Source organism: Melospiza georgiana, chromosome 2 (assembly GCF_028018845.1).
Source record: "Melospiza georgiana isolate bMelGeo1 chromosome 2, bMelGeo1.pri, whole genome shotgun sequence".
Lineage (NCBI taxonomy): Eukaryota > Metazoa > Chordata > Aves > Passeriformes > Passerellidae > Melospiza > Melospiza georgiana.
This window is the reverse complement of record NC_080431.1, coordinates 85,283,174-85,427,352: the sequence shown is the minus strand read 5'-3', so window position 1 is coordinate 85,427,352 and position 144,179 is coordinate 85,283,174. Positions and strand designations below refer to the sequence as shown.

At 39.2% G+C, this 144,179-nt stretch overlaps 1 long non-coding RNA gene across 1 annotated transcript; it reads right to left on the bottom strand.

Moving 5' to 3' along the window:
* Positions 1-57,510: 57,510 nt before the first annotated feature.
* Positions 57,511-132,202, bottom strand: LOC131080397 (uncharacterized). Its single transcript, XR_009114161.1, has 3 exons — positions 132,141-132,202; positions 97,991-98,112; positions 57,511-57,586 (listed from the first exon to the last, which is right to left on the bottom strand). It is a non-coding gene; the product is annotated as an uncharacterized LOC131080397 (long non-coding RNA).
* Between the last annotated feature and the right edge of the window lie 11,977 nt (positions 132,203-144,179).

Here is a 144,179-nt window from a genome sequence, read left to right as displayed (position 1 = left end):
ATATTAAACACAATGATGCAAAAGAAGAAAATGGTACTCCACACTAAGAAATGTGCATTTCTGTAGAGCAGAATGAACCAATCTGGTGTGCATCAGACAGCAGCTAAGCTTCTACATGGCTAACACATAGATCACAGAGATTCTGGCTTCAAAATGAATTTATGGAGCACATGGATTATGGCTGCCACTGATGATTTACTATTGCACTGTCAACATACTGGATGTTGATTAATATCCTTCCCCAGGTACAACCATAGTTAAAGTGTACGTTAAGGACAAAATGTTAAGAGTGAAACAGAGAAATGTTTGGAGAACAAGATATTCTTTTGAGAGACTTGTGATATAGAGATACAACATATTTTCCTAACTGGATGAGATTCCAATAGGTGATATTAATTTCTGAGATGAAAACCACCAAACTTATGAAATTACCAGTGATGATACCCCCTTTGGTTCTAATGGCTGTTCAGCATTCACACTATGGAGTGATTTGTGTGGGAGCTGCACTTATTCTATTGTGCCTGTTATGCTCAAAAATGCCTCTTAAAACCAAGCAAAAACATTCAGGTCACAGAGCAAAGCACGCAAAAGTATGAAAATATCAAAATGAAGTCTGTCACAACAGCTGTAGTGTTACAATACAATCTTCCATGTTATGATTGTATATTTTGTGTTCTGTATAATGGATAGCATCCAGGGAATGAGACTAATTCAAATACTCTTTTTTTTATCCTCTCTGTTCAGTGTGTGGCCCTAAGCCTTGTTTACTGAGTGGCATCCAAGTCTTGCATGAAATAAGATGGGGTTTTGTTTCTGGATTTTCTGTGGTACTCATCAATATAGCCTCTGAATATCTCAACAATCTTGCTGAATTAATCCTCACAATGTACCCTCAGATGTCTGGAATTATTTTAATTCCTCATTGATGAAAATTATGAGATAAATTATGTTAATTTTTTTGTGGCCACACAGGGAGCCTGTATCCAAGGTCTGTTCATTCTGAGGGGTGCTGAGCATCTCCTGAACGCATCTTACAGAAGGAGCACTCCAAGAATTCTTGCTCTTCCATCAGATCTGCAGCTCATCTGTAGCATGGACCTCTCCAGTGGGGTGGGATACCATGGACAGGGACCTCCTTCCTACCACACCATCTCTCTAATGGTGTGAATTAGGAACAGTGTCTCAAAGGATACATTGCTGCAAGATTTGCAAAGCCCTTGGAGGCATTCAGATCATTGGCACAATGAAGAGTGAAGTTATGTCGTTCTGTTGTTACAATCTTATGCACAAATTTCTCCTTCTGATTTGCACTCTCTAGGATTCTTGCCAGCATTAGATATTTAAAATTATATTTTTCTAAAAAGTCTCAAGGAGGGGCAGTGGTATGGATGTAAGAAATCAACCACTGACACACGGAGTGTTTCTGTAATGTTAAAGATTGCAATTTATAGTTGTGGCATAGGAATGACAACTTCACGAAGCACTCTTTATATACTGCACTTTGTGTTCAAAGTGCATGAAAACACATTAAAAATAGCCTTATGTTCTGCTACCTTAAGGGTCTGTCTCACACCTACCACATCCAAAAAACTGAGAATAAAGCTCAGTGTCTGTTCCTCTATTGTGTTCCCTATTGTGCCTACATATTGCAGCATTTGTGGTCCGTAAGATCACACACTGTAGGAACAACTTTCAGTTCTCTGTGACAATAGGGTGAGTTGAGGACAGACTGGCAATATTTGGAGATGAATTTCCTGCCCTTTGTGGGTTTCATTTAGACTCTCAGCATTATTTGAACTTTTGTGGTTTAATTTTCTTTGTTGTTGTTTTAATTCTAATGGCAGAAAACTACATCCCTCTGGAAGCAGTGAATCTCAGGATCTGAGGACTAAATGGCCATGTTTTCTCCTTCTGGCATTTTAAGATACATCAGCAAACTGAGAAAGGACATAGTAGACCTGTAGAATGGCAAAGGGATGTAGAGCTTCTTATTTTTTTAGTAAAGATATCAAAAGGCCTAGGATCTGTTGATGCTTAATGGTCTTCTGAAGAAATTTCTTCCCATTAGCATACAATCACAACCACAGGCTCAGAAACTGCCCACCATCATAGGGCAGAAGTTTGTTGCATGAAAGCTGCCCTTTTCTCTTTATATGTTTGAAAAAGAATCATAAAATAACTCCATTGTAAAAATAAACAAGGGACTAAAACAAATAACAAATGACTCTTCTGAGAAGAAGAACTGCCAGTTATGGGATAATAATCACTAACTACTGCCAGGAGTTTTCTCAATTCCAAGGAACATCAGCATGAGAGAGCTTTATTTAGGTCTACCTTGACTAACATATGTAGAAAGGAACATTTCTGATTCTTCATTTCCTCATTCTCTCAAGTGTCACAGCTTCCTAGTCTTTGCTTCTGTTTATAGTCATCTCTCAATATGTATTTCAGGAAAAGAAAAATCTAAATAAAGATCATAGACTGCTCCATTATGTGCCCTTCCTCTTCTTCTTCTCCTCCTTTCTTGCGTTTGTGCAGTGTTGTGGCACCTATTAACTACCCATGTTTTCAGAATGACATTATACAAGGTGCAGGATGTACCACTGTGCCCTAAAAATATCAACAACTGCATTAGTCTCACAATAATTAATGGCAGGCATTATGCAAATGACAACTTTTTCACTGCAAAATAATGACATTTCTTCATTTTGAGCAGAGTTATGCAAAACAATGAATTGGGGATGATAAATCACACAGGAGAATTAAGAAAGCCATAACGTTCCTGCCCAGGCAGGCAGAAAGACAGACAGACCAACAATTTAGAACACATTGTTTGTTCTCAAACTGCTATTAAGGAATAAATAAAAGCACAGCCAGCCGGTCATTAGAACGTATGTATAATTTAGTTTCCCCCCTTTAGGCAACTGTGCATAAGGGAACGTTAAATTCTAGCAATCGAATTATTACAAGTCCCAAGCAAATTTTTTTTTATTAACCTTAATAAGTCATTCACTCAGAGACTACAGTCATCAGGCAAATAAAATATATCACATGTCATTCTCTTACACATTAACTAATTTCTTATGCAAACATCACAATGTATAGCAATTACCACTGCTCAAAAAAGCCCCAAAGTCAGTTTCAATTTATTTTATTGCTTTTGTTCGTGGTCATTTCCTGTAGAGCTTTCTTCTCTAACTCCATGTTTAAGGTACAAAATTAATGCAAGTAACAAGAAGCTACCTCTCTGAAATGTTGCTGCACTTTATTGTGAATACTGTTGGAAGATGTCAGTCATCAAGATCTTCTTGTGAGCGTCAAGAATCTTCTCAAAGGTAACATTGCTTGTATCTCCCAAAGGTAAAAAGCCAACAGTGACCAGAGCACCATCCCTTCCCCACCCCTTTCTCCACTGCATGCTTCCCACCTCCCGAAAGTGCAGCCCCAGCCCAGCCCTGCCCGTGGCTCCTGCAGGGAGCCCGGTGCAGGCCAGCCTGTGAGCTCCCCGGAGCCTCCATTCCCACACTGCTCCCCAGGAGCCGGCCTCCCAGGGACAGTGGGACTGGAGGGGAGCTTTGAACTCCCCCTGCGCTCCACACTCCTCCACTGCTCCTGACAGTGTCTCCTGATGAAGCGGAAGTGGCTCTGAGCTTTTAATAGGCAGCACTCCTGGATCTTTCTTTTCAGTGATTCCTGCTGGGAGAGTCTGATGTATCAAAGAGTTACAGCGATTAAAGCTGGAGAGACCTGTGGTATTTAATCATTTAGTCCCTCCTCCCACCTGAGCTGGGGTATTCCTTATGCTATTTTCCTGATGCTCTATCTAGTCTAACTTTAGAGAGTGCCAAATAACTGGGCTCCCACCTCTTCCCTGGGGAGGTTATCCCACAGTGGCACACCATGAGACTGGAAATTTCCCAAGGTATTTGCTGTAATTTTACTTCTTTATGATTAGTTTTATAAAAAAGGCTTTAGTTTTCAGACTCCCAATACTGCGATTAGATTTTGTTTCTGTGTAAGTGTAGAGACTGAAACTGCATCAGACTTCCTCACATCCATAGCTCAGCATGACACTTAACAACATTATCCACTGAAAAATAAAGCTGGATTTGGAGCACCTAAATATTATCCAAATCCTCTTTTTATTCTTCATGGTGATTGCTGGCGAGAACTGGTATGAAAAGGGATCCAGGACAGGATGTTTACAGCCAATGCAGTGTCACCTCCTTCTAGCCACATCAGCTGCTCCCCTCAGGAAGCACTGGTGGCCATTCCAAACACACATAAAGCAGAGCATCAGCAAGGATTACATATTCCCCACGAGGAGGTTAAACTGCAGAGCTCTTGTGAAGCATAGTGAGGGGCCTGGAAAACCCATAATTCCTGTGTCACAGTGAAGAGTCAATTCCAGCTTTATCTGAACCAAGAGGAAGATCATCCATCCCTTTTTCTTCTCCCCAAATGTTAGTACCCTTGCCTCCAACAAAGACAACTAAGTCAGTCACAGAGACAGACAGAGAGAGAAGGAAAGAGAACAGTAGTGCTGGAAATAACTGGTGTCTTTGAAAACAAAGTGGTAGCAGTTGTTCACCCCCTCCCATTATCTATTTCAGGACTTTTAGGATTCAGTGTAATTCACCCTGCCTTGGAACACTGCAAAAAATTCTCCACCTCCAGCCTCTCATCCGGAAGTTAATAACATTTTGCAGCTCTCCTTAAATAAAATCCAGCCCATCCTGGATCAATAAGACTGATGCCTATTTCCCTAATGGCAGCCGATTGCCATTTGCTATTCAAATCAGACTAGATAAATTACAGTACATGCCAAGGAACAGGCCAGTGAATTAAGACAGGCCTCCTGAGGACCAGTGATATTATTAATCTTTTAAGACACTATCATATTTCTTCTTGACAGTGTGCGTAGACGCTCAGACATGCTGCACTCAGATTGAAATATCAGCTGCTGCAAAAAATCAATAGCGTTAGAAACACAATAATTTTCTGTCTGCAGGGCCCCCAATAAGCAACACTTGTGCTTCTCCTCCTTTCCACATCTATGCTCCAAATGCATTTGTTTTAAAATCCAGGCTTCAATTCTGAATAGTCATTGTGGTGGACAACATCGCTTTTGTTGTCATCCTTTGCCCCAGAAGCCACAAGTGTGCTTCTCGATAAGGTTGTGGTTCTCAGAGACAGCAGAAGGTACTCCAGGGTCAGATACTCACCCAGTATACTTCACCCTTCTCCCCACACCCTCCTGCTCAGTCTCTTGCTCTCTCATTGAAGGCTTTATAAAGACAGATATTGCTAGAGCTCCTGTTATCCCTAAGAAAAACATCCTGGATGTGAACTGACAAAGGGAGACGGTACATGACAAGAAAGGAGAAAGCTTAAGGGATTTCTCTTCAGACTGGCAACAGATAGGGTCAATTCAAACAATTTTGATCTCTTTAGACCTGTGGATGAATTCAATAGAGGCTCTGATAGTCAAGTAAGCTGCCCCTGGTTTCTCAACTACTCTTTATGCTGAAGGGGAGAAAGAGTCTATAACTGATAACTATTCCTAAAAGGGTATTTTATGATTTACGAGACAAGTGGGCTCAGGGAAAAATGTGTAACTTGGGGGATTGGCAATAAGATGCTAAAATAAGGTTTCTCCTCACCCTTGACATGATATCGTTTTACTGTGTGGAAAAGAAAAAATTCTAAAACACAACAAAATCAGGAGTCTCCACACAGTTCTAAGCTTGAGATTACTCTGCATATAGCTGTATAAAAAACCCCAAACATTTACAGAAACAGACTAGACTAGATAAATTAGGTCCAGGTTGGCTAAGTTGCGATTTGAGATTGCCAGATTTCTGGCATCCCAGGTCAACAGTGACCAGGAAGAGTTGATGAATGTCCCAGCAGGGTGAGAGGAGTGAAGCGATGAAATCATTCAAGTTACATCACAATTAGCAGTTGCCTTCTGCCCTTAAAACATTGTTAACAGCACTGGCAGGACTGGAGACCAAAAATATTAACTCTCCTCTGACTCTTGCACAATTGTGAAGGCTTCAATTCACTTCCATTTAAAAAATGGGGCAAGCACAACCTGCAACGTAGACAGAGCCCCACCTTTTGATGAATGCCAGGGTGACCTGGCTGATGGACACACAAGGCTGGCTGATATCAGCAAGGTGCTCATTAGTAAATAGGTGAGGAGCCACTCTGTGCAGCTCTGGGGTATGCTTTACCTTCTCTATGCTGAGCAGAAGGTAGGCTCTCCTCCTTCCTTGGGATTCTTAGCACCCCTCTCTCTGGTGCACAAAGTGACCAGCTTAGACAAAGAGAAGAGTGAGCTGCCATCAGGCTTGCTTCTGGGGAGAGGGCAAGTTTAATTAAGGCTGGCCAGCTGATAAGAATTTTCTTAATTGAGACAGAAATACCAGGTCTCAAACTCTCAAATGTTAAAAGAAAAAGCAACAACTTGATGAAGTACCTTCAGATCTAGACCCCCAAAGTTTTCAATCTCGATGTCACCAGAAGTGACCAGTGGTCCCATCAGCAGCATGGTGCAATTTTCCTGGAGCAAAGGAGGCTCAGGAAACACCTTAATGCCCTCTACAGCTACCTGAAAGGAGGTTGTAGCAAGATGGGGGGCAGCCTCTTCTCACATGCAAGTAGCAACACATGAGGAAATGCCCTCAAGCTTGTGCCCGGGAAGATTCAGATTGGACATCAGGAAGAATTTCTTCACTTAAAGGGTGGCCAAGCCTCGGAACAGGCTGCCCAAGTAAGTGGTGGCGTCACCATCCCTGGAAATGTTCAAGAAATGACTGAATGTGGTACTTAGTGCCATGGTATAGTTGACATGGTGGTGTTTGGTCAAAGGTTGGACTTGATCTTGGAGGAGTCTTCCAACCTCAGTGATTCTGAGAGTCTATCATTTTCAATTAGAAAAGTAGTTACTTTGCACACATCTGAGGAACAGACTTGAGATTCACTCTTGTTCCTGATTGTCCATGAGTTGGATTTGTTTCACGCACCTGAATGGAACTGCTCCCAGTATATACAAGTCTTACTCTACTTCCAACAGGTTTTGGTTGTGCCATGTGGGATCTAGGAATGTGTTGATAACACTTCAAAGTACTTGTGAAAATGTCATAGTGAGCCATGTGCATGTGGAGCTCAGCCTAAGCTGCGGGGCTAATATGAACATTGGCACAAAACTATGCGTGAGCAAGCAGTATGAGGGCTAAGGAGTAAACATGAACAGACAGCATCATGGGTGATGAAGGATGGGATATGAGTCTTCTGCTTTCCTCTCCAATCTTCAGATCACTCCTCTGCCTGCTGCTCCTCTTTCTCCTCTAGTCTCCTTCTATCTGTGCCATGTCCTCTAACTACGGATCATTGCTGCTTTGATTTTGCACAGCAAAAATCATTAATTCACACAATAATATGGCTAACAGCACCATAGAGAGAAGGTGCCATGGTATCTAAGAAAACAAACCTACACATATCACTGAATGATAAAAAGATGAATTCACTTCTCCAGAGCAGGTAAGGGACTAAAATAATCTATACCACCATCAACATTTTGAGATGGGTCTTCTGACAAGCTCCTATGTCAGTCCAAAGAATGGGGTGGTAGACTAAAGCTACCCCAGAACCTGTGCCACATCTATGCAGAGATCCCCAAAGGTATAGCTGGGCTGCAGTACAGCATGATGCACACAAAACTCCCCATACCAAAGCTTGTGAGAGCCATTACATTAAGGATGCCCCATCTGTGTGTCGGTAAGCACACCGAACACCTGAGTATGAACTGAGGTCCTTAGAAAGACGTGAATTTCACATCACTGTTTATTGTAACAAGGTGCTTTCACACTAAACTCATACTCCACCTGCATGTAGCTTTTTTCTCTTAGAAACTAACACAAGTTATTCTGACCAATATATACTAATTTCTTCTTTTCTTCTTAGGCACTGTTATATGCTACCCTATGTCCCCCTTTATCCTCGCATTTGGAAAGGAAATAATTCCTGTAGCAACTGGCCATACAACTACTGTTCACATTTCCCTGATACTTTTCCCTTGGGAAGAAAGACACCAGTGGTTGTTGCAAGACGATGTAACTAAATGGACTTCTTCATGCTGAAAAATACTCTTGAGATTTAAAAGAAGCTGTGCACATCTTCCTTCTGACATTTCTGTTTCTAACAGAAAGGATTAGACAGAGGGTGGAAGTACACAGAGCGCTAGGGCCATTGCTGCTGGTCAGAGCTGCTTCAGAGAAGATTCTCTAGACAGCCTCCTCCGGATGGATCCTGCTGGAATGGAATCTGCAGACTGTAATGTTTAAACACCATTCAGAAGTTAAAACAGTAGTGACAAACCCAGTTATGTTTAAAGCCAGATTTCCATTGCAAAACACCCTGCATGCCATCCCTGCTGACAGGCAATGCCAGGCATTGCTGTCAGCCACAGGCTACAAAAGGAAGAGGAAGAAAGTAAATGTACTGCAAGTTTAAGGCACAGACACATACTGCTAACAACTGCTGTCTGCTATCCTTCCTCACCCCCAGTCTCTGCCCCAAGACATTGCTCTGATTTTGCAGTATAGAGAACTGGTCTATACACAGAAATCTGCCTGCAGGCTAGAGCTCCAGGACACCCAGGGAGCATTCACTCACCCTGTGCTTGGACCCTGCAGGTAGAAGTGCTGAACGAGCCCATTATGTGAGGAGGAAGTAGCACAGGGATTACTGTCAAACTCCAGTTGTGATTCACAATAATCCACCAGCTCATTCTACAGAAAAACAAAGGGAAACTGGGAGTGCTTTTAGGGCAGAAGAGCTGGGAGAAAGTGACAATGTTCGAACTCCATTCTAGATGGGTGGAATAAAGAGTTCGAAGAGCAACTGAGATGGTAAAGAGTTCAATCACTAGATCATGTAAGAAGAAAAAGGAAGATCTGTGTGGAAATGGCCACAAGGCAAAGAAAGTGCAAAGGGAAAAGCAGAGAAAACGAAATTATAAGAAAATACTGTGAGATAAATGAGGATTTTGAAGTGGTTGGGGGAAGAAAACCTAAGCAATGAAAATATGTCAGCAAATCCAATCACGCTTAACCCAACCACAGGTTAGGAGTGCCCTCTCTAAAGGATGGAGCTAGATAAAAGGTGTGTTCCCTTTTCTGGCCATGAGCATCTATGTTTAGCAATAACTTGAGAACAAACCATTTTTGAGAGCTTTGTCAGCTATTCTTTCCACACCACAACTGCAACCTCCCTCGCATGGCCAGAAAGATAACTAAACAAAACATTTATTCAAAACTTTGTATCTCTTCACCTCTTGCTAACAATCCAGCTCTGCTGAGGTCAGAAGTGAGAGGAAGGCACCGCTGTTCAGACAGCTCTGTCAAATGAGCCTGGAAAAGGTAATGAACTTTTCCAGAACAATAGTCTCTACATTACATTACATGTACGTTAAAAAGAAATTCTACCAATGCTCCCTGGTTGCACCCTTAATAAAAGATGTGGAGGGAAGAAGGCTTGACATCAAAAGATCAGGAGCATCCTAATTTCTCCCACTGCTTTCAGTGTGAGTTGGTGCAATGAGCTGACACAGCTGGTGGGGGTGAGCCATGCACCGGTGCAGGGCATGCTATGTAATATGTTAGAGCAAGCCATGGCCTCTCTCTTTGTGGGAAGGAAAACTCCCTCCAAATCATGGCTAAATCTGCTAAGAGGGGTGGGAGGAAACACCTCCTACTGTGGCAGACCTGCTGCCTTTCTCACATGAGTAGAAATTTGATTTCTCACACTCACACGACTCCATCCCTGCACTGGAACCTCTGGTGGAGGCGCTCCCAGCTCAGTTACAGGTTTTAATTACGAAATGACAATACTGAAGGCTGGCTTTGCTTGAACCAGCATGTGTCACCAAAGCTGATGGGAAATATGTAAAAAAGAGACCCAGTTTAATTAGCCTGAATATTTTACAATGATTATTTTCTACAAGAAAACCATCCCACATCTTGATTTGTCACCTGTCAGGTTGCTGTTCTTATCCACCATGATCTCTCCTTGCTTCTTCGTGTCATAAAAAAACCAATGGTGAAAATGACAGACAGATGCAAACAAGATTTTGGTAATTACAGCCCTGTGGCTGGTGGTTGTTTGAACATCGTTTTATTTCTTCCAATCAAACAAGTCCTTGGACTTCACAGCCCTAGAGCTTCAGACAGGGGTGAGGCTGATTATATTATGACATTACAGTGCAGACTGGCAGATCAGACAAAGTGGATTTCACTCAGTAATTAAACTGCAGTATCTCTCGTCTAAAGTCCAGGACAGGATTAATCGAAAGGTAGCTCTTTATCATTGCGATTAGTGCTGGGATTTGAAGAGTGACTCCACAGATTTCTAATTTGATAGCTCATCCTGGGTACCAGCTTATCAGAGACTGCACATCTGTCTGACTTGTAAAAATAGCATGAGGTCAAGATCTATTTGCCAAGTCTCATAATTTTCTTTATTTTATTTTTATTTGGAGGAAACTCAGATTGATTTAAATATTACAGTGTCCTTTGGCTTTCTGTGGCAGTACAAAGATTTCCATTTAAGACCAGCTAACCTATAACCCTGCCCCAACCTTAAACTGCATTGTATCTACTATCTGTAGTCTGTAGTCTACAGACTTACAATTTTCTCTGTACCTTTAAATTTATTCTTCAGGGTCCAGGAAAACCCACCTGATTGTCAGAAACGAAAAAGTACAAATTTTACATACAATAGCTTTTTAGCTGCTCTAAAGTGGTCTAGCAAAAGAAGTTCCAAGCTTTCAAGGCACTCCAAAGATTTACTGGATGAAAATAGAGTCTTAAGAATTCGTTTTTTTGTCAGTATTGTATAATATCCCTAACATAAAATGCCATCTAATGCTTTTTTTTCCCCCCCCATAAGTTTCCAAAGAGCTTTCAATGCTCCTGCTTCTCCTCACAAGGCTAATAAACACAGAACTGGGAAAACTTTCTCAGTACAGCCAGACAGTTTTCTTATGCTGCTGGCTGGGGAAGCAGCACTCCTGGCTGGCACCTGCCCTGATTTACTCACTAGAGGAAGGAGAATTTCTACAAGTAGAAGTAAGGCAGGGAAAAGCAATGGACATATTTTTTTTTTTCTACTGCAAGAAGTCATTATCTTTAAGAAACAGAAAAATCAAGGTAAGACAAAGAAAAACACTACTTCTCCCTCCCATCAACAAAGTACAGTCAGGAATTGACTTACAATTCTGGACATACTCTCTACCTAAAATCTCTTGCAGTCAGTGCTGTTTTGAATTACACTCGATGGAGAATAGCCTGGTAAGAATCCCAAGAGATTCCAAAAGTGTATGGGAGTGGTTTGGCACTTGCCTTTAGGAAATCATATACATTTTTAGGTTCCTTTCAACAAGTTTTCAAGGCATGGCAATCACAAAACATGATGCCCCAAAGGCCACTATTACTAGGTTCCAAATTTTCCCCAACAAAGGCTGATAAAAAAAGAAATGTATTTGTGAAAGCATCAATAAAAATTTTACTTGCAGCTGAATGAGGTTTTTGAAAGACAAATACTTTTACTGGAAAGTGAAAGAATTTTTTTGTGGAAAGAAGTTGGAAATCAAAAATATTCTATCTGAAGTCAATTCTCGGCATAGTTCCTTTAAAATTTTCAGTCTTGAAAAAAAAAAAAGCCATAATTTACACTGTTTTGTTTCATCCACAGAATAGTCCTGTGCTCACCACATTCTATACTATAATTCTACAATTCAGAATTACTTGGCCCACCTGTACAAAAGGATAATTGCCACAATGTCCTTTGCTATTTTGCCTATAGCAATGTTTCTTCTCATTTGTATGAATCTCTGATGTAGATGATGAAGATCTAAAGCAGGGGCACTCTCTTAATTTCTACCGAAGCATTTATTAGAGACAGACCCTAATTCTGTTTGGGGACTGGGTAGTATTACAATCCAAATAACAAACTAAACAATTCCCTAGGCAAAGTATTTTATTTGGAGTTTTATTGTTATAGTTATTTTTGTAATGGAATTTACAGAGAAAAAAGCCAAATTATTCATAACTATTCATTTTAAGTCTTGAAAGCTATTTCACAGCTCTTGGAGTCATAGAAGACCCTCAGTATCATGAACTCTGATTCCCACACAATAAAGAACTTATAATTCCACCCAGCAATTCCCATTGCAATTCTAATGACTAGCGTGTATGGCTACACAACATTTACAAACAGTGATGATCTTAATTTAAGGAATTAAACCAGCAGAACATCAAAAAATACCTTGGAAATTTGTTTTAAGTAAGTACTTTCTCTGCCCAAACACTTACAAGTGGAGAGAGAAGAAGAAATCTAGCCAAGCAAGGAGGCAGATGCAGAGAAACATCACACAGATGAATGACAAACACTGCATTTCTTGGTCAGCTAATAAAGACACAGATAAGTAATACCAGACAGAACAGTCTCAGTAATCTTTGTTTAAATGGCTAGCTAAATATTCAATAAATTCTCACTGCTATACTTGTTCTTTGTAGAGGTGTGAAGGTGTGAATTTTATTCCTAGTCCTGCTGCTGATACTGTAGATACAGACTCAACTTGCATAGGGATTTCAAAGCTAGTATTCAGACCACTAAACTATTCCTCAGACCAAGCTGAAAACAAAATGCAAATGAACTACTGCGGATCCTGAGCTCATGCTGTTTCCCTCCTGCCTTTCAGAATTTTCCCCATTTTTCCTCTGAAAATTCTAAAGTTTTAAAAATATTATTAAAGAATCAAATAAGCACCAGCCTTTATATTTATATTTTTTCATTTCAGAGTCTTTGTGTTATGCTTTGATCATAAATTCAGTATCTTCCCTCCAATCATGAGGACTAGAAACTTATTTTATAAACAAAAAACAAAGAACTTGACATTATCTGTTTACTTCAAGAGTACAATCTTTAAGAAAAACATCAGCTATTATGACACTTTCAGTAAAACAGCAACCACTGCCAGCAAAGTGAAACATTAATCTAGGTGTGCACATCCTTCTGGTTTTCACATCATGCGTAAACACTGAAATTCCACAAAAAGAGCCTTGTAGTTGTGTGTTGCTCTGGAGAAAAGTTGGATAGCGTAACACGTCCATGACTTCACAAAGTGGTCAATCAGCAAGTGCTTCCCACTAAACAGGAAAGTACATGCCAAATCCTGGCTTTGGTAACAGAGTGGTAAATTTCATATTAACGTAAACCAGGGAAAGATTTGTCCCAGTGTAAACACAACCAGAATTAATGTTATGCTTTACAGAGTTCCTAAACAACTACAAATTTCTTCCACCTGGAAAAGGGAGAAGTACATGTCTTGCAGCATGATGTTTTTTGAAATGAAATCACAGCTGAAAGCTTGGATAAAACTAGTCAGGAGAGGAAGAGAAATTCCCAGCCATCAACACAAAAAGTGACTGCATTTTTTTCCCCAAACTCTAAAGATGCTGCCAGCACCCAGCTCCTAGGCTGTATGTTAGTAAAATGAACCAAATCGACCCATAATACTAACCAGGAGGTTACCATGAGGCCTGAAACTGTGATGCACTCAGTAAGAATCTGTTCTTCTTAATTAAAGAAGTAGTCATACCTACTTTCAGTTGAGTCACTCAGACTCATAATGTATCTAGCCTCAAAAGATATTTAACAACATATATTAAGTATGTCAAGCAGCTATTCCATTAATAACACTTTGCACTTCTATTCTGCTTTCTATGCCAGTAGACCAAAGCACTTTGTGATCATGAATTAATCAATGCTACCACCACCTGTGCACTGGAAATAGTTGGCTGGCATCCACTTAATGACCCTGGATGATAGCTGGAGATGTGATCCTCATTTTTCTACCTCCCAAACCAAGCTTTAACCAGAACACAAAACACCAAGTAAAAACATCAAGTAATGATGTCTTCCCTAAATTCACCAAGCACTTAGTACAATCAAAATAAATCTGTCAGAGTAAGCAAAGATTATAAACTTTGCTTTCACTAAGGTAGAGCATATGAAAAACAGAACTATCAAGGAAAAAAAATGTACAGATTGCAGCTTCCTAAATTAAAATCAAGTTTGCCAGGATAACAGTTTCTTATTCCACTCATGATCATTAGGCAGGTTTACATTCCCTCTCTCCTCTGCTATGCTGATAGGCAACACATAAGACAATGCCCATTGTGGAAGACTAAAAAGACTGGAGAATAAAAGAAACAAAATGACCTTGATAATTTCTAAGTTTGGTTCTAGGATGGAGTTTCATGAAACGAAACCTGTCAGTGATGATTGCCAACAACATATAGGTTTCTGTAAAAGGTTTAAACAGGACTGGCCATATTCAAAAGCTCCTCAGATTTCATCACCAAATAAATTTATGACTTCAAGTCCCTCTAAATAGAGCTCATAGTCCTGAGCTGAAATACTTTGCTAATTTTTGATTTGGTTTCTACTTAGGTAAAGAGACTGAAGTCAATGGGAGCTTTGCTAGAATAAAGTCTGAGAAAAGAGTTTGCAAAAGATTTTTTTTACAGTAAAAAAATAGTTGCAGAAAACATCTGTGCCTGAAGTGGAAGAAAAAGGTTCAAATTTCACAATGTTGCTTTTAATAAGGATTATGTCTTCAAAAAGAAGACCCAGCAGATCAGACTGATCATATCTGCTTAGTTGATATATAACCTTATGTTCCCAGCTTAGAAAAAATAATGCCCACAGACTAGGACAAGATCAACTCACACTATACACTATCTAGATTTTTAATCCAACTGTTTAAAACATATGCTATCCACCCTGAGTAACTTCAGATGATACATATTTTTCCTTTGTGCTTCAGATTTTACCAAACTGCAGATATTTAATACTTCCCCCTCATATCCTGCACAGATTTCAGTAATAGGGATGTAAATTGTTTTTCATTTTGTTTGATATGCCTTGCAATTAATACAGAGGTTAAACAAAACAGTTCCACTTCCAAGAAACTTTTCTATGACCAGTAAGCATGAACTCATGCCAATCTGGAAACCCAAGTCATATTCATGACACTCAGCAAATGTGCTGAGGGAGCTTTTATACTGTCAGGTATAAACCACATGCTAATTATTCTTAAGTGCCCATCACACCCTCAGTACATGGTACAGGTAGAAAGAGCATTTAAAGGTAAAAATTTTGGCCTGTGGGCTCACCTAAATTGCCAGAGGGCAACTGATGTTATCAAATCAGCATTAATGAAATCAAGTATTCTTTATATTATACAGCATTTTAACAGAGTCCAACATTTCATCTAATAACCACTTTAGAAGGATTTGTCCTAAAACACTCTATGGTAGGATTATCATCAATAAATCATACCCTAGATGTGGTTTCAAGTATGTAAAGTTTGGGGGACATGGCTCAAAGCATTTGCTTAAACAGAGCTTTCAAGTGCCATCAGAGGAGCACTTTGATTTAATCACGTCTGGACACGGCTAGCAGATAGGACTTAGCACTTCTGAAATAAATGTCTTTTGGGAAAAGCAGCAGAAGGCCAGGTGGTGTATCCTACAGCATCTCATGTGTTAACAAACACCCACACTTGAGCCTTTATGGTGCACCCAGTGCATGGCTACCTTTCCATCTACTTTCACAACTTCTTATCCTCAGCAGAAATGTTATAAAGTCAGATCGCTTCTGTCTCCAGCTAAACAAAAAAAAAGACATTAATGAAAAACTCTGCTCACAAAACTTCATGTTATGTCCTCCAAGTCATAGTTGAGAAAATTCATACTTTGTCTCTACAAATTAAACTGGCTGTAATGTATGCAAAATTTCCTCTGAACAAGGGAAAATTTGGAATCGTAAGAAAGAACATCCCTTTTAAGTTTTATAAATACACTGAGGTCAATCCTGACAGGAATTCACAAACAAAGTCCTGACTGAACAAATTGTGTTGGACTGCATTTCCCCTGACTCTTGAATTTTCCTTTCAAGATTACGTGATTGAATTTTCCAGACTAGATCCTGACTCTCTACACTAGTGTCTTTCACCAGCCAACAGATTTAACCCACTGATTTCAAATGTTTGTCCAAATGCTGCAGGAAGAAGGTAATATTTGCCCTAGTTCTTACCTTCCTTCTTCACACACTGTGAAAGCTACCAAGAAGACAAGCTGACATGAAGAGGCTTCTCTCGCAAACCAGAAATACCTCCCTGTAAAGCTCACACAATGCATTGTCAAATTTCAAAATATGAATTTAAAAACACAGAGACTTATCCATATTTATTTAAGATCTCACAGAGTTGGTAAATATGCTTAGACAGGGATTTGAAGATAAATAATATCATCTGCTGTCTCATCTTCACTCTAAAATAAGAAGCCCAACAGTGGTGGAAGCATTCAAAGTGCAGTCTATATTCTTATGACTCTACAGCTTCTTTTTATTTCACCCGTACTCGCTTTTTTCGCTGGCAGTGGTGGCACTTTTCCATGGCTGTATTTTCCCCAGTATGGCCATTAAGAGCAAGACTTTTGGTTCAGAGCACTGAAGCACTCAGCAGGGCACTGGGCACCCACAGAGGAGACATGGGTTTGGATTGGAAGCAGCCTCGGGGACCTTGGTCGGAGCACAGACAGGCTATAACCACACGCTTATTGAAATGGGACACTCCTCAAGCAGAGGGCTCCTCTTGAATTCTTCAGTGTTTTTCTTTCAGGGGCATTATACTGTCTCTGAATTCAACAAGAAATCAAATTAGGACTCCTGGGTTCCATTTCTGGCCTGCCACTTACCCATGATAAGATATTGGGCAAATCATTTAGCATAAATAAGCTTCAGTTTACAGAGCTGAAATACTGCACACGGGTGTAGTAAGGCTGATGAAAAGTACCATTATGGTATTATGAAAGTGCTTTCTCCCAGATTTTTAAAATTCTTTACCAAAGGCTGTCTTAACCTGCCTTGCTGAATTTTAAAGCCTACTCACTTTCTTAAGAATCTCCTTTTCAAAGAAAAAAAAATTTAGACTGTCTAAAGATTTCCTTACAGACATTAGCACAAGACTTCAGAATAAGGCTACGTATGGTGCAAGTAGACAAAAACAATTTAAGAAATTAGTGCCCCTAATTTCCAACATAGAGTAGCATAATATGCTAGCATCTCTTTACATGTCTTTTTTCTGACTTTAGCTTATAGTTCTGGGTATGTGACAAAGGGCAGCTGTCTCCCTCTCTGTCATCTCAGTCCTGTCCCAGGAGCTGTTCCCTTCCACTTGGTTTGGTTTGTACTTGAGCCCTCTCAAGCAAGTATTGGTATGTGTGGCTTTTCCAAACCAAGGAAATTAACTTAAATTCAGTCTTTTAATGCACAAATTAATGTTCATCAAAACCTTGGGGATCAGATACAGCAGATTAGAAGTACTAACGGGAGTCAGGCTACATCAATTAATATTTAAGACCAATAATTTCATATTCAGCCAAAGTCAGGAATAGTGTAAGGTACCCATGCTGAGACATATCCACTCAATGCTAATCTCTACGTACATTATGTACATGGGAACTGAAAAGAGCTCATAAAATGTAAATGTAAACCATTTAGAACCTAACACGTAGTTGCATCGTTACAATTATGTACCCACTTCTCATAACCTGTATAACCAAACATACACAGTGCTCCCATTGCACACACAGAAACAGAAAAGTGAAGACTAACAGCTTTAGGGGAACTCCCTCATTTTGCTTACTAGGCTTGTGACAACATGCATAGAAGAATTTCTGATAACTTTTGAACTGCTTACAGTCTTCATCCAGACTTTCTGACCTATGAACAGAAGTGACCCCTTATATGAGGAAGTATTTCAGATGCCTTTCTTTGTGACAGGCCAAGTGACACCTCTAAGTGCCTAATATTCTTCAGCTGACTGCAAAGGAAGCCCAAATGAGGATGGAGGTACCTGTACCACAGGTTAACTAAATGCCAGCCTTTGACCCTGGCATTCAGAAGCTCTGAGCACTTCTGAATTTCATGAGATCCATAGAACCTGCAAGTGCTTAGCTCTTATGTGAACCAAAGATGCATAAAGAGAAGCTTTCCAGAATTAACACACAATTAATAATTGGGAGACCATGTTGAGAATTCATTAACAGTTTGTTAATTCAAAACATTAACATCATAAGCACAGGGTAGGAGCCTTACTGCTCCTGCAGGTTTGGGGTTTTTTTTAAAGATGATGTCATCTCCCCAAATAACAATGCTCAGACTAGATATGAGGAAGTCTAATATAAAATATCCCTCTAGAGACAGCATGACTTCAGCCATGATGGACTTCTGATGCTACCAGGAAAACTTTCTGATTAGCTATTCTGCTGTGATTGCACACTCTGTACCTGCTTTAGGGCAAGAGCATTCTTCAGCAAACAGGATTGTCACCAAGGGGTTTTCTTCAGCTTTTGTGAAAATGTTGCAATTGTCTCTTTTCCCCTTCACCAGTGTACTTGTTCTTTCTTCCCTGTTCAGTGAAAAAAGAAATCTGATCTTCACAGATGGAAACTTAAGTATTGCCAGGATGGTCAATATACCCAACAGCCATTCAAACTGGTCTGATAAATGAAAGCATTTAAATAGTTGCAACCAAAATAAGCGACAGAAGGTGGGAAAAGAAATGCATAATTAAGCCAGCTACTAGGATACTGTTTATGTTTTTTCCTTTGGAGCATTACAAAGTACAGAACACAAACTATTGCTAGAATTTTTGTATATCTTAATATCTGCATATTAAATCACAGGTATATGGGATACACAAAATTTAGAAAAATTATAAATTACCTTAGCTTCTCCAAATGATGTGCCAGGGCTGTGAATTGGTCATTCAAACCCACTGCCAGGAAGATTGCCCAGTAATATAAAATGGCCAAACCAAATCATGACACCACACAATCACTTTAACTCCATTCCTTATGTGATACTTCTGTGTTTGTATGCAGTACATGCTGGAAATACCAGAGGTAAACAAGATTACACAAATTAACAGAATCATTGCTCTCTTTTACATGTCACCTTGACCTCCAAGGGCCAAAGTAGCAAAGAAAAGACAAAGTAATAGTGGAGGGAAGGTCTTCACTGCTGTCCTTTCTTTCCCCTTCACTAAGTGACTTTTCAGGGACTTTCCTGCATGTTAAGCATCTTTTTTGCATTGCTTAATATTGTTATTAATAATTCATATTTTTGTCTTTCTCCTCTCACTCTGACAACTTTTATTTTTAATCAATGGGCATGTGTCAAATTGCTTTGTTATTTATTTATAATGTAAGCTGACAAAAGAATGGGATATGTGGTATAAAGATGAGACAGTGTTTCTTTCCTACGGCTGATATCCTCAGTAATAACTATGTGTCTTGTTCTAATCAGTAGGGTCCAAAAAACTAATTTTGCCACAAATAATGGGGGACATATTTACTATATTTGTACAGCTGGATGTCTCTCCTCTGTCCCCACAGTCATGCACTGACATAAAAGTTGAAAATGTAGGTTTATTTGTATGCATGCATATTGTCTTTGAGGAAGAAAAGGAGTGCACAAAGGTGTTAATAACAATGTGCCAAGTACTGATGTGCTTATTCAGACAAATGTATTACTAAGATCAATGTTCTTTGTCCCCTAATGTATCAACAATTCTCAAAAGTTGTTTATAGCAGAAACCTTCCTACTCTTTTCAGCTCACAAAACCCAAACAGAATCACGAACTCACCCAAGACAGAGAGGAATTCAGTGGCACAATGCCTGCTTCAGTCCCCCTTGCCACATAACACATGGGAAACCCCTCGTGGCAGAATGCATGGGGGAAATGCATCACCAGGCACCTTCCCTCATAAAGCTGGGAAAACAAATAAATGCTTCCTCACAGAACATGTGAGGAGTAAGCTGTTGATTACAATTGGCTTCTATGTTACACACTTAGAATTGGACTCTTACACCCCCTTTCATGCACACATATTTTACCTCAACTGCTACTTGAGAACTCATTGAGTTTCTCTCTGAATTTATTTTCATCGAATGGTAAAAGTGTCTCTCAGCTCCAGCTGAATGGAATTCACTGTGGTGACTGCCTTGGTGTGTCCCGAGGCAGGAGGCAGCCCTGTCTGGACTGTGGAACGGTTTGGTGGGACTTGGGATTGTATTCCGCAGCAATGTTTGCCTGCTAGAAGAATACTGCCATACAGGGTGTAATTATTGTAAAATAAAATAAAGCACAAAGCCATAGTGGGGAAAAAAAAGGGGATTAGACACTTTTTAAAAATTTTAATATAAAAAGGCTACTGTGCCACATGACTTCTAATTCAAAGGCGGGTGTAGACTGAGGTTGTCTGCTTAAGACTCCTTCTTCCTGAAAAGCTCCTACTTCCCATTTTTCTAGTCACCACCACATCTTGTGAGTGGGGGTGTGTTTGAACTTTTTCTTTTAATACCTGCTGAGACTGCTGGTGCAATAAAGTGACATCCCTTTACGTCCTATTCCAAGCACAATGTAAGATCAGCAGAGATACCTGGTGTAGCTCTGAAAGTCAACCAAGCAAGAGGACACCAAAAATCTCAAAGCCACCATATAGGCTGGCCAGTGTATTTGAGGAAGCCCATCAAAGAAAGCAAGGTAGAGGATTAGGTTGTTAGAGAATTACGTCATTAGAATAATGGCTTGGAAGGAGGAAGAATTTACTTTGATTTTCAGAATAAATTGTCACGGCCACACATACACATTTGCTTTTATTTTTAAGTTTGCTGGTGTTTCATTCTGTTTTAATTTATCCACTATAGAAGCGAGAATAAAATCTGAAGCATTTTCTTTGATGTTATCCTAGCCTTAATACTTTCTTTCAATGCCTCCTTCACCATACACATCATGCTGAGAATAAGCACGGCATTCAAAGTGAGGATTGTCCCTCCTGATTTACAGCTCAGGGACAAAGAATGCAAATGTCTGTTTCTTATTCTTAAAGACCAGTTGGTAACCAGATCTCCTTGTCTTATGCCTTTTTCCGATACAGTTATCAGAGAATCCAGACTCCAGTGTGGCCATAATGGAGTGGTCAGTTCACATATTTGTCATGAACACCACCAGTGAATTTCCCCTCTCTACCACCTAAGGGACCATTCGGATTTTGAGTGCCTGGGGAAATGATGGCCATTTAACACACTTTGAACAACATAAATAAAGTAAAATCAGGATAAATCTCAGTTATCATAACTAACCCCACTGCATAATCAGAGTCAGGCACATAGGGCAACTAGAGAACTCAAGAACTGGAGAATGCTGTCCTGGAGAGTTGCCCTTACCCAGGGAGAGCAACTAAGCAGCCCAAAACTTGTTACACTGCTGGGTAACTGCGATTTCTGATCTCAGAAGTCAAGTGCTCCCCTCATCAACCCTCCTCTCCCAGAAGAACCTCACAGAATTAGCTTTTATTTCTTTTTGTTACCAGCTAGGAGTTGCATAAGCAAGTAGAAAGAGAAGAGTGTTCTATCCAGTATTCCAAACAACTTTGTGGACTTTAAAAGGCCAGAGGAAAATCCTCTGGGTGCACAGATGAGGTGGGCTGCAAAACAATTAAAAATCAAGCAGCTTTTAAATAAGGCTAGTGTGCTTGAAAGCATAAACTCTCACTGGGTATGAAATAATGCCCATTTCTGTTCATTGTCTTTTCATATCTTATTCAGGAACACACAAGCAAAGGTGTGTATCAGTTATTCAGTTGTTGTCAGGCTTGGTTTTTCTTGCTAGTTCAGTTTTTACTTTCATATGAACTTGGCTTTATTTAGAGGTGAGATTTTCACAATGTGGAGTACTGGTCTGTTTCAGCTAAAGTGCACAGTAAACCACTCATTGACTTCCATGAATATAAAGTAATTGCTGACTCTTGAGAAGCTTACCCTAAAAAAAAAAAAAAAGCAAAACCAGCCAAACAAATAGAAATCTAAAATAATCATTGAGCATCAGTATGTATCCAATGCTTATGGGTGTTCTCTTTTCTAACCATAAATTTTTCATTTCCAACCAGCTGAATCTTTTACTTTTTCCTTGATTTATATTATGCTTGACTAACAGATGTAGTTACAAACTGATCTGATATAAAAGTCAAAATGTCTACCAGGAGAAAGGGATTGCCACAGATATTATCGTTACCTATTCAATACATACTGGTACACACACAGCCATATGATTACAATGTCAGTAACATGGAGTGAATGCAGCTCAAACTGTTGCTTCATGTGTTTTCAGTCTAAAATATACTAGAGATTAAAAAAAAAAGGGGGAGCTTTTCATGGTAAAGAAAGGAGACTGCCTAGAAATACTGATTGAATGACTTGGATCTTGGGATGACAGTCAAAACAACTGGATCATCTGAGGTTACACAGAGGCTGAGAGGAAAAAAACAGCTTTAAGTCTATGGACATGTGCATGCTTCCAAGGACTGTGGATCTTCTGATTCTGAGCGGAAAAGGTTGGGGCATCTGAGGTTTGTTTCTTCCTCAATTGCCACTTTATTTGCTGTGTGGCCTGCTACATTTCTGTGTCTCAATCTCCAAATCCTTAAACAGAAACTGTTAATTTCTACACAAAAAGTAACACCTTGAGATGGTGTGGTGCATTTTGCTGAAGTTCTTTTGCCATTGACTGAAGAGACTGGTGGCTCTTATGTAAAAAGTAATGGCACTACTGCTGTCGTGAAACCAAAGGAAGCTTATCTTTTCCTGTAGTCACTTTTCAAAGTATTTACTTCTGCTCTACAAGCCTGCCTTATTCAGTAAGTACATTTTGAAATTAAGTATACTAAGAGGTAAGTATCCTGATTGTATTTACACCATGAGCCAAATTTAATAGCGCCATAAACACTGAGTAGATGCTTTGACTTTCAAGAGATGCCAATCAAGACAGAATTTGTCTCAGAACCCTTCTCTGCCAAAGTTTTCCACAATCTTGCTCATGTGTTTTACAGTAATACTTTATTTTTTTCCCTGTTCATTAACTATTAAAATAAAATATTCACATGACAGATTTTTGCCTCAGTTTTCCCACAGCAATCATATTTCCTCACCCAAGAGGATGTCAGGAAGCTTCATTAATTGTTTCCGAAACATTTACAACTTTTCATGGAAAAGGTAAAGCATCTGTCTCCTAAAGGAGAAAAATAATTTCCAAATGGATGAAGCATCGCAGCTCCCCTCTGAAGCACATGTATTTTAATTCTTCACTCGGAGATAAAGAATTCAAGACACAGACATTACAATCAGTTTATCAAGTTCATGTGTATTATCTGAAGACCAAAGCTTGTGTCTTTTTCCCTCCAACTCCTCTTTAATGTTAAAAAAGAGTTTCTTTGTTGAAGTGGCTCTGCAGATGGTGACAGGCAAGAGGTTATGCGAATTAAGCCAGTCATCCCACAAGTAAGAGCATCAGTGAGGTTTGGCTTCCTTTAGGTTTGGGTTCTCTTCCTCTGTTACATTCTGGTCATGATATCCATAGTGTTCCCAGTTATGACTGCCCTTTCCCACTTCTTCCTCTTTTGCTCTTCACCCTGGCCAACACTCAGAGCTCCTCCAGCTCCCTCTCCCACACTGAAGGGCTGGCACCGGCCGGTGCTTGGGAGGAGGAAGCACCAGCCCCATCTGGGAAAGACGACTGGCCCAGCTGGAAGGACAGCCCTCACACTGGGCTCTGGAGTGCACACTGCAGCCTCTCTTGAAGGCAGGAGTAGTTTCTGCCTCTGCCTCATTTTTGGTTTTAAAAAACCCCGTAGGAATTGGGCATTTCTGCCAAACTTGCTTAAACTGAGACAGTTTGAAGCTGACAAAAGAGGAGGAGGGTGGTCTGCTAGAAATGAGGCATCTTCTCATATCAGGAACCTAGGAGTGCAGACACCCCTGTCACCTTTACTTTTATTTTTCTGGATTCGGGTATTGGTATAACGAGTTTTTTCAGGCCACAATGGCAAGCCCATGAGTAATACAAAGCCCACCTAAAGTACAAAGAAATTACCAGCTGGCAGCAGCTCATGTGAGCTCATCTTACATGAGTTTTTTTAGAATTTCTTTTAAAAGTTGAATTAGAAAAATAGAAACTAAAAATGAAAACTTTGTAAGATATCTAAACAAAAAAATCTAATGTAAAAGCATCAGCAGTTGATGCAAATACAGAAACACACTAAAGAAAGAAAAACAAAAATAAAAACACATGAACTTAAAACATATCACCAGGGATACACCACCAGAGATGCCTACCACAAAGGCTGCATTTTGCCTTTCAGAAGGTAAATTTATTTTCTTTCTTTCTACACATTAGAACTGTAGAAGTATTTTAACACTAGGTGAAACTAGTAATATAAAAATTATAAGTTGGGAATAAGCTAGGCAGGTAGGCACTGAAATAGTTCTTTGCTGCCAACTAGAAAAATGGGGATTGAAGATGGAAGAGATTAGGGATATCTCAGGATTAGGGAAAGAAAAAAACATGTCAGAAAGCTATGTCTTCAGGATAGGAAGCCACTGGGAGTTTGGGGAGGATATTGAGCCACTGTTTGCTGAGAACTTGAATTAATGCACTAAGCCTCTGTAATGATCAACTTCAGTGAACATATCCAGCCTGAGATCCACTGAAGGAATGATTAGCACTGAGTTACAAATCTGAAAGCAAGAGAGCATCATACAGATATTAATCTGCCTTCATGCATAACACAGGTCCTAAAGTCCTGCCTTCTACATGGAAACCAGATGAGCCCCATGGGGTATTAAAAAAAAAAATAAATTGGGTTTCAATTTCGCAGTCACATTGATATTCCCTCATCCTACCACAGTCCTGCAGATGCCCAGTGCAGTACAGCACCACCTGTGCAGGTTCCCGGGTGCCCCTGGGCTGGGGAGGAGCCATGGCCCCCACTGCAGAACAGCTGTGCTGCCCTGATGTCCGCACATTCCCAGTCCTTGCCGTCCTCTGCTGCCATGGGGCTGGTCCCATGCAGACTCCTTGACTAACCTGGCTCACGACCCAAAGAGTGAATATTCTCCTGCCCCCTCTGTAATGTGACCCTGATGCATAGCTCTCATGTGCTGGGCCTGAAAGCAAACAGAACATTTGGGGAGCCTTGGATTTATTTCAAAATAGATGAAGTCCTTTTCCAAAAGAAACAGGAACATTAAAGTCTTTGTAATGGAAACACTGAGACACGGGTTTCAGACTGATCAAGCTGAAGCAGTCTTCAAGGCAATCCTTTGTCACAAACAAGCAATATTTTCACTCCACACCCCACAGCAGACCCCTGTGATATATTTTATTTCCTTTGCAAGTGGCATCGAATCATTTTCCAAAGTCAAATACATCTACCTTCCTTGCTTCTCTCTCTTGGGACTCTTTGAAGGAGAAGGAAAACATCAAGACTAGACTGTGTTGTGGGATTAAACATGTCAGGAGAGAAACAAGAGAAAACAATCACAGGCATGATACATAATACAAAATACATTGGGAAAAGTGTGAGAAAAAGAAAAAGCACAACTAAATCATCTGAGCATAAATTCCCCCTATGATTTGCCCACTCACCATCCCTTGCCTTAGGATTCTGCTGTACTCTGTTTCACTACTGTCTGTCATTCACACACAAAACCCGTGCTGCTTTGAGCTACTCTGCTTGATCACAAACAGCCTTCCTACCCTCAACACCTGTCCTCCTGCCAGCACATAAATCCCAGGCAGATCTGCCATGAAATATCACCTCTCCACAAGACTTGAGCTTCTGTACTTCTTTCTGCACCTTTTATATACCTCACTACTAACATCATTTTCTGAGGACTGACTCACACCACAACTTCCTTTATTTCTAAAAAGGCAGGATAATCTGCCCTGTGTAGAACCATCCATTTTTGTCTAATTTCTATTCTTCTTGGAATTTCATGATGTCACATGAATTCTGCATCACAGCAGAGTAGGTGAACTGGTGTGAGGGGGAAGATCATCATGGAAGGAACAAATGCCTTCACAAAAGGACACCATCACTGTCTTACATTTATTTACATTTCAGATGTCATCAGAGTTTTGAATAGCTGCTGTCATTCTATCTCTGACACCTCTCTATGTGGAGATGTTTGTGGCATTTCCTGCATCATTTATGCAATACGCTAAGAACAATCCTAAATGTATACATTCTTTTTCTCTCCTTCAAAACTCCTGCCCCAGTAATCCAAAACCTCCATCCCTGACCACCTTTCACATCCAAGGTTAAAGAAGCTCTCTGGAACTTCTGTTTGTTTGCATTTTCTACATCTGCAGAGGGAGGGGATTGTATCACCTGAGTGATGCCTTAAACACGCAGAAAAGAAGCAACACCTTTAAAATGAAAAGGTGAATCTTCTAGGGCGAGAGGTCACGTCCCAGCAGTGATGTGCAAAGAAATGCTAAGGCCTCATTACTACTCACAGCTGTAAGGAGATCTCACTCAACTCAGCTGATAATTATGTGGAACAGAAAGACCAGGACAGCTAAGGCAATTTGCCTGAAAACAGGAGCAGGAAAGCAGGAAATCTTTCCTCTAACAGTATCACAGATATTCACAGTTGGCTACAGTATTCTTACAGCTTAATTCTCCAGCAAGACCCCATTTTTTTAAACAAACGCAGAAAAAAATCTCCCTATTACCTTCTTTTCTCCCAACTCCTCAAAAAGTTTTCCATCCTATTCATCTTTTCATTTTAACTTTTCAAAATGTGTTTTAGTTCTTATGACTTGTTTTTCCAATTTTTATAAACTTTGCTCCAACCTGATGACTAATGGAAAAATGTTTTTACGGAAAAATTGAGAGCGTGATGCGCCAGATTCCATAACTCCCAGAAAAACTTTTACATAAGATTATTGATTTATATTACTTTCTTTTTCCTGCATTCATTAATTTTAAAATGTGATTATGGTTATGAATCTGTTTTCTAATTGGACTAAACATACTGAAACACTTTCCTTGCAATCTAGATTTTAAGATGTTAATATATAATGCTTGGGCAAAAAGAGCCCAAGATGCTCATTATATGCCCTTTCCTTGTTTCTTGCTAGTAGCTAAAATTCTGATTAGGTATCTTCCTGATTTTCTTTTCCTTTATTTTGCTCTGAAGTAGAAGACCAGTACTCCAGGACTCAAATTAGAAGGTAAGAAGTTGGTGTCTCTGTTTTTTCTACCTCTAGCAATGCAAAAAACCTTATTTTGTTGACTGGTATAAGTTACTTCCTTCTGCAAGGATAACTCTTCAGACCTCTAGGTACCACTTCATAGTGCTCTGCTATACCAAGACCAAATGTGCTTAAGAGCACCCACAGCAATGAAGTGCTCCCAGCACGGATTCAGTAAGCACACCCCAGGGATTTTCAGCTGGATGGCTCAAGCTTAAGATCACAAAATCAGGGCCTAATGATGTTATTAATAATGAAGCATTGATATTCTCATTTTCATTCTGAATTAGGATTTATGGCAGTGTGAGCAAAACCCAGTATAAATTACATCTGAAGTTATCAATAGCTGCAGAAGAAGTGAAAAAGTGCAGACATAGCTCCTGCACCACTGGAAGGCTGACTAGGTACTTTGTCTACTCCATATTAAATGTGTGAGACAGCACAGATGTGACTAGAAACAGGTAATGATGATGATATGATTTTTCTTTCTTTGTTAATGACCTACATATATTGTTTTGCTTGAGGTATTCAACAATTTGCTCTCTGTATTTCAGAAACATGCACTGAGTTGACTCAGTATCTAGCATTGCAACACGAGGATACACTTTTCTTTCCTTAACCTTTCCCATACAGGTTTCACAACGATCTGTAGAAGGACATATTAGTTATTCCTCTGCTACTGTCCGGCTTTTGTGTGGGAAACAGACGTGAAAAGAGTTTTGCAAATGGCTCAGCTCATCAATGGCCATGATGGAATTCAGTGCAGTCTCTACCTTCCAGCACTCTGCTTTAGCCGTGATGCTTGCCTTGTTCTTCATAAGGGATGGCTATTTACAGCACACATACACTGTGCCTGTTTAACCTACCATAAACATGATTAAAAATATATATGTATTTGGACTCTAAAGCCCATCTTATTGCTGGTTTTCCTGCTTTTTTTCTAGTTTTTCTGGGATACAGGACTTTTTTTGCTTTGCAGAGTCTGAATAGGGAGCTGCACCTGTTAGCTCTGTGATACCTTAGGGCTCTCTAGTCAACCATCTGCTTTTCAAAATCTATTTGTTCTCTCTTGGGCAACCAAGAAGGCAGAAAATATGTTTTATCACCTCAATGCTGAAAGTGATCATTTACACTAGAAAAATATGCCATGCCAGGTAGAATTTTGACTAAGAAAAAAAAAAAAAGAAAATTTCTGGTAGAAGGCAGGGAGAGGCAAAAAGAGGAGGTAAAAGATGAGAGAAGGGGGATTAACTGAGAGGAGACAAGCAGGAATAAAACTCCCTTGCTTCCAGCAAAAGTCAACTTGATATGCTCCACTGTGACCCAGGGACTTTCTACTACATATTTCTATAACATGCCTCTTTATATCTGCAGAAATAAAAGATAAGATTTGATAATCTAAACAGAAAAAGGTTTTTTTTTTCAGACAGGTTTAAGTGACTGCTGGTCTGGAGCTAGGGCTTGAAACACGTTTCAAAGGAATGAAGTATTCTAGTACTACCCAAGGAACAGTCCCGGGCTTTGCATGCTTTTTCCAGTAAGAGTAGACCAATGACTGATTCATACCTCCATTATATCACAATTGTGCTTTTATTTGGCACCCTCTCATCTCTTGCAAGTCACTTGCAGATGGTCTACAAGCCACAGAACAAGCTGTACTTCCTTTCCATGTCAGCCATCTCTATCTTATGGAATCCTTCCAGTTTGCTGCACACAAGGTACAAGGATACTTCTCCATAGATACTTCTCTTCACTTCAAAAACCCTCACTTTCTATAGGATTCTGTAGCTAGCCTTTCTATTAGGAGAAATAAAGAAACAATTTGCACTGCTTCCATCTCCTGTAGCTTGACAAGCTCACAGAAGCCAAGACAGCAAAGGAAATGGAGGAATTTAGTGGGGCTGTTCTGGGACTCACACTGAACAACAGGGGGTCCAAAGGAAATACTTGTGAGACTTCCATAATGTGGTCATGTAAGTTGCTGTCACGCCATCGCTTTGGGTTTTGCAGTCAGTGCTGATCACCCCGCCTCAAATAGGATAGGACAGAGGAGAAACAAAAAGGGTTCAGAGAGTAAAAGGCTCATTAAAAACCTCAAGAGCTTTTCATATGGGGAAAGTTTAGAAAGCGTCAAAATGACAAAGAAAACAAAGAAGACTGAATGTAGTGGAAGTGATATAAATATAACTGCACAGAGAAAATAAATCTGTCTTCCCAAGAAAAGAGGGGACAGTCATTAAAAGGCAGAACACTAAAACCAATAAAAGGATTTTTACTTTTCATTCACATGCTACATAATAAACTTGCTGTACTCTGTACCCAAAACCCCAGATGGGCCAAGATTTTACCAGTTTAAAAAAAGATTAATTATTGCAATAATAATAAGAAAGGTCTTTATAATAATAAATATTATATAATTGCAGAAATAGCACAATACTGAATAAACAGAATATCCACAATTATGGTACAATAAACTATAAAGACTAAAAACTGCCTATGTTTAAAGACATAAGTCAATTTTAATTTGATACCTATTAATGAGAAATTACCCCTGTGTTAAAAGTTAAACCACCCTTAATCTTTATGGGGAACTTGGCAATTTTTTCTGAAGGGTCTGATACTGTGACGCTTTCTGTGTGGCTTTCCAGAGCTGTGTCTCCAACACACATATGCCCCCATCAATCAAATGTTCAGCTTGTTCACCACTCCTGAACATATTCAGTACAATCAAAATAAACCCCCTGTAAAATCAAGGGAACATGTCTGTTCTTCAGGAATATGTGCTGTTTTCATTAACTTGTGAGAAGTGAGATTGTTTTAGCCATTACTTTTTATGCACATGATAAAGTAGGGAGAAGAAATGAGGGACAGCATTCTGTTGGTTTGATAAAAAATGGCAATGTTACAGTTTTAATTGATGATTAAGATGTGAGTAAGAGTCATATTTTAAGACAAAGTATTCTTAGCCACCTATACATCTCCATGCCCTTTTTTAGTATTAGAAAATGAATTTTGCATGTGGAATAAACAAAAAAATAGTCCTCCATAAATTTGAGCCAGCTCCTGAAGAGTCAAACAAGCCTCCTGTGTTATGGATTTCTGTCAAGAGTTTTGTATCTGATGTATAATTTTGGGTTTAATTATGAGGCTGCTTGTCCCACAGAGAAGTGTTAAAACAACTTTTCCCCTTTAAACAGCTGTCTACTTAAAAAAATGTGGAAGCTCAGGTATATTGGAAACTTTCACCCATTAAACTTGGCTAAAAGTGGTGAAATTTGGGAGGGAAAAGAGTACAAAACAGGTAGGCAAACTGTAGACAGGAGGAAAGAGAGCAGGTTCCCAAAAGTCTCATTTCCCTGGGGATGCAGGCAGTTCCTAGCAGTCCCTTACAGAAAGTTCCTTCCCTGCAGCATCTCACAAGCCTTCCTCCAGTGAAATCAGCGTGGCAATACAAGCACATACAGGCAGTAAGTTCCTGCCCCGCACTAAGCTGATGTGAAGTCCTTTAAGTAGAGGCACCTTCCATAAAAGCCAGCACCCATTTAAACAAAATAAAAGTGGGCCATATGCTTTTTCCCAGCTTGTTTTGTTTCCTTGTCTGTCGATACCTCTGTGCTGACAGAAAAGCACACACTGCAGCCTGCCTAAAAGACTGTCCTCACTTCCCCAACTTTCAGACGAAACAGAGCTGTGAAACCAAAACATCAGTTCTATCGGAGGCAGAGCAAAGTAGCAGTCCTATAAAGGATGGCAATCTAAAGCTTTAGAAGAAATATAGGCAGTAATGCACACATTCTTACCTGCACAAGTCTGCACCATCAGCCTTTGAGAGGTTTTTTTACATCTACTCTGTAACGATGCATTTTTTGAAAATGGTTCTAGTGCTCAGGAATGCCAAGAATTTAGGAAGAGAGCCACAGCTTAAGAGAGCAATTATTTGCCAGTAAATACTCAATTTGCTTGTCCTGTGATTTTTCTTCTCCTAACTCGCCCTCTCCATAATCCGTCTCTTGCTGCGTCATGAGCACAAGAAGTCTTTTCTTCATAGCATAACATTTCAGTTTGCTATTTTGTTAGCATTAATTAAGAATTCCCTCTACTGGTCATTTTCTATACTCTTACAAACAGCACCTTGAGCCCCGGACATTAGGAGGCAGTGAGTCAGTGTGTGGGATTCAGCCACCATTTATAAACACCTTCAACCACATTCACCCAGTTTACAATATTCAGGACATCTCAGCTGAATTACTGCTTTGTGTCCAGTTTGTATTCAGATGGGGGCCATATGTTCCTTCATGTATTAGAGCAGAGCTCATTAGCACTGCTCCAGTCACGCCACAGCAAACATTTTTTTTCTATCTTGCCTCCATTTTAACCTGATTAAAAACATTTTCTCCAGGGTAGGTTTCTGGAAAGGAGCTGCTCAAATTCAAAGTACTGGTAAAAGGGATATGTGTAATTTTAAAATTAGTTTTAAATTAAAATTTGCTGAAAAAACCCCTCAGTTGTTACTTAGGATTAAACTGCTTACTAAAAGCACCTTCTAAAAATATGGAAGAGTCTTCACAAAAACTCTGTTGCAGTAACCACAAGGGCTAAATATTCAGTGAGCATACAGACCTAGCTCTCCCATAAGGATTTAGGCACACAGCCTATTTTTAAAGAGGGTATGTATGTATGCATCTGTGCAAGCACCATCGTACAAGTAGATTAACACTTTACAATAATGGGGAGAGTGGGTGTAGTCAGAAATCTGGATGTGCAAATTGTATTTCCTAAGAAATTTTGTGTAGGCAAGTCCCATTCTGCTCAATCAACAGTAGGCAGAGAAATACTATATTTGGAAAAAATTCATAAAATACAGAAGGAGTGACTTGAATCACGCGCATTAATTGCTAAATGAAAATCTAGGTTCTGAAATACAAAACAGGAACACCCATATTGGGAGCAAAGGAAAAAAAAAATTACACACCTGGGATTGAACAGTATGATAAAGAATCCCTTTGAATCCATTTTAGGATAGAAGTGCATCATCTGTTAAAATCACCCTGGGTCTGGCTACTTCTTACATAAGTGAAAACAACTTTTGGGCCCCAAATTGAAGTTTACATCACATCATAAATGTTTCATTGCGTTTACAAGAACTGTGTGCATTTCATATGATGCGGTGATATTGTAGGAAACCATGGAATTCCCACAAATCCACACCATCGTATGATAAAATGTGTTAACAATTCCTTACATACAAATAAGCATTTCAAAACAACATGTTCAGAGCACAAACTACATCAGAGGCATCAAACAACCCCTAATAAAATGCATTTATGTTATGCATATCCTATATCTACTGCTAAGAAGCACGCAAGTTAGAAACATACTGAAACCACTCAATCATCTTTAGGAATATCATACACACACACATTATACACACTCTCCTACAGTGCCATATGCCCAAATTGATTGTGAGTTCATGTCAAAAATTATTTAACTTTTCTCCCCCAACATCTAGGGTCCATTTTTCTGGGGCACTGACTATGTCCTCCACAAAAGATAGTCTTCTCAAAACCCAAAATAGGATGGGGAAACAAACAGCATGTGAAAGGTGAAAACCCCACTTCAAGAGAACTGCTCCCTTCTTCCCTAAAACTGATTTTCCTCTGACAGCTCTAAAACCAGTGCATAAATAATAGATCCCATGGCTAATATACCTACCTACACAAGTGCCTTGGAAACAAGAGAACTTCCAAGAGCCCAGGTAGGGCCCATCCTGGATGCTTTGAAGTAGTCAGGAGTTCAAGGCTGAGGTTTCAAGAAGGCAGCAGTGCACCTGGCTCCCCGATGCTCATTTGTGAGGGAAATACACTGAACTTCAGCTAAAGAGCTATATATGCTAATTGTACATAAGATGAACTGTTTTCCCTCAGGCTTTGAATTACACTGCCATAAATAAAGCGTTTCAGAATTAAACATGACTATTGTCAAGTTTATGTTATGCATAATTTAAGGAGAGGGCAAAGAAGAGTAGATCAGTCTTAGGAGGTACTTTCAGGTTAGATTTTCAATATTTAGATGAGAATCTGAAAATGAAACTTTAAATCAACTCCAAACAAAATTAAAGTACATTAAAGAAAATGAAAGTGGCAAGTATAATTCTGCTGTTAAGGTTTCAAAGAGAAAAGTAAATATGAACAAAAAGAAATTTAATTTTTGTAAATAACTGTAAGCAAGCAGAGTTTGTTGCAATATTTTGTAATGAATAAGTCTTTCTGAAAAATTGGATAAGGGCTTCCCAATTTTTCATTGTCTTAAAATTACGTGCTTCCACATTAATATACTAATTTGCCTTTGCAGAGCAGAGCTTTTAAAAGAAGAGCTGACACACTTAATAGGGACAATTGGGTTAAAAGGGAATTTCCTGGATAAAGTCAGAACATAACAAATTCTTACTTATCCAGTGTAGTTAATGTAAAATCATACTCTTCTCAACAGGGACTGCACGGTGAAAGGGATATCTGGTTTGTTTAGGAGGTGCCCCCATTAATTGGATTTTTTTTTTTTTTTTAATGCTCTAAGCAATCAGCCAGTACAGCCAGACATTGTCCTCAGGTAACCCCACACAGCTGCCTCCAGTGCAAAACACTGTCACATCTCAGCCTTCATAGGCTGTGATCCGCTTCCTTCCTTCCTTCCTTCCTTCCTTCCCGCTGCTCCCCGGGGGCCGCCAGCCCAGCGCAGCCCAGCCCAGCCCAGTTCAGCCCGGCCCGGCCCGGCCCAGCGCAGCGCGGCCCAGCAGGGCCCGGCCTGGCCCGGCCCAGCGCGGCGCTCCCCGCCCGCCCGCCCGGGACCGGGCGCTGCCGGGGCTGCCGGAGCCCCGGCCCGGCGGAGCGCGGCCCCGTCCTGAGGCGCCTCTTGGGGCAGGAATCCCTCCCAAAGCCAGCGGCACAAACCCGAGCGCGTGGCCGCTCCGCCGGCTGAACCTCGCGTTTGTTCCCCCCCGCTCGCAGGACCTATTTGCTTTCACTTTCCAAGGTACTTCTGTTACCCAAAGCTGGACAGACGTTCTGCAGCGGTTTTCTCTAGCAAGGGAAAATCTCTCTCGAAACAACTTAGTGCTTTTGTTTCTGTGTCACAAAGGCTCCCAGCACTACCATCTCCATCCCATCTCCACATAAAATTAACTCTCAGCATTCACTATGTAATGTGTACCACGACATTAGACACAGATGAGCATCTTTACCTACTTAGAAATGAAGAAAGCAGAACTCCGAACAATAAACTTCAAGAAATCATTAATTTTGAGGAAAAGAGAAAAGCAAATTAAGCCCACACTTAGGTATGCTAACCTGGTAACATAAAGGATTCAGCAGGTCCTGAACAGTTAAAATTCAGCTGCTTAATGATACATTTTTTCCCGGGTAAATTCCTACTGAAATCAACAGACAACCTTCTGGACAGTAACACTGATACAAATCTGAGCTACTTCTACAAAAATCCCACAGATTTAGAAAGGTGTGATCATGCCCCAAACCTGCCCCAAGGCGGCGATGCCTTAGGGAGGACTGACAAGATGATTAGTAAGAACCAGCTTGCTGTAGAAAGCTTTCCACTGGAAAGCTGTCTCCTGGCAGATACCAAGGTCTTCTGCAGCCGAGTGCGGAGATAAAGGTTGTCACTATTCCCATTAGCAGTGTTAAGAAGCTAAGAAGGTACGTGGTGACATGTCTCTCAATCCAAGCTCAGCACATGAACTTATTTTTTATTTTGCTCTCCGCACTGACATGATATTTTCACTAAATAAACCTTGTCATTTATTTAGTAAAGAAATTATAATTATTCATTATAGTATCATGGATCTTATAACCAATTTTCTGTACACATTCAACAATAGATTATTCCACAACATGGCAATATGATGTAACTTAGGTCAGGCGTGGAGGCGTAGTTTGTAGAGGCTGTTACTAAGTGACAAAGGAATTTAGGGCATCAGTGAAAAGGTTGCATTTGTTAACTGTTCATTTCCAAACAGTGGTGGCTCCAAGGAAGTTGCTTTTTTTTTCTTTTTTTTTTTTTTTTGGCTTTTTATTTTTTTAGTGGGATTTCCTGCCTACCTCTGCTGAAAGTTGCTGAAGAAGAGCTGGTCGGGTATTTTGGTGAAAGAATTATTCTGGGAAGATTTTACAAGCAGACATCACTGATGTAAAGTTTCAGCCTCTGCTATTTCACAAGTTTGGGGTTTTTTGTTTTGTTTTATACCTCTCCACATAGAGTTCATGCAGCACAGTTATTTCCAGTTCAAACATAAAAACTCACTAGGAAAAAACCTGCAATACTTTATCCTATCAGACTAATAATACACAGCTTATGTGCCATTTAAGTCAGAATTGCTTTCCCCCAGTGAATGGTGGATAAAATCGTTCTAGACTGCAGCAGATGGAACTGGAGACTTTGTCTTCCTATTTGTATCTGGGGCACATACGATCAGCCTGTGTGAATAAGGTTACAGCAAAACATGTAAAAAGAAATGTATCAGGGACATACATAATATACCACAGAAGCAGCTCTACACTGCTGCTCTAAAACAACCACTTTCACTCTGCAAAGGTTATCAAAAACTCCAGCTGAGCAGGCTGGGCAGGCTCACTCGCTGTCCTGCAAGGGTGAGAGGAGCACACGGGGTGAGAGGAGCATGCAGAAGTCTCCTCTGTGCCAAGGGCCTGTGCAACAGGGGGGGGAGATGTGGACATTTCCCAAAGCAGCTGCTGACAAAGTGTGCTTGGGAAGGAGTGGAGAGGCCTGGAAGCGTGGATAATGTTCTGGGGGACCTTCAGGACCATGTGCCGTCAGGAAAATCTGGCACTGTGGCAGGGCTGTGAACCCGATCCACGCGCGCGTTTTTCCGTACTCACCACCAGAGAGTAGCTCTATCTCCAAAGCACCTCTGCAGCAGGGAAAGAGCATCCCCTTCCTTTTACAGCTGGGGAATGTAGGCACAAGTATATTATTGACTTTTCCAAGGTTACTGAGCCAGACAGGAGCAGCCGGATCTTGGTCTGGTCTGCTGATCAGAGCCTTAATAACACCAAGCAATCCTCCCTCCAGCTTCAAGGCCACAGTGTCTGCGGTTTAGTATTTTCACAGAGGGCATAATCTGGGCACACGCAAGGATGTGCAAGACAGGAAAAAACCTCTTGTTTGATCTTCACTGGAAACCTTAGCCCTGAAGTAACCTTGAGGTAACAGAAATAATGAAAACCATGATTTTTACTTGCAAGTTTAACACACGAGGTTTGAAGGTCATCAGAATGGTTTTGTCTCTGAAGTGAAAACTGGTGGTTGTACACTATACTTTCAGCACAGCGGTTTTAAATTATCTCTGCAAAGATGGATACAAGCAGTTTGTTTACCAGGTTAGGAACTGAGGGGAAAAAAATCAACAAGGTTTAAAACTCTCGTTGGCTTAATTATCCTTAACATTTTATTCATTTTATCAAAGAAAAAAAAAAATCAGTGTGGCTTTTTTTTTAACAGCAGAATCAAACCAACTGGAAAATTCACCTCCTACAAGAAATTTTGAAAACTCCAGATAGCAATATGGTAGAGAAACATCTTCAGCTGCACACAGAATTGTAATGAAATCTTGTATTTTGACTTCCTATCTCTCCTTTCATCCAAAAGACAGGGAAAACAGTTGGATTTGAATACTGGTTTAGACCTTCTCGTGGGAAGGACCACTACATATGATACGGACATACAGAATTATACGACTATAAATTTATTTTGCAGACTACCTGCACACATAAACGCATAAAAGAAATTATGATAAAGTTAGAGAGTATGACTATTTCTTTAAAATTATTTTTTTCCTTCCCTAATGCATGTTTCTAAGTTATATAAGTAGTTAAAGATTAATTTCAGAAGCAGGGATTACTGGAGATCATGAATATTTTTTTTCAAAACATACAAGAAGCAACAGCAATGCTGGAAATGGACTGGAGCTGCGAGGTCCTCATTCTGCATCTTCATGGCACCTTTCTGGGGCCCCAGAGATAATCTGTAACCACTGGGAAACAGTGATTTTTATATCTAGAGATCAAAGGGGCAGGATCTGTTCTCTGGGGACATGAAGTCCTAATACCCGCTAAAACTAAATGCTCTTAAGTTGCTCACTGTGGGGAACCTGGAAAAGAGACTTTGTTTTGCACCATTTATAGTGCTCTGCAAGCAAAAGATTTTGGAAAAAACAGGAAAACACAAATGTAAGTTGAGAGAACTGTTCCAGACCTCATCCTAAATTGACATTATACAGAAAAATAATAAAAGGGACATACATCTCTTTCATATCAAGCTTTCAGTTTTATTTGGTTCTGTTTAAACACGTATTTTGCTGTGGCAAACTGTGTTCTCTCTGGTCTCTTAGACAGTGGGTTTCATGCATTCTTGCATATATTTGAACTTTTGATCGTTTTCCAAAATTTCACTGCTAGTATCCTAGGCAGCCATCAGTGGGCAGTGATATGGGTCATTCTAGTTCAGAATTAAAAGGAGATGAGTGTGACTGATCCTTTTTCTCAAGGCCAAATCTTATAACAAATCATCTGGAGAACTGCCAACGACTTCAATGAGACCAGAAATTGTCCCTACTGCTGTTATCGAAAAAACTTCATGTGCTGTATGAGAAAATCAGGATGCAAATTCTCCAGCCAGATTAGACTCATTCTTCTACAGACTAGGAAAAGGATAATCAGACAAAAGAGAAAAGGGAGAGACTGCAGACTTCACTGATGCCTATATGCTATTGCTCGTCACATTCCAAAATAGATGGAGAAAAAGTAGGGAAATGTGAGCAGTGCTGCATGAGTTCTTTCTGAGCAAAACTGGAAATATTACTTTTTTCAGTACAATTTAGAAGAGGTTTTATTATCCAAATAATGTATATTATAAGTAAATATAATATACAAATACAAATGGCTGCTCTTGTCGTATAACTTTATGCTTTGCTTCTGGCAAAGAGTGAATAGAAGAAAATAAAGCTGGAATATAGACAACTTATGAAGTTTTTTGTGGGTTTTTTTGGTTAGTTTTTTTTTTGGTGTTTTTTTTTTTTTGTTTTTTTTTTTTTTTTTTTTTTGTGTGTGTGTCAGAAAGTGACAGGACAAGGGAAAAAAAATCCATGCTTTTGTTCCCTTTTTTGAATTTCATGCTCTGGAAAGATGTCAGTACATCTACACAAGTATGCATGTGCATGTATGTATGTCGGATTTACTAGAATGGCAAGGAAGAAAATGAGGCGATCTCAAAAGAAGGCAAGAATCTGGGACTTTGAATTCCCTGACTTCAATAGCGTTTCAAGGACTTGCAGTGTGACAGATACTGGCATATTGTGTCTTGCTGTGAATGAGGGGTCGACTGAAGCTTTAGAGCGTCTCTGTTCCCCAACAGGAACACGCACAGCTCATGAGGCACATCTGAAAGCTCGGGATGTGATGAGGCATTCTTGACCCCTCCCTTTCCAGCGTGCAGGGCTCACCCCAATGAATGCCTGGCCTTTTACTGACCTTTAATTTCATAACAGGCTCATGTTGACAAAACATTTCAAAATGAGATCAACACGGATAGGTAGCTTGTGCTGTGACACAGAAAAGAGTTTTCAAAAGCAGGGGAGCAGAGGAGATAGGCAATAGTGGCACACATAATGGGAGATACATGTTCAGCTGTTTGCATGTGGGGCTATCATCTCCAAATACTGCATTATACTATTAAATCATCTTTTTTATTTTTTTTTTCTCCAAAAGCCTATAAAACTCTGGGGTTTTTTTCTTTTGTTTTTCTTTTTGCTGGTGCTTTTTGTTAGTTTTGTTTTTCGAATTTCATTTTAACTAGTCCTATAGTCCACTGAGTTCTATTAGGCAGCCACCTCTAAGTCAAAAGACAAAGGCAGATGGAAGGTGGAAAGAGTTTGAGAGGAGAACCAGAATGAAAGAATATCAAATTTGAGCTTCAGACCTCATAAACATCCATTTTAGCAAAGTTACCTTGTCTCACTGCTCTTTAAATCTCAGGGCAAATACTTGGAGTGATAATTTAGCCACAGAATGTTTGTATTAAAGAGGGGCCTCCTGCTCTCAAGTTTCTATAGTTTACAACAAAGAGTTTATTAAACACAACTCTTTCTGTCTGACATTCAAATCCATCTCTGCAACACACTCTCCTCTGGATTTGCGCCACCGAATGAAATGCTTTGGAAAAACAAAATAAACCAAAACCCTGCTGTGGAAACAGGACAAATCTAGTTTCACATCCCCTGCAGAGAGAGAAACAAGACGGAAGTAAAAAGCACCAAATGGAGCTCATAAAGCTTCACTCTGATCTCAGCCTCCACATTCTGGCAGAGAGCACTACCTAAGAGATGTGCTCTGCTTCAAGTGAGAACAGCCTCTGATTGCACCGTGAGCACAAAAATATATTGTCTGTGAACAATTACCCTGAACAAACTCTGAATAAGGGAAATCTGACTACAGAATAAGGGGAAATGTGGTGGGAGGCAGGCTAATTGTCCCCCTCCCTTGCCAAGACCTTATCTTGCACGCCAGCCATCTGTAGTAGCTGCGCCTGCAACTACAGTTCTGTGGGTTACACTGAACCTCCTTTCCACAAACTGCACCACAATGAGGTGCAATCATCTTGCCCACCAGACACCATCCACCACAAAAGGGAAGTGATTTGAGTGCTGTATCAAAACCAGTTCGTGCTGTATGTTCATTTTATCACTGGTAGTTGCTCTTATTCCTTCTAATATTCCATGCAGCAATGCACAAGTGGAAGGAAACTCATCCTAACCCACAGGTTCTATGGGCAGTCAGTGAGGCTGGTGTTAAAATTCACTACTTCTTTCTCTGTCAGCATAACTACAAATAAAAATAATATATTTATTTGGAAGTCATTGGATAAAATAGGCTCATATTCTGAAAACTGTGAGACCAACATGACAGAAGGAGAAGAATGCACACCTGGGTACAGGCTTTCTCCATTCCTGGATCCTGGACATCTCCTCTTTAATTACATATTGAGGACAATCAGCAACTTAGAAAGTGCATGGTGGGTCAGGACTCTTTTTCAGGTTTTTGGTTTGTTTTCTGCTTTTATACAGAATCCATGTGCACTTGGTACCTGTACAGGCAGGCAGTTAAAAAAAAAGCACACTAGACACAGGGAGGCCACGTGGTGATCAACCAAGTTCTCACCTTGCTTGTAAAACTACTCTGAAATTCAGGTAGGAAACAGCTTTTTCTTCACAAGAGCACAGCAGAATGCTCTGCCCAAATAAGGGAGTTTCTGTAACACAAAGCATTGCTGACAGCTTTCTTGTGAACCCCCTAGGATCACATTCACTGCTGGGACTTTGAGTTGGCTTTATTAGTATACTGGGCACTCTGCACATATTCATCACTGGGCTTTTACAGCAAGAACATCGCCCATGTCATATGACAGTCTCTGTTTTAGACTTTAGTCCATTATTCCTTCAGAAAGCAATGTTCTGCTGCTATTTCTCCCTTTTTTTTGTTGCTAATTAATTCATTTGAGACTATTCCTTAAATTTTCTTTGTAATTCATTTTTTTGTGGGGGTCTATTAGTGACTTCTAAATCTGCATAAAACTGCCACTGATTTAAAGTTTTTGTTACCATACATGTATGAACCTCTTTGCACTATATGTGCACATGCATGTATGTACATGTGCACGTGTATGCGTGGATTAAAAAAAACCAAACCAAAAAACCTTTCCAACAGCATCTTCCTCCCTCCTTCCTTCTCCATTCTGAGCAGGTTCCCGCTATCAACTGCTGGAGTGTGCTCACTCTACACCTAGAGCTATAATTATTTTGCTTTAATTTTACAAAACCTTTTGTTCCATTCCCACGAGCCCACCTGATCCTTATATTACACTTGCTCTATTAAAACACTCATGCAGAACAAAGCACAGTTGTACTGATTCATAAGTAACTCACCCCCCACCCCCTCTTTTTTCTTTCTACTAGGCTCATGCATCTTACCAAAGATTCATGACACTGTCCCTGATACCACTCCATGGTCCCATGTTTGCCTTTTTCTTCTTTCTGTAAAACCATTATTTTTATGTGCTTAGGGTCCAATTACACCATTGTGTGCTGCTGTTTTGAATTGCTGTTGTTCTCAGGCATTTTATGTTACGCTCTTTGGCACAACCAATATAGAGCAGAGGGTTTTACGGAATTTATTTGTTGTAATCAGACTCTAGAATTCATTTTTATTATTATTCATATTCATAGAGTACAAGCAGCAGGGCTAGCCCTACATTTTCTCAAGGCAAGCCAAAGGCCATTTCTGGCCAGCCTCTGACACCAGCCTCCCCTGTTTGCAGAAAAAGGGCCCAGCAGCAGCTCAGATCAAGCTGATCACTTTTATTTGGGCATGGCCTGCATGAACCACTAGGCTTTACAAAGACACCAACAACACTTGTAATAGGATCTTTACAGAGGCACTGGTCATTTCAGATTTTAAAAAAACCAAACCAACCTCTCATAAATTCTTCCTGAAAAATGGAAGGAGAGTCTGTCAGTGAAGATGGGAATAATTAAAGGGCTGTTTCATCTTCTTGTCCTGTACAACTTCCTTGAGCTGAGACAGCCTTCATTTTCTGGCTTATAAAGGACTAAGCAGCAGATAAATAATCATCAGCCTGAACAGTGGATGTGAAGGCAGTGCTAGGAAAAAGCAAATAAAACCAGAAGGTAGACGCCTTCTAAAGATGGAGAGCTCATTTTGTGTGCTCTACTGAACACCAGAGAAGGTTGGTGAGCACAGGCCAGGCAAAGGGGTGAGAGAAGACAACAAGAGGAAGGAAAATGGGGTGTGTGTATGTTTTTCTGGGTGACGTGTAACAATGGTGAATACCAATGCTTTGCAGCAATTAAAGAGAATAACAGGAAAAAAAGGGGAATGTGGCAAGGCAGAGAACAAACACATCTGTACAGGGTACAACTGAAAGTTGCAATTTACCAAAGAATAACCATTCTGCACATTTTATGTAGCATGTCAAATCTATCAGATTTTTCCCTTATTAAATCATCATTCTACAGCAACAATCATTCTCTCAATCAATCCCCCGTGTTAACAACTCTTAGTAATGACTAACTTGGCAGGAACTGATGTTTACATATATTTTAAAGTCCTGAGCACTGTTTCGTATTTTTTGGATGCTAAATTTCCTTTACATTTTGTCTCTTATTTTTTAACCTGTTTTTAAAGGATGGATGCATTCAATTGGAAAATAAAATTTTGTGACACACACTCCGATTATGTTAGTTCAGGAAATTGGCAGTGGGATAAGAACAAAACCATTCACCTCCTGATTGCTGATTCAAATCTAGCCCAAGTGAGATAGTCACAGAAGCTAGAAGCCTCCCATGGTGGCTTTGTGATTTGAGATTATTTTTCATGAATCTCAATCCACTTTAGGCCAAGAACCAGAATCACAAATCCACTGCCTGAATGAGCATTAAGCGGCACCACTGCACACAGTAACAAGGGAGATGCCAAAAACCAAACTGGTTCTGGGGACAAACTTCCAACCTTATCCTAGGAAACAATCATTAAAAAGCAGGGTATTTTGTTCCACACAAATATGGAGCAAAGGAAATGTATCTATCTACCCACCAGAAAATACCCCCTTATAGTCACATCAGCTGGTTGTTGCAACATTTGCTTGAGGTGTCTTTTGTTGTGGCCCTGTATCACTTGAGAGCTGAGAGACAGGGAGGCCAGGAGGAGAGAATACAGCAGAGGTTTTCCATCATGAGCCCTGAGGAAGAAGCAGCAAGCTCATGCAGTCCTTAAACCTTAAAATCAAAAGACTCTCAGAGCTACTGAAGGCTTTGGTCACTATTTGCTACATTTTCCCTGCCTAGATAAAAGACACAAACGAGGCATTTAATTTTGCAAAAGACCAAACCTAAGGAGGGTTGTGTTGCACTTTTTATTTTATTTGGGACACGACTGATTAACGAATTAGCAAAGCCATTTCACTAAACAAACATCCTATAGCATACAACAAAATAGTGATGCTCAGGCACATTTCCCATGGCTCCTTCTTTTAGGGAGCATGAATCATTAAAATCACTTGGGAATTAGCTATTCCAGCTTCCTCCCTCAGATACATTTGCTCACCTGAGAGAGGTAAAGATCTCAGGACTCATGAGTAGATTCAAGTTTTCCCCACTGTCTGTGCTGAAATGGAGCCAATGCAGATTCCACCTTCAGATCTGCACTCAGGTGCCTCTCTGTTATGTTTCATTTCACATTTGTGATCTTTATTCCTTAGAAACAGCAAAAATGCACAGCTGACACACCATGTTTGCATGCAACTTGGAATTTTTCTTCAGGGGCTGTAGCTTGGACATGCACTTGACTATCCAAAAGGAAGTGAGATGAGAAAAAGACCTGCCTTTTAAATGGCCAAATATTGCTAATTTTACATGGGGAATTTTGGGAGCAAGTAGTTATTCTCAAATTTTCAGAGACATTACTGAAAATATTCATGTACAGACAAAGAAAAAGTTGGTGGGAAGGTCTCCCATTTTCTCCTTCCCTTGTTCTTTATTATTTTTTTTTCATTTCTCTTTTTGGCAAGAAGAAAAAGGAGGACACTGACAAATGGGGGGAAAGAAAAGAAAAAAGTATTGATTTGATGATCCTTGCCTGAAATAAAATTTTTGAGAAGTATCCTTATAGCTTGTAAAGTATAGCTGTAAATACAAGCACATGTAAATGCTTCTATGACATAAATTTCCAGTAAAATGTATAAAAATTCTAATTATACCTAAGCAGACAGATTAAGTACAGTTAAAAATTCAGCTGCTGAACTGGAAGAAGCAGACAAACAATAGTAAAACTATTAATAATTTGGGAAAAAATCACATCTTTTATATGATTTTACTTAGGATGTGACACAGAGAATGTTGATTTAATTTAGGAGTCATAAGGTTAATAATGCTGATTCACTGACAGAGAATTCAAATACATATTGCATCTTCCTAAAGCTTTTAAACTGTTTTGAGTATTTTTTGGGGAGGCTCTGGAAGGAGCCAACTTGTCAAGGGAACCTGTATCTGAGTGAAAGCCAGTGTGCAGTACATGACTCAAAATCACAAATTACAAGCATTAGATGCATTAGTCCAGCAGAGCAAGGAACCACTATTTCAGAGAACAGGTATGGCTTCACTGAAAATAAAAAGAAATAATTTTCAGAATATGCGGTACACAACTTCAGCTCTCATTTAACATGAGCTTTATGAGTTTTAATGGACACTGACTACACTTCAGGAAAGCACTTGTGGACTTGCTCAGTGTTTTCAGGAGAGCTGAAAGCTCCAGGAATCAGAGAGAACTCAGATCTAAGTCTACTTCAACATGCCTTGCCTATTGTGAGGAAAAAGCACTGTGATGACGTGCTGTGCACCAGTGTGCTTTTCAAACTGATTTTATGTGATTGATCATTTCAATCGTGAATCTGGACTCTTAGAATTCTTGGTCTCTGTGGAAGGTCAGATGCTTACTCAGAGCTGGTTTATCTTGATAGATGACATGCTGGGCTTCAAGCAGTGGCATTTAACCAATGCCTTCAGTGACAGCATGTAGGCTGGAACCAGACCATCACTTGGTACCAAGTGACCTGCAAGCTGAGAGCCTTTACCAAGAGTCAGGGGACACAGGCGTGTACTGTGACATCCCCATGACAATGTGTTCACCAGTACGGAGAATAACACAACAGTAAATAAAACCTGTTCTTTTCTGCAGGAAAAAGTCTCAGGTGAAGAAAGACTATCTCAAGTGAAGATGCCATCACTTATACATGCTAGATTTGGCCTTGACTATGTATGTGAACCTACAGCAAGATTTGAATTTTACTATTAGCTTCACATGCTCCAATTAGTTTCTCAAGCTGCACAGAAAGCAGAGGAAGCTCAACAGTACGACAACAGTGAGCTTTTGAAAAAACATTATAGGGAATAATTGTGCTCTGGAGAATTTATTTATTTACTAATGCAAACAGTACACACTGAGATAACATCTGGCAGTGTTTATTACAACGAAACCCAATCAATACTTCTGTCTACTACAATATCTGTCCACAAAATAGTCATTCCTCCTGGCATCCACAATAAATACTCAGCTATATATTACAGTAGCCTTTGTCAGCAAAAACAGAGGTTGGCACCCTAATTCTTCTATTAGAAAGAATTAGATGCACCTAGACACAAGAATGATGGTAGAAAATTGGAGAGAGAGATGCAGTTTGTAGCATCATAAAGAACATTAGAAACTAATAAAATCACAGAAATGAAATTTCAAACCAATGAAATGTTTTGGGTTGGAAGTGACCTTCAGGATTATATTGTTCTATCTTGTTCCCCCTGCCCCAGGCAGCGATGCCTTCCACTAAAGCAGGCTGCTCAAAGCCCTGTCCAGCCTGGCCTTAAACATTTCCAAGGATGGGACACCCACAGCTTCTCTGAACAGCATCCCCAAAGAATTTCAAAACGCAGCAGATCTTTTCTCTTGTGTCTCTGAGGAGGGTCCTGGTTGATGGAAAGGTAAACCTGGGCCAGCAGTGCCCTGCAGCCAGGAGGGCCAGCCCTGTCCTGGGGGCATCAGGTCCAGCATCACAGCCAGGCAGGGGAGGGGATTGTCCTGCTCTGCTCTGAGCTGGGGCGGCCTCACCTGGAATATTGTGTGTAGCTCTGGTCACAACATAAGGAGGGTATGAAGCTGTTAGAGAGTGTCCAAAGTAGGGTAATGAGGATGGAGAAGGGGGAAGCTGTATGAGGGGCAGCTGAGGTCATTTGAGCTGCTCAGCCTGGAGAAGAGCAGACTGAGGACAGAGCTCCCTGCAGTTACAGCTTCCTTGTGAGGATGAGAGGAGGGGCAGGCACTGATCTCTTCTCTGTGCTGAACAGTGACAGAACTCAAGGTGATGGCCTGAAGCTGTGTCTGGGGAGGTTTAGGTTGGATATCAGGAACAGGTTCTTCCCCCAGAGGGTGGCCAGGCCCTGGAACAGGCTCCCCAAGGAAGTGGTCACAGCACCAAGCCTGGCAGAGTTCAGAAACTGTTTGGACAATGCTCTCAAGCACACGGTGTGACTCTTGGGGTGTCCTGGGCAGGATGAGGAATTGAACCTAATCATCCTTGTGGGTCCCTTCCAACTCAGGACAGTCTATAATTCTATGATTACTTTTGCTAGTGAGCTACTAGGCCTTTTGAGGCATTTTAAAGCTATAAGTAAAGGGAGAAAATTTGACTTTTCATTTCCTTTTGAAGTCAGGATTCAAAAGACGTGATACTGAACCTTTCACATAATTAAAAAGCCAAAAATAAATTTGTTTTGAAAGTCCTGTGTATTAGAATTTCCAAGTAAGCCCTTTCATTTTTTGCTACTTCTGTATTTGCATTATTGCACATAGCTGTAGAAAAATTAGCAGTGCAATGAAAAAAGTCACTAAGCATTAGCTTAGTTCTTACTGAACCTTCACCTTTCTGAAATCTAGGTGCCTCTTGCAGTCTAACAAACAGATTGACGTGCAATAAGATATGCATTACTACTTACTTGTCACAGAATTAAGCAAAAAATAACAAAACCACACACAAAAAAATCAATACTATTATTTCCTCCTTACATTTTTAATTGCTATAATTTTGCTTTTGTTGAAACAGTCATTTCCAAAGAAAAATGATATGTCTGATTAATGTGACTAGACATAAAATAAATGTACATTTGCCCCTGTTTAATTTCACATTTTGTTGGCTCATTGTACAGGGCATTTTTATTTGTACAGGACCTAGAGGTGAAATAAGAGCTTCTATGCTACACTAAGTCCTGAGGCATGGGCTATGTTCAGAAGTTATTGTGGTGATATGTTACCTTTTTTCCCATAAAAACTTCACTTTGACAAGATAATTGGGATTGTAGTTATGAACTGGAGAGCTGGGAGAAGAGGGGATACAATTTCTTTTCATATCTCCTGGTCTAGATCTACTGGGCAGAGGAAAGCACATTTTAATCTGGACTGATACACTGAACAGCCACTATATGCCATTATATGTGATACCTGTTTCTATAATTTGTGTTTGGTAAGATTTGCACTAGGATTTCTTCTTAAGCTTCTTACTATTTCTTGCCCTCCACACCAATAATGTCTTACTCGAACTTAAAAGTCCTAATGACATGGCCATTAAAAATGAACTGGGGAGGCATCAAAACAATAATACTATATTGGCAAAATGGTAAAAGAAAACAAAGCCTGACCTTCCAAGCACTGAAACTGGTGAAAATCCCACTAAATCTCCACTAAATGGAGTCCCTATTTACAGGGCACCAGTACCACCCCCACTGTTGTCCATTTAGCACATGAATTTGTACTACATTTGAAAACACACAGAATATTTGACCTAGCTTTAAGTGAGAAGACTGAGATTTCAAAAGTGCAGAACAGGCTCCACCATCTCTTTCTATTTTTAAAGAAACACAGGACAAATGCAGACTGGGTTCTGAAGGCTCTCAACACTGAGAAAGATCAGCACAGGAGCTTCCACTTGCATATCAGTGATGCAGAGGAATAACAAGGCCAAACTGGGACAGAGACTGAGACTTTTACATCTGGATTCAGGGCAAGCAAGAGCCCAGCCCCAGTTCAATGAAGGACCAGTTTGTCTGAAGTGTATGTGAAATTTGGCGGTTCCTCATCAACTCCACAAACTGAAGAACTGTTTCCTAAATTACTATTAAAGTTGGGCTAGATAAAATGGGGGAAAGGGAATAATTTTTAACCAATATAGTCTTGTAACCTTTCACAAAGGAACTCCAAACCACCTGAAAACAGGAATAAATCCAAATAAAATAAAAATAATAAATATTATATTATAAATAAATAAATCCAAAATAAACCTTCATTTAATCACGACTGGGCACAAACATGCATGTGACAAATTTTACGTCACTTTGGTATTAAAACAGGATAAATCTAGTTGTTTCAAGAAAAAAAAAAAAAAAGGCTCTCTAAAGAAAGTAGGATGTATTTATTTTCCCACCTTTTTTTACCAAAAGATAAAACCTTCTCCTCTCCATCAGTTAAGGAAAGTCCTACATTTCCAGCAGGACATCAGCCAGAGTAGTTGGTGTCTGCCCCTGACCTGGGGCAGGACTTTTGGAGAGAGGAGAAAAGATGAATACATAAATGCACCAAAACCCAACTCATGTAAAGGCCCAGCTCAAGCATATGTTGGCAATGATTCCTGTCTCCACTGAAAGGAGTGCGGAAGAATCCTAGGGACTTCTTTTGCGCCAGGATTTCCCTCTTTATCTGTAAAAGAAATTATCAGAAAATGGCAGCACTTCATTCAGAAATGGTGTGCAGAGATCTGGAGGGATCACAGGTGATGATTATGTCTGCAGATCCACTCTGGGTACTACAAATAACACTGGATTTGTCACATTGTTTACCTGCAGCCCTGAATTCCTCCCAGTTCCACAGCCCTGAGTCGCCAGCTCTAGGAAGCAGCAGAAGGGAATTAAAAAGTCCTATCAGACAGTGGGACCAAGTACTGGCAGCAGTAGAAGTGAGACTCAAATTTTTCACAACATGGATATTCAGGCTTCCTACCATGTCAGCAAAGAAAAAGGGAGAAAAGCCTACTACTCCTTCCAAACTTCCACCAGTGCACTCATGGTTAATCACAAAACAGCTTTGAGAATTAGTTCAGCATTAAATAAAGAAATTCTATTTTTTTCTACAGTATATTTATTTTACAAGAAATAGAAGCATAAGGAACTTAAAGAATATCTACTATATGGTATGGATACATTCTAAACATTATGACAGAGATAGTGTGAGGGATTTTTAGAAATTAAATGCTTTTAAATGTAATTAAATCATAATGAAGACAGTCACATAGAAAACTCTGCCACTGACAGTTTGACAATGCAGGGACATCGGAATTGTTTTCCACCATTCTAAGGCACAGGAAAATTCTGGCTATCTCATGTTGATGAGAGGCAAATTCTATAACAGGACAGAAAACGCATTCAGAAAAAAGTAGAATGTACCTAGCAATTTGGAATTCTCTAGGACATGAATGGATTGCAGTAAGGAAAAATATCTTGCCGGTAAGAAATCCTATCAATGGAAGAATCACCAAGTCTTTAGTCTCTAGAGCTTCCCTCTGGCTGCCTCTAGGCTGAACACCATCCAACAAGATGCTTCCCTTTGCCCTTAATACATCCCAATTACTGGACAAAGCCCCTGACTCTGGGGTTTGAATTCCACTTGGAGTCCTGCACCTAAATGTTACTGCATCCAGCTTTGGACCTGGTAGCACAGTGTCCTCTCACCACCTATTTCCAAATCTTTGCAATAGTCTGAGACTTACATATGAGAAGAGAATGATGTTTTGAGTATCACAGAAGTCCAGGGACTATCTGAATGCAAAGCTTTGGTTCAGTAATAGTCCAAAAACATATCTATTTCTTTTTGTTATAGATTATAATAATAACTATTAGTTGGCATTACCTTCCTGCACAAAGAATTTTCCTGAACTCTTGCCAAAGGACAGTTCCCTGGGCAAGGCATGAGGTGACCATGACTGGTATTCTGAAGAAAATAAGCCTTTGCTATACATCTAGAGCTGTATTAATGTCTGAATGCTCATTCTGGAGCCATGACTATCAGCACATAGGCACAAAAACACCACAGCATAACAAAGACTGCTAAAGTGAGCAAGAATTTGCCATGGTAAAAGTGTTCCTGAATGGCAAGCATGATCAGAGGAAGGGCGGATATAGCTCTAAAAGAGCAGTATTTTCTAAGCCACACACACAAAGAAGCTGAGAAGTAGTAATACACCAATTTCTGACACAGGAAGAAAGTGCAAATGGGATCATTTCTGGAGTGATGTCACATGGCCAAGAGGCACCAAGACAAATTAAACAGCACTGAAGCCCTGGCAAAAGTAAAAAGAATAATCCTTTCCTTCCTGCAGGATTGAAACAGTTATGAGGAATCGAAACTTTTACATTCAGCTGCTATCAATGAGCATCACTACCCATAGCAGACTTGCCTATTGACTCAGGGATTTTTCACTTCTAGTCATGCTACACTTCCAGTCGAGTTGATAGACTAATTTAATTCTGTACCTTCCTGGTCACCTGGTTCCTGGGTCCCTCAGCATCCTCTCTTTGCATTCCTCAGGCTTTTGTGATGTCCTGACCGCTGGAATTTCCCTCGGGTTGCTAACAACATGCAGGCTAAAGCTGTCAGCAAAGCACTAAATTCACCCCAAAGGATGATAATTTTAGAGCTGTTGGCTTCAGGAATCCAGCATCAATTGTTCTGGGGAAGTGACAGCCACTCAGAAATAAGAAGGTTAGTTGTGTATTAAAACAGGGCAACAGGCATGACAAAAACATTATCCTCTTCACTCGAAACCCTAATGAAGGGAAAAAGGAACTGGGAAGAAATGAGAATTCATCTGTCTCTGACTCCAATTTTTCCACTGATGGTCTGATCTTACAAACTCTATACATAGGAACTGTGCCACTATACCCAACCTAAATGAACTGGGGCTGCTGATCATAATCCAATCTGGTTTGTATTCAGAGAGGACATGCAGTGATCTGGTGCACAACTGCTATCATTGCTGTTGAAAAATATAACACCTTATTTCTTGAAAAGGTTCTGCTGGTAAGAGTCACGTGATTCTTGATTACTTGCTGCAAATTTTGGAAGAAATGAGATAACACTCTTCCATTCTACAAAAGATTGTTTTGTTCAAAATTTCAATAAGAACACTGCATGAACTAGAATGAAATTTCTAAGGAAATATGATGAAAAAATATCTGCCAAAGAAAGCAACAGGTTCAAAAAATTGTTAATGCAGGTTTTGACTCAGAGATGCCTTCAGTTATTGCTGACACCAAAACATTTTGCACAGTCAAATACTTCTTTTTGGTTATTGTTTAAAAATAAACAAATAAAACAAATATTCTGATCTCTTTCATGCCAGTGGAAACTGTTAAAAACAACAGACCAAATTTGGCACAACAGATTAAAATCTCTTTCTAATCTATTATCTAGATACTTCAGGGGCAATGGCAGGAAAGAGTGCAGTACAAATGAGATCCTCTTTAGCCTAGTGAAGAAAACAGACCAGAAAATTTGGGTAACTTACATTCATCAGACTGCCCTACATCAGACTCTGAAATTTGAAATGATTCAGCGAGAGTGTCCTCAGGGACACTGATGTAAATATGGAGTAACCACAATGCCTTTCTCTGGAGGCCTTCCCATTATACACTGGTTTAGCTAAACAATTTCATTTCAGATAGAACAAAATAGGAGTCCTTCGGTAAAGGCCAGGTCTGTGTTGCTTTTTTCCTTTCATGGTTTATCAAATGACATCTCTGGTCTGATATAACCTTCCTTGCTCAATAATATTTAATCTTTATTTTACCTTGAAGTAGAGTAGCAAATGCTTTGATAAATGGAGTGAAAGATTTTCCACTTTCACCATAACATCTTCAGGTGCTGAAATGCTGAAGTGTTTTACTGCAACTTGCTACAGCAGTGCTACTCAGGGAATCAATGCTTATATTCCCATGCCTTTTTAACATGAGTGAATCACAGCCCATACTCCTTTATATACTAAAAACAACCACACACCAGAGAGCCATTTTCCTATCCTCATCTATTGTGGCCACTATTCTGCAAAAACAAGAGCTTCCATCTATGAAAAATGCCATGATTCTACCCATTTGAACACTACAGCTGATGCTCTTAACCTCCAGACCTACAACACACTAACAAAGCCCCACACAACCCCTCCACCTCCCAAAAACCCCTTAAACATTTGTACGAAAACAAAAAAATAACTCATGAGAGATTTAATAAAAAATAATTCCCAACTCCTTTTTTGTGCTAAGTTGTGAATGAAACTGATTAAAACCAACCTGAGAACTATGAAAATTTTCTTAGTTCTTGGCCAACTGCTTTTTGAGATTTGCAGTTTCATTAAGTGAAAACATCTTTCTAGGATGTTTGCATGAAAATTCAGAAAACAGAGGCAATCATAAGAAAAGAGAGACAATTACAAAGCTCCTAATCTCCTGAGACATTTACCTTTTTGTAGCAGGCTTTACTCCAGTCTCATTACATATTTGCTCTGATCATCAATCCTATTTGCAACTTTCAACTGCCTCCATGGTCTTTATCAGAGGAGCTTGTATCAGGCAATACCTGGAGTGTCTCCATTAATCCAAATTTTGAAAACCAGTAACTGAAACAAATCAGTATTTGTGCACTGACTGGAAAGAAACCCCTGCAGACTCACCACGACTGAAAATATCTTTCTGTGGCTATGTGACTCCCTCCTCTATCCTTCTCTAAAAAGAGAAGGGTCAAAGCAAAATGCTGGCAGCCCAATTAAATCTTTGAAGACAGTGTGCTTTCCAGTTATGAGAGGATGGAAAAATGAGAACCCTGGAGATCTTTTAGGAACATTAGGCTTTATTAATCAGGAATGTACTTGCCACATACCAACATTCCCAAACAGTACACTGAATCAGATAAATGCCAGGGAGTAACAAAACCCATCTAGTTTGGTCTTCTGTCTTATGGGAAGTTCCACTATGCTCTGGGAGCTGGTCTTCCAAGCCATTCCTTTAAAAAGGAATTCCTCCCCTGTTTCCATAATACCTATAGGTTGTGTGTTCCAGCACTTTACAACCCCTACAGTCAGAACATGTCTCCTAATATCTAACTTGGTAATTTTCACTGCTCATTGAACTGATTTCTTTAGGTCTTTCTCCCAGTGGACATGAAGAACAATTAATCACTGTGCTCTTCATTATAAATTTTCACTCAATAGATTTTTTCATTTTATTTTTTTTAGTTTATTCTCCTTAAGGTACAACAAAAGCAACGCTTTCAGAAGCATGTAATGCCAGGTAAGGCTCCGACATATTCTCTAGCCCCTGGGCCAGATAACAATCAACCAGTTTCTGCTTTCTTCACAATTTTAACTCTAGGACAATTTCTGCCTTGACAAACATTTTTGACCTCTCCACATTTCCACTGGGGTTTCACAGGTAGAAATCAGGGCAGAATTTATCTCCACGGGTTTCTGGATTCATGCCTTGGTAAAGGAAGGGGAAAAGGCAAAATTAATTCTCTTTGTTAGTGCTAATGCTATTCCTCAGGGATAGTTGGTCCCAAGACATTTATCTTTGTTCAAAGCAAGCACACTTCCATACTCATTTCACACTTGCAGCTCAGCTTCTACAAGCCAATATCTGCATCAAAAAAAAAGGCTTAAACTCATGAGAGTCTGCATTCTGTCAGAGGAACAGGAACTGGGAATGGACTCAAAGCCCATCTTCGCCCACCTGAAGTTCTAGCTAAAACATCAAGTTATAGGAGGAAAGGTCAGGTCCCAGATCCATCAAGAATCATGAGGATTCTTGCCCTGAAAAGAACATGGTAGTGCATGTAGTGCTTGTTTGTTGCTTCAAAACTCTTCCTTCATCTAAAAGCAGAGCTGTGATGGACGAAGGCCTTCCTAGCCCTGACATCCTGACGCTACACATGCAGCCTGCACTCTGGGATGCCAGCTCACTGTGTCACATTGGCTTGGGTTCTGCCTCTTCCTTTCCTTATGCCTGCAAGCTCAATTGAACTTATGAAAATTCAAACTGTCTTCTGTCTGTTTCATACATCATCAGCAAACAATCACTAGACAAAATGAATTTGCTCTCTGTAATTTGGAGGTTACACAAATGCCTCGGCTGTATAATGCAAAGAAAAAAAAAAAGGAAAAAAGTTTGGTATGCAAGGTTAACTCAGCATGGAGGAAAGTAGCAAAGAAACAGAGGGAGAACACGAACAATAAAATACTCAAAAGTGAGGAGAGTGACATGAGAAATACTTCTGTAAATTGGAGTGGGCCTTGCTACTTTTGAGGGATGGGATTAAACAAAGGCTCAAGCAAGTTGTGAAAGATCACCCCCAAGAGTGGCTGTATCACCATTCGTCATGATTTGGACACACAACATACTTATTTATAATAACAACGGTTACTATTTATCCCCTAAGAGCTCTGCAAACGCAAATTCACAAATTCAGTAATGTTCACAGAGCTGTATCAATTTGAACCAGATTGAAAGAGTGATCTGCTGAACAAGGCACAGTGAGGTTAAATGACTTGTCCAATGCCACTCATTATCCATAAGGAGTATCAGTATCCACTCAGTACCCATAAAGATTAGAACACCAGATCTTTAGGTCACTGATCAGATCAGGCTGTGTAAAGCTGAACCCTTGACAAACCAACCTCTTTTTAAACAAAAATAACATGGCATATACTCCTTACTGCCCTCAGCCCATGGCAAGGTAACTAAAACTATTGCTTTGAAAGCACATATTTTTCTTCCATACACAATATGTGTGCTGTCATTGTCTCATTCCAAAATCATGCAGACACTGAGTGTGAGCAAAGGTACCTCCTCGTGCTTGACTTAATCCTATTTGGGGTTAGTTGCAAACAGCAAAGTACTAAACCACATCCTTAAAGTTAAGTATTTGAGTAGTCCCATTGACCTCAAAAGATCTGCTTGCCTATCAACCCAGGTGACTTTAGTTAAGAGAATCTAACATAGCAAGAACCCAGCCCACAGACCTTTTGCATTGGCAGAATATCTGTCCCACATTTAGCAAGAGGAGTTTTTCATGCAGCTGTCTGACAGATGTTCAGGTGATGTGTATGTTAATGCTTCTTCTAATGCCATCTACCAAGTATTTTTTATTAGACCAAATTTGGCTCATCTTATAATAATCATTCACTTTAGGGACATCCCTACAATTAAAGCAAGATTTCCACCCTTTAATTAAAGAAATAAATTACAAAACTACCAGGATTTGGCTTGCCTTTTCTCTTTGCTGTTTTTGGGTTAATACAGGAAAGCCCAAACAGCAAGTTCACCTTTTTAAGGATCTTACAATTAGAAACACCTGATTAGAGCAAACATAGAATAAACAAAAGAAGTCCTCAAAGTATACCTTCCTCTATCAAAAGTGCCACTACTGTTATTGTATCAAGCAACTATTTTCATGGACAAGAGGTGTAGCAAGAACACATCCTCATTTTACAGGATTTACATGCCTATGTAAAACTTTCCTCACCTTTTTCTTCTGTATTCCAGGGACAGGCTATGCCAAGGCTACAGAACACAAAAGCAGCTACAAGTTTAAAGGTGGGGGTGTTTGTGAGTTTCTTTGTTGCTGTTGTAGTTTCTTTTGTTTGTTTGCTTGTGTTTTTTTTTTAAACTATTATACAAGAAACTCAAGGATTAAAAATATGAGCTTTTACTTCATGGAATGGAAAGAAGACCTAGGCAGAACAGTCTTAGGAATCATGATCCCACGCTCCATTCCCAGTTTGACCACTGATTTACTTGGACCTTGAGAAAGCTGCTCAACATCTCTGTGTGAATGCACTTGACACTCCTGATAAAAAAATGAAACCAAAAATATTTCCTGAACATGAGTTTTACACTTGTGTATTTATTTTCCCTTCAAAATCTATAGTCCCATATAACTTTAAAAAGCTCATCCCAGCCAGCACCAATTGCTACTCTTATTTTGTCTTGGGCTCTCCATGCAGGACTTAGTGACCATCTGGATCCTGAGGATTCAAAGAACTTGCCTTAATTCCTCTTACACTGCTGCTGCATTTTGGAAAGAGAAATACTCCTGCTTTCCAACAAAAATTTTCCCGGTTGTTCACACTGAATTGCAAGAGAAGCATGAAATTTGGTACTCACAGATTCAGAAGAGTTCCCCCATTTTTCCCTGAACACCTCCCTTTAAATTGCTGCTGAACCCAGCAAATCCAGAACTGTTTTCAACTCGGCTCACCAGTGTAATTGCAAGGTTAACCTCTGGTGGCCAGGGAAGCTGCTCACATTCAGCAATGAAGAGCAGAAAATGTTAAATACCATTCACTGGCCACAGCCTGCAGTTAATACACAATATTTAAACAACACAATGGCATGGCCCTTGCCAGTAATGTAAAAACACAGTGGAGTAGAGCCAGAATGGCACAATCTGCCTGTCTGAGTCATGCTTGGCGCTGTGTGCTGGAGGGGAAGGCTTTAGCTGCCCACAGTGTAACTGTACCCTCCAGCTAGTTTACAATAAAACATTAAAATATATTAAAAAAGGGGGGTAGGGGGTGGTGGTAAAGGCATGATAAATGCTCTCTAATAGTTAAAATATTTTAAAACTGAAGTATAAAACTACCACTTTGGAAGAAGGCTCTGGATTTCATTACAGACTGCATTTTGATCTTAAACAAGAAAACAAACTGACTTTGCTTTGTAATATTCCACAGCTTTGTACTGTTCAACTGAAATCGATAATTTTCCTTTTTTCTACAAGCTTCTGGATTTTTTTCATATATTATTTCATTTGATTAAGAGTATCTGAATCTACTGTATTTTCCAATCCTCTTTTGCATGCCTGTTGTTCAGTCACTGAAGTTCCAAATCTTAATTATTAACCCAAATACATTCAATAAACAGATTCTAAATAAGGGTAAATCAGAGTGATGTGCAATCTGACTTGCATTTATGGAATAACTATGCTCTTAGAAAAAGACTCCTTTCTTGCTGAAATGTAGATGTTATTTTGACTGTTTTGTTGTGTCACAGCAGAGATGAATTAGGCATTTCTGCCTTCATCTGCACCCTAAAGCAGCTGAAATCCCCTGTGATGTCATGAGAAAGTTGTTTGTTTTTTCCTCATACAAAGGAGAAGAATTTGTTACGACATCACAAGAAGAGAATAAACTGTATTTTGTGCTATAAGGAATCTTCTGCTACTTTCTGTTATCTCTGCACCAACGTGCAGAAATCCTCTCTGACAAAGCGACAGCAACTGTAAGTCAACAGAGATGCACAGTATTCCTAATACTATCCAAAACAAAGCAGAAAAGAATGATCTATTCAGTGCTCTGAAATTAAAGATCTGCAAGATGTAAGTTCCTTTTTAATTTTTAAATAAAACATCCTTTGAACTTCTAAATCCCATTCAAGGGGACTCTGACCTTTATCCAAGACCAGCTACTGTGCTAACACTTTGGATGCATATAGAGGAAAAATACGGACAAAAGGTACCGGAAAAGCTTTTACTTACAGGAATGCAGTGTGGCTTAATCTTTTTGTTTTTAAGGTGCAGTGATTTCAGCATCTACAATGTAACTTCAGGCAGTCTGAAAAGAAACAGGTTAAAATCTCTTTCAGTTATAATTGGTATTTCAGATTTAATTAAAAATTAAACTTTCATAATGTTTCACCATCCAAAGCAATGCATTATCAGTCAAGCGTAGCCTTTTTTTTTTTGTTAAAAGAAGCTCTTCCCAGAGTAGTTTGCAATGAAAGAAAAAGGGAAAAAAAGCAATTGAGAGTAGCAAAATATATTTCTTCAGCAAAAGATCTCTGAATAATTTGGAAAGAAGCCTTCTGCCACTTAATTTTAACAATCAACCTTATACTAATTAAAAAAAACCCCACAATTAAAAAAGACAGAAAAACACCACCACATACCAAAGACTGTGAGGATAAAAATGTTAATTTCAGCAAAACAAGGACACTGCTAGGACCAGAACATACGCACCAAAAGGGAAAATATGGTTTTACATAATGCCAGCCAACAACATTTTTTATAAATTCGTTCTACAGCATGCAGCACTTTCAGACTGTTGCATGGAGAAGCAGAGGAAGACAAGTTCAAAAGGAGTAAAGCTGTTTTTAAAGTGTACAAGGCAAAAGGTCCCTTGCAACCCTTTGTTAAGGGATATGAAATAGCTCATCTATAAAACTGTATGGTTTCTTATAATGTAAAATAAATGTCACATTACTGTGCAAAACAGATGATCAAGAAGTGGTAGCTGCCGACACAGCATTCGAACAGATGCAAAATATATTTTTTTTTCAAAATGCAGTTGAAATAGTTGGAATGACAATAAAACTCCAGGGGTTGTACCATAAATATGAGTTTAAATGTTAGACTGGAGTTTAAAACCTGTGGTTTTAATTATATCTAATTATAAAGGCTCCAAAACCAGGAGAAACGAGAAAAACAAAAAAATATTAATAATAAATTAAAACAATTTTGCAGTAAGTTGTCAGGATTTGGCCTCGCAATAACAAACCATACAGCAATATACACAGACACATACAATGTACCAATGACTCATTAAAGGAACAAATCAAAACTTCATTAAATTTTATTTTTAAAAGGTGACAGCAGAACTTGCCTAATTTACCCCATTCAAAGTCAAAGCTATTGTCCTCACCAGCAGCACACTTGCAGAGACGGTCAAATAAATCCCGGTGCAAATCTAATACTGTTTTTAAATGTACCACTGGCTGGGAGCAATTCCTAAGTGTAATTTTACATTGTTCTCCCATAAGTAAAAATACAATTTCTCAGATGTCAGTCTTATATGAGGCTTCTCAATCCATCCTCATGGATCTTTAAAATAAAATGCACCATACCAGACAACATACTGTCACACAAACATGTTCATACACACACCTATACCACAAACAAAAATAAGCTCACAAACTTATTTGTAGGTTTAGTTTTTCCACTCTGTCAAGATCAGAGGTATTGAAGAGCAGGAGGCAAAACAGAGAGCACAGAAGTGGACAGAACAGGAAGAACCAGAAACACTTCTTGAGCATTTGAATGAACAAGAGCCCTCTCATAAAGGCACTAGGATGATGCTGCCACGAGATAATCTTTATAGGCTTGGATGAAATTTTTCCTGAAGGAACCACCTGACACACATGTTCCTCTGTTCCTCTTCCTTTAGACAACCTTATATCACGCAACTTTCCTTCTTTCTCCTGATTGACACCTAATAAGGTAGAGAAACCTAATAAGGTAGTGAAGAAATCCAGGCAAAAAACTGCTAAGTCCATCAGCAGCAGGCAATAGCACAACTGCCACATATGGGATAACAGTTTCAGCCTCTGAACTTCCATTTCTTTCACTCTCTTCCCCTTCCAAATTTACCCCTTTTCAACATTTTCAGGACTGTAAGGCTGGCTTGCTGGCAGGGCAGGAGAGGGGCAGCAGTATTTAAAATCCAATGTTATTTCTTCTAATGAATGCAGTGAAAAACTGACCTCAACTGGGAAAACAAAGAGCATTCACTGAGGGTAAAATGTATCCCTGTGTAGAGAGCCAGTATAGAGAAGTCCTATTCCAATGACCTAAATAGGAATAAATTGGTGCATGGACTTCACCACAGTGAATTTTGTCCAAAATTCCATTTTATTTTTTTTTTTTTTTTTGTAGAGAACGAACATGGGTGTCTCCTGTCAAAGCACAAAGGCACAGCACCTCCTTCCCATGCTGGGCACAATCCTGACAACTGCTCTTCAGTGTATCTTCCTAGTGGTTTTAAGATGAAGTCTCTTGTGCTTTTCCCACATTTTTCTGATTGGGCAGGGAAAGGGGGGAATGCAACATTTGGCATTACTCTGCAAGTTAGCCTGAGGACATAGTGCCTGCACATAAAGTGGGCCCTCTCCTCAAGGCAGGCATAATTAGCACACACTGTGATTCTTCTAATACAAGAAATAGAGCCTTGGAAAAAGCTCTCTGTAAGAGCTTGCCTTCCTGTGCACAGGTGAGGATGCTTAACACCTGTGGGGCAGGAGATCATGATTGTTACATGAAAGGGGTGCCTGAATCCCCTTATGGAAAGAAAAGAGACATGGCTCAAGAACAGTCAATGAACTTCTCCTTGAGAGAAGCCCAAGAGCTGGAATTGCAAGAATGAGGAGTATAGGCAGGTCAGGAATGAGGCCCATGAGTAAAGTGTTAAAAACAAGGCAAGTGTTGCCTCTTAGTAAAGGCTTGAAAAACAAATATCAGAAGGTAAACAGGTTTCACTTTGCTCTCTCACAATTCCTTCTTGCCACAAAGCTTATGCAGAGTGTGAAAACTGTGAGATTTCCCCTCACAGTTACCAACTCTACAATGACTGGAGTTCATTAGCAATATTTCATGACCCGCATGACTGTACTTTGCCTGACTCATGGTTATGGTCTAATTCACCACTTTGATAAGGATCAGATTCCTTCAATCTAAAAATTAAAGAGAAGGGAAAAACGTGTAATTTTTAATCGGGAAACATTTCAGAAGATGTCAGCCTTCTGCAAACTCTTAGCAATAAAGAAGTTCCATATCTGTATAGCTCTGATTTTCCTTGAGTACCTTAACTCAGCTGGAGCAGGTCAGAGTCGTACACAGCTGATTAGTTATGAGGAGAAGGAAGACTAGAGGAAAATACATTATAACACTTTTAGAATATCTTTAGAAATTTCTAGATATAGAAATTACAACCTCAGTCAATTGATCTTTTTCAAGCTCACTTCTTGAGCTGGAAATCAACAATGAAGCCACTGCCACAAGTAACTATTTAAAGAAGGCAAAATACTGATGTCCTTCCTCAAGGAAAAAAACCTCATTGATAATATTAAGGAAGTTGTCTTCAACAACCAGGTAATGAGGGAAAGGGAGCACACTGGGAAACAAATGGACACACAAAAATGAAAAACAAGCCCTTTACCTTCAGGAGAATATTCAAAAACACTCATGGGCCAGTTAAGAGACCTCAATCCAACTTCAGAATCGAAATAATTACTTAAGATATGGCCTAGAACAATTGTGTCACAGAAATGAAAAATGAAAGTCAATTGTACGGGTACCTCATCTAGCAACAAATATACAAATTCAGGAATTGGAACCAGTATAGACACATCAGCACAATGCTCTGTTCAGGCTCACTGGTAAAACAAAAGAGCAAATCTTATTAACACAGATATAGCACTACTTTACTGCTTTTTTTAGGTGAATGCACTTTAGTTGGTATTAACTCTCTATAAACAGCTTTACTTTTGCCACCCGTTCCTTGTCCTGAGTGGAGAGAATAAAAAAGAAAAAAAAAAGTAATAGCAGCGATTGAAAAATCCTCTCAAGAAGTTTGAATTGGAGCTCTTACTACACTTTCAAAAATATGCTGGAATTTAGGTTATTTCCAGCTCTGCCTTCAAACTCATCACCATTTGTGGCTCAAACCAGAGTCACAGGGTTTGTGGGGGGGCTTTGTAATCTGGCAGAATAGAAACAGAGGACAACCTACAGCATTGTGCTGGGATCAAGGGTTCCTGCCACTGCAGGAATGGACAACAGGAGACTGAAGGTTTCTTTGTCAAAATAGTAAATCTCTATCTGTTATTGGTTCACTGCAAAAATGAATGCCCACAGAGATTTTGTCGTCCTCATGGCATTCATCCTTCGAGTTTACTTTCTCAGTGAAGATGACACCCATTACAAATTTTAATTTCCAAACCATGGCTGTTTCAGCTAGAAAAGCATTTTAATCAGGAAAAAAGGTGTATTTTTGGCTGCAATTCACACACACCCCACATCCCCCAAAAGTATTTGAACTATTTTTGTTCAGGTATGATAAAACCTGCCTTTGGGTGAAGACTGAGACTCCTTGAAATCTCAGTTTCAAAATGTTAGAGAGAATCAACTGTATAAAAGCTGCAATGCATAATCCACTCTAATGGTCACTTGGAAACAGGTACTGGATGCAATTTCACCACAAGGGCTCTCAAACCTGTTAAACATGTTGGATCCCTCAACAGCACAGTCCATGTCCCTCATTTATTCCTCCTGCTAACAGAGTTAGCAACAAGCACTTGAGAAGCCCAGCTGTGAAAGCACATGAGAGCTGAACTTCTCAACCCACAGAAGAGTTGGTCTCTATAGCTGCACTTAGGATCTGACCTGGGCTCCCAATGTTTAGGAGTTTAATGGATAGTTCTGTTATATTGGGTGGGACCCAGCATCCTTCTAAATACCTCTTGAAGCTTTCCTCCTACGCAGGGGCGATGATGGTAATCAAGTTGGCTGCTGAAAACCATGATATTCCTTATTCCAACTGTTTTCTTGCACAAGCTGTCCCTAGATCCTGTTTATGTTCCCAAGGAACAGGAACAGTGACAGCATGCAGCTTTCATGAGGCCTTGCCCAAACAATTCTTTCTCTAAAGATACAGCTTTTTGTGAAGCAGCTCTGAAGCTGATATTTGCTGAGCATCTCTTGGAATACAGCTTGAAGACTTTACTTATGCCCTTTGCAAGCTATTGTAGCATATAAGCTTCTCCCACTTCTTTTCAAAGTTCATAATGCTTTGATCTTCACAGCCTCACTGCTCCTGCTGAATGGTATCATCTCCCATGGCTCATATTATCTTTAGTGCATAAAATGATAATACCTGTTAAGAAGCAGGCTCTATCACATAATCACAGCAGAACCTTCACATTTATTCTGGTTTAACAGAGAAACTTACATCAATAAATGTTTCATTGTGATGGGTATTTCAGTGCGGTGACAAACTGGGCGGATAAAGGAAATGTGGTGGATATAATTTGTTTGGATTTTAGCAAGGCCTTTGACACAGTACCACACAGGAAGCTCATAGAGGCACTAGAGAATTATGGTCTGAATACTATTACAATAAGATGGATAAAAACTGTCTGGCAGATAGGAAGCAATGAGTTATTAATCAATGGTATTACAAAAGAATAGAAAGAAGAATCTACTCTGATGCTGAGCAATAGGTGCTAGGATTATTATCACTACAGAGATTCATTAAAGATGAGAAAAAGAATGTAAATATTGACAGCATCCAAAACAGATGATTCAGAAAAAAGAAATTCATCAAATGCGAAAGGTATCAAAATTGTAAGATTAAAGTAATGTGCAAAAGCCAGAACAATGTGGTATTTAATGTATCTTAAAATGTAAAAAAAGTTATCCAAAACCAATACAGAATTTTGTTTCAAATTCAGAAATAGAAGGTTTTCACTGTGTTGGCTTGAATTCATCATGTTACTATGCACTGGTATGGCTGAGTTCTGAAATTTGCTCCCTTGGAAAGCAAAATAAAATAATATATATCAGTCACTGTGGTAAGGGACAATCATCTGGCCTATTTTCTTAGACTATCCATACTAATGATTAAAATTCTAAAGTTTAGAGTAATCACATATGACATCCTTAAAGTCTTCTTTGGAAACAGGGGACTTTTTTAGTTGTACTTCCTGAATTTCCACTGCCCTGCACAGCTAAAGCCATTTTGTTGCTGATTTCTGGTACAGAAGATGACATTGAGCTATTCCCACAGAGACACTGTGTGCATTCAAATGGGTACTACCTCTCCACTTCCTTCACAGATCTGCCCCCAAAAAATTCAGCCTGACCCTTACTTGTGAAAGGGCAAGATCCTGGATGAAATGTAACATACTTAGATGAAATGAAAAACCCCAGGGCAATGCATATAAATCTCATGGGACATATGGCAGGGAAGGTCCAAGTGATAAAACTTTATCTGGAAGTCTAGCTATTCCAAAGTGTTGAACAATTAAACATAGCAGTTGACCATTTCCAGGATAAACTCATCCGTATCAGCAGGATGTGAAGTTCACTATATCCTGCCTCTTGCTCTTTCCTTGAGTGGAGAACACACCCCCAGCACCAAAGACTCTGCCTACCTGTGCCCCTTCAAGAATAAGGCCAAAATAACTTCTAATGCTCTCTTTTTTGAGACAGCAAAACAAGTGAGTGAGTGCTACATGTTTTAAACTGTAAGAAATTTAGGAAAGTTGTCACAACTCCTCCTCTTGACTTACTGCTCATGGTCATTGTCTTGACATGCGACATCAGGAGACTGTACCTGGTAATCTCAATCACCTATGAAATCCACCATCTGTGGTTTTGGGACCTTTGATCTTCTCCCAAGATCTCCAGTATTTCTTCTACCCTCACACAGCAGCCTAAGCTCATTTCTTCTCCCTGACCAGCACCTGCTTCCCTCCATCTTCACTGTGAGAATCTGTCTTGCTTGCACTCCAAAAATTCAATTTTCCTTTCTTGCTGCAGGTAGAGAAGGGAATAGGATGAAGGTGTGACACTTCCTTCACAGGAGAAAGAGACAGGGAGGGAAGTGTATTTACAGAGAGGCATGAATTTGTGGGTCTCATGTCAGAGAAGTGGAAAGAGTCAGAGGTGGCATTGTCCACTTCAGGTCTCTGGAGCAGCAGTGCAAGTGTGGCTTCTGTGGCTCCAACAGACTTTAGATGGACAGTAGGTCCAGCACTGTCATGCTGCCCTTAGCAGAAGCCTTATCCCCACAGGTCTATCTTGGGAGGAACTTGCGATTCTGATGTGTAAGAAGGCCCATGCTATCTTTTAAGAGTAAATAAAATTAATAAAAAGCAAAGTCAGGACTACAGGCTAAGTTTTGAGTTCATACAAGCAGGTGCATCACAAGTGGTATCAGGCCTCTTCCAGATTACACATGGACAGATTTTATTCCACCATATGCAGAAGCACAAATCAATGCAGTCTTTTACTTCAGCACATTATTTATGTTTTTTTGCCAGAAGGCCATTAACCTGAATCCCAAAACCAGCTCCATCTTGCACAACGTCATGCACAAACCATGCCCAGAAGTTTCACATTATTTCAGTTTATGTAACTGCCATATTAAGCTCAAGGCCCAAGGAGGATACTGAACAATATCTTATTGTACAGGCTATTGAGATTCAATATTACAAGGACAATGCTACCAACCCCCTCCAATTTCATTCATCTCAGAAATCTTTACAAATTTAATACCAGAGGACTTGGAGACCTTTAGACTATACTGCAAATCTGCTGCTTAAACTTTTAATGTAACATTGATGCAAGCTCTCAAATATCTCCCAATAAAGTCCATACTTGTAATTCTTGTTTAATTAGACATCATCCTACAAGAAGATAAATTCAAACCCAGCTGGAACTATATAAAAGTTCAGGAAAGTTCAGTTCCTGCACTGTGATTTGGCAAAGCTCTATTGTAATTTTTTTTCCCCAGAAACAATGCAGAAGAAAAAAAAAGAGACTATATCAGCAATGATTTCAACTGATCACTGTGTCAGGACCGGAAATAATATCTGGAAGAAAAAGGAGAAAACAATCTTCCATTTACTTTCAATATTAGTAAAAACAAGAAAAAGATTTTTATACTGTCAGCCACATCCTGCAAAATCTAGGTAATAAAGCAACAGCATAATGACTAGATAAGTTTGAAATGGATTTTTAAAAAGAATGGCTACAATCTTCTGAAGACAAAGTATATCTAAATACACTGGAGGACTAGATTCAGAGACCTCAGCATCCTTGAGGTCCATCCCTGAGGTTGGCCTGGTCCATTACAAATTATATTTGTAGTTATTCCAGGGACCTTGAGATATAGAGTGCATACACTTAAATCTATGTAATATTTATCTTTGCTTCAGATACTTAAGATGAGGAGTACATGGTATGAGCCCAGGTTCGTGGGGCTTCTGCAACAATTGAATTGCTCGAAGTTCCAAGACTAAAATTCACTCTGGCTCCATTTGCCCAACAAAAAAACCCAAAACACACCTAACATATAACAGAATGCTATTATTAGCAAAAAAAAAAGTTTGGGTATTCAACTTGTTCCATAATCTATGTTTAAACAGATGAGACCAAATGTATCCTCCTGGTGGTCAACCAAACTACAGAATTAAAACCGGTAAATCATTTCTTAGCAGTAAAAAAAAATTCTAACAAAAACCCATGTACAGAAAAACACAAAATTAAGTTCCATCATGTTAACACTAACTCTGGGCAAAGTCTGCAAGACCATATGTTAATTGCATTCCAGGTAAAAAAGATGAGAAGTTCAGATATGAAATTGGTAACTAAATTTCTAACAAAACAACAACTTCAATCTTTTTCAAGTCTTTTCCAAAATACCAGAAGTGATTAGAACACATTGTGGACCAGTCACTTGCCAAGTTTCATGTTTGAAATCAAAGCTGTTTTAAAATTTCCTGAACAACAAAAAAAAGCATTTTAAAACTGGTAACATTCAGTCATGGTGATATAATCAAATACTAGCCAATCTGAATTTTGGAACATTCTTGATCTAATGCCTTTATGTTGCAACAAAGCCCAGAAAAATATTTCAGGCCCAATTGCTGAGACAGTGAAAATAATATTCATAAATAGAAAAGGATAATTTACATATTATACAACTAAATTTTTTATTTCTTCAATATGCCTTGAAAGAATTAAAAGGATAAATCCTTCAGGACCTTTGTTGTCATAACTGAGATGCATCTACATTTACCACATTTACCAAATTGGAACCCACCTGTAATTTGTATGGAAGAGCTGAAACTCTTCTTTTCCCCTCCTCTGCACCTCCCACAGAAAGAACTCAACACTCTTCAAGCATTTTCTCTACCAATAACTATAAAAAGGAAGTGGGTCTATCAGGGAGGAACTGCTTAGTTTCTTTGCATGTGCTGAGGAACTCTTTCTGAATTAATTCAGGCCAGCACCACCTCATACTCTGCTGCCCCCTCGCCCCCTTAAACAATGCATAAGGAACAAAATTTGAACCTGTACCTTCCACAGTAAAAGTACTTGTGAAATACATGAAGCCTGCCAGGATACAAAACACCAACTGCTATTCCACTCTGTGCTACCTTTTTAAAGATTGCTGGATATTTATTCTAATGTAAGCAAGCAAAAGAATCAAATACTATAAGAAGCCAAAATTTAGGGAAATAATTTACTATAAAAAGAACACTCTAGGAGTCACATGTACCTATAAATTCTCATTATGCATCTGTGTGTACTAAGAGAGATTATTATATAAAATACCATATTATTTAACATCAAGTGAATGGAGGTTTGGTTTCAATTACCTGTAGTCAACTGTCCTTGTAATCAATTGGTACAATATCAGGGCTAAAATTTCCAAGCAAATTCAGCCTTTCCTCCTTGAATCTCAAAATTCTTTAGAAATACGCTTTCTTTTCCATTAAGAGGTTCAGTGATGCCAACAATAGATACATTACTCTCCCAGCAGATCTGGAGATGCTGTAGCAGAATTCTGAAGTCCAGCTGCCAGATTTTCTGCTGTAGCCATCTGACACAAAACTCTCCCTCATGCATTTCTCTCTTGTAGCTGAAGTTTTTACACTTTAACAATGCCCTATGACATTAATGTCCATATTTTCTGACTGACTGAGCTTCATATTTGGGCAAGAAAGAAACTTTCCATTTCCTAAGCTATAACAGAAACCAGCCTAAGGTTTTGTGTAGTCAGTGATCTCTTTTCTGTTCTCATTGACTGGAACTCTGCATTAAATATACTACAATAAATAACCATTACAGAAGGGCCTGATGTTCACAGAAATAAATAAATGTATCTCTAATGAGAATTACAGGAAAAAATTGTCTTTTTCGTAGTTCTAAGCCACACTAAAGTTCCAAAAGAAGGAACTACTACACAGTAAATGCGTACAGAATTATTTCCTAGTTCTGCAAGCCACCATCTTACATAAGATAGTACCAAGGCCACTTAAACATATTAGCCTATTAAATCTGCATTCCCTTGTTGTTCTTAAAATCCTAATGAAATGTTCCAGACTGCTATTTGTAGGACTTCTGAAGAGTCATACATTACTACCATTTGTCTGAAAGTAGGATGACAGTCCACATTCCATTGGTGAGATACTTGCTGATGGCCTGCAGAAAAACCATTAGTCACACTGCTCTGGCTCACCTTATTTCCAGTTCCTAAACTTCACCTGAAAACAACTCCACCAGCACCACCCCATACCCCAAAATACAAAACAACAAATTCCCCACAAAACCAGCTAAAAGCACATTCAAGATTTAATTTTGCACTGAAATCAACCCCAGTTAGGTCCTGAATAGAAAACTACACAAACTAACCTGGAGGGGAGAGAAGCCTCACGTCTATGAATAAGAGGAGAATTGTCTCTCATTTCCCAGGATGTCTCCCACATTAGACATAGATGTGTCCGTATCACGAAAAAAGAAAGAACCCCATCCTTAAGTTGCTAAAAGTACAGTTTCAGTCAGGAAGGGTTCTTAGCTTTGAGCTATCACTGTGCTAAAAAGAGAAATGGTCAGGAAACGCATTACTCTTGAAAATTATTTCACATACAATCTGTAAACATGTTGCCCTTTTAGGTAAAATGGCAATTGTTTGAAAGCCAGAAACCAGAAACATTAAAGTGGAAGTGATCTTCAAAGAGAGTTTGCAGCCCAAAAAATTGAAATCCGTGCCTTTTTTTTTGTTTTGTCTAAAAACGAGTCTGAAAGGACTAAGTAGGGACAGGTGAAGAAGACTGAAAAGAAACTTCTGCACTTTTGCTTTGGAAGTTTTTGTTTATACACACATATATATATATATATATATATACATATATAAAAAAAATGCAGGTATTCTTTTCTTTTCATAATATTGTAGGCATCTCTGAGGGACAAAATTTGTAGCAATCCCAAATTTTGTCATGTTTAATGCAAATTTTGTGCTTTCATTTTATCAGATATGGCTTATAAAAGAAAACTTAAAATTCACACAATTCAGGTTACAAGTATAATGCTGTCATAGTTTCCTTTACTATTTTTTTATTTTAAGGAATTCTTATTTTTCTTTTCTCTTATCCGGTCCCTTTGCAGTTTGAATGCTACAATACTATTTGATTGGAAGGTATGGTGGACAACTTCTGGTTTGGTGGGTGCAGAACACTGGATGTTCATATCTAATATTAAACTTAAAGGTGTTAAGAAACACAGCGATTTTTATTCTTCCAGCTGGTCAAAATACCATTTGTTTATTTTCTAGATGCTAGTTTTTAAGCAATGCTTGGAAAAATACGGGATCTTAACAACCAACTATTTGAATATGCAGTGGTAATAGCTAATAATGATTAAGAACTATTTGCTATATGTATTGCTAACCAATGCCAGTCTAGTAAAGGTTTGCTTTTAAGCTTTAAGCTGGCTTGACTTACCAGACTTTTAAATACTTGTTTGCTGTAACTGATGCCAACACCCAGCTTCTCACTGCATGGCTCATGATCACTCCCGTGATCAAATAAGAAAAGAAGGCTCCAGCATACATTACAGACAGGTGGCACGAATGAAAAAAGCCTTCATGCTTTACTTTTCACAAATTTGCCAGTGCATGACCAAAAAAAACACCCCAAGCAAGTCAACTTAAGTAATCTGTTTCTCTTGTGGCAAATTTCACTAAGTCACAGATAGCACAGGAAGAGTTAAACAAATCCCTCCTAATTTTCTGGATATTTTATTAATGGGAAGGTAGTGTTCAGGTAAAACTTTCAATCTCACAAATGATCTTAGGTCTCCCTTCTTCAAGCAGCACAGTCCAAACTGTCCTGGGATCAGAAAAACATTTTCACCTGAATTATTCAAACAGCAGAACCTGCCTAAATCTTTCAGCATGAATCATTATCAAGGCGAATGACAGCATATCTTCAGAAAATATTGACAGCCTGTTTACCACTACCTTCTACCTTCTCAGTATTTGGCAATAAAGAACCTTGAGATCTTCAGTCAGGAATCTGAAAATTACCCTCATCCCACACAGAGATCGATTCAATCAATCAGTATTTTCTTACTGCATAAAGAGACAAGTGGTTTGCCAAAGGTCATAGAGCAAATCATTGGTTGAGCCTGGAATAACTAAAGATATCCTGTCTCTGGACACCAGCTTTTTCTCAGGCTAGAATTGTGCTGCCTGAATACAACCTCTCACTAGTACTCTTAATTTACCAATTTCAACCAGATTTGCTAAAGGCTTTGAATAAAAAGGCTGATTCCTATAAACTTGATAAAATTAAAAAAACAAAAGGAAACAAGCATGGGTAGAGAGAGATATTAATTTCCCCCCCCCCACAGAACCAACAGTACAAGTTCATACCTTAAGCACCACAGAACTGGATTTATAAATACACCTCAAAACCCAGGAAATACTTCAGTGAGAGGTCACACCTTCTTAGTCAAGAAGTCAACCAACCACAACACAAATCCATAGAAAACTTAAATTCCAATGCTTGCTAACTGTTTCTAGAAAATTACTGGAAGTGTATTCTTCTCCTCGACTGCAACCTTCAGCAGTCCTGATAAAAATGAACCTCATGAGAAGTAGTCTTCTCATTACCTTCTTGAGGTGGAACAAAGATTATGTATCACCAAGAAACATCAATACACATAAAACATATGTTATTGGAGGATTCTCCTAATATTTTGGCTACCCAGTAACTTTACCTACTAATGTCTTAAGATATCCAGAGTATCCTTCTGATTCGAAAGTAAGGGGAAAAGCTAATTTCTACATTATTTCTCTTCCTGCAACTTCAAATCAATCTGCTTCTGGCCTCAAAAATCACATAACTGTGTCAATAGTGCAAGGCACATTCAGGCGTGACCATCAAAAGAGAAAGGTTAAATAAGTGACTTTAAGACTACATAAACAATCTGAAGGTGCTAAACAGCCATTCATTAGTACATACTGCAATTGCTTGAGGTGGGAGAAGGACTCACCATAATCTGAAAGCATTAATGAATTGGTTAGCAATGGGCTGGATATTGGCTCGGTCAGCAAATAATTTTTCCCATGGAAAAGGCAGCATAGAGGAGAGATTCTCTTATAAACATCACAGGTGGTCACAAAAACCTAGGCTACAGCTCCTGCACCAAAGAGTAATTTCTGCTGAACAGCCACTGTAGGAGAATGGACAGGGTAGAACATACCATGGTCTGCAAGAGAGGAGGTGCCCTAAAAGAGAGGATTTAAATGCAGCCCTGGAAACTACCAAGTTTTGAGTAGGAATCTAAAAGAGTAGATTGGGAGTGAATCTGTAGTGTCCTTTCCACATTTTATGAGATTTTTTTTACTTATTTCTGTTGGAAAAACAGGGTATGTGAAATAACAGTTTGACTTCTGTGTTGCCTCTTTTAGGCATCATCAACCATTTCAGGGTGTTGTTATAAAAGACAAGTCTAAAAATAATTTTTGCTCTCTGACAAGCAGTATGATTGCTCCATTAGCCAATACCATCACTCTTCCAGAAGCTGTCAGTAAAAAGGCAACTGATACCTACATAGGAAATAACTGCAATACCTCAGGTCACGCAGTGTGACAGCGATGTGTGAATGCAGACTACTATGTACACCAAACTTCACTTTCCACTTCCGTATTTCTTCTCTTTTCCTTCCTAATCATGTGACTCAAAGGATGGTAATGTAGTAACCCCCACCCTGACAACACATTTATACCTTAATCAAACCCACACCATGTGCTTCAAGATGCCTAAAGAACTGGAAATTAAAAAGAAAGAACCAGTCCTTCCAGGGCTTCTGCGTTTTCCACTTGCACTCTGGAAGAGTACTGTGCTTGAAGTATCTGCAGACATTTTCCTCTCTGCTTATTCCATTACTGAGATCAAAATTCTGGCCCATAGCTCCTGTTTACAGCCAGTACTGCAGAGTTTAAGCACTTCATTACAGAAGGAACTGCTGGCCTTCCATGCAACCTTCATGCACAGAAGTGGTGCTCAGGTTCTGATAAGCACAGACAGAACAACGCATTCCAACCATGCTGGAGAACACCCTTCATTGTCTGAACAGTTTCTTTTCGTCTTTCCTGAGTCACCACCTGCGGATTAACACTCAACAACATCTTTTTCTGGGAAGCAGTGTTTCTGAAAAGCATCTTGCTGTGCTAAAAATCTTAACAGGCTCATCACACAGGTAGTCATGACACTCCCTCTTACTGTGATTTTTGTTCCCCATAATTAAGCTGCATAATAATAATTTCGGTACCACTGGTAAAAGAGTGAAGAAAAAAAATAATATACTACTTCCTGCACTAGCAGGATAAAATAATTTAATCCTCAGGCCAAATTAAATTAAAAAAAATATCTGAATATCCCCATCTAGTACACAAGTTCAGTGTTTTATCTGAGCGTGAAGTTGGTGGCTTAGGTCCCTCTTTTTTTGTTTTCTCCTGTGCTCTACTTTACATCCCAACTGTGACTGCATTCAGCAGCACACATGAGTGATTTCCAAATCATCAGCTCATATTTAGTCCCTATTTTCGACTGCACACTAGAGACCTGCACCTATTCCACAAATAGAAAAAATCCTAATGCTTTCCCCTAGGCTCCTGCTTAGGATTTCATTATTAATTATATTTGAAGGTTATACAGTTAAAATACTAACTTTTTTATTTGAACATTTATATTAAGCTGCTGAGATTTCTAGCAGCTTAGCAGCATTATTTCTGTATAAGAAAATAAGCCTCTTAAATTCTGCACGCAGGCCTCTCGTCTAAAATGAAGATTTTAGAAAGGCACTGAAAGGTAACACTGAGTTAATGATGCTTTTTAGACTGAGACCTATAAGACTGATCCCACAGAACTCTATCACTTATGCATCCCCTTGACCTCAAGCCCTTTCACCTGCTCGGCCAACAGCATCTGAATACAGATAAAGTTTAGCAAAAGTTACTTCCAGAAGATACCTCTCAGATTCATTGCTAGTTACAATTCATTACATGGATGTTCTATTTCCAATGCAATAAGAAGTTTAAATATTTGGTAGCAAATCCCAGAAGACAGTATTTAACTATTTTCTCCAGAGATTATCAAGGTTAGGCGCAAGAGTCATCCTTTGGGAGTCGTGCATATTATGGATAATATCAAGGAAATTTTCTTGCAGTGTGGATTTAGGCAGACAGACCAGATAACCTCAGCAAGAGGAGGTCAATGCCAACCAACTCCTATTTGACAACACAAACTGAAACTCCCAAATTTTCAATAACAGGCCAAAATTTGATTTTAGATATAATCTACAGTAAATTCAGAATATTGACAGTTGTACAAAAATCCAGGATAATTTCTCATTTATGACTGTGTAAGAGAAGAGAATTTGTTTCACCAAACCAGTTTAGTTCCTAGTCTTCTTTAATCAATGGATGTAAGCCAAGAATTAGATACTTAATGGGTCAAATGCTGAAAAGAATCCAAACAAAGAAAGGACACAGGTTTTTCAGATACATTATTTTATATTTATTAGTGACAACAAGACAAGCACCATCTTACATGTGTCAGAGACTGAATTCTAACCTACTGATTTTTTTTTTTTACCCTTTACCTCTTGGTACAACTCAAATAGATCTTTGCTCTTGGAATTTTCAGCCCATGCTTTTGATTGTGATGTACAAAAAGTTCATTTTCCTTGGTCCACCTCAGATTTTATAGCTGGACCTATCGACTTAAAAATCTGTACAATCTCATTAAGCATTCCCACCATTCACTTCCTCTCTTTAAAGGATTCTTGCTGGTCTGCAGCACTGAAGGTTCTCCCTGATCACCATGACCAGCTACAAAATCAAAAGTATCCCGATGGCATTGCTTTCAAGATGACAACACCATAAAAGCACCCAACCACTTTGAAAAATGAAAGCCCCTTCAAAAAAAGAGCTGACCCTCATGCCTTGATAAATGAGACTATACAAGTACACCAACCCATCCTCTCTTCACAAGATCACAGCATGCCTTGTACCAGGTGACTGAGTCAAAGCAAAGGCTGCATCACGATAACTACTCAGCAGTTTGAGCTGTATTATAGTCTGGAATCCATCTCTTGGAAAATATCACTGGAAGCATTGAAAAAATACATTTCATACACCTAGGGCTTCTTATTATCACCCATGCTCTATATAAATACCAACTAATGACAGCTAGCTAAAATGAAATATTCAATGTTTAAACCTTAAAGCACAGCAAAACAACGCTGCATTTAAATCTCATTAAAGGAAATGTATACAAAGCCTTTGATCAGTTTTTCTTAACGTAAAAATAACAATAAGTCAAATAAAAATTCAAATAAAATTCTTTCCAAATTTACGATGTGCAAGAACACCGAGAGGCATCAGGGTGCTCCGTCTAAACAAGGCAGAATCCAACAACACAATTTTTAATCAGAGGCACAAAATGGTGGGACTTGTCCTTGCTCTCTCTTGTCTTTTGAAAGGAGCCATACACACCCCTTGTGTCTTTTAACACTATCAGGAAGCTGCCTGAGGACAGCCTAAGTTTCAGCATAACTTGCAGAGACTCCATCTCGTGTGCCAAGTTCCAGCCTGGAGTGAATTTTTAACAGTAGAGTTATAAACCCGTGAAAATGGGGGCTTACAGCTGAACTGCCGACAAACCCTTCACTGCGTGGTGCACATGGCGCCAATAATAGACAAAACTGCCCCATTTTATAGCATGCAAAAAGGCTGGAATTCAGCTGCTATCAGGCATAATAATAAACTTCTGCTAGGGACTCAGGCTCTCAGCCTCAGATTTACATTCTCTCTGTCACTAAGAGTTTTTAAGTTAAACAATTTTACATGAAAATGCAGCACACAACATTTATATTACTCATGGCATTTGTTCCAAGTGCTCTTGTGCTAAAATGCTGTGCAACTTTCCTCCTGCTCTCCACCTCCTTCTCCCTATCCTGAGACAAGAGAACTGGGTATCGACCCACTCACTCCTTCTACTCTTGGGCAGGGCTTCATTAAAAAAAATAAATATCCCTCCAGATTGCCTTCTTGCTGCACTCATCAAGCCACTCGAAGAAGGAGGGAAAAAAAAAAAAAAACCAAAAAGCTAGCTGCAAAAAAGCTGTAGGTTCAAACTTTCCTCCTGCTAAAGAGCTGAGGTCAGATATGGAAAAACTAGGGGAAAAAAAAAATAAAATAAAAGGAGGCTTGCTTCTCACGCAACAGACATGAGGGAAAAAACCCCATCTGGTCTAGAGAATGTAAAAGATCTTAAAGAGATGTCACCCAAGTTGCCCCCAGTCACCAGAACAGAGATCAGCTATTCAGACAAGTTCTTAAACACAACTCTGCACTCCTTTGAAGTTTCCTTTTCTTCAGAAAACTACCCTTCACTCCCCCTAAGGAACAGAATTACATCAGTGACCACCAAGTTTAAATTTATCTGCCCAATGTCTATATTTTACTTTTTAATCCATCTCTCAGGAACAGCTTTTAACGCATTTGGATTTTTTTTTTCTGTCATAAAATATTCTATTTATTTCCCAGCAGCTGGTGTCAAAAAAGTTGTTGTTTTCTTTAAATATTACTCTTAAATAAATAAAATCTGTTTTCATATCATGTAAAATTAGTTTTGCCTGCTGTGAGTTTGTGGCATTACGAAGTGATCATTTTCCCCATGAATTATTCAAAATTAGGGTAAAAAAGGAGAATAAAAAGATGATGGACAATAGCATGCCATTCAGTTTGTCTAAATGCTGCAGTCATACTAATAGTTCACTATGTGCAGCACAGATGAAACACTTTTTCTTTGTCAAATGTAGCCACTAACCTTAATTTAGTATTTCAGAGAGAGATACTGAAAGAGATTCATTTCACTCCTGTGTCCCCCTGTGACTTATCTGGTTGGTCAAATAACAGACACGTCTCTTTTTGCCAGCAAGATATCAATATTTTGGACAACAAGTTTTTGCTTGCTTATCATCTGTTCCATGGCTCGACTAGTCCTTGACGGCCTTTAAGTTTCTGGGTTTTTTATTTTAACCTATTCTTTGTTTAAACCTCTGGTTTGACAGTGTCTCTCTGTCTTTTACAAAAAACTATTAGAATTGTTAACATTTCCTCTGGAGTCTTCATATTACCCTGTCTTTCAGAACTGCTGTAACTGCACAGCTGTAATTATTCTCATTTTGAATTCTGACTGTCATATTTGGAAGGGGGTGAAGGGTGGGATTTTAATAAATCATTCAGGCTCCCCAAGGTATATAACATCTTAACAAATCTACTGAGAACTTTTAAGGGAAGGGCTTATGGACTGAATGTATAGATAAACTAAGACAAAAAATTCATCAAGAAGAATGAGAAAATGATAATAAATTTGTGGGTAAGAAAACACAGTTTAAAATTAGTTTAAAATGCTATTTAAATTGGTTTATCACTAAGATCTTTCTTGTAATATCTTGAAAGCAGAATGTTTTTATGAAGCTTCATAATATGGCTACTTAGTAAAACAAGTTTACTCTAAAAGAGTAGGTTTAAGACTGGAATTTTATCTATCATTAGAACACAGAAATCAATTACATTCCATTTCAACTTCTACAATCTATACATTATGGCAATTAAAATATTTCTATTACAATAATGCCCAGAGTCAGATCAGAAACAACAATCCCTTTTACCATACAGAAATAGGGATTCCCTACCACATATTTTAAACAGAGTGTTCTCCAGAAACACCAGCCATTTTTCACCATCCTTTGAGCAGGAAGAAGTTTCAAAGTTCAGAAAGAAAGTGAAGATTTTTTGAGGGAGAAGGAGAATGGGTGGAGTTTGTTTTTCAATAATCAGAGTGAATCTCCCTCAGAAAACAATGCAGATGGATTTAAATGAAAATCCTGGACCTGGAGATTGGAATCCTGGACTGCTTTCTCTGACCAGTATAATAAAAAGTGGAGTGTTTCATGCAGCAATGGTATGTTGATCACAAAGTCCTTCCACAATAAAGCACAAACACGCCTGTTGTCAATTAGAAGTATGATTACGACGAAGTGTCCCAAATTCCATTATCCCATAGCTACAAGCCATTACTCTTTTTTCCAATTTAATTTTTTAAGTAGGTCATTCTGGTATACTCAAATTCCTTTTCATTTTTTTCTGCCATCCATGCCAGCCCAATTTTGGCCAAGTCCTCAGACCCTCGAGAAAAAATAAAATCAACATATTTATTTCATACATAATTCAAATATTGTTATACACAACTCTCACCCACATCTTGCAATTTTGTATACACTAGACAGTAAAATGCAGTAGTCCAGGAATTTTGCTTGCATAGCCTCTCAACATTTTTCATTTGGAGGTTAATGTAAATAGTAAATATTTCAGGCTTACTAGACACAATAGGGTGTTTAAAGCACAAAGCATCTCAAGACCTAATAGGAAAGAAAATCATGTCTCAAGCTATCTGAAAGGAAGACCCATCTGTTTCCAGGAGTCATCAGCCTCCTGCCCCCACACCAACACAGCTGCTCCACAGCCATCTCAGCAGTACCTACAACACTGTGATGTTTGCAGAATTTCCCCACTAGATTCCCTTTGTGAACTTCAGGAAATTGTAGAAGGGACCAGCTCAGGAAAACCAACCTTTACTCTGAGCTTCAGCAGAAACAAGAAAAAACTGTGGGAGTAGTGTCTCGATGCCCACAAAGCAGATACATATGCTGGATGCAAGGTAAAAGACTTCAGATCCAATTCAAAATTTTGTAAGATATCCCATAAACATTTCGATGGATTAAAATTCGAGTTAGGAACCTTCCCCAGTGTCCACTCTGCCTATGGGGACTGCTGGGACTCACCAGCGCATTCCATCCACAACCACACCGAGAAGTTACAGACTGCTTCTCCAAATAAAGAAGTGCTCAAGTACATTGCAGTATCCTTAGCACTGACTTTTGTTTTGGTTTTTGCTTTCTTGAGTAATACACACTCATTAGGAACACTGTAAGAGAGCAAAATGTACAAATCTACTGACACCAGTAAAATTGCACTGACGTATGCTGATTGAAATTATCGATAAAGATCTGAAAGGTAGGAAAGGGATTAATGCTAGTTTTAACAGTTTTATGGAAAATAGGTCTTGTCAAACAAACTTGATTTCATTCTTTGGTAAGAGTATGTATTTTATAAGCCTAAGAGCTTATACACTTACAGTTTTATAGGCATTTGACTTAGGACTACTGCAGAACATTCTAGCTCCATCAATGAAAGTGTGTGTTGAACTGCCAACTAATGGAAGAGCCTCAGAAAGATATTACCCTAAGGGGTCTTCCAACACAGGTGGGTTGAAGGTATAGGTAAAATTAGATACAGGTAAAATTAGTAATAACAACAACACTATTCAGCATTTTGATCAATGACTCATAAGTTATAAAATCACTGCTGATAAAAATTTCCAGGTGATGCAAAGACTGATATAATATCAGGAGAACAGGATATCAAGAGATAAGGAGAATCAGATTTTTCAAAACTTGCGTTCTTTCAAAAACTTTTTAGTAGGGCAAGCCTTCAAGAAAAAGGAACGCATTACAGGATGGGACATGGGTGCAGGTGGGGCGTGCTGCACCCTGAAAAACAGAGATTCTGAGAAGGATTACAACAAATAAACAACTGAGCATGAACAAGAAGTGCAATGTGGCAAAGATGGCCAAAGCAATCCCTGGAGGCATAAACAGGAGGTAGTGGGTAGGCTTTAAAAGACATTTTTACTTTTCTCTATTGCATTGTTTTCTAAAGAGATCTTCAATTGGGTGAAGAAAGGCGTAACAAGAACCAAAGTCTGGAACGTGAAGCCAAGAATGAAAGAAAGAAAAGTCAAATCGAAGCAGAAAAAAATCTCCCATTTTTAAACAGCAAGGGAATTGACCAGTGGAACAAAACCATCAATGGAAGGGAGGAGCTTTACCCTCCTGATGGGTTCAAGATGGAGAGAATCTGTTTGTGCAAAACTGGGTTCAAAACACGAATGACCTTTCTGACCCCAAACCATACAAAAAGAAATTTCTGACATTATGTTTCATGTGACCTTCAGAGTCAAAAAGAATATTCTTCCTTTTGAGAGACCATAACAAGTAGTCCACCCACAAAAGAGGGGTCCAGCACAGAGGAAAGGTTTCAATGTTTCTGAAGATTTCTGAGAAGAATTCTGAATTCTGGAGACAGCCTGGAAAGACACTGCTCATATCCTCTGAAAAATATGTGTGGCTTTGTTTGTTAGTCGAGTGACTGCTTTTTACCAGAATAGAGCTCAGCAGAGGGCCATCACTGAGAGCTCACATTCAAGCAACTCCCGGAGCTGGAATGTTTGGAGTCCTCTCTAGATCTGCTTCTGGATTCAGCTTCACCTTGTACTGGAAGCCAAGTCAGGTCTGCTACCCACACAGCATGTTTGAAAAAATCATAGAACCACAGAACCTAATTGGAAGGGACCTTAAAGACCATGTAATTCCAATGCTCTGCCATGGGCAGGGACACCTTCCACTAGAGAAGGTTGCTCCAAGCCCCAGCCAGCCAGGCCATGAACACTTCCAGGGATGGGGCATCTGTGATTTTATGATTTTTTTTTAGCTGTAGCAGTATTCTTAGACCATATGTCAATTTTCAGTAGCACGAGTGGTGGGAAATATAGTAGAGGATAAAACATAATGGTTTCTCTGCAGTCTGTTCCAATGTCTCACCACTCTCATAGAAGAGGTTGTTTTTCCTTATATCTAATCTAAAACTGCCCTCTTTCAGTTTAAAGCCATTATCCCATGTCCCTATAGGGTTGTTTTTCCAGTTATGATTCCTGGAATTCACAGATCCTGGAATATGCTTCAAGCTTTACGTTCAAGCATACATGAGATGACTCTGAAACCACTATGTTTTATCTTCTACTATATTTCCCACCACCCATGCCACTCAAAGTTTACATATGGTCTAAGAATACTGCTACAGCTAAAAAAAAAAAAAAAAAAAAAAAAAAGGCAGCAGATAGCTAATTTTCAAGTCCCACCTGAAAGCTAGAGCTGAAGAAACAAACAACCCCCTAAACACCCTGCTGGGCACAGCATCAGAGCTGGTTTCAAGGGAACAGCACCACCTACTGAATTGTTCCCAAGGGTCCCTCCAGGTATTCCTGGTGATTCTCTTGACCAAGAACTGACCAGCAACTCTAAATAAGTCACACCCCAAGATGGCACAGCTGCAGGCACTCAGAGTGATGAGATGTTTTCCATTCCTAACTCTAGCCTTCAATTTCCCTTCTACCTGCTGTAAATGGTTCAGCTTATAAATGCAATCATTTTTTTGATGTCACTAAAACTATGTTTTAGTTACAGTTACAAGCAAATGTCACTCATCTACACACTCTACCTACTCCTGAAAACAATATGATTTAAGGAGTATGTCAGCAGTAAGAAAAGACTCTTCCCACTGGATTAAAAATGTGCATTTTAAGAAAGGAAACACTTTTAGAAAGAAGGAGAGGGAGTCTTCTGTTTCTGTAGTTTATTTTTCTGCTTAATGAAACAAGGTTTCCAGCTTCTACAATAGCAGCTGCAAAGGCACTTCATTAATCTCCTGAGTGCACTGCCTCTCCCTGCATACCTGTAGCTGCCCTGCTCGAGACTCCTGAAAATTATCTGTTGGCATCGCTTCAACATTCTTATGAAATAAAAAAAAAAGTTTAAAAAAAAGTACAGAACTACGTGAATTCTACAACTCTCAGAAAGACCACCATCAAGTTCATGGTCTGTATTCTCCCATTTTTTGAAGACATCCAGCAGCACTGAACTCCAACTTGCTCCCAATTGAGAATAAATCAAAAGACCGTCTGTAGAGATCTACTCAAGTAAATGACAAACAGGGGAAGAAGTCATTACTGCTATCTCAACACAGACTGCGTCAGATGCCAGATGCTTGTTCAGGCCAAAGCCTTCAGGGATGATTAAAAAAACACACAAGAATTTTCAGAAGTGCTCAAGTATGCTTGGAAAACAAATGGTGTGGGAAGCAAAGACTGCTCATGTCTCCTAACATCATCTAGATGACCTGAAAACCCCGCGTGATGAGATTTGGCCCAAGGATTTAGACAAACTCAAGTTTTCCCACCTTGTTCTGGAGTATTTAACTTGACTCACCTATTGAAAATGGATGGATATGCTCACATTAATGCCCTCTATTTTTAGAGGAAACAGCATCAGTGAGCCCCAGACCTCACCATCTGGGGTTTCTTGGTTTAGAAACTAAACATTAATTATGCAAGGGCTTTACAGGGTTCTCAGATCTGTAATGGCAAAGCTACATAGAGGAAATAAAAAGCTGGCGACAGGGCAGTACTCACAGGTCTGATTACTAATTACATTTGCTTCCTTATACTTGCACCTGCCATAATTATGATAAAGGGTGGAACTTGAAGTAGAGTTGATAGAGGATTTTATGACAGAATTCCCTCCAGAACACTGGAGGACACCATACGTTTTACAGTGCAATATTTGTTAAAAACACAAAGATCTTTTGTGTCATCCACATCATGGCTAACCCATAGTGATTTCCCTCACAGATGACCAAAATGGTCTATACTGTGCAAAGTTTAGCTGACTCCAAATATAGAACTCTGCAGCAGAATGGAATGGAAAAAAAATCTTTGCTTACAATTCATTTCATATATGGATTTTAAAAAATAAAATCATTATTCTACCAAGTGAAAATCCTGGCTTGTGTTCCACTCAAGGTTTGGAAATTAATATGTAGGTTTGTGTCTATTCATTCAGTTAAATTTTAACTCTGCAGTATAATCTCTTCTTCTTTACAATATCACAATATTTTTCCTAATTGATCTCCAAGCTTGAGCTTCACTTCCACATAAACCACGACATACTGTTTTCCACATGCATACACTGTACACAGTAATAAGGAAATCAAACGAAAACTACAGAAGTGGCCAAAATGGAGGTAAGAGTGAGGGCTTATTTGCTGTTGTATTTTTTCCCCATTGGTGGAGCAACTTCCATAATGAAGTCCCTTCATTCACTGAAAAAATTGCTCTTCATTTCAGCATCCATTCTAAAAAGTGCTTGATAATATTTATTAATGCAACAAAACAATAAACACCGTTTTGGCACCCAGAGAACAAGCTAGTTAAGCCCATTGCTTTATTTTTTAATTCACAGGAAACTCGCCTCTTCCACTAGCTACCTCACCCCTCCAAGAAAAAAAAAATAAAGGTAAAGAAAACAAGACCTTAGAGAATGGGCAGCTGAGCAGAGGACTAAAATACCCCATGCATCAGGCAAAAGTCTGTAATATTATCTAGAACGACAGCCCAGCCATTGTTAGTGCTGCCAAAGCACTGCATGTTCGCTGTATCACCCCAGGTCCCTGGAGAATAATAAACCAAGCAGATCAGACAGAGACGGATGTCTCTGCACTGCTCCCACCTCAGCCGAGCAGGGCGCTGCTCCGCGCTCCGGAGCACGGGCGGGCAGGTGAGCCCACGGAACGGGCACTCGCGCTGGCAGGGGCGGGGGCCGCGAGCTGCTGCCAACAACCAGGGCCTGTTAATTATTAAACAGTTGGTATTGCTACAGGCCTGGCACTGCAACAGAGCAATCTCTGTTTCAGCAAGCGTAAGCCTGATTACAAGAGCGCAGGAGCCAAATCATGTTTACCATCATCGGCGAGAAACTCAGTGCCCCCAACAGGCACTTACTGCAGTGTCTGTCCGTCCGTCCTTGGGCTGCCTCCCTGGGGCACAGTAAGGAAGAGATGGCGGTCCTCAAGAGGGACAGGGAGGTAAAGTTTTTGACAGGATGGTCCTCAAAACTGTGGGGTACTCCCTGTACTGGCACTGCCAGTCCATGTCCTCCTCTCCACTTTTATGGGCCCGCACGTAGCTTCAGCTCACCTGAACTCAACACCTCAAGCACCTGATGTCACCCATGGCTAAAAAAGAATCTTCCACCTCTGCACAGGGCAGGAGTCAACAATGCTCTTGTGCATATAATCTATTTCACCTCCCAGCAAGGACAGTGTGCCACAGAGAAAGCATTGGAACACCTTCTCATGGAAGTTGTGGATTTGCCCAACTCTGTCAGGGTTCAAAGTCAGGTTGGATAAGGCCTTGAGAAGCCTGGTCTAATGGGAGGTGTCCCTGCCCATGGCAGGTGAGGGACTGGGTCTAGAGGATCTTTAAGGTCCATTCGAACCCTTTACCATTGTATGATTCCATGACTTCGCCAGTCTAACTCCTATGATTCAATGAAAGGCAACACTGACAAAGAACTTGGTATTAAAAGTTTTCTTCACCCGTACTGGAAGTTATCCTACAAGAAAAATCTGGAACACCTCCCTACAAACACACACATGAATTTTGACTGATCTAATTTAAAAAAATTATTTACAAGAATGCACAAAAATTCAGTCACACTCTATAACAGAAATTGTGAAGTATGGAATCTATTGAGTAAATGTAATTATCAAGAGCTATGAATAAAAAATACTGGGTCAACCCTCAACAATCTATTGCAATCATAACAAAGGAAGATCAGACCATGTAGGTAATAAGAAACCTTCAGTTTTAGCTTGTTTGTTTAAATGTACCTCATTTTGGTAGCCACAAGAGGCTAATTGCATCTGATGGCTGCTTTTCAGTCTGCATAAAACAAGCTCAATGATCATTTACTTCCTGATGAACAGGTATTTCTCCAGTTTTGGTGAGGTCCAGGGAAAGGGTGGGCAGCTGTAGTCACATAGTCAATTGAATCGCCACCACTGGTTTGCTATATGACACTGAGACCTGGTGGAAAGTGACTTTTCTCACATCCCCCCTTCATGAAATGGCAAAAATGAAAAGCCATGCATGTAAAAACTAACAACTGACTCTTTAATATTGATGAGGAGCTTAGCAGTACTGACATGGTACGTGTGCTTAGAAACACAAAGTTTGATTTTATTCTTCATCACTACAACAGACCCTGCCTGGTCTCATCAGCAGAGGGACAGCAAATGCAAAAGCCTGTGAAAACTAAGATTTAATTCTAAGTTGAGGTCACTCCCAAGTTAGGACACCCAGGAGCAGAGTAAAGCAGGATCCTTCAATGAACTCATTATGGTCTCACCATGAGGAGAGCCCTAGGCATCACGAGGGATCCCACATCCAGGGAAAACTGGAGCGTGCCACAGCTTCTGGGCAGCACAGGAAAGTGTTACTCAGACAGGTGGTTAGAAGCACAAGCCACCACCTGCTCCTGGATCTCCTGTCGCTGTTCTCTCCAGCTGACTCTGGCCCTGGCTGCTTTCAGCTGGCCAAGGCAGCTGCCCGTGCTGCTGGAGGGAGATGGCTGCGGGCTGCTCGCAGGAGAGGCGGGAGCAGCAGCTGTGCGGCCCTTCCCTGCCACCCCCTGCACGGCCCTCAGTGCCCAGAGAGGGGCACCCGGCTGGGGCTTCTATTCACATGCTCTAGCTCCATCAAAAACCCTTGGCTGCAGCACACAGGATCAACTTAGCCATGGGAGAGTCTGGAGCAGACCCTCCAAGGTGACCAGGAGCGATGGCTGGGCACGACTCCGAGGCGCAGCGAAGGGAGCGCACAGCGCGCTCAGCCACGGGACCCACCCTATGGATGTGTATGGCAGACTTCAGTCCCCAGAGCTGCCAATTTGGCGCTAACACATAATTTGTACTAAATAACCTTTCAAGAATTCAAACATAAATAATGTAATAATAGCAATTAGACCCTTTACTAAGCATAGCTGTATGAGACATGCAGTCCAGTCATTTCACAGAGGGTAAAAAGCACTTGACAAAGGAATCTGCACCTTCACAAGCACTAGAGGTGTGCAGGTATATGTAATAATTGCATTCCTTGTGTATTAATGTTTGCATATAAGAAATGCATGCTGAGCTAGCATAACACCTCCTTCCTCAAATAATAACTAAGTTCCATACTGTGCCTGAAGTGCTCTTTATATAGTACACAGAAATGGGTTATGTAAAGATTAAGAGCTGTGAGAGTTGTTCAAAACATAACTAAAAATCTAGCAACAAAATCCAATTCTAACCTGAGTTTCCCCAACACAAAACTCAGGCCAGTTTTACAGAGAGATCTGTGATTTTTTTTATAGTTTTGACACTGAAATCATACTAATCTTATACCAATAAAGAGAATGGAGAAGGAAAAATAAGAAAAGGATAAAATGCCATGGAAAAAAGTGGGAAAAAAAAAAACAAAACAGGAGGACCAAGGTTTTTTCCTTCTTCCCATGCTACTGCCCTTCTTTCCCATGGTGAAAAGGGAAAAATCAGCCCCCAGCTTTCAGTGAGTGAGTCTTGTTATAGTGGAGCCATGGTGCAATGTGTGGAGCTCAGGGTGTTCTGATGCTTTTGTATGTACATGCATCGTTACTAGGAGATGACTAGATTTGGTACCAGGATAATATTCCACCATTGTGTGGTGTTTTCCCATCTGATGTTGCCTTTTCCCCAGTTTAAAAAAAGAGAAACTAATAAAAAAAGAAAATTAAAAACGATACAATAATTGTTACTGCACACTCTAATGAATTATTGTGTTCAAGGTTCCTACAAAAAAAGTAATATTATACTCGGCTTATGTTTTAATTGATTTATTAATATTTTATCACAGGAATGTAATTTAAGCTCCTCATGATTTAGATCTCATAAACCTTTAGCATTTTGCAAATTCAAATTCCAATTTAAAGCCAGGGCGAGCAATTAACTTTTCTATCATCTTGTCAGGGGAGAAGGTTCGTGTTTAATTTGAGACAAAGTGACAGAAATATATATACACTGTATGTATTACCCCAATTTAATTTATGAGTCAGCACCATCCACCTTCCAAATGTAGATTTAATGGCAGGGGAGGAGGGAGTGGGGGGAAGACCCCCTGCTATTGTGCCACTTGCTGCAATATCTGCCCCAAATTCACTATGAAATACTGCCCCTGGCTTATTGAGATACAGGGCTAGATTGATTACAGCTCTATTTTCAACCCTTTTGTTTTAATTTCCATTCACTCGTCACTTTCTCATATAGAGTACGTTCTCTCAAATGTCAATTAGCATTTCCCAGCCAGCAATGGGCAGTTGAAGCCACAGCAAGTACTCCCATTGCCTGTCCCAACCGTGCTGCTTCCTGTCCCCAACAGTCCCCCTAAAAGGCAGATAGCACACAAAGAAAGATTTCCATAGGATTGACAGAAGGTAATACCTGAGGGGCCAAACCCCATAGTCCTCACTGCTGTATCAGTCACACTGAAGTCTGCGTGGTTCTCGTTTCATTAAGGAGCAAAGCGAATAAAAAGTGGTGCTACTGAACTATCCTGGCTATTATTTCCCACTCGAAAGGACATTCCAACTTCTTTATGTGTAATGAAGGAAACCAGCAGTCTAAATTTGCATGGGCAAAGATCTGCATGAACAAAACAGTTGGTTAGCATTTGCATGTGCTGTTTTAATAAAGTAAGGGAAGGGCTATTCTATGGATACCTGCCAGGGACTTCCTAGATCTGCTGTCCCCAAAACACAGCACAGGAGTTAGCTCAGGAGCTGAAAATGTGACTGAAAACATGGCCCACATATCACCTTTTGGTCTTTGCTGTGTCCCTAAATACTTACACAAAGCAAGCTGTTCTTCAGCTTTCCAAGGGAGGAGAGGCTTTACTGACACGTGAGATCTTTGCCATTACTGTCAGCAAGCCTGACAGCCCCATTGTATCTGAGAGAATCATTGCAGAAACGAATCAGGGGCGCAGTTCCAACGCTTCTATACACAACCAAGCCCAATCTCAAGAATCACAAAATCTTGATGCTGCAGACTCAGGCCCCCATAGTCCAAGATATTGGAATAATCAGGTCTCATTCTAATTTACAGAGTTGTCACACACACTGTATGTGCAGATTCAGCTCTACATCCTAGCCTGAGGAAGTACAATTTTAAGTTTCAATGTTCAACAAGCATGTCAGATGGAGCCAAGTCAGAAACATTGTTCCTCTTTATGAAATGAAAATTTTGACCCTCATCTTTAAAACATTTGAAAATCAAAACTTCTCTGAAGTAAACAAAAAATCTCCACCAGTTTAAATTAAATATTTTTAATTTTTTTTTTTTAACTTATTCCAGCCCACTTCACTGGAATTCTTAGTCATCTTTTGTATTATTTTCTTTCCTTAGAAATCGAAAAAGAATGCTCTTGTATTGAAAAATCATGATTCCTTTAAGCAAGCAAACAAGCAAACAAAAAATGTATCTGTATATATGTAATCAGATGAAAAGTTCATCCAAAGCTTTTCTACAGAAATTCCTATGCAGCCTTATAACAGCTCATAGCAGAAAATGGACTTGGGGTACATCCATTACACAAAATCCAAGTTGCAGAAGATCTGATATCCAGCCATATTTCACTCTCAATAGACACAAAACTTAAAGACAAGCTTGGAAATCTTGTTTCATGCCTGATTCATTTATGAAGCTTCACTCTAATTTAAAGCCTTATCACTCTCTAAACTCAGGTAAAAAAAAGACCTCTGCTGTCATGCATATTTTTAGAGAAATTATAAGAGGGTCTTGCAATATCCTTTGTTCTGTGGTGTCTGCACTGCTGTTAGACACCATCCTACACTGGCATCAGTGCCGAGGTATCCTAATACATGTCTGAAAAATACTATCAACAGCACATCACAGGCATTCGAAGTGCATAAGAAAACCATAAACTTAATTACACTGGAGTACTGGTGTGATCTCACATGAAATTTGAGCTTCTGTTATTAAAAATAGGGAGATTGCATTTACTTAATGCTTCTTACAGTAAACCAGTCAATTCTAAACTTTCAAGATTGTATAATCAGACAAAACAATACTGGGGGGGGGGGGGAAGAGACTGTCTGTGGAATTTACTAGCACAAACATTTCACATGTCAAGCAGCAAAAATTTGTTTATTCTGCTAAAAAGAATATGCCTTGAGTTACTATTGTATAAGAAACAGCATAGCTAGTCAGACTGCACAGCATAAAGACTCAGACTAGAAAAATTTACAGAAAAGAGTGATTGCCTTAGCCCATTCCCCAAATATCCCAACATGTTCTGCATTTCAATCAGCTTTTAAATTCTTAGATCTTTCTTAATGCTCCATAGCCATTACATCTACTCATGACATTGGGAAAACTTTGTCCCTTTTCCATCCACTTCTGTGTAAAGAAGAATTTTGGTTTTGTCACTTCTCTTCTGTTATCCAAGATTTCCCTGTCTGAGCCTATGAAGTTTATCTGGGAAAATAAAAACAAACAATGAGGAACCCTTCCACTTCCAGAACCATAGCCATGAAAAGAAGTGGACTGTGCTTGAACTAGGATGATGAATCCATGGTACTTAGCAACAGCCAGATTTTAGCTACTGAACTGAACGATGCTCCTTGGGATGAATCGCATCCAGAGACCTGATATCCCTGTGGGTACCCTGCACTTGCAGGTCTCCATTTAGAGGCAGTGCTAATGGCAGGGGTGGAGGGGGGAGGAATTAAATAGTCTACCCAATCGTTCCCTAACCCTCAGAGTGGCAGAAGAGCTGTGTTACACAATGCCATTAAACCACCCCTTTGCTTGGAGAAAAGTAAAACCACCCCCCTTTGTTTCTCTTCCAGTGCCCACCAATGTTACTCCCACCTCTTCCCTCTCTAGGGCTTTGATTGGGAAGGTGTGTACAGAGCACAATGCTTTCCAGGCAAATGCTTGCCAAGCATGCCTTCCCCACAGAAATCCAGAAGCTTCCAGATGGCAAAAAAATTCTCCAGGAGTCTTAAATCTGCTCATGACATGAACCTGCCATGAGAACACACCAGCTAGACTCTGAAGACAAGGATGCTGAATCTTGCTTCTGAACATTACAATTTACATATTTAGATAAGAAAAAAAGTTTAATTTTTAGTTGTTTTATCATTAAAGATCTCTCCCAAGGGTAATGGCTCTGGCAGGAATGTCAAATCTTATATTGTGCATTGTCAGAGCTATTATGCAGCAATGTTTGCTGTTTGTGGTGCCTTACTTCAGACATACTCAACTGACTTTGACTGAGGCATAAACAATCCTACCTTTTTGAGAATTAACAATGCCTAAGGTAGCACAAGGAAAAAAAATATCAGATTAACTTGGCTCACACCTGCTCCTTCCAGCAAACAATGTGCAGTTGCTCCAGTTGAACAGAAGCACTACAGCCTGTAACATGCAAGGTAAAAGTAAAACTGTCTGTACAGAAGTGCATTGCTGTAGTAGCATCCCACCTAGAACCAAGTTTCCCTGAGTTATACTCATTTGAAAAGGGAAGAAGAACCTTTAGGGTGCACATAAATGGGGGAAGAAATAATCTTCTTTCAGTCTTCTTGAAGACTGGCATTGAAAAATACTACCACATAGTCTTGCAAAACTGTATGGTTTTGACTTCTCTCCCTCCACTACCAAATTACAAAAAAACCAAAAGACAACCCAGAATGACACCTTAAGAGATTAAAAACAGAAGTAGCAGAATAACCTGAGAGGCAGGGCCACTCTTTGTGAAAGGGCACTCTTCAAAAAGTAGCCTCTGAAGCACACCTACACAATTCATACACTACTTTATTTAACGTTCCCTTTCATGTTTGCCCAGGTTCACGTCAAGGGTACTGCAACCGAAGGTGCTTCTACAGCAAACTTTCATGTCCGCTGCAATTTTCCCTTTCAAATTCAATACAGTAAAATGAAATGAAGCAAAATGAAACAATCTTTATATACCAGTTCAGCAAGCATTCCCTAGACCTCATTGTGCAGCATCTCTCATCAGCTCTCATTTACTCAGACAAGACAGAAAAGATTTGCAGTTCCTATTACATTTTCCCACCCTATTTCCCATTCTGGGTGTAATTTTTTTTCCTTCAAATAATACTGATTGTGTCAACTGGAGGGGAAAAAAAAAGAAAAAGAAAGAAAGGAAGAAAGAAAGAAACAAGCACTCTTTGTATTCACTGTGAAGTAATAAAATATGAAAAAAAGAATTTGCAAGAAAACAGCTGAATTTCCAGTGCTTAGAAAATGGACCTGGCTACAGACATTCTACTTAGTACTGTATCTCCCACTAAACTGTCAAAGTGTCAGGAAGAGTTGTGTGCACTTTTGTCAGTGAATAAATGTGGAACATAGTGCATTTCCTACCAACTGAAAGTCAAAATCCTGGAAACTGCAATTTCATAGGGAGAGTAAAGAAAAAAAAAAAACAAAAAAGGAAAAAAAAGTCTTTCACATACCAGAAAAGTGATGCAAGACCAGGGTAGGCTGCAACTACTGGTATTGACTTCATTTATTTCTTTAAAGGAAATCAAACAGAATGTTTTAAAAGGTAGAAGTAGTGAAGAGTTAAAACAAGTAAGTGAACTGGTAAGAGAAAGCAGAAATACTAGCTTGCTTTGCAGCCCACCAAAAGATGTCTGATTTTACAAGCAACTCAATTCAAGCATATTTTTTGCTTTAAGCACAGGCATGCTCTCACCGTAATCTTGAGAATAAAAGCACCTTTTTCTTTTCTGCTATGTTCTGCCTCATTTACTAAACAATTTCCAGTGTGTGCAGTAAGTGAGGCAACTGGCCCTAAAGAAAACAACCTCTTACTAAAAAACCTCTTGAATTATTCTACCACCTACCAGGTCCTTCAGGTGTTTTATGAGAAGACTGGTTCCCACCAAAACCAGCATGTGATCACATAAAAACTGGAAAAGCACAGGAAAGTTGAATTAAGGTTGCTCCGTCAGTTTCAGTTCCAGTGTTCATAGGTGTGACTTTATGTAAATGGAATACTATTTCACTTTTTTTTTCCTCCCCATACATTTAATTCCCTGAATTTCCAAACAGCCAAGTGAAAAACAGCATCTTCCACATACCAATATATCAGGGCTTTGTGGCCATCAACAGTATGGTGAGCTGCAGGACCACCAGACAGACCTCTGCCTTTTGAGAGGCTTCATTAAGAAGCTCATAACTGCAGTAGGTCCTTCTTATTTTCATGGAACAGCTATTGTCAGGGTGGTGAGATGCACAAGCATAGAGTAAAATAAAAAAACAAAACAAAAACAAACTTCCCTGCCACAAAGGTCCTTCAGCTGATTTCATTCCAAGCCATGAAGACACAAGAACTCTGAGATGCTATCAGAAGATTAAAGCATGGGCAAAACCAAATGTTTTTTCTAGTAGCAGATTTATAAACAGCCCACCTGAGGCAGAAGCAGCTCTCCTAAAACTTATGTTTAAAGCTACTAAAACTAATTAAAATTTTTACATGTTAACAAAGCTCATACTCAAATGAGAGTGGTTTCTGTGATGGTAACTACAAGGCAGCAAAACCAGCATCTAATAAATGTAGATAAAGTACATGAGAGAGCAGAAAGGAAAGTGCAAGGCAAGCTGGAACCTCCAAAACATGTAATTTTAACTTCCACAAACACAACAGAAGCATGGGTTCAAGGGAAATTCCACCTAATAGGAGAATAGGTGACTGATTAAGCTGAACTCTTCCTACACATTCACTATATTCAGGGAGCTATGCTCATTCAGTTCAGTGGAAGAAAGTGCTTGCATCATTCCCCAAATCTTCTACACAATCCCACTGCCCTGGGAAATAAGATGCTGATAATAACGATAAGTGAGAAAGGGAAGATTTTTTCAAAGACTGGCGAGAGAACTGTGAAACAGGAACAGAGGGGCAGGAGGGCTCTCAGCCAACAGGAATTTTGTCATCTGTACCAACCTCAGTCACTTCCTCCTGAGAGAAAACACACATCATCCTCATCATCACGGAATGAATGACAGTGCAATAGAGTTATTTGTTAATTAGATGAAAACGTAAAATAAACCAAACAACTTGATGCTACCAGACAAATCCTATATGGCTTTCCTCATGGACCTGAAAGTCCTGCTTTACTGAAGTTCCTGCCACCACAGCCATCCCTTTCACTGAGAGTACAAAGACGAATTCACTACTTTGGAGGGAGGAGAAAAACAAACCACCCACTATTCACCTGGTAGTGGTCATAAGAGGCACTACCCTGACTGCACTCCCCAAACTGCACTGCTCCTGTAAATGTATACATTACAAACATGCAGGTCTGGAATTTACAGTCAACAAACAGCGTTACAAACAACCACCAGAGAATGTATAAACATTTGTAGGAGCAAAAATACTCAGTCTGGCTGCACCACACACAGTGTTTATTTATCTTCCTTAAAGAAGATCAATGGGAGAAGACGTTCGAAACAACTTTTTAAACAATGTGTCACTTTGTGTTAGTTTATGTCAGTGGGGCTTCTTCCAAGTACTGGTGTCACAGTAAGATATGGATACGTGTAGATAGTTTTCTTGTTCCTTTACTCCAGTCATAGCAGCTAGGCACGAGAGAACATTGAGGAGAAGGGCTGCTAGTCTGATTGAGTTACTGATTTAACTGATTTAGAATCTTTGCAGTTCAAGAGAAAATTGCTGTGTATTTGTAACCTGAATGCAGGTCAGTAACTTTAAAAGGTCAGGCTGAACGTTTAAAATCTTGTTGTTATTAATTCTCCACCAGCTCCCAGTTGTGTCAATGCCAATGAGCAGACTCAGCTCCTACTGGGCTGAGTAGCTGTTAGCCTGCACCTCTCAACACCAGGCCCCCAAGAAAATGCAAAAGGAGTTTTTGAAGCAATGACTTTCTGCCATAAAAACAATTGACTTCCCTGTTCACTCAGGGCACACTTCTTCAAGCACAGGAGGCACAGATTTGCTTATCGGGGTTTCCTCATTTGTTGCTAACTCATTAGCTTCATGTCAAGGCAACTGAGTTTTCTCCATCCACTGATTTCACTCTTTAGTAATACACAAACTATTTTGGCGCCATCTTGCACTAATTTACACAATATCATAAGACTTGGTGATGATTCTTAATAATACAATTCCCCACAGTACTCAGGATTTCTATAACCCCTTTAGTTCTGAGAACAAACAATATGCTTGCCTCACAAACCATCTCCTCTGCCTTAGGTCTGTGTCATTAACCATATTTGCCATCAAGGTAATGCAATTTATCAGGGTTACAAAGACAGCAGTAGGATTAGCAGCAGAATGTGAGTTTTGCCTTTCTAGTTCCCCAATTCATCAGAAGGACGGCCATCTGAGATGATAAAATTCAACAGAAGTTATGATTATGTCTCAGGTAGATTTAAATTTCTAAGATGCAAATACTATGTGGTGGAGTTTATGCTGCTGGCCTTCCAAGGGTCTTCTGACTCTACAGAAGCTTTAAGATACTACAGGGAAATACCCACAGGAAAATGAAACCTTCTGAGTTTTCTTTCTCAGGATTTGACTCCCACTTGAAAAGATGTGGATGCTCAGGCAGCAAAGCACGCAGAGTCTCAGGACACTGTGTCTGGTGTGTCCCCCCTCGCTTAAGTTATCTGCATCACATACTCCCCTCCTCCAGATCTAAGGCACTAGACTTGATGCTGGATGATTGATTTGTCTAGATTTCCAACACCAGAAAGAATTTATAAGAATAGATGAACATCTGTAACCACAGATTTGGTAGCAAACTTGTTTTAAGGATTAGTGTCTTGCAGAGTAGTCACAAAGCCAAGAGGAAATATTATGAATTTTCAGGCTCTGGTTTAAGCCATATATTAGCGATTCTTTGCTTTACTTCCTACACTAAATGCACATTAAAATTTGTCATGCCTCCCCATAAGTTAGTGCCTTCAATGCCTAATTTTTAAAAAATTTTCTCTTGCATTTCTGGTGTAGTAACCTTCTAGTACCGATGGCCTTATATGAAACAGTCTTTTGTTTTAATGACTTCAAAAATCTCTTAAGATCCTTTACCCAGGACTTTTATGAGCAAGTAGCTTTCTGCTCTGGGAATGTCATCCCCATTACTAACTGAAAAAAGTACTGCTTATGTATCCCACACCAATACTGAAACATAATCAAATAAGGAATGCTGGTTAGATATTAGACACTGAGCATAGTAAGAGAGACACACTGAATCTTCTGTAATTGATGGGAGAACATAGCTTAGTGAAAATAGATCTTGTTTCACAGGAATCCAAAATTCTAGTTTTTAATTTAGTGCTAAAGGGGAAGAAGAAACACAGCCTAACATACGTTCCACTGATAAGGAACCCTACGTTCCTACAGCTTTTAAAGGCATTACACTGAAAGAAACACATTTTATATGCGCATACAGGATCCTCAGCCATAATAACACAGGAACAACTGCCACCCACCTCACATTATCGCTATCCCACTTACCAGTGCTTAAAAGGTGACTCTCTTAGATTGACCAAACTCTCTTAATTTGTGATTTTTCTAGTTATGCACCATGACCTATTAAGTGGGAGCACCTTGCACCCTTGCCATTAAAAGACTCCCCTGCAATACATTTGCCCAAATCAGTGCACTCAGACTCCTACAGAAATTATCCAACAGCATGAGCTGACTTGGAAAAAAAGTCTGCCTTGCTGTGAAAGAAGAATTACCCCATCAGAACTATCCCCCTCATGGCTTTCTTTTTTTTAATTATTTACTTTTTAATGGAAGCAAAAACCCCTATCATCTCACCTACTCCTCTTTTAATAAGGAATGACTGCCGTGACTACCCCCATCTAGAACCACCATTCACTGCCAGCACCTCTGCTCTCCTCGTGTGCTTAGAGAATAACTGATTAGCACTTTGCATAATTAACCTGATTAGCACTGCGCATAATCAAACTGATTAGCACTTTGCATAATTAAAAAGAAATAATAATAATAACAATAATAAGCAGTAGGTAATAGCAAAAGCTGCTAGTCCCGATGCCTGTTCTTTAGCTCTAGGATTAGTTTAGTGTGGCATATTTTATTTCTTAAAACTATTTCTTTAAAGTTGCACAAGCTCCTGAGAGGTACAGCTTTAAAAATTCTCATTTACTATCAAGATCACTAATGAAAAAAATTAGTTGTTCCACTATTACAACTTAGGATTTCTTGTGCCTCCCATTGCTGAAGCTGAAGACATTAACAGGATGGATGCCTGATCTGATGCACCAGGGGTTTGGTTCCCATATCTGTCTACAGTACTGTTATTGGATTCATCATCACAATATACAGAAGCCTCATATCTTTTAATACATATATATGCTTGTAATGTACTTCAAGAGTAGGAAAGCTGTATTATTGTTGAGATGGATAAGGCAGCAAGATGCATATCCTCAAAAGTAGGTAGGCACTGAGTTCTCTCCTGCCCCAAACAATTATTCCAGACCACAGGAAGCATGGGAAGGAATGTGGAATTTGTCAGATCCCTGCCCCTAAGCCTACATTGTTCTTCTCCCATGTGAGTATCACTCATCTACGTCTATTTTTTGCAACCAGACCAATATTTTGAGAGACAGAAGGTACTTTGTTTGCAGCCTGTCCCATGTCCAGTGTAAATCTCCCAATTAGGGTTTCAAGATTAACCATCACCTCTAAAAATTTAAATAATGTGCATATCTATACTTACTTAGACTGCAAACTCTGTGTAAAAATCTATATTAAATGCCTGCATCACTTATGACTCAGATCTTCTGGACATTCAACACCAGACAGCTTAGAAGAGTGGTGCCCCAAGTGAGTCAGTAAAACATCAACATTTTCTGCTTGCTAACGTGGGTTCATCACTCCGAGTCACCAATATATCCCTTGTTACTCCTCAATTTAACCTCATCTCTCTCTAGCTTCCTTATATTACAGCTCAGATTTCCTCTGCATTCCTCACAATCTTCACTGTACATATTCTATCATGCCTTCAAGATTACCTGAAATATTCACTGCCAAACCTCCACCATGCCCTATCAATCACCCTGCCTACATTTCCCACTGGGTAGCAGACACTTTATGCCTTCTCTGCTGACTGCCGAGGCCAGGGTGGTTGGGACACGGGGCAGCTGGGGGTCAGCTTGTTCTGAGTGATCAGTCTGACTGATCTTTAGCTGTCTAGAAAGGAATGCAGTGCCCACACTGCACTGCTCAGATGCAGCACACAGCATGGACCTGTCCTAGAATTGTGGCAAACATATTCCCACTATGTCCAAGCTTCCCTTGTAAGATATCTCTCATAAAGTAAGCCAATGAGGAACTGAGGGATGGAAATGGCAATAAAAGATAATTTTATCATAATTAGCTGGAAATGAACTACCCATGCAGAGAGGTCTCTCCATCAGTCTAAGCTAAAGAACCCATATGAACAACGAAGGGTACAGAGCGAGTTACTCACTTCACAAGTTGTTTGGTTTCAGTAAAAATGTGTTGCTGTAGAGATTTCTCAAGTCCAAATGTTCCTGGGGAAGGTAGTTCCAGTAATTCTGGGAAGGAAGCCAATCCTTTGGCTTTGTATGTAAATATTTAAACAACATTATTTTTATATACATATATTTTATACACATATACATATATGTCTTTAGACTTCCAGACTTGCAAAATTGCAACAGAAAAAATAGGCAAGTTGACATACAGCTATTGTCTCTGCCTGAAACCATGCTAACTGCCCATCAGAAACAAAATACAACAAAGACTTGAAGATAATTGAGCCATATCACCTTTGTATACTGGCCCATTCAAACTGAAGTGCTGAAAGATCAGGAGTAGAAATTCAAAAGCTAGAGAGAGACAAGTCTCAAATTTCATCTCCTTAAAAGAGGCAAGAAAATAAGGTTCATGTATTTTAAATCTTTCAGAACCTAGATGGATATAAGTGCTCCACCCATAGGTGTGGAATCTCCAGTTTTGGATGACACAAAGCTTCAGATTCTGAGCATTTTAGTCTTATGACACCTGACAGTAAAGCTGCAACTTCATGTTTAGAAAGGTCACTGCTGCTTCAAGCTTAAATCAGGTCCATACCTCAAAAGGGATAAGTTGGCACAAAATGTAAGTGAAAGAATGGAAATGCATCTGGCACTGAGCACTGGTGAATAAATAAAATGGGGGGAAAATAAAGCTTTAAAATTGTTGAGGAAAGGGTTGACAAAATGGAGGAAGATTATTTAGTGGGAAAAGGTACCCAGTCAGGGCATAGACAAATAAATCAGTCTATGAAAATAAAATTTACCACATGAATTCCACCTCTCTATACTCAGTAAGTCGAAAACACACCCTAGTACAAGGTACATGTGTGTAAATTCATAGCTATATGATTTAAAGAAATAAAATACTTATGAGTACAATACTTACATGCCTGTATGCATAGCACAGCCAGTGAGTTTTAGGAACACAGAAGTGCACGTACATAAAAACACACACAGAAAATAGGACCAAGAGTAGGGCAAGCCTTTTAGAAAATATTTTAATGGCTTTATAAAAAGCCTTCACCCAAAGTTTGAGGGGCTTTTGCAATCTCACATTTTCCTATTGCAAAATACACCTGCTTTCTTCTCTTTTTTCCCTCTAAACTAAATATTTCTTCCATCTAATGACTCTCTTTATTAGACAGCATCTAATTTGCATACATTTACATACAATTTAACTGCTAGCTTGTGAGAACAAAGAAATGGCTCTGTATTGCACTGAAGGACAATACTCAGAAAGGAAGGTATAAAAACCAGCTAGCTCGGTGGCTGTATATTCTCTTTGTTTCAGAAATACTAGGAGTTTTAAACACACTACTTAAAGGGTGAAAAAGATTATTTCATCAAACAATGAAAAAAGATACAGTGCAGCTTCCTTTTAACGCATTCTCTCTCTGGCCTGGTTAATGGGATTTAAGGGTCCAATATTTCTTTGCTTTCTTCTGTTTCTTTTATTAGAACTGATGGATTTAATTCTGTCACATATTTTACTTCATATTTTATTCCTATAACAATCTATGCTGAAGTTCAGCTCCAATGCTAATTCAATACTATCTTCCTTTCCTTGCAGTCAGCCTGGAATACAACTGAACGGTCTCTGATGGGCATGAAGTGCTCTGCCCTCAATGCCCAGTGCTAATGGATTTTAGAGAGAGTCTGCCAGAGCTTTACCTCATGGCAACAAGTCTAGAGATAATGAAAACTTACCATGTAGCTGACTGGGAATCAACAGGAAGGGAAGCAGGGCTGAGCTCCGCTCGTGAGAACAGGGAGGGACTGTGGTCAGAGTAAATGCAGGATGTAAAGGATGCGTCAAGCCCTCTAGTTCCCTGAGGAGAGAGCGGGGAAAAAAAGAGGAGAAAATTATCTTTTAAGACCTTGCATGAAGGAAAACCCTTCAGAAACAGTTGTCAGGAACTCCAGCACATGCCCTACCAAAAGCATGATACAATCAGCAAAGTGTTTTTCTCCAAAGGTTCTGCAGTTGGGATACCAATTGCTCTGGACAGCTACAGGTCTAATCCATGTAGACTTCACATAAAAACTTTGCAGAAAAACAAAAACATTTCAGGTTGCGTGCTGCAGATGCCTACATGCTGTCATGTGTGCAAAACCTAGGGACACAGAGCAGTTTTCCCATTTGTCCTGTCTGCATAGCAGAGCTGCTAGCTTCACTTGTGACCTCTCCTCCTGACATCAAACTCAATGACTTGTGCACAGTGGGGCAGAAAAATTAAAGTATCACTGATCAGTGGTGTAGGGATGGGTGAAAGATGACCCAATCACTCTGGTGGCATGCTCAAAGGGTCTGTCCCATGGAAACTACAAAAGAACATTAGAGATTTGCAGAGTTACAAGAGAAACCTCTTCTGGTGTAAACAGACCTATTGCAATGGAATGGAATAGGACTATTCTTGGTAAAAAGCCCTAGGCCAAGCGAGCCTGAACACAAAGCAGGTGTAGAATTCAGGACCCAGCACTCATCTGCTCCACTCAGTTTGCCCCACCCAGCCATGTGGCCTGGAACACACTGGCTTTGTATGATCAGCACAAGGCCAAGTGTTAATTCCATGGGAATTCTTGCTCCTGCATGAGGGGTGCACTGTTTCTGACCATACAGGAGCCACATCACAAGCTGTAAGCACAAGAAACTTGGGCTGATACTGCTCTGATATGACTCACTGGCACTCAAAACACATTATGGATTATTTTCAGATGCAAATTTTAATTTAAAGCTGGCTGAAATGTTAATGAAGTTTTAGCTCTTTTTCAAAGGGGAAAATTCCCTATTGCTTACAAAAATGTTTTCTTTTTTTTCCCCTCTGCCTGATCTGCTTCTAGTGACATACAGCAACCAAACCTCATAAAAGAAATTAATCAAGCCTTCATATCATTTTCCCTTTTCAAGGGTGGAAAGGTTGAGGTGTGTGATCTTCAGCATTTCTGATGTATACCAAAATGATGCATTAGAAAACAGGGGAGGAAGGAAATTCCAAAGCCACAGTTCCCCTGATTATAATATCCTAAGCTCACAGCTGTATCTTGCTGAGACCACTGGGTTATCATTTCCAGAACCTTACAAGCATGGCTGTGTTATGATGTAAGCTGATTTTAACTGGAGCTGTCACAATCCCATCCTTCCCTCATCTCCTTCCTTTCCTTGTCGCATGTCTTCAAGTCCACCCTAGAGCAGGACTGGGCAAGTACCTGGTTCAGGGAGCTTTCAGCTGAATGAAGGCTTCTTTTCCATGTGTTTTTAGCCACATCAAACCCTCATTGCAGCTCAAGACCCAGGCAGAAAACTTGGGGGTCAGAGCTAGGGAGGCAGCAGAACTGTTCAAGTGGAGGAACAGCAACAGAGCAGCATCAACATGATTAGTTCAAGCTGCTGTAGACCTACACCGTGTGATGTCTAGGGCTGCTTTGGTATGACAAGGGAAAAATACTCTTTTTGCACAGCTGGAAACCAAACCCATCACAGCTTTAAAGGTAAAAAAAATCCTACCTCACATGCTAACCTAAAATAAACTGTTGGGCCACACAGATCATACAGAACAGATGCAGTTTGCCTCAGATGAAAAATAGCTTGAGATAATGGTGCACTGCTACAATCTGCACCAAGGGCATTTTCCAAGTGGCAGGTTGAATTAGCCTCAAGTGACATGCATTACAGAGTAACACTTCCCCGAGGCAATAAGGCAAGGTCCCACATTCAAATGGAAAGAATTGAGCATTCTTGCCAAAGGCAAATGATAAAGCATGTGATTAAGAACCACTGTTACCAGACGATGACGAAGCTCCTGAAAAATCTTTCAAGGACTTCAGAAAATACACCTGGAGATACAGAGCAGGAATTTTCCTTTCCATCTCTACAGTAACCGTGCTACACATCTTTTTGCTGCTTTCCAGGGAAGAAACATCAATTCCGTCCTGACTGGAAACTAACTTTGTAACCCTCAGTAATTCTAAAGCCACTCTGTGCAAATGGCTGTGCAGGATGGCTATCTGAATTTCAGCTGAATACAGAAGACTCTGAAGTTCCCTTCCTTTTGCTTCCCCGCTCCAGGACATTGGAATATTTTACATTCTACAAGAGAGATCCTTTGTTGGTAGGGGATCACCACCACCCACAATATCTTCAGGAGAAGGAGTCACTAAGGAAGAGCTTCACTAGCCAGTTAGCACCCACAGGGGATTCAGCATCTTTGGAAATTAAAGGAACTGAGAAAAAGAATCCGTGCAGACACCTGATCTTCACCTGTTTTCATCAGCTCAACAACCAACACACACCTTTTCAGCACTGCAGTTAGAATTTGCATTGCCAAGTTACAACTAGGCCTCAGGGGTAGGACACCAGAGCAGGCATAAGAACTGGTGACTTTTGTACAACAATAACAAAACAATGCTTTCCAGCATACATGAGTCTGAAGCAATGGCATCCACACAACTACTATTTTTCATTCCAGCCTTCCACACTCTCTCAAGATGGTTACAGTTATTTTATCAACCACAGGCAGCTGTACGGGTTGTTACACAAACCTATACATGTTCAAGTTATGCAACCCCTAGACAAAAGGCTTGGCTGGTTTCCCCAACAGGAGATTCCCATTTTCCTTCAACTGCCCTTAAGGTACAGTTACAAGTACAACCCATTTGTGCATATATTCTTCCTGTGGTGTCACTGAATGTGTTTCTTTGCAAAATAACTGTCCATTGGAAAGCTTACATACTTAAATATACACACGATAACATATATGTGCAGACACACATATAAAATAAACTTGGCCAATACCTGTTTGATTGAATTAATTTTACTCTTTCCACATAACAACAGGTACCACATCAGTTTTGACTGTTTTTAAAACAATGACAGGAAACTAAAATTTTAAATTATGCCAACATTTGAATACCTTCTATTCAAGTGCTCTTGATCAGTTGAAAAGTGTATTACCACAACACCAGCCTCAAATTTTATCTTCTTCTTAACAATTCTTCTTGGAGCTTAAAGTTGGTTAAGCAAATCGTTCATCAGATTTTTCTCTTCCCTTTCTTTTGTTGTTATATACTCTACTGAAGCTGAGAGATTAAAATGTAAAAGCTGGTTTAAGCAGAAGAATAATTCAGTGGAAGTCCTATTGCACATAAAGCATTGGCTATTATCAAGTTCCACTCTTTGTACATACAGGTGGGATTATCCAAAGGAACAAGGGTGTGATTCTCTTTCCACTTAAATTAGGGCAAAGAAGTCTAAGTTAAATCCATCAGCAGCATATTCAGACCAGTTTTGAGCATTTTTGAAAATCCTCCCTGTTCTAATCTGCCCAGAAAGTGGGCATAAATAAATAAATAAACATCCACCACCTTGTGTCCTGGAAGCAACATCCACAAGCTGCAGTTTGTGCAGCTCTGTCAAGTTAAGGATGCTGTGAGTTTCTTCTTAAATACAACCAATATTTCTGAAGTTAGTTCTTTCAAACATTCACTTAGATTTGATAAATTATATTAAATACAATTTGCCTCAGCAGCATTTCAAAGCATGACAGCCAGAGCACGAGCAGGTCATTTTTACACGGCGTGCACAATCTCCTCAGTTGTGCAGACAGCCTGGATTATGTATGCAGGCCCACACTCCCCGAGATAACAGAATTACCCGGCTCGCACTCCAAGCCAGGCAGAAACTGCGGAGTCGCAGAGAGCAGAGTCAAGCCCGAGCCAATCAGTCCTGCTAAGCAGCTGCTATCTCAGTTGCTTATTAGTTCACCAGTACACTGGCCACGACCAAAGGCTTCAGATGGGCTTACAGTATGCACAGAGAACAAAATTGTCTCTGCTTTCAAATACCACAGAAACACAACCATGAATGAATACTATCAAAGGGTAGAGGCAGGAGAGAAACCTCTTGTTAAATTTACTCAAAACATTATTTTTTGAACATTGAAGAGAAAATCCTTACTCTTGAATACTGTATAATAACAGAACCATGCTGTTTGCTGGCAGAATGCTAAGTTTCATTTTCAGCAGAAAAAAAAAAATTGTATTATAATTTTTCCTGATTTAGATGGGGTTTAGGTCAACCTTAGCTACATACAAATGAATGTTTTGTTCAAATTACAGGGTAATTTTAATTAGGACACCCTGCTAGACATCCTGTTGTTCTATTTAATGGACTTTCTCAATTATGAGAAGAAACACCTCCCCACCCGCCTGCGACTTAAAGTAAAAATTATGCTGAATAAATATACAAAGACAAAAATTATTATTCTGTATTAGATCTTTTTATTTCTGTTAATCTTTATTTGGCAATTGCTGTATCAAAAGGGCAGAGTTCAGAATCCCACACCCATTAAACACCTGTTTAAAAACCACTTGAAGCACTGGAACCAGCCAAATATGTCCCAATTAAGCAGAAACGTTGGCACTGCTGTCTCGGGTAAGGAACACCCATTGCCATTTGCTCTCATTAGGTTAAACGGGTTTCTTGGGACATAGCTGAATTCCTGATTATGTGCATTGCAAATGGATGGAGAAAACCAGAACAATAAAATTTAATTCAGCATAGCCTTTGTCCAGTTGTCAAGCACGAAATTTTGGGAAAAGCAAAAACTGAAGCTTTGGGAAGTAGACAAGAGTTCTATGTTCTAAGCATGTATGAGACAGCTTATACTTCTTTTAAGAAACTGCCCGGTCAATGTAACAGAAAGAATTGGGTTGAGATTTCTTCTTGAAAATGCTCTCTGATTTAGAGCCCATTTCATTTTTGTTAGCATCTCCTCCTCTGCACTTTGCATCAGTTCGATTCACTTACACAGTTTTATTTGTTAGTGAGAAGCACAATACAGTATCTTTTTGTATTCACTTCAGTGTTAAATTGGTCACCAATTTCTTAACTTTGTATGTTTATGAGGCAGGGATGGAAGGCGAAGCCTGGACAATAAAATATTTGTTTGTAGACCGTACTGCAAGTTTTCCAAACATTTTTGTCAACTTAAATAAGTAAAGGCTCTTCTAGAGAGGCCGACTGCATGGTAAACAGAAGAATCTTGCCTGCCACTCATTTAACCTCTTGACCCCTGTCAAGGATGTGGACATGCTTGCCAGTAAATGACTAGTCAAGTGGTCTTTTACCAAATACTCAATAATACATTTCAGGGTGGTGCCACTAGACAGAATCAGAGTAGAGTGGTAGTGATTAAAAAGTATGTTTGAAATGGTTCTAATATCCATGCTCAATCCTCTATAATCCTGCTTCATTATCAATTTATTAACTTCCTTTGTTGTCCTTTCTGTCACCCTCCTGTGCTAGTTACTAATACATCTTAGTTTGAAAAGAGCTGTACTCCATAGGCACAAAAAGCTAGCATGCTTCACATAAAATTGATCAGCTATCCGTATCCAAGTAAGAGATGTACAGTCTCTGAAGGGATACCTTCAAATTAAATGTACAAAAAGAACGGTACAGCACAATAAACACCACTTCATTTGCAACTCATAGTCAGGATGTTAGCAGACTGAAAAGAACATCTATATATTTTTCTCTTTGCTTATGCCAGATAGACTTCTTCAGAACATAAATCCTGCTGGTTCTCTACTACCTCTTGTACTTAGTGTAGAATTCACAATTATTTAGTGCCTACATTTTTAAAGTAAACTTCAGTACATAAAAAAAAGCATTCTAGAAGTAAAATATATCAGCTGTCACTTGCTGCTGACCTAAAACTGTATTTATTTTCAAGACAACCATAAGAGTGGCAGATGCTTTCTTGTTCTGGCTGGCTACAAATGGCACTAAGAAATCTGAAGATAGACACCTGCATACTTACTCTTTGCTTGTTTCCCCTCCACACCCCCAAATATTTTTGCATACAAACAACATTTTCTAATTTTCTATTGCTATTTATTTAGATATTCATGGGTGCTATGTTCATTGTGGTGTCAAGAACAGCTTCCCTTCTATAATCCTACTGATCTCACCAAAGGATGCTAGGTACTCAAAACATCTGAAAAAGATAAGATATTCCATGTTTACTCTTCAATATTTAATTCACAAAAAGTGTTGCTTATAGAAAAAATATTTTAAAATAGTATCTCTAAAAACTGAGACCCACAGTCCTTGTCTATTTCTTAACTTAAGCCTTAGTAGCTTTCCCTCTTAGAACTGGTAGCTGACATTTTATTCAGTAGATGATATCTGCAGCTGCAACACTTCCAGACTACAAAGAGTGGCAAAAGCTATCATTACAGATGGATGTTTTTATTGGTAGACATTTTGAGACTAACCAAAAGGGAATAGGAAAAACAGAGTGTAGACTGGAAAAAAACAAAAGTCCACAAACAAACAAAACACTACAAATCACAACAGGACAAGAGAAAAATCAAGCAGTGACATTATCTCACTGGATTAGTAAAAACAATTCCGTCTTGATTGGAATTCCATTTTTCTTTTTTCCTTTGCAGATCCATCAGACAACTATTAAAATGTTTAGCTGCACCACTTTCACCATTACACATTATAGAAGGTAGTTTATCAGGGTATCTAAGCACACAATGCAAATTAAAAGGTAAAACCAGGAGTATTTTGTACTGTAAAAACAAATAATTAAAGGGAAGCATCTCCTGTACACCTCAAAAATCCCAAACCCAATTAATTCTATATGTTTAAACTGGCATTTAACTTCCACTGAATTGAAATTATAATTTGACCCCAGAGAAGTTACCTTCAGTAATACCTTTCAAATGCCTGAGCTCAACAAACCACAGAGAGCTGTTGATTAACACATGTGCTGGAGCAGAGAGGGAATATTCCATGGGAAGAGACTTTGTCTACAGCCCAAAGATCTACAGACAAACCAAAACCTTTCACAATGTGATATGAATATAAGATGTGGATTAAAAGAAAAGAAAGAAATAAAGAAACAGCTTCAGAACCTGGAAACTTGTGAAATTGACTTTTAATTCCCCAAAATAGCAGTTTTTAAAGCTATTGCAGGAGGCAATCAAGTCCCATACATCAGCTGAGGACAAAACCCTCTCACCTTAGAAATAAATGGTGATACCCCAAAAAAGGTGTGGGAGGGAGAGAGAGCAAAAGAGCAAGTGAGATGTGGGGCTAATACCAAATATGAAAACAGCTGGAATTAAAAATCCATATACATCCTTTATCTCTAGGGCACGGAGGAACAAAATAAAAGGGAGGCACATAAACTATATGCACAACCTAAGGGGAAGTCAATAGAGGGATATATTAAAAAAATTAACGTTGCAATATGCCATCTTGTAATATTACATTGAAAACCACACCCCTGTGTGTTGTTACTGTATTTGGCCAAGTGCACTACTGTGTTTAATTTGAACTTTGATTACAATAATTCACAGGATACAGAGAGGCAACCAAGTGACTCACAGTCCCTTCCGAAATCTTACCATATTAAAAGTTAGACTGGAGCAGGAACACAGTAACCAAAATCTAGGTACACTACACCAGAGGAAGGGAGCAGAAGTATTGAACAGAACCTCCCAGGGCTCCTGGGTCATTTGTTACACATGAAGAACAGTAACTTTGCCGTGCCAGCAGTGAGACTGTTAGAGCAGCAGACAAATTTGGTGCTGCCTGCATCAGACACAGCAAACCATGGGCTGCCCAATTTCCTAAGGAGGGCACAGACGCTCTGCACACCTGAGCACGATTAAGTCTTACTGCTGATGAAGAAGAGAGTCAGTGTTGGCAGTGCAGTGGCTTGAAGGGGAGGGAGGCAGTTGGAGGGGAAGCATAAACCTGTTTCTGCTTGCTACCAACAACATTATTGCAGGCACCAGTAATGAGGTGTCTGGGCTAGGAGGGGAAAGGGATATAGGAGCTGAAGTGCTTTATCAGCTCCAAGACCAATGCTGGTTTTGGCACTATTTTCACTCTAGTGAGTTACAAACAACAAAAAAACCTAACCAAGCAGGTGCTAGCAATCTGAGAGACCACATGCCAGCTACAGCTGCTTCAAACTGTTTCAATTACATCTGCTTGAATAGTCCCAGGACATTGAATCCACTTAAGGGAACCACAGGTCGAAAGGAGACCCAGTACTTTGGGATCTTAAGACTCCATTAATTTAAAGTGGAAACACTCCCAACTGAAATGGGAGGAGGGTATTCATATAGGGTCTGAACCCTATAATAACACTCAGACTAGGACAAGATGGACGAGAGCATATTCATGACACTGGGATACACAGTAAAAGCCCATTAGAAATAATGCCTGAAAATTTTCCTGAAGCAGTCCGAAAGCACTGCCTTGTCTCTCAAAACACTGGGTGCAGTACATTTGCTTAAACATGCTCTTGGGATTGGGACTTCACTCCAAACCTTGTTTGTACAAAAAGGGGCCAAGCAGCTGGGAAATTCTGGAGTGTAGTGTGTCCTCATTAGCTTCCATCTGCCATCAGAACTCAGCTCATGGCAAGTTTGGCTAAGTCCTGGTGTTCTCAGGTCCAAATCTGGGTCAGTTTTAATTACACTATACAGAATTCAGTGTGCAGTTTTAAAATCCTTATTATACAGCGCAGAAGAACGGGCAGCTCTCCAACTAATCAATTTTTTAAAAGTACATATATAAAAATTTTAAACCAGGCTAGACAGACAGTGGGTGGAAGAGAAAAAAAATGTATAAGTGAGTACAGGGGTTAGTTAAGAGAACTGTTAGCAAAAGTGGGTCACCAGCAAGTTCTGCTTTAAAACTTCAAAGGAAGGGGAAGAAGGAAAAAAAAAAAATTCTTCATTTTTTAAGACACTGAAACTGATGTGCAAGATGTATACAATTCATACTGCTTTTAGAATCAGCATGGATTACACACAATAATACTGCAGCCAGATTTTTATGAAGGGGAAGATGGATTACCTTGTGGCTACAGGACAATAACAGGCACTGGCTGACCTATTCCATATCTTTAACTGTGTTATTGCCAGGGTTGGGGAAGTTATTTTCCTCAAGGGCAAAGCCTTTAAGTCCACAGGTACAAAAAAGTGTGGTGGTTAGAAGTATAGTTCAATGGCATTCTTGAAGGTGACAGGGAAATGCAGGATGTTAGTCTAAATCCTCACCTAATTAATGTTTTGGACTACTTTGACTGCTATTTATTTCCTCTTTTTCTATGCCATCAAATAGCCATCAGCCAGGTCAGAACTTGAAAAGAGTTTTTCTTGCCAGGTTGCTGGCAAAAAAAATGATAGAGGCACAGATAGCTGCATGTTTTTCACTGAACAGACACTCGGGACAGGATAGCACGCCAAATCTTATCTATGCAAATTGGGCTAAAATCTACTCTCAAAGTCAACAACCAGAATCTGCCCTGTTTAGAATCTTTGTCAGATGCAAGGGAGCAAGCAGAAGCCTTCAGTGACCGCTACCAACATAAAGGTGGATCAGAAATGGAGAGGGATGATCAAGGAGCAGAGAAAATAGCAATGAAATGATAGATGCTTGTTAGATGAGCATAATATCCTGCCATCTCCTTACACAAAAACTACACCTTCAAAGATTTCCAACGTTTTTTTTAACCATTTCCATGAAAAACTCCCATTAAAAAAAGACGCCCCTTCATGCACCTTGTAAGCATTGTCATAGTTTTCATTTCAGATTTACAACATAGCACAAACACAACAAAATTCTGCATTCTCCCTTGTACTTCTTCACTTGGTGGCTAATCCATGCCTCTCCAGCTGCTGGATGAATCTAGCACATTCTGACACAGCATGAAATGCACTACTAGCTATTTCAGAATCAACAAAAGCTACAAGGCTGGAGTAACCACTCAGTGCTCTTTATTTGAAAGGAAGCTTTTTCTTTATGGTAACCTCCCTCTCTCAGATGTGGCCTCTCATATCCAAAAATCCATACAATCAACACATTCACAACAATTCAAGCAGAAATTAAAGACAAACTAAAAAACTAAAAACCTCATCAGAGGAATATCACAGTCTTAGGGATCCCCAACTTCTCCATTTCACTACCTAGTTCTCAGAAGGAGGAGGTTTTTTTACCAATACCACCTGACTGGTCTCAAGTTCTATCCCCACCTGGGCCCACTTGTATTAATTAGGACAATTAGCTTCACTGTCTCCAAATAATTTTCAATTTAGTTAAGCTTGGAGGAAAAAAAAGCAAGCTGAAGCCACAGACCAGGCAAGGTGACCCTCAAATACTGAAGAAGAAAATTACCCCATGGAAATTTCTTTTCTGAGGGTCTGGCTTCTTAAGAGAACTTTTTGCTATGAAATTTCAATGCAGATCAACAGCAGCGCAAAAGGGAGCGGGAGAATGATAACAGAGGAAACACTGTAAATTTAGTAAATTTAGCCCAGACAGTATTACTGTAACAGAATGATCACATTCTGTAGCAGAAGTGAACTTTCAGTGCTGAGAGGTGGATTATTTTATCTTTTAAAGCACTGTTATGAAGCGAGGAATGTCTGATGGACTATTTGAAGACGCGACTGTCCAGTGACTAGGCAGAACTGCCAAGCTGTGAACCGTACACAAAGAAGAGAGGAGGAACAATGCAACCTAGTGCTGCACGTCCCCTGAAACACTGACAAGGAAACTCAGTGATGGAACAGGTGGCAACTTGGGAAGCCCAGAATGAGAGGGCTGTGTAATTTGGAAGGAAAGTTCATCTTCTAATTAATTTTTTAGTTTTATATCATGTACTGATGTTGCTTTATTAGATGATTTTACATTCCTCTTTCTATGGCTTCTCTTCCTTTTCCTTTTCCTCCATTTGACACGCATTAGAATAAACCAAGCCAGAAGGTAAAAGTCAAAGATGGCTAGCATTGTATCCAAGCGCTAAGGTGGACTTTTTCTAGACTCTGAGTAAACTTAAGGACCAGAAATATGACAATAGGTATCACTCACTACCTGCAGCAATGGTGGAAGCACAGAGTAGAAGGTCTGTGCCTTCAAGTGTCTTTACATATATATCAGTGTCTAGACATGTGGAAGATGCAGCGTTGGAAACAAGCTCTCCCTCGCTCCCCTCGCAAAACAAAAACCCCACCACTAACAACAACAAAACACAACAAGATGAGAGACTACAGCATGAAAGGAAAGGGCCTGCCCATGCTCACAACCCTAGAGGCAGACTTCCTTCTTTCCCTTCCTCCTTCTAAAATCATGCCTGGATGCGACCCAAGTTAAAGTATATGTAACTCTTCTGTCTTCAGCTTCCAATGCAGCCACTTCCCACTTGTTTACTGTCACCCTGACTGGCTCAAGATGTATTTGCTAGCCCCAAAATCTCACCAGGGAGCCTATGGAAGAGGAGATTGTTTGGTATTTCCTGAACAATCAAAGTTGTTCGTGTGTAGCAAGGCTCCCAGTGAAGCACATCATCTTGCTACAATTCTGCTCATGAGGAAGCAGTGAAAGACATGTCATGGTATATGAAGGCAGATATCATCTATGGCAACAAGGCAAGGACACCATTCTGAGACAGGGGACATTTTATTTTGCAGACTGTTAGAATCCAGGGATGTTAAAAGCACAGGAATCACTTACAAAATGAATTAAAATATGGTGGTAACAAGTTAGAAACTAAAGAGAATCTTCTCAGATGTACTTCCACTGGAATTTCAGGCTACTGTGTTCATCTTACTGTACCTACATGTGGCATCTCACATAATCCTCCTTTTGGGGTCTGTCCTCCCCACTGCATCATCTGGGATACCTGCGACAACAGTATGATTTATAAACTGAGTAAGTCTCTCAACCTCATTGTACTTGGCTGCAAGAGCTTTAAGTCATATCCTTAACATTTGAATGCCATTTTTCTATTGCACTTTATTTTTGAGTGGGTGTTTTTGGCACTATACAGTTTATGTAAAATGAAGCAGTACATAAGAAAATGCAACACCTATTCTCATGTGTTTCATAAACATCCAGCTCCTGACTTGCGTGTGCTGTGTAGCACAGTTGCTATTGCCAGCTAACAACATGCTCCAAACTGACATAAGTCCTACAGATCTTTTTTTTTTTTTTAATTTTAGAAACAGTGGAGCCATATTAAAAGGAATTTGCCAACTTACCTGCAGAGGAGGAAACCTGCAATTTTCTCATTGCAGTGATGAGAAGGTATCAAGAACAGTGCTAAACAAGCCCAACCAAAGAGACCACAAATACTTTCCTAAAGAATAATACTCCTGTATCTTGTTCTTGAATAAAAACTGAGAGTTCCTACTAAAGGGATGTCAACTTTCAAGTTTTTTTTAGTCCTGCCTGCATGACAGAAGACAGCAAAAACAGCACACAGATTACACACATATCTCAGTTTATTCCCTTCAATGATTTGATGGCCAAACTAATGTCAGAAGATGAGTTCAGAAGGCCCTTTATGGCAAGACAGATTATAACCCAAGTTTAAAACAGAAAAGGAAATTACAACAGAAAAACACAGGGACGACCATGAAAAGAGAGTTTACAACATAACTGCTTTTGTACAGCAATATGAGATAAACACCAATTATCACAATTTTCTAGATGAGGAAGCAAAAAGCTCTGATCACAAAATAAATCAAGGGACTCATACAGAATGTACATGATTATGTCATACTTTGGTTTCTATTAATTTTATCACGTTTACCCTCAGTACCTGACAACTAGTGCTTTCTTTATTCGGATAAAGAAGACAACAACAACAACAGATAAGCCCTGAAGCATGCATTTGGAGAACAGTTCAAATAAAAACCTACCATGCCCACATCACATCCCTCTTCAGACCAGCAGACAGGCTCAAGAGCATGTCCCTGACCCTAGCCAGGGCAGTTACTCACTGTACCTGTGGGCAGGACAAATGAGAAGTCTTGCTGCCTGGCACTAAATCTTTCTAGTTGCTGGTAAGCCTCTGGCCAGGGATTTTCTGATCAAGGGGTTATATATGTCATATATATATATACATATATACATATATGTATTTGTTAGATTATAATTTCATTAAGTGGTCCTTGATAAGCTTTTTTTTTTCATGAGTGTATCTAATTTCCTTAGTAGCCAGACTTCCTTCTGCTTTTTCTTCATCTTGGGATAATGACTTCCATTGTCAATATTAGCACTATGTGTCTAAAGGAGATTTTCTGGAGCTGGAGAAAAGAGATCAGTCTATAGATCACTCCTTGGTTAAAACTGCCTAGGGTGCAAACAGATCTCAAGACAATGGCAGATCTGTTCTCATCTCATGATGTAGTTTTCAACAGATTGTAAGGATGCTGTAGTTTTGTGGTTTGTTTAACTAGATTTATCACATACTAACTCCTTTTACAAGAGCAAAGAGATGCTTTATTGAGCCAAGAGGCACAAACTGAGTAGATATGAAGATGAAATGGTCTGAAGTTGCCAGTCAAACAGTGTGACTGCATCTGCTGCTTGGATGCTGCCTAAATAGGCCAAGATCAAGGTTGTAAGGATTGATTTGATCCTGATCCCTCAAAGTAAACGAGACCAGAAATCAAAGCTCATAATAAAATTTAAAATTATCCAATGAAGTAATCTTGTATTTCCCTACTGTAATGCATATATAATGTATCCATGCATCTGTGTGCACACTTTCACACTCAAATTCATCTTATCCCCTGCATTTCTATGTTCCACCACTGCAAACACAGTCTGAAAAGAACAAAATTGCTGGAGGAAAACAGCACCCTTTGGAGCAGAGAACCTGTGTGCCACCGTTCCCCTTTTCTAATCAGCAAGCACCGACTCACAACTCGTTGCCTCACCTCCCTGCCCCTGTACCAAGGAGGAACTCACCTCACATCCCTGTAATGCTTTCCTTGGCCAAGGCTGCAACCCCAGGCAAGCCGGCCTCGACTGCAGGCAGCAGAGGCAGCGAGCTGAGCTCAGGGTTTGACATGCTTGGTGCATGTCACACAACACAGGCAACCTGCTAACGAGCTGCTCTGCGCTCTCTCAAAGTCACAGCTGCCAGCAACAATTGAGCGAGTGCAGCCTAGCTTTTCAGGATTCCTGCCTGTTGCCCAGGAACCACACAAAGCACTGGAGATTTTAAACAGGTGCAAACAGTGCTTTTCTCCCATGTCACACCGCACAGCCTCTGCTACAGCCACACAAGAAGAACGAGAAAGCAGGAAATGAACTTCCAAAATGCGATCAGAGTTCCCAGTGATAATGGAACACTTTGATGACCTGTGAAAAACAGGTTATACATAGCACTATAAGCAGAAGCAGGAAGGCTTGGTCAGACTTAGTGAAACCAGCTTTTCCCAGAAATACGCAACCATATTATAATTCTGGTTACACATTTTTAAAAATTTGTCAGTGTTTCTCACCTGCAAAATATTTTGTTAATTTAGGAGGTAACATTTCTGAAGAAGCAATGATTCAGAATGTGTAATGAGCACCAAAAATAAATGAAAAGGGTGCCTTTCAAAGCTTACTTTTATAATAATTTGATAGCTGCATAGGAATTCTTAATGCACAAAACTGTCTTTCAAATAAGTGGCTTAAAAAGCATAATACAAATCACGTACATTATCTAATTGTGTGTATGTACAGAAATTCTACATGTACCATCTGTTTACAGCTCATTGCTTAACATTATAACCTTGTACATACACAGCTCAGTGCATAGGTGGTACCATAGGTAAACACAAATTGTATCTCCTGAACTGAAAATCTGTGAGTCAACTTTTAATAGGCTCGTTAGAAAAGACGGCACTAACTCCAGAATGGTTTGTTTTGTCAATATTGCCTACGCTGTGTTAAGGTCATCAGTACGAGTTTGTTACTAGCCACGTTCCCACTCTGGTAATCAGGCGAATTCCTGTTAATTTCAGGCAAAATCTTGCCTGAATTGGAAGGGAGTGGGAACTGGTTAAGGCCATTAACCAGATGGCCATTGAGATCTGGCATTCTCACGCTGGGATCAGCTGCTCTACCTGCTACTTACAAGCCCCCTCACAAGCCCAGGCACAGGTCAAGCCCTGAGCAAGGCTCTTCTGCTTTTCCTTCAGAAATGTAATGTTACAATGCTGACATGCATGCTAAGGGCTTCTGGCTAAAATGGAAGCACTCAGATAGGTTTTACCTTCCCTTTTGGATCCAGCTTTTCACTTGGATGTGAGGCTGAAAAGGCTAAAGGGTTCTCTTGTACAGATGCCAACAAAAACAAAGGTAAACTTAGAATTTTCATTAACTGTAAATTACAAAAGCAAACAGAAATAAGGATTGATGTGAGCAACAGGGAATGCTAAAGCTTCACCAAATGTAATGTGTAATGCTTCAACCCAAACATATTTTGGGATGACTGCCAAGAAGATGGGTATAAATGTGGGAGGCTTAGTGGAGTACAGTTTGAGCTAAAATGTGTAAAGTTTTCACTTGTGCTAAGGAAACATTCGTAGCTAGGTAAAAACAAGGCCTTATGAAAAATCCAATTTTACATCTAATCTAAATTTCCCTGGGCAAAGCAACTGCTCTCTTGCTAAACTGATCCTCGAGATAGCTGGCGTAGCATATAATTATTGTGGATAGTATTGCCATGGGCTAGGTACTAGATGAATATTGTAAATTCTAGAGGTGTCTTATCCAGCACTACATGGTTTGATGTATTCTTCTAAACCTGACTTGGAATTACTCATCATGATGCTTTTGTTATTTGGTGATCCAATGACATCTGTAGAACCAGGAGACAGAAGCATTGGCTCTGTCTAACAAGTTTTCTTGTGCTACCTTAGCTTACATTGTTTTATGTTAGCTCTTCTGACCTAGAAACTCCTAGTGGTGAAGGACAAAGTATTCTAACCATCAGAGTTTCTCCAGTGAAGCACATTACAGTATACCACATGTTTTTGGGGCATTAGATAACCCAATAATCTCAATTTGCTGCTTAACATCCCCCAGCACAAAAAGGCCAATGTGGTTGTGGTTTGGTTATCTACTGTCAGAGCTGTGCTCAACAGTAAGAGTAGGAGGTTCTTCTAGCTCTACAAGAAGACTAGCCCATGAACTAAGATTTAAGTTCACTTTCAGTGAGATAAACAATAAATAATTCTAGTAAGGGCAAGAAGCTGGAGAGTAAAAGGCCATAAATGCTATAGAAAATTTCAACACGGGCTCATTTCTCAGCTTCTCTAAAGCTACTTTCCTCTTGAGTTGATAGACCAATTATTTCAGGAAAAAATAGACAGTGTTAGTAAAGCTTTTTACCTATTTTTTCTGCATAGACTTCAGACAGCTTATACAGTAATGAAGGTCCAAGAGGACATTTTACTGGCTACCACTTCAGCTTTCTTCGTCTGATTAGTTCCAAAATATTTAGACAGCAATACAAGCTACTTCATGTTTCTCCATGTTAAGTGCAGGGTATATCCTTCCCTCTCTTTGCCTGAGATGATGTATTTCTTAGGCTCTCCAGATCTGCAGCTGACAGATACTGACAAGCTTTGGATTCCTCTTTATGCACCTCCAATTTCACAGATGTAGAAGTAAGAAGTTCCTATGGGAACACAGTACAGGAATCATGCTAACAATACTCAGTGCATCCCAATACTTGGCAAATAAACACAACCCTCTGATACAGAGGTGGTTACAGCAGGAACTTATCCCATCTAAAAGAGAAAAATCTGAAGATACCACCTATTGATTCCATTGCTCCACATGCAGATCTATTCAGCTGGGAGGGCCAAAGGTGACAAATAACCCTAGGAATATATGCACATAATGCTACTTGTCACCAGATGTTATAACACAGCCTCCAGTGGCAGGGGAAACTGTGTCCTTCCATTCACTGGGGAATGTCTTTCCTAAGGCTGACATTGGCATGAGAATGATGAGAGCATGTTGGAAGGACTCAAATGTAAGTGCAGGTCAGATTTGTTTCTAATGGCTTAGTAGCAGGGGAAGACACTTCTTAGGTTGTCCAAGAACAGAAAGCACCTTACAGAAGTGTGCAATAAGGTTTAATGACAACAGTGATTCAATAAACTCTCTTCAAACTCTAAGTAGGGATCATTGATGTTATGGAACAGGCCAGGATTCACTATTTTGGCAACAACTGTAGGATGAAGCTATGCTTTTTGTAAAGTTAAACTTTCCTTCAAATTACATCATACGTGTGCACCTCAGCAAAGCTTTGGGGAGCCTGAAAAAACAATGTGTCCCTTCCTGCAGTGACTTCTGTAAAATAAGAAACTGGATTAACCACAGTCTTCACTGGTGCCAGCCCGACCACAACGTGTAGCATCAACACTGTGCTTGCAAGGTAAAAGCCACTGTAATTTTAAAGAATATCAATTATACATTGTGCCACAGAAGTACTATAATCTGACTGCTAATTTCTTACAAACTATGTCTTCTTGCACTCCTACATAATACCAAAATAAGAAACATTGAATTACTTTCTAGGAGATATTTACAAAACTCTGAGATATTCTAAGCAGATACAAGCTAATATTATTATTCTGAATAGCAGTACAAGCTGCCCTCCATCCACAGCACCATGCAGGCTGTCATTTTTGTAGTTAGGATGCATTTTGCAGCAAGACATAACTGTTCTTTCAAGTGCACTGTACTGTTAGTTGTTGTCACAATTATTTATAACTGGGGACATCTATCTCCTACTAACCTTCTGTTCTGGTCCAATATACAGGAAACAATTCTTGAAGCATTAAAGTACAATTATAAGAATTTAAACTCAGTATTTCTTAGCTAGATTCTGCCCTCTGGTTTTGACTCTAATACCAGGCAAGACAAAGATGACGTTCAGTCTTTCACTCTGTTGTGGGGTTTGGGTGTATAAAAATTTAATTTTGATGAGAGGTCAGGATAGAAGATGAAGATATACAGCTAAAGAAAAGGGCTTTCAAAGAGACCTGTAAACATGAAACCACAAGTTGTGTTTCTTTTTAAAACGTATCACAATGGTACTGCAGCATTCTTTAACACAGAGGAAAAGCAGCAGAACAGTGCATGACACACTCAATGCCAAGAAAGAATCTTCCCTATTTTAGCCATGAATTATCCTACAACCTTGAGAAAATTACTTACCTTGTTCTGTGTTTCTATTTCCCCACCTATCAAATGGGGACAATGCTACTTTGTAAAACCACTCTAAGATTCTTCTAAAAATGGATATAAATTGGAAACTTGTAAAATACATGCAATTTCTAAAAAAGCCCACTGAGAATATAAGAAAAAATATGGCTTTAAACATTTGTTGCAATATTTTAATACAATTTATACCTTTCCCATAAGTACTTTACAATATTTTCAAGAGTTTATATGAACTATATTATTACTATTATCAGCACATGGGATTTGAAGATACTACATGCTTTAAGTTTAAACTTCCAACTGTTGGCTGAAACACAAATATTTTCCAGTATTTTTTTCCTAAAACAGGCAACAGTCCTCCAGCTGAGGTAGCACTGGATTCTTTGACACCCACAATAATCAGCAAACTGAAAGAAAAAGAGATTAACACTGTGTCCTGCCTCCCCAGCACTCTTTTCAGCACTTACATGATACAGATGCTACAGAAGACTCACTCTTACTTTGAAGTGCAGGAAAATATATCATGGTAAAAGACTGCGTGTCATTCAAAGCATCCTTTGAAACTTCTTAAAAAACAGAGCTTTGTATCTGGAGAGGTTTTAATGATTAGTTTATTTTTCTATACTTTTAGACCACAACATAGAAAATTCATTACATATATAAAACTCAACAAACTTTGCAGGCTTTTGATATTCAAATACCCCTACTTCTGAAAGTTTATCTTGCTTAAAAATGTATTTGTAGGGTGTGATCCAAAAGTGGCTGGACGTAACATTGTAGGTCCAATTCCAAGTCATCAATCAGTTTGTTACATTTTCAAGGCAGGTATTTCAGTGCAGAAGAGAAGTGTTTTCTCAACTTTGCATTACAAGACTGGATCACAGAGCTTCTTGAATAACCTACATTACAGATGGGACCAAGCATGGAGACTTCCAGGACCAAAAGATTATGTTCTCTGGGCAGTGTTAAGACTACATTCTCTAAACATTGTTAACAATCAAAAACAAGGTATCAGAACTGGGGGTGGCTCACAAGTTTAGCACTCAGTATAAACCAAATGCTAAAATGGTTGTATTACTGAGGGAGAAAAAAAGTTGGGGAGATTCTACAGCCATTTCATCTTTCATAAGTATTTCATTCACTAGCTTTGTAATACAGGCAGGAGAATTTCTATCCTTCAAATGATTCAATCATATTTATAGCAGATAAAAATTTACAGGTATAACATTAGGTACAGTCACCTTATCTCCAAGTAAAAAAATTACATACATAGTTGAATACAAAGGCAGCAAACTGGAATTTTTTATTCTTATCAAGATTAACATAATACTTAAATGCAAACAGAACAACTAGATAAGAATTACAAAAGACATGAAACTCCTCCTATTTTTAGGTGTGATTAAGAAAGCAACACCAGAAATATAGGCAAGAAGGAAAAAACACAGTCATCCAAATTAAAATTATGTCGAAAAATATGTATGGCCCAGAATCTGTGTAGACCTCTGAAGAGAGATTGCCAGCTAGAAGAACAGGAGTGATGTGGGATGCTTTCAGATATTTAAGAGCACAGAGTGTGGAACAGGGTGCAAGAGCACAAATGTGCCCACAGAGGCTGTGCTAGAGCTTCAAATATCTCCAGCTCAAGTGACTAATGGGAATGTGCAAAGAGACAACCACTTCAAGCAGAACTTTTTACTGATTAAGTCACTACCATAAATCTCAATATGTTCCCTGCCATATTGGCAGCCTGTCCCTTTTTTCCTTTTAACTGTGGGCCAGATCCTCAGCTGGTATAAGTTGGCATCGCATTTTGTTGCCTTCAGTGGAGCTAAGCCAATTGATGCCATCTGAGCATCTGATATTATATTTCTGAAGCAGTTAAAAATGATACAGAAGCATTAATTACTACATAGTCATTTCTCATAACCTCATGGCAGGGGTGGAAAGACTTCTAATTTTTAGTCACCAGTCAACATACAAAGTGGAAGGGTCAATTGGTCATTCCATGCTCAGTTTGATGGCTGTAAAGCTACTAGTCATTCCAAACACAGGAAAAAACACTTTTCATTTTTCTATGTGATTTAAATACTTAAATTTTGTTAACTCACAGGCATGTAGCAGCTACTCTATGTCCTTAAAGCACCATAATCCACTGCATCTAAAATGTAATGGATCTGACATGCAGAAGAACAGGCAACTGGAGCAAAAAAAAATTCATTTAAGTGAGAAACCCAAGTCCCACTGCCAATAGTAGATGCTAAGGGAAAGAGGGGTAAGAACACTTTCATTCGTAAGCACTTTGCTACAGCCTAACAACACATCAGAGATGCAGACCCAGAAAGTCTCCCATTTTGGTAAGAGAGAAAGTGGTCAGGGTTTTATTTTCTTTCAGCAAAGGGTGAAATGAAGTACAGGACTAATTATGGACAATTGCATTTAGTTTGAACAATCTCTTACAATCACCTGACATTTATAGTTTATACCTTTTGTGTAAAAGGCCCATACGTTCCATTTCATGGCAGTAAGAAATAATCTTAACAGAAAATTGCAACACCCAAATAAAATCCTTCTTCTACAACGAAATAACCTTCCCTACTTTCTCCCCAACACAAAAGAAGTGTAACCTGGGACTCTAAAGAACCAGGGTGGGCTCAGAGACTTGGATATCCAGTAGAAGCAATGCATGCACATTTTAGATGCAGCAGAATGTTCACCAACTCACATAGGATATTGAAGGTATTGTCTGTGTATTGGAGGGAGGGGTAAATGGGGAGTTTGTCTGTGGCACTGAATCTATCTTGGCCTGCCTTCATTTGCATTCTTTGCCCTTCCCAGTATTTCCTCTCATATATAATTATCTCCTCAGCTCCCAAGTTATTTTGTTTTAAGCACTTCACACCCCCTGGACACTCAACATTGAGATCTTACTGAACATCACACAAGCAGATTGCCATCTATGTCTTTAAATGGGTACTAACCTATCAGACAAAAAAACTTATTCTCCACCTACTCATTAGAATTTGCATCTTAAAGCAGCATGCACATTTCTAACAAGCTTCCAAATGAGGTAGTGGAAGTAAGCAGATTCATTCTACAGGTAAATGTATAATTAACTGGCCTTAGGCTGACTGAAGCCCATGTCCCAAAATACAGAGGGTTTGCTATGGATATAATGTAATTACCCAATAAATCAAAGGCCAAAACACAGGAAGGTAAACCCATGACTGACTTCAAGAGGTGTTTTACTTGAGTAAGGACAATGAAATTCAGGGCTTTAGTCACAAAAGAGCAGAGCTATTGAAAAACAGAAACAGAGAAAGAGACATCAGAGAACACAATTTATGGGGGAAGGATAAGAATAAACAGGAAAATGAAGAGGAAGCAGGAGAAGCAAGGAAGCGCAGGTTTCAAAGCACACTAGTATTTAACATGGCAAAAGAAGTAATTGAATCTACTGTTACCTACTAGGAAAATGCCAAGATGCTGGTAAAGTGTCCCCACAGCCACACACTTTTGCTGTTAGGTTCTGATAGGAGGACAATGACATGAGCTCTACTACTGTCATTCTTGAGAGCATTCCACTGGGAACAACTTTAGATGGAGAAATAATGGACTTTCTCTCAGACTTAAGTGTATCTGAATAAAGATTTGAAACCTATTACATACCCAGTACAAAATGGAAGAGTGTTTAAAACAGACACATTCTGCCTAACTCAAATAAATTTAAACCAGTTGATTAAGAATATGACTTAAATTCATACAAAAAGTATCATCCATCTTTTAAAGCTTGGTCTCCTATTTCTACATTGTACTTGGCAAAAATATGTCCATATTCAGTCATTTTATCTTGAGTCAGTCATGGGATCCTGCTGTCCAGATATTGATGAGAATGAAAATTATAATCTTCAAATACTTCATTCTACTATTATTTAAGAAATATTATTACTTAAATGAGATACTCCCTTCCCAAAAGAATGCTCATAAAAATATATGCCTTAATTAAAAAAAAAAAATTGATTTTCTGTGTCCAAACTTTCTAACAATCTAAAAGTGTGTTCAATCATCCTTACCACAGGGGAAGAAAGTAAGTAGGATTTTATGCCTGACAGAAATCCTGTAAGTGACAAAGCTCCTAATTTTGACTTCAGTGTAAATTTTGCCTCAGTATGAATTCACAGATTTGGCCAATTCTTTGCAGAGTTGACTGGGTTTCAAGTTTGTTATTACTTAGACAATAGTTTTGCTAGAAGCTTAAGAGCTCTTAGAAGAACTGGAGGGAATGAGTTTGACAAGAGACCAAAAAGATAAATTACCATTGTGTCCACTGTACTTTAAGTATCCAGTGGACACCAGCTGGCTGGGTAGAAAATGAGAATTAATACAGTTTAGTTTTAGAATACTAACATACAAAGTAGAATAATTATTTCCTCCCAAAAATATGGTTGGAGTTTATATTCTCATTTCTTATGTAATGGAGTTTTCCTAATGTTTATTGTTTATCAAAAATACTTGTTTGCAAAGTTTCCTTACAAAGCTGATATACCCAATTTCATATTCTAATCAGAAAAACCATGCAGACGTTACTAACAGGCCAAATGCTGGAATGCCTGCCCAGGATTTAGGCTGTTCACTGTTACAGACACAATGTGAGTAAGACTCCCTATGACATTTAGCTGAAAATTCTGGAGAAGTCTGGCCAGGAACCTTGATCATAAACAGAAATTTACAGGCTGTGAAGCCTCATAACATCCATGTCTCCAGTCTATTTCTCTGTTTTCTATACATTGACCTTTTTTGTCTTCCCTTTGAAAAGGAAGGGAACCAGGAAAAAAAAAGAAACCTGCCCAAAACAAAGTTGTTCTAAATCTCTCTGAAGAAGAAGACACAACAAATAACTCCTCAGATTGAATCCCAGGTGAAAGCTCCTTGCTCCAGTTGTGTAGTCCTAAACAAGAGAAGACATGCAATTTTTTTTTTCTAATGCTGCAACAAACTAGGCTTTAAATTTGTATTAACTCCAGTAAATTGTTCTTACTTTAACCTGAGATTTCACTAGCTAGCAATAATTTTGGACTGTTGCTCAGAGGACATCTCTTTGCTCTGCTAACTACCTGTTATAATGTGTAAGTCACTGCAGAATTTACCCATGTAAATTTTGAAAGCAATTTGCAGCTCTGAAACAATTTTGAAATATTTCTTCAGATTCTATGCTGTCAAAACTCAATGAAACTGCAAAAAGCACATAACATCTATAAACACTGCTGCTGGCTACAAAAAAAGCTGCAAAGAGTAAGGGTTATCAGAGCAGGAAAACACTGTTAATACATAAGCATTGTTTCTTGAAGCATAATACCCCTACCTGGAAACTACACATTCCTACATATACATCATATCAATATCACAGGGGTAAATATCTCTATGGAAAAAAAAAAAAAGAAACCAAAAAGATAAATTAAACAACTTAACAAACAAGGTACTCACTGTTTAGAACCTATCTGTTAGTAGAACATAACCACTTCACTTTTCCCTCCCCTTCTTTCAGCAAAACGTGGAACTGCGAGCATTACATAGATTGAATTTCTTTTCATAAAAAGTTAAAGGCTAATACTCAGTAGAAGCCAATAATAATTTTGTGTTAAAATATCTACGTAATAAGAACACCACTGTGATGGTAAATTTCCACCTTGCACATTAAATACTAGTGTACTCAAGCTTCTCCTATGCCTGTGGCTTGGGCAATGCCCTTGTCAGGACACTCAGGATAAATCTCTCCTCAGATTATTCTGGTGTGAGCTAGCCCAACAAAAGGGACTTTTATTCTGATATGGCTCAACCAAAAAAGTACTCCAGACAGATATACAAGGAAAACAGAAAATACCCCACAAACAACAATCACACCACCATTATGTATTCAAATTTAAAGTATTTACCGGATTAAGCAGTAACAGCACTGACATGACAACACATAGTATGGCCTCATCCTGCAAGCCTCTCATCTGAATAATCCTAAGTGTGTGCAGTCCCTTGCAGCAATTGTTAGGTGCAGAAAACTACGAAATTTGGGAGGAAACAGATAAAAAAGCTGAAGCACAGAGCAACAACATGACTCACTTAAAAATCTACAGAAAAAAAATAGAAATTCATAAATTAAACTGATTCTGACTTTTAATCTTGTCTGTGGGACTCAAGGTCTATCCCATGAGAATAAGTATAAAAAAGCAAAAGTAGCCCCTCCCTTGACATTTTATTATATCCCTATAGTCATCTCACTATACCAGATCAATTACATTTGAAAATGCAGCTATTAAACCATAAGCAGACCATCTTTGGAGCCTTTGTTTGTCAATTGCATCAAACAACAATTCTTCTGCAGACAAGAAATCAGACTGTATTTTTTACAATAATTGCAAGTCATTTCTAGGAAGAAAGAGGTAGCAACAATAGCCAAGGAAATAAAATAACACACTTTTGTGCTTTCCCATCAAACTCGATAGTGGTAGGGGTTTAAATCAGTCAGAGGCAGCTACGCATGAGAGATTGCACTCTGCAGGCTCTATCAGTCAGAAGTCAAGGATACACGTCCATGATTTATCATACTTTTCATGGTAATTAGCTAGAGTGCCATTTTGCTTCCAGTAGCATCACTCAACTTTCTTTTTTTAATTTGGTCTCTTTTTTTCTGCAAATGAATTTACATATTTCTCAGTCTCTCATCCCCTACTATGTTTTATTTATGAATATAGGCCTTGCTGATGGTAACTTTAATGTGAAGAAAGTAGTAATTAGTGTACCTATCTGCTAAGTTAATCCCTTTCCCACAATGTCTGCAGAGAAGTTTAAGGTAAGTAACAGTTTGCAGTCAATATTAGGTTTAATTATGCTTAATGAGGGGAACTATCTCTGTTTACTAACTGCACCTAGGTGTGTAGCTTCTATATGAGTTTTTCTCCCAACCTCATTCCACACTGTTAATAGTGCCACTGTGCAGGGTACCTGTGGTGCTTTAATCCATAAAATTTCTCCAGGAGAGCCAAGCAAGTGAGGCACCTGTTACAATACATGTTCAGAGGGAGCAGAATGGCCTTACAACAATGACAGCTTTGTGGAAGGAAAAAGTTTTACCAGCTCACATTTAGTGGATGCAGTGCACTGGAGAAAAGAAGCAGAAACCCCCAAAAAGCCCACAGATATTCCTCAAGGTTCTCCTCTTAAAAACTAAACTAAACTAAACTAAACTAAACTAAACTAAACTAAACTAAACTAAACTAAACTAAAATCTTTTTTCCTGGTTTCCAGGGATAATCCACTTGAATATTTCCTGTAAGAATTACTCTGAACTTTTACCTCATTGAAAGCTGTGTTACGAATTAATACCCTGAAGTTGTACAAACGAATGAAGAATTCTAGTTGTATTTCTTGGGCAGATATCTTCCATAACTGAAGGGATTCTAGAGGCAACTGAAGACGACATCAATGTTGTCTCAGAACTCCCTACCAGCAAGAGGTCAAAAGCAAAGCCTCAGATTGAAACCCAGCTCTACTTCAACTGCTCTGTTTTCAGCATCTGAGCATTGTTGTTACTTCAGTCAGTCTTCCTAATGTGAAGATCTAAATTTCAGTTTGCTTCAGTACTTTTTGCCATAACATTTTCCTTTGTGATTTCATGTATTATCCCCTTAAGAAACTCATGCAATGGGAATTTTTAATACATATTTATAACTACCTATGAAAAATGTAACTTCCAAAATCTTTGATTCCCTAGGATGCATAGATTTAGGGGGTTTTGTGTGTGTGCACAAGGGACCAGGTTTGCAGGAGAAGTGCTGAAAAACAAAGCTGTTTGATTTCCAATAAGAAATGGAAATGGAATACAGAGAGAAATTGTTCTGTAAATGGAGAGGTTACTTCATTTGATTTTTTCAAAGCAGTAAGAAGTGAGTTCTGCATTTCATTCATATCAGAGAAATGTGACATTTCCTCAGACATAGCTTAGGGGTTTTATTTTTTCCCTTTTTTTTGCCCTAGTGAGCACTCTGCATGAGTCCACACATTCCCTCCTTATTTTTGCCATTGGCAAGACTTCAAGAAAAAATCTCTGGTTAGAAAATTGGTCAAAAAAGCAGGAAAAACTTCTGCTAAATCATGGTTTTTGTTTTTTAAAAAAAACACACATTTTATTATTACTTGATTTACAAAATAGAAGTAAAGTAACATTTTAATTAAAGGCTAAACTGCAAGCTATATCCAGATCAACTGTACATAATTTTGACTGTACAGGTTTCAAAATTTAAGCTCAAAGCTTATATGTACTTTTCCTACAATATGCCAAACTAACCCTAACACTCATATTATCAGATATTAAGGAAAAGGTTTCTAAAGGAGAAGTGCAATTTTTATACTGATGTTTTTCCCTCTCAACACAATAGTAAAAAAAAAGTGATCTGAAAATGTAAGTACAAGTTTAACTACTCTGTTAATAGCTACATAAGAAAAAAAGAAAAGATACCTGTTTTCAAAGTGAAAAAATACCTATTTTCAATATATTTTTCCTTTTGCTCTTTAAGGCATCAATATTCAGATAAACATCGATTTCATGATGAGATGGAAATTATTTACAGGCACATATATTCTTCAGAAAATTGATGAGGTTTTGTACCCAAGAAGAGAGAAGAAGAGGTCATGCCACTTCTTGAATACAAAGTCCAGCATCTTAAAACACTACAGAATGACTCTGGGGATCTGAAGCACTTAAAGAATTCATAATTTTAAAGCTAGATTATAGAAATCCTAAATGGAGAATGAAAACAGCACTTAATACAACACCAGGAGAGGGCATATTCAAGTTACTTCTCACCTGCTGCTGCCTTTCAGTAGTGGCATAAACAAAGCTTGGGTAACTGAACATTAATCTATTTTACTAAAGCACAGTCCCAGAGATAACAGGATTACCTGCAGGCCATGGATGTTCAGTGTACATACACGAGCAACTGTCTCCTCAAAAATCCACAGGCAGCTCTCCAAACTATAGGAAGGAGATCTGCCTGAGAGGTAGATGGATGAGGGCATTTTACAAAAATCTGTGCAGCCCCAGAGGAGGAGGAAACTTCTTGGGAAAAAAGTTCCACACTTTTCTGAAGAGCCTGAGAGGATGGTGGGCTTGCATATTTGGATCAGTCTGGATAATAACTAGGTTTTTCACATTGCAGTGTTGCCTCCACACGTCTCTCTGCTAAGAGTCACCAATTATAAGGAAGAATAGTGGGAGGATGAAGATTTTTAAAACTAATTGCAAAATAACCAAAGAAAAGCTGTTTCTCAAACATAAAGACTTTCATTAGGTAAAAAAAAAATTCCCAAGATCTAGAAAGGTTTAGTTACCCATAAATGAATGAATTTAGTATAATGTAGAATAATGTCTAGGCAAAGAGAAAGATGCTTTTTTTGATGACGTTTGAAGTCATGATAAGAGTCTCCAGTCTTGGTAAAGGAGTTAACCTGAGAGTGATTCAGTCTGGTGGCATCCAGAATTTCAAGGAAGCTTAAAGTTTATATGGAAAGAGCTCATCTCACGTTTATAGCCCAGCCAGGCAGGTGGGATTGGAACATTGTGTTTCAGCCACACACCAATCAAACCCTTAAAACGTAACTTACGAGAGAATGCTTAGACAGAGATACTGACATCTTGGGGCAGTCCCTTCTCATAAAGAAACCCCAAACATTTAAATGTGCCTATAAACATAATTGTAAAGATATTTTAATTCAGAGGAAGGAAAAAGTTTCAGATCAAAGTTCTGCAGCTAATTCAGATTCACATCCACAATTCAGATTTATAAAAACTTATGTAATTAAAATGCTCTATAAGTGACTAAGAAGCAACATTTCTTCTTTCTTTTTTTTCTTTTTTCAATATTGATTTCTTGCCAGAAAAAAATACAAGTTTTCAGCTGCTTTTCTCTCAGAAGAGCCTCTGCCTACTTTCATGAATTCTCTCTGCCATCCTAAAGATATGCCTTTGGAAGGCATAGAGACTTGTATAATCCCTCAAGTCCTATTAATATCAGTAAAAATGATACAAGTTTGATTCCAAAGACCCAAAGTGAATGACTGAAATGGCCTCAAAGATGTTTTTCAAAGTCAAAATGGTCTAGCTCATCTTCTTGGCACTAAAATGTGTTGCTGCCACAGAAGTGGTCCAGCTCCCATGGCTGCTGACTTCTTGCTGTCTCTCATGTTGTTGTCTGCCATTTCACTCGTGGTGCAGGAGAAATAGGGGTTGGTCTTTTAATAACCCACACTTCTGAGAACTCTGAGCTATGCAGGAAGTTATGCAGGAATGCTGCTCTGCTCATCAAACTACTGTACAGCGAAACGCTGGCTTTCACTGGAAGGCTTACTGAAAGAACAACAAAAGCACCTGGAAGGTGTTCAGCAGCAGCATCACAGTGTCCCCACACAAATGTCTGATTCAGGTCTAACAGGAAAACAGATGTCCATCTACTCAAAGAGCAGACAGGGAGAGAAAGAGGGAGATACTACCACAGAAAGGGAGAGAGGAAGAAATAAAGAAAAGGAAAGAGAAAGGAGGGAAAGGAAAGAGAGGGAGGGAGGGAGGGAGGGAGGGAGGGAGGGAGGGAGGGAGGGAGGGAGGGAGGGAGGGAGGGAGGGAGGGAGGGAGGGAGGGAGGGAGGGAGGGAGGGAGGGAGGGAGGGAGGAAATTATTTCACCATACTACTCAGTGAAATATCTATCTCCTGAACTTTGCAGGACACAATAACATTTGAAGTTAAAAGCTTGAACCACCAGATGGAGGATTTAGCCATCTCTTTTACAATTAAGTACTTGTCAAGCCACGTTCTACTTTTACAGAAAAATAGAGAAGCCAAGTCTTCCCCGTTTTAAAGACAATGGAAGAGAAATCTTCCAGGAGAAGAAGCAAAAAAAGTAACTGTCTTGAGCTATCCACTGAAGAAAATTAACTTTCCCAAAACAAACACCAGAGATATTAAAGATCAGTACTTTAATCTGTCTGGACACCTGAATGTGACATCTGGACAGCAAAATTGCTATTTATCCTTTCTGACGAACGTAAACTGAGTCACTGGCACAGAACAAAGATTCAAAGTCAAATTATGTTCCATGTGGCAAAAGTACCAAGTGTCACCTGTGCCATCATTCAGATACTACCAGATGATCTGCAGTTCAGATGAAGAAGAAAATGAGAATGACTAAAGTTTCTTCTTGGCTTTGACCCTGGCACATATCTGATCAAAAACCATGGTAGCTAAATACCTTGTTCTGAATCTCAAAAAACTTTCATGGCATATACTTCTTGCCACCACTTTTTCACTCTCAGTGAAGATGGAAGTTATCTTTTTCATAGAGGATCTATCAGGTCATGGCCCTTGGCAAAACAACATGAATCACAGGCCACACGATTCAAATGTGCTCTAAGAAAGAGAATTTTAGCATAATGAAACTCCATGCTAAAGAACTGAATGAGGAAACCAGTGTGTTGATTTAAGAGGCCAATCCTTTCACATTCATTATCAAAAACACTAAAGGAGGAAGAGTAAAATATTACCTGCGATTTATATCTCAAAGCAGGCACACTGGCCTGGCACTGTTACTTTTACTAGAATATCTGCTGATATGCATAACACAGCAGACATGCATGCAGATAAACATAAACACACATGGACACACATAAACACACAATACTGAACTTTGGGTTCAGGCTCTGGTAACCCATGTCCCCTTGGCACAAATCAGCTATGAAGGAACAGGAAAAAGTCAGTGTAATGGTTAACTAGCCCAGTGGGCCATTACTCATCCCAAGCAGAGAAACAGCAGTGCAGGCTGCAATGCCGGTCCCCTCTCCCTCTGGAATGCTACTGGATGCCTGGATTCAGCAGTGAAGAAAACCAGCAAATGAAGTGTCAACATAAGAAAGACACTGAATTTCACCTCCTGAAGCTGCAAGTAAAGGAGGACTTCTGCATGGAAGCAGAGGTTTCCTGTGAAGCTTGATGTTGAAAGAACATGACAGATTCCAGTATCAACATTTATCAAACATGAATGCATAGGTTTTGGTAGGTTAACAAGGTTATTGGTATCCAGTCTAGGCAACTATTCCCTATACAGAAACAAGTGATCAATTCTTGTGGCAACTAGCCAAGTGTCAATGTTGGAAGCTGCAACCATGGCACCAGGACTGCAACGGAGGGTTAAAGTGCATCCATTCAGGTGAAAGACTAAACCAGGAGAATTCCTACAGCCTATCAGGAAAATTCCCTCAAATATTTCCAAATCTTTCCAATTCTTTTACAGCAGTGCATTAAAAGTGAACATATCACAACACCCACTGAATCTCTTCCAGTGCTACCTCAGTAAGCATTTTGCTGAGTCCATACACTACTGCCTGGACTTCAGCTTGGAAAGATAAATTTCATCTGTTTTTTTTTTTTTTTTCTAGTTTTCAATGATTTAATTTCATCAGTCACAGCAGAAATGACAAAATTTCAAAATCAAAAATTCAGGTTTATTTTTTATGTTTCAACAAAAGCATTGGCTTCTTATTTAAGAAGACCTTGAAATACACGGTTCAGAAGAAACACACCCTCAAAAAAAGCAGGTTCTTGCTTTCCTTAAACTCACTTTCCCTCTGAAAGGGTTTGCTCTGTGTGTGGATAATTCATTTACTTTAATTATTTTGAAGTGCTTCCGTTTGAGTGGGTAGGAATCAAGTATCCACAACACCAAAGTAGGTCCTAGAATTAGTTGTTGTAAACAAAATGTTCTGTTGCAGTGGCCCAAATCCACAAAAGCAGTAGGACTTGAGTATTTTGGCTTTTTCACAAAGAGCACCCAGATCCATGAGAATATATTATAGGACTTACAATTTATGGACAGGTCATATCTTTCCAGTCAGGAACTTCAGTTGTTACCCTTTGTTGAATGTTTTCAGTCCAGATAGCTTTCTGGTTAATTAGATACACTCACTAAAACTAACAACAAGAAGAAAACAATCCAAGAAAGTTCTGGGAAAACTTCAGATGGAAGTGTTTGGACATAGTTATGTGCACACATCCACAGAGAGAAGAGGAGGAATCTAGGGAAAATGCACAGGACTGTCACTTTACAGTCAGTGCACACTGACTTGAACAAGGATTCAAAAAATAAACACATCTAACATTTAAATCCCAGGCTGCATATTCACCCTTTTTCTCATGAGTGTATGTACACTTAAAACCAAAACCCCAGCAGCTAAACATCTACAGCTTTGAGGAATTTCAGCTCTCAATCCCATGGCAAAGCTGCCATCCAAATGTTCCACTGTATCCACAGGCTTCTACTACCACATTCTGATTTAAGGACACAAATGCAAGAAAACTAAACCCAAAGACAGAGCAAGCAGTTGAAATGAAGAGTCTGTGCTACCCATCCCTTCAGAGATACAAAGATGTAATGTAGGCATCTGGAGAAACAGAAGATATCTCCTCTGGTGCGTCTCATTCCTTAGGTGTCCCCATTTTCAAACTGCATTCCTATGCTTTGCACAAACTTCCACATTCCTTTGCAGCTCATCTGCACTGTTGCCCATAGTTACACCCAGTATTTACAGGTAAGCCTGCAGCCTTGTTCCTCCATGGAGGTAAACAAGAGAGGAAGGCAAATTGTATGAAGGAAAGTAGCAAACAATTCTGCACTTACTTGTCTGTAGTTGGTAGCTATGTCTTAGGAATAGCTGCTTTAAAATACAAGTTGTTATTCAGGTTTGGTTTAAAAATCTCTGCCAGTTTTGACATTCAGGTGAAGGTATTGCTGCTGGCTCCAGAACAATTTGCATATCTTATCACTAAATAAAATGTCTGAGGTGTGCACCAATCTGATGAAATTATAAACAAGAGTCCACACAAGTACACATGCCTTCCTGTTTGATTTCTGTCCTGTTCACTCCTCTATAATAAATCATATGATCATCTCATTCTAGCTGGAGGTTTAACTGTTCATGCAAAAAGGAAAATGTTAACATCCTATTCTTACCCATACTTTACAGCTGAGAACATGACAAAAATGTAATTTTGGGGAGCAAGCAGAAAGCTTATTTTGCTACCATCCATCTCCTCTTTTACTGTTACAAAATTAGTGGAAAATCCCATGTATTTATGTATTTTAAAAAATAATATAATTTAATTTATTTATTTTCTTTCCCACCCTGAAAGAAAATAAATAAATTAAACTACACCTCTTTTACTGCAAAGACAAATATACATGCCTAACTTTATGTCCTGCAATTAATCTCATGTATTTCAACAGGATTACTCATAATGCTGTAAGTGAAATACACGTGTAAATCCTTGCAGAATCATGGCCTGAATTTCCAAAAGTTATATGGCCCAATTAAATGCCTAGGTCTAAATGTCTCTAAAGAAAGATTAGGAAAAAAAACCCTTTAGGCATAGTAAGTAACAAAATCGACTCCAGGGAGTAACTGTGGGGGAAATAGCATTGAGGGTGTCGCCTTCCCCTGGGAAATTCACCTGTCACCAAATCTTTTCATAAACTCATCTTCCTCCTCTACCAGTTACCACCTTCACTCACCACTCTGTTCTCTAACACCAAATATGACTCTCCCTTCCCACACTTCCTCTGCTGCTACGTGAGGAAGGAGGCAGGAGATGCATCTCACTCATTCTTTTGCACTGCGAAGCAGGATGAGAGCACAGCCTGGCCCTCACAGTAACTAGCAGGGTAATAAAGAGCTCATGTGCTAATTAAGAGGCCCGGGGTGCACAGCTTTGCTCCTTAGCCAGTTGCTGAACTGTTCACATGCCAGTGTCTCACTGAAAATTGTCCAGCAAACCCTTTAGACAACCCTGAGCCTATCTCTGGAGTGATCAAGCAGCAACAAGCTGCTTGATCAAAATGTATATAAATTACATACTCAAACTGCCATAAACATACATAAATTACATACTCAAACTGCCCAGCCCTGCCTCCTGAGGAGTACCCTACCAATGGCTTTCTCCTGCAAATACTCATGAATGGCATGAGAGAAGTTGCTTGTGATCAGGTTTTTTACTAAAATCCATGGCTTACGCAAAAACTTCTGCTTGTAAATTAACTCAGTTGGAAATATTAACTAAAATGCCAGGAAAACAAAGTCAATCCCTTAAAAGTTCAAATGACTATTTGTCACAAACATTTCACCTCTACTAATGAACTGCAAAAATGAATGATAGAAATGCAAAACTGTATTATGTTTAGCAGTTAACATTTTAATAAGAAGGAGATTAGCAATTTTTAATACCTCCAGTGCTCTGTTATATACAGTAGCACAATAACTGAATATTTTAATTGCTAATTATTTAGACCTCATTCAGTTCTCACTCAGGCAAAACTCCCATTGAGGGACTCTTGCCTGAGAAAAGAGCTACAGGATTTGTTTTACTGTAATTTGAAAAAACTTTATATATCATAAAAACTATCAAGTAATAGTGAGACAAAAATCATTAAATCCCTAGCAATATTAAATCCTACTGAAATTCCCATTGACTCTCAACGCCAATGTTTTCATATTAAGTAAAACAGATAATTGCAGTTTACGAGTTGTAACTTACCTGTATAATTTATGCCCAGTTAGGCTGGTGGCTCTTAAAGAGGCCTAATAATGTTTTGATTCCTCTTACTATATCTCTGCTTTTCTCCTGTGGGAAATCTCAGTTTAGATGTGATAAGGAAACAGCATTTCCAAACAATTATGATGTCAACAGCTTCGGAAACACAAACATTAGCATTTGGTTTTACCTTTTGACTTTGGCCTCCAAAAGGGTTAAGAGCAGCTCTCAACACTTCTTTCTTATGCTGCTGTAAAGAAAAGAAATTAGTATATTTAGGGATTTGCACACAAAAAACCTTGAGTTTCCGTAACAGTCAAATAGCTGGTGTACAGTGGGTGGAATGCTGTATATATATATAAACATACACCTATCTGAGGGAAGACAAAACAAAGTCCTACACATTTGCATGCAGTGCACAGGTGACAAAAAAGTAAACTAAATGCACTGGTATTTCAAATGTTATGCTATGCACATGCTTCAGGGAGGGAAGTTATACAGCTGGGCACAAAATAAGTAGGGAGTGATTTCTAAGACTCCATGCTTCAAAAAAGTAATTTTTTTCCATTAAGTGTAGTTTAATTCATCTTAGGGATAAAACCAAATGTGTGTCACAACCAAAGTTTTGCCTGTTATGTTTGTCATTCAAATGCATTTTGGAGAAAGTTAGAGGTAAGTTCTCTGATAGGTTGAGTCTAAAGAGTTTCTTTTTTTTAACGAAAAACATGTATAACATTTTCATATTTTCAGCTAGAAATGGCTTTAAGGACTAAAATGTTCAAAAATCTCTCCACAGGCTGCATTGAAGAAACAAAGAACCAAAAGCAGACCTAGTACCATACACTGTTAACTACCAAAATGCTCAGAAGTGGCTATCACACAGCCGAGGAAAAAGTAAGCATTTTGAAGACTGAAAGAAGAAGTTGGGAACCCTCCTCCACCAATTCAGAATACAGTTTAGGGACCAGATTGGCACAGTTTCCAATCCCTGTTTTAAGAGGTTCACTTAGATTACAGTGCCAAATCCATTCCAGTCAAACTTCCTTGCAGGAGCAGTGAGTTCCCTTTGTTCCTCTCAAGTGCTGACTTTCCACATAAGAACCTGTGTCCAAAGCTAATGCCAGCTTGAGTGTGGCAGGACTAACTAAAATGACTGGTATTCTTTAATAATATATATATATTAAAAATTTCAAAAAATATAATTTTAGAAAAATTACTTAGGTAATTTAAAAATTAATAAATAGCTTATATATTATAAAAATAATATATCTATTTTGCTCGTGGTGGTTTTTCATAGCTAGCCACAAAGATATTTTAACTACTGGGATTATAGTGAGAAGAGATCACTCATGAGAGCGAACTCATCTTTGGAGAGCCTTTACAAAGTGTAGCTTTCTCAAATAAAGAAGATATTACAACAGTAGGCTTTCAGGCTCATTGTTTCCAAGTCTGACTTCCCACCAGTTCCTGGCCACTGCAGGGATGCTTCTGCTTCTTTTTCTCAGACATGCTCAAAATTTCCTTTCAGATCTTGCCATTTTCCTTTTGTTTTCTGGGTGCTTTCTATCTGTGGTCATTACAATCAAATGATGTCTCCAGCAGCATTTGCAGAAATTTCCCTGTGACAATCCCCCCAGCCTGTGTGGCTCAGTCCTGAGTGTACTCTGCACAGGCTGCTGCATGGCAGCTTCCACTGTTTGCAGGGAACAAGGTTTATTTTGCTTGATCCAAGGCTGTGCAACAAATGCTTCAGCTTTCCTACGGTGTGCAGTTGCCTGAATGGAGAGAGACTTGCTGAACAGTGGCTGTTAGCACTTTCCAGCATTACACAAGGATGGTCTGGAACAGTCTGTCAGATCTGCACAGACAATGAATAAAGCAAAGCAGAAGGCCCAGATATCGAGTAATGAGGATGGGGTTTTGACCTTTAAATGCTGCTGGATGGATTGCACGAGGATGTGTTTGATTCAAGCGATACTACTAGGTATAAAATGGTACTGTTTGCCTAGTGTCTACCTCAGCTCCCAGCTGCACCACTCTGTGCTCGCTGGCACACGACGTGCTGCAGGGAGAGATGCTCTGCTAAGTGAGCCCAGGAAGAGAGGGTGCTACTGGGGAGCCTGAAAAGCATGGAAAGAGCCTGTGCAAGAGAAAACTTTTTATTTTAAAACACATTGATCAGTCAGACCTCCAGCAGTGTTTAGACTCCACAAGTTCTGCAAAGGATTAAATCCAAGTCAAAAGTGTCAGTTTCTCTTCTTTGGCCTACTGGCATTTGAGCATTTGTGCAACTACTCATGATGACATGCTACCCTCTTGTCAGCTGTAATTTTTGCCAGGAACTTCTGTACAAGAGTCTGTATAACTGTTACAGTTACTTTATTTTCACAATCATTAATTGATCCTTTCTAAACATTTGAATGCCTGAATTTAATTAGAGGCAACATTTCTGCCACAGTTTTTATACATGATTTAAATTAATCAAGCCTTATACTTGAGATGGTAATTTGTTGGACCAAACCAGCTGTTTCCAGGCCATACACTTTGTCTTCAATTCCAACCTCCATGTTTAAACCTTGTGGTTTAACTTAGATCAACAGTGTATTGGTGATTCAAAATATATCACATCAAGTAATACCCTCAAAATCTGATGCATTTGTATGACACCAATGGAGTGAAAAATTCTGTGTGCAATTCAGGAAACCACTTTGTTTTTTTCACTTTTACATGAAAGTTAACTCCCTGTACAAAGGTGAATACTTCACAGCATAGGCTCCCTAGAGGCTTACTGGGCTCAAAGCTGTAAGTCTATCAGTCCTCAGAGAGGCTTGAGGAAGGCCATGGTGATTTCCTAGCAAAATGTGCTTTTCAGGATGAAGTAAATGAGGTACATTTATTAACTCTGCTTTTTAAATATCTAACCAGAATGAGTTAGGTATTTAAAGTAAGACCACAAAAGTAAGAAATAAGAAATGGATAACTTAAACAATCCTAAATTAAAAATGCCTCTTCCACTATGCTAATTGCTTGTACAGTAACAAGAGCGTGCTGTACTGCTGAAAATGCAAACAAGAGGAACTATGCACACTTTTTCATTTCCTTATGTTGATACCTTATAGGTTGCATGACCCTCTGATATTTGCTACTAATGAAAAAAGCACTGTTCAGTGACCTATCATCAGATTAGGTGAAACTGAAATAACCACATTCCATTCAAGAAAATGTAAAGAAGGTGTCAATTTTATTTACATTTTCTCTTGAGGTTATGGTAGGAGAGGGAATATTGTAGGATGGTAAATCTTCTCTTTTTGAGATCCTACATTTAAGAACAAAATTCAAAGAGTAAGATAAATTATATTAGCATCACTCCAGTTCAATTCCTTCCAAACACAGTCATCACACATACAAAGTGTGTGACTAAAGTCCAGCAGCAAGTGAATGAAAGAAATCACTGTTTATGAATGCTAAGAATATAGGAGTCAAAAAGAATCTCAGACATGATTCACTGTGAGACTACTCATAAATCTCTTGGTCTTTTTTGAGATTCAACCTGGCATGAAACTTGGGCAAAGTATATTCTCAGCAAAATGGACACTGCATGACCAAAATGCTCTAAAAAAGAAAAATAAAATTGTGTGAGAATTTAATGTCTGTGGAAAAAGCTTGAAATCCCCTCATTTTCAGGACAGTATTACTAGCAGAAGAACAGATTGTCTCACACAGGCTCACCACTACCCTCAGCTTTGAACTAAGGGACCATGTTGAATTAGCAAGTTTTGGGGCTGCTTCAACCCTTCACTGGACTTACAACCAAGTTACTGTAGTAATGGTTTTTTGTGATATTGACTTTGGTCCACTGAGAACTAGATTTGAGATATCTGTAACTTTTCTCAAGAGTCAAGCTTGTATGTCTGGGGGGAAAAAAAATCAAGGGAATAGCATTAAATTCCATGGTAAAGACATTGTCTGAAGAATTTCTGAAGACAACTGTCCAAAGCAGACCACTGACCTGGTCTAAAGTACAAGATAATGAACTGGATATGCTTTGGCTTTTTTGTGGGGAAGGAAGCTTTGTACATGTACAGAAAAAATTTAAAGAAACAACTGTGGTACAGTTACATCCTTCACACATGAAGAAGTCATTCAGGAAACAATTTAAGTTCCCTGTGCACTACTCAATTTTATTTGAAAAGTACTGCCTGCCCATATTTATCTCTGGGAAAGATTTGGATTACCCGTCTAGGCTCAGGACAAAATGATCTTTGAAGGCAGCAGTCACATGATGGAGAAAAAGCAGCATCTGTAATGCTGTCTGAGAGGTTCATATGCCTTCACTTCAGGTACCATAAGTTTACTTAAAAGAAATCACCACGTGGAACATGAGAAGCAAATGGCATTTTTAATATCAGAGCAATGAGCCTGTGTATTTCTTCAGAAGGAAATACCAGTACAGACAGGGAATTAAAACATGCCATGGTAACAGCTGAAGACTTCAACTGTCAACAAAATCAGGCTATTAATTTTCACATAAACAGTCTTTTAAAATCTTTGATTTTTAATATGCAGTCCAAAGATCAGTCTCACATTTCAGCAGCTTTTGTCTTTTAATGCCGATCACTTCAGCTGACTTTTCACACCACCCTGTGCTTTGTCTCCCCTTTGGAAAAGGTGAGTGAAAATATCAAATGATATCTTATTCTGCCAAGACCAAAAGAAACAGTTCAAACATTCAGAAATATTAGGCAGTGGCCTTACTTAAGATAGGAAGGGAATGTGATTAGCAGCGGGCAAGGGAGGAGGGGAGAACCAAATCTCTTCTCTTTCGCTCTTTCAATCTATGCTCAGGGCTAGGCTACGTAAAACAATAAACAAAAATTACTGGACAGAAAACAAAGAATCATTTTGCTTCTCATCACATTCTCTTCTCAAGTGACAGATACTGAGATTCAAGAGGAGCCTGGGAAGCAATTTTCTTGTTCACTACCTCTGAAATCGGCCCAGACTGATCCACTTGGACTGAACTACCACTTGCCACAGGATGCAGTCTCTCAATGGAAGGTTCCAAATGTGGCTGGGAGAGCAACTCATGCTGCTGTGGCCTCTCTGTACCTCCTCAGAAGACAAGGATGTCAGACTTTACAATCTGTCAATTTACAGCATCTCCACAGACTGTATCTCACTCAAATAACAGGAAAACAGCCACGTGATGTGTTGTTACCCATCTTTTCATTCAAATTTCTGAGCTATTTCTGAAATGGAACACGACTGGAACTTTGACTGAGATGAACCAGATGTCACCTCCTAACAAAGAGAGACCTCTCTGTCTCCAGAAACACAAAGTAGGAATCAAAGGTGCTGCTTTTGTCTGAAAAATCATTACCACCTTTAAAATTTAATTCCCTTCAAGCACTAGAGATTAGTCTGGAGGAATGCAGAAGGGAAGTGAGAGATGACAATTCTCCATTCTCTCCAGAGATTATGTGTCCCTACAGATTTTGTTTCCTGTGCAGCACTTAACTCCTTGATGCCTTTTCTCTCATGATCTCTTCCTTGGCAGAAACTTCTTCAAATTTAAAAATCAGAACATGAGCCAAGTAAATAAAAATAAATAAATAAAGTTCAATGCCTATAAAAAGTACACAGACTAACCTGCTTAATTATTAACAAGTAAACATAACAAATTCTGAATTATTTACTTAATCTTTTTCAGCTACAAACCTCAGACTTTTAGAGCATGAAATACATGCTTTATTTTAGGACACAAACCAGGTATTTTATAAGGCTGTGGACATTTTTTTTTTTTGAGGTGGGGGTGCTTTGAAGAATACACATTTCTTATTAACCCCCAAATACCTTCCCCTCACCAAACCATGCTGGAATTTTAAATATAGAAATAGGAGCTTTAGTATAAAGATCCTGTATTCACGTGTTTGCTAGTGAACAGGATGGCTGTTTCTGAACTGCAGCTGAGCAAAAATAAAGTTCCTGTGAGGCATATGCATCTTCCTCAGCTTCTGTACATCTGCTAGGAAGATGCTAAATTCAGAGGGAAAATCTGGTCAAAGTTCCAGACAGAAATTCTACAACAAAGGATAAAACAGCCCCAGTACAATGACATTTTCTTTACTGAATAAAGCTACCCTGCTGAAGTGAACCTCATCTGTGCCACAAACAAAAAAAGGTCATCAGCACTGGTCCCTGAGGTTCTGACAAGATGCTGTTGTAGGCCAGACTTCCAGCTGGGCCCATCTTTATGTTCTCCCTTCTGACACATTGTTCTGCCCAACACAGTGCTGATGTGACACAGCCTTCCCAGGTGATATGCTGAAAAGGAGGGAAGTTCAAGGTTCCCTTCTGGATAAAACAAGTGACATTTCTTTACCTGCTGAAGTTAGCACAGATCCTTTGAAGTCCCCAGCATTCAGCAGTGTAAAACAACTCCCATCTCCTCCTCAGTAACCTCAGGCCATCACACAGTCACAACTTTTTGTCTGAATGGCAGAAACGTGGTTGTGAATCTCAGACAACTTTTCTCAACTAGCATTTCATAGAAATGACTCTGTAATATTGTTCTGAAGCCCTGGACTAATGAAGATGTATCATAAAATCACAGAATATGCTGAATTGGAAGGGACACACAGGCATTATCAAAGTCCAACTCCTGGCCCTGCACAGAACACCCCAAGAGCCACACCATGTGCCTGAGAGCATTGTCCAAATCCTTCTTGAGCCCTGTCAGGCTTGCTGCTGTGACCAGTTTCCTGGGAAGCCTGTTCCAATGCCAAATCACATATTATTGTTCCCTCAGCCTTGATACAAACGTGTACAATGTGATAACTGATAACATATTTATTAATCTACTCTTAATTGCTATAATGGTCAAATATAGTTTGTTTTTTCTCCCCCTGGTTTTAGATCTTAACAATCTTGTCAATATTTATATGTTATACTTCTTTTTTTTCCCTACCAAAGCCTTCCAAAGGTGCAATACAGGAATTCAGGAGATGAGACAGTTAATCACAGAGTTGGCTTAGTCTCTAATTTAGGTGGCCTACTTATGTTAGCAACGTTTTATTAGTACATTATGCTGTATATTTAATATTTAGTACACTGTATGAGAATGGTTTACTGTGTAGTGCTCACATAAATGACTTACAAATTCTGTTTGACACATAGAGAAGAGTGTATAAGTAATACATGTATTTCTGAGTATACCTAATGCTAGAGAAAATAAGGATAAGCAGAAGACATGTAGAGAAAACACTGAAATGTATCTTTGATGGACTTAGAGGCTAGCTTACAAATACTTCAGTAGACAAAAGATGCAGCATTAGCCATATATACACAATGCCTATCCCTTCTTTAACTTTTGATTTCAAATCTTCCTCTGGAAGCCTCAGCTGAAGGAAAAGGACTTTGATTCAAAATTGCTGAAGTTTCGCAATGGAAACAATTGCAACAAAACAAACAGCAAATTCTCCCAAAACCTTTTGTATTTTACTAGACGCAGAAGACAAAGTAGGATCTTTCTTTGAGTTTAGAAGTGCTTTCAGGACATTTTTCAAGAGGCAGATACGTTAGCTATGTCCTCATGAATTATGCAGCCTTTCCAGTGTGTACTTACACAATGCTAGCTGGAAGCCCCTGGGAAGGATGCCCAGTGCATATGAGCAGCAGGTGGTACCAAAGGAGAATCACTCAGCCAGAGCAGATCCAAGCTTTGAAGAGCTGGGGAGCAGCTCTGAGCAGGGACCCCAGTTATCTTGCTATTGCTATAGCTGTTTTGGTTATATTGGTGTTTAGAAATTACCACTGAAAAGGAGATTTCGACTTCAGTCCTTAGTGAGGATGAAAAGTATACTCGTTTTCAAGCTCCTTCTATTTACAAAGTGAATCAAAGCTCAGGCATCTGTACAGGCCAGAAAAGGGAAAATCACAGAATCCTTTTGCCTGACATGAATCAGCCCTATGTCAAAACGCCCATAAGCCGTCCTGGTACAATTCTTACATTTGCTTTTGATCTCTAGCTAGTGAAGCATTCACATTTATCAGAAACATGTTTTTCTGGTATCAATGGGCAGGTGAATGTAACAGAGTGAGGAAAGGATGATAATCTCCCAAGACAAGTGTTCTCCAGTTGACTCTGAAGCTCACAATATTCCAGTTAATAACTAAAAGATCATCAAAAGGCAAGAAAACTTATTTGTAATCAGTTTTAGCTTTTTGTATTCTGCTGCGTAATTTGTCAATATATCTATCAATCCTTCCACAATGAGGTTGCTAAGACAGATGCTAATACTTCAGTAAATATCAAACTTATTTTCTGCAAAAATAGATGATCACAGCAAAAGCATGGGTTTTTTTTCTGCTGGTGAAGTATTTTCAGTATTATTACAAAGGACTCTTACTGTTTATTAAAATCCCTGACAAAATATCAGTTCTAAAGCTTTTTCCACTGTCATCAGTTGCTGTTTGTCAAGTGACATTCAAAACATTTTTATTTTTAAAAACAAAAACAAAACAAAATTGAGCCTATTTTCCATTCTTTTTATTCTTGCACTTTACTGAATTTTTCAATATTACTCCAGTACATGTATAAGACTTATATGGCATACCTAAAATGCCTCACAATAGAAAAATTTAGTTCACATTTCCTCTAGGAAAAAAACCCACAAAACAAAACAATCTACAAAACCTCTTAGAAAATGTGTCTTTCCCCAGTTATATTCAGTAGGGAACATTAAAAATTCAATATTTGCCACTTTGCAATGACTTCTGGACACAAAACAGTTCCTTCATGCTGCAATAGGTTTGTCTAGTCTAAACATAAAGGGAATTAGAACAAAAATACACATTTGAAACACTACTAAAAATGACACCCACAAAACATCTTCGATCCTGATATCATTCTTCCCCTTATTTTTTCCTGTCATTCCTACCATTTGTTACAGATATTTATTTTTTATAAAGATTAATGTATAAAAACCAGCACATAGAAATCAAGTAACAAGAATGGCTCTAATTAAAAATTTATAATATTACAAAAATAACTATTATATTAATCAATATGAAGACTGAGATGTTCAATCAGTGGCACACTTTTAGTTCTAACATTTATTCTGCTTTAAGGACATGAGGACAGTTGATTAAGTAAAAGCTGTAGCCGAGATAATGTCAATACACAGCATCTGGATTAAAACCATGTTGGGAGCTATACTGCAAGCTAGCAGATATCTCCATTACAGGAATGCATCATATCTTATAGAACAAAGTTTGTACAGATTAAGATTTGAAAAAAACAACCCAAAAGGCTCTCCTCTTTTAGCTGAAAATGCACCAGCAAAACTGCAGGGATGGTTGTTGATCAAACTTAACTATGCTTTAATCTTACTAAAATCAATAAGAATCATTTAACTCACTGCTTTTACACAGCAGAGATTTTAAATTAAGAAAGCTTTAGTACAAATACTTTCCATAGTAAAATCTGTTTCTTGAAGTGATACCCCTCAAAACATGCAATCCACTTGATACTATTTTAATAGAACCTACATATATAACTTCTATCTATATTTTTCTAAAACTTGCACCGTTCTTTCATTTAATAAAGGTCAATGGATTATGTAGGGTTTTGTCCTGTTATGTTAGGAACGACTAAACAAAGTTTCTGGAACATGTCATATAATACAAAACTACGTTTTCTGATAAGAAACACTTTATATTGCAGTAGAGTTTTGAGATCACAGTGAGATTGATGTATTAGGCACTGCAGTGCACAGACTGGAAGACAAGTTGTCACTAGAAAAAAACTTTTCAGACAAGCCAACCAAAGGGTGAAAGAGCAGGAACTATTTTTTCAGATGAGTTGAGACACAAAGATTTGAGTTATTCAGGAAATCTGTGACAAAATTCAGTGTTGAACTTTTATCTCAGGTTAAACTCCACTGCTTTAACAACAAAGCCTTCCTTCCTCTCTATTAACTATACGAAGCAAAAAATCCCAGACTTATATCTACCCCATTAACTGAGCAATCCCAAACATCATGCTACTTCAGATTTAAAAAAACTCCAGCAGCAAGCATCTGAAAGGACTTTAAAGAAAAACCAAATAGAACTAGGTTATCCTCACTCTGCAAGCAAGGAAATAAAAACACAGAGGCATTAGGATGAAGTAATCTCATCTAACTTTGGCCATCTAAAAGACACTGTGGCCTAGGCTGCTCCTTTCACCACTGGAACAAGGCAAGCATCTTGAGAGGGCAATTCCTTCTCTTCACAGATACCCAGCTATGTCTATCACCAAAGAATTGTCACCCTCCCTTCTGCCTATTCCTTCCACCTAGCCTAGATCTGAGACTTAATGCCTCAGCTTAGCTGAGCGAGGTACAGATCTCTATTCCATCACAAAGTACTCCTGTTTCCTGTTCCCTTTTTCCTATGAGACAAAACCAGTGATGGGCCAAGGTCTGTATGTGCTGACTAGTGAGCACACCCGTGTGGAAAGTGAGGTGCACATTGCCAGACCTGTGAGTCTACTGACAAACTACACAAACAGAACTCACTGCTTCTTGGTGTCCAGGTATCCAGACATTTCCAGAGGTACTGGCAACCAGACAAACTAAGTCTCTAGGTCTAGCTGAGATTTGTGCTGCCCAAAAAGCAAGCCCAGAAAGAATATCCACGATGCTGTCACAATACAAATAATGCTAATAAATAAAACTCACATCAAAATGAGATTTTTTTAATACAAGAAAGGTGATAAAAGTCTGCTATCAGATTCTGATCACAAGTCCTACTATTCAGAAAAGGAAATACATCTAAATCTCAGTGAAAATGAATCTGTCTGTGGCTGAAACAACTTTTAAAAGCCAGAAATGACTGTATAGTTTTCTCTGTCAACTCAAAGAAGAGATTTAGGGTTCCAAAAATGTTTGACTTTGCTACTGCAGATCTGCACGCATCAGAAAAATCTGGCACTACACTGCATGATAGGACCTTGAAGCTCTGAAGTAACTGTGAAGTGGCATTTCAAATAGCTCTCAAAATGAAAACTGGTTAACACAAAATTAGAGTGATGCCTCCTCCAACATTAAAACAGACACTGGGAATGAAAAATTCGTTGTCTTGCCTCTCCCACAAAAGAATGACTTTGACTAACAGCTTCCATTCTATGTGTAGAAAGTTAAGTAATGTATTTCAGTGTTTTTGCCAAGTAAAGCCTGGGAAGGAGTTCTCTAAAGAAATCACAGGATACCAATGGAATCGCATGAAAAAATACCAGCACTTTCACTCAATCACTTTCAAAGTTCTAAAGGGAATGAGACTCAGACTTTGCAAATTCAAACTTCTCTTTCTTCAGTCCCTGGCAAAAAGCACCCAGTCAGGTACATGGAAAAGCACTAATGTCTTGCTTTTAAACAAGTACTGCTGCGTGGCGAATGGGCCTGAATCCTACAGGCTCATCCCAAGCAGAGCAGTTCCCAGGGAGCCAGTGCTAGGAACACCACGCTCCTGCCTCCCTGCCTCTGCAGCTCCCTCTGCTTAGAGTGAAAGCAAGGTGCTCAGAGCCATGGGTATCTCTTACCAGCAGAGAACAATCAGCGTTTAAAGCAGCAGCTGAAGATGAACTCTCTCTGTTTCACTGCTGAGTGGAGAGAAGGCAGACGGATGGGAAGGAGCTGGGCTCCAGCTCCAGCTCCTGCCACTGGAAGCACAGCAGCACCCCATCAGCTCCTTTGTCAAAGATCTTCCAGGGCAAGAGCAGTGGAATGGCCTTCCCTAGGAATAAACGTGCATTGCAGACCTTACCACCCTCTTGCTTACACACAAAATTTATTCATTTGACCTGCCCATTGCAAACAGAGCTGTGCTCAACAAAAAATACCTATGGAAAAACCACAGTGCCTTCGAGTTTTTCTCCAGGTAAAAGGATGAGAAAACAAATGGAAAGGCTCACAGGGATTATATGATGCCTATATCCATGACACTAACAATTCCTCCTGCAGGTACAGCCCTGTCAATAACACCTCTGGACAATTGTTTTACGGGCATGAAAGTCATTTTAAGCCTTTGCAGAGTAATATCTTCACATCCATCTAGTATGGTTAACTTTGGAAATCAACATTATGCATTAGGAATTAGACTGATTGTTAATGTTTATTTTTATGGGAAGGAAGAATACCTCAACTCTGAACTTTCCCCTTCTGTTAATGATTAAAAATTTAATTAAATA